The sequence below is a fragment of the Excalfactoria chinensis genome, chromosome 2 (genome assembly GCF_039878825.1).
Source record: "Excalfactoria chinensis isolate bCotChi1 chromosome 2, bCotChi1.hap2, whole genome shotgun sequence".
In the NCBI taxonomy this organism is placed as follows: domain Eukaryota; kingdom Metazoa; phylum Chordata; class Aves; order Galliformes; family Phasianidae; genus Excalfactoria; species Excalfactoria chinensis.
Window position 1 is genome coordinate 51,708,511 of NC_092826.1, and position 144,179 is coordinate 51,852,689.

Genomic DNA, 144,179 nt, shown 5'->3' on the forward strand with positions numbered 1-144,179 from the left:
AAATTGGCAATTCTGGAATGTACATTGGGGTAAAAACTCAGGAACACAAATTCAGCTGTTTCACAACTCAAATATGTAATTGATTCTTTGACCAGAGTCTGTTATGTGTCTAGATCCATTCATATTTATGTAGCATTTCACACAGCTGTAAGTGATCAGTAGCACTTCTTTTTCTCTTCATATGTACAGTCATCTAAACTAGTAGACAAGAGCTGCCCTTGCAGCATACTTTTGAAGAAAAGAATTTGAGTGGAAGAAGGTCTCATAGCTGAAAAGGAGTACACTGGCTGCAGTTTGCACTGGAGCTTCTACTCCTACAGTTGATCTATGACTGTTCAGATGTTTGTACGTTATATCAGTAAGAAAATAATGACCACTGAACATGCCATGCAGAGTTCTTCTTATATATTTATAATGTTGTATTTTCATGGAATCACTCCAGTTCAAAATATAACCCTGTTCTAATTAATCTCTTCTTGGTACCCTTCAGTTCACAGGCTTAATGTCAAAGCAACTAAGTTTGACATTTACAAACATTTGAGATACAGAATGAACAAATAAGAAGCCTTTTCTTAAAATAAATGAATGTATATACATATATATATATATTCATTATTGCAGTAACAGTTGAATAACCATTTGCTCTGGCACACTATGATAGTTGTTGGCTGTATAATAAATGATAATTCAGACATTAGAGAGTATAAAATGAATACAAGATTCAAAGAACAATAATTGAAAATAAATTACTGACATTCTGTCAGAATTTATAAAGCTAAAAGCATTTTCAAACATACAGCCTCCTCTCAATAGGAAAAGGGTGGTTCTTTAAAAACTTTTTCTAAGCCTTTTATCAAAGCAGCTATTTGTTCTCAGTTTTGGATCTAGTAGAACTAGAGCCCAAATTCTCCTAAAAGTATGTATTTGATACATTTTTTCAACAAAATAACAAAATTTATGATCACAAACAAACAAAATTATAATGAAATACTAACTACACCTAAATTCCACGAAAAAAAAAATCTGAGAAACTAAGAGACCTTAGAGATGAAAAGCTGATGATGTCTGTTGCCTAAAGGAATATGAGTGAGTGAGAGAGAAAATAATGAAAAATGGAAAATAATGTTTAGTTTGGATATGTGTTAAAATGTCAGATACTGGAATCCAATTATTGCCTACTTTCATTTTTTATTACACTACTCTTCATTTATTCCATAACTACACTGATCCTGATCTCTCTTTTTTTTTTTTTTTTTTTTTTTTTAAATTCTCACCAGCTCTAAACCATCCATTATTCATCCTGTTATTTTAAGGCACCTTGGAAATATCTTTCTATAGAAAAAAAATACTAGTATTTTGTAGGATACAAAGAGAGAATATGATCAGTAAAAATGAAATATTTGTGAATAATTTTACATGGTAAATCCAGATTTCCCCATTTCTATACATTTTCCACCCTGGATATGACTGGTAGCCTCCACACCCATATTCATTTTTCAAGAGCATTTCAGCCAGTTCCAGATGGCGCATATGTGATGTAACCACATAACTGGGTTAAACATAGATCAGACAACTTATTATGCACCAGTGTTCTCACAGGTCAAATATATGACAAACAAAGAGTAAAGATAATCATGTTCAATTTTAATACTACAAAGCAATTAGTGAACATAAACAACCTGACTACAGTACCTCAATTCTGTTGTTTGATTTGGACAAATAATGTAATTGTAAACTTAGAATGGAATTTATTTATTCCTTTTAAAGTAGGACCCGCTGGTAAGTACTTCTGAACATTAATTCAGTTTTTGAAGATTATTACTTTATCTTTCTTGGATACCATTTATTCAGGTGAAGTATGTTTTTGTGGAGAGAGTTTAGCATGGTCACTTCCATTCTTTATGTCAAAATAAAGCTCTCAAAATAGAAAACCTCATGTTAAGTATTTAAAATGTGTTTAAAACTATTAAGGATAATTAGGTAAATTAATTTTAAAGAATTAGAAAAACCTTGAAAAGTTAGATTTATGAATGAGAACATATGCCATCTCATTACTCATTCTCTCAACAGCACAGAAGTTCATGTGATCAAATATGTTGAACTGTTGTTTTGCAATTGGGCATCTCTGTTTCATAATTTCACTTCCTTCCTTCATCTCCATCAATTGGTATTGGAGAATGTAGAAAAATATTTTACAGCTAGCACTATACTTGCAAGGGAGTCGATTTTCATAAGAAAGCTTTTTCTAGTCTTGTAAGAGTTAAAATACTGAAATGGACTCATAAAATAAATGTGAGAAAATATTTCAAAGGAGCTGGAAGTGAGCACTGATAAAAAAAAAAAAAAAAGTTGAATGTGACTGACCTTAGAACTGAGCTCTGTGAAACACTGCTAGTAGGCTGTCACCCAGATTTAGCCCATTCAATACAACTCTTTAAGCACTATAGTCAAGGCAGCTCATCAGCCAGTATAGGGTGAATATACTTAGCTCACAGCAGGACAATTTGTCCAGGAGTATGTCATGAGGGATAATATGAGATCTCACTGAAATACAGAAAGATTACACCCACAACCTTCCCTACATCCACCAAGAAGATGACCTGCTATAGAAAAAGATCAAATTACTACAGCTGGACTTTCTCTTTAGCCTGTGTTGACTTTACCTGATAATATCTTTGTTCTTTAATTGCCTTTCAATATCCTTCAAAACAATGATGTCTGTAACTTTCCAAGTGAAGTTAAGCAGCACAGCTCTATAATTTAAACAAAAATGTCTCAGGGTCTTGGCTTCATGTCCAGTCTTTTGAGAGAAATTTTAAAGTCTGAAGAAATACCCATTTGCTAAAGCTGTCTATAATTAGAATGTAAAAAGAACTAAAAATAGCAGAATGAAAACAATGAAACAGAACCTGAATAGCACAGATGGATAGATAGAAACTAATATACATTTCTAAATTATTTTCAAAAGAGCTCCTCTGCTTTATAGCAATTTCAAAATAGAAGTAAGTTAAATTGATATTTGACAATATTCAATAACAAATATAATATTTCCAATCCTTTAAATAAAAAAAATACTGCAAGAATATCATAAAATGAGTTGTTTCTCATCTCAAAAGTACTACAATGAAAACACTAAGAAAAAACAGAAAAACAGATTATTTCCCTATTTAGTCCAAATTTTGTCCTTACACCCTTAAATACATTAAGAATATGTAAGTAAGCAGGAAGAATAGAGTTAATTTTAATGATAAAGGACTTATTCTTCTGAACATGCTATATGTATATGTAATCATCCCTAACAATATACAATTATTATTATATTTTCTTTTTTTCAAACTTAACTGGACATCATCTCCTCATTAAATCAGATTAATAAATGAGAGCTCATGGCATTTGTTTGAGGATGACATTTCTAGGGCATTTTTGAAAACAATAGTACTACCGGCAAAGTAGGCATATGTTAAATGTTAAGAAGGTTGAAACTGTCCCATTTTAGGAATAGCATGGGTCATAAAACTGCCTAGGGAAATAACAAAAGTAAATTTTTCTTCTATTTATGTACAATCGTCGTACATACTACCTTTCTTCCTTAACAGAAAACAGACAAGAGATACAATTTTATTTCCATATTCTCTGATAACAAAACTACACTTGACTTTAGTGGGCACAGTCTCTATCATGAATGTAAAATCTGATTTAAAATAGTATTAATTTAACTCCAATTAACAGTTATTTATGGTGAACTAATTATACTTTTTTTTTTTTTTTTTTTTTTTTTTTTTTTTTTTTTTTTTTACTGCAGCTACAGGAAACACAAATATTAAAGTCATGCTGAACTTTATTGGTCTTAATTCAGGGTTTAAATGCATTCAGAAATCTTAATGTATAATTGTTGTTTTCCTCATTTTAGTGGCAGATGTCCTTCAGAGGTCTTGCAGCTTACTACGTTCGTAGTCTTGAGCAAACAAATGTTTTCATAGTCAATTTTAAGGGAAGATCAAATACCTAGAAGTAGAGGAAACAAATTCAAGTCTCTAGCTATAGAGCAATCTACTATAGACAAATAACCTTCAGTAGAGGAAACTCTGGAGAAATTTAAAGGACAGGTTAAGTTAAGCAAATAGATTAAAAAAAACAAACTGGTCACCCATGAGTAAGACCGTGATCTCATTGTGCACCCATGAGTGCTGAGGAGGCTGGCTGATATCATTTCATGGATACTCTCAGTAAGCTCTGAACCATCATGGTGAGCAGGAGAGATGCTGGAGAAATCAAGGTTTAAGGATCTTATCTGTTTTTTGAGAGTCTTATGAAATGCCTTTATTGGTTAGTCCAGTGTTCTTATTTAGTATACTTAATACGAGATCTTTCTTATCAAATTTGTTCTCTTTTTTGCTAAATGTAACCTTGTAGTTTAGATAGGTCAGAATGGAATATCTAATATTAACTTCATGCTGATGACTCTCAGATCCTGAAAGTAATATTTAATTTCATAAAACCATGCAAATTTATACCGAGACAATATCTCAATTGCTTTAAATGCCTACTTTCTTCATGTGTCCATATCCAGCTGAGTGGAGGTTAACGTGTCATTTTCTGGATCATTATTTTTTTGCTGGCAGATTTTTTAATTCTCTTATGCATAAATGAGCATGGCAATACAAACTTCTCAACTCTATAAATTCCCATACCAGAATCTCCTACAAACAGTACCTGAAATCAGTATGTTGATTATTTTCCTTGTAGTCAGATAATAATATAGATTCTCACAGCAGCTTCATATCCATATACATTTTCCACAGATATGTGGCATTTTCTTCGACTTTACGCTATTGTTGTCTCTTGTCTTGTACTGTAGCAGGGCTATGTCTTTGCATCCACACACACCAGCCTCTGACAACAATTAAATTGGCACATTGAAGCATTCTAAGATAAAATCGTATAATTGACAAACTAATGCACCAGCCAAAGGGGCATATGCTTGGGTGGTCCCTAAGCTGAAACACTGCTGGTTTCTTACCCTCTGAAATTATTGGCAATCTCACAGCCCATATCTAGCAGCTGAGAGGATGCTGTGCCAACTGGTGGCAGGCATCAATACATTTATAAAAAACATCAGCGTAATTGTTATCTTTAATACTGAAAAGTGCTTCAGTGCCATTATGATATGATATAAACTGTGTCAATAGAAAAGAGTCAGAAGAGCCTCAGAAAAGGCATTCTGCAGTTACTATCCATTGCTCCTCTGTACTACCTTTAACTAGAATGTTTATAACAAGAAACAAATGACATTTCATCAAGTCCATACCATAATGGGAAACACCACAGTGAATTGATCTGGTTCCTTGTCCCACACAACTTCAGGTAACTAGGATGAACCAAGAGGTAGCAGAAGCTAGGATACACAGAGGGGAAACTAGAATGGTGAAAAGCTAGCAAGAACCTAATCTGCCCACTATTGTTAAAGGTAATAAAAAATGGTTTTAAAAATATATTATTTTCAAGAGGAGGATCAAAGAGAATCTCCATCCGTTTATTGGATGCAGTGGGGAAAATTATCACTGAAAATGAGGCTGAAATTCTCAGTGACTTCTTTACGTCTGCCTTTAATATTTAGGCCAGTTATCCTCAGGATACTCAGCCTCCTGAACTGGAGGACAGGGATGGAGAGCAGAATAAACCTGCCAAAATCCAGGAGGAAACAGTTAGTGACCTGATACTCCTCCTGGACTGTCACATGTTCATGGGGCCAGATGGGAGCCACCAGTGGGATACTGCCAAAAGTGATTACCAAGCTTCATTCTATCATTTTTCTGCAGACCTGGCCAACTGGTGAGGTTCTAGACATCTGGAAACTTGCCCATCTACAAGAAGGTTGAGAATGATGATTTAGGGATCTACAGAGCTGTACTGGGACAGGTCATGGAACAGATCATCTTGAGTGTGATCACCTGGCACGTGTGGGATAAACAGGTTATCAGGCCAAGGTTATCAAGACAAACTGGATTCATGAAAGTCAGGTCCTGCTTGACCAACCTGATCTTCTATGGCAAGGTGACCCATCTAGTGGATGAGGAAAAGGCTGTGGATATAATCTATCCAGACTTTAGCAAAGGTTTTGACACTGTCTCCTACAGTATTCTCCTGAAGACTCTGGAATCCGTTGCCTTGGATAGATGTAATCTTTGCTGGAAAAAAAAAAAAAAAAAAAAAAAAAAAGGCTGAAAGGCTGAATAGCTGGTCCCAGAAAGCAGTGGTGGTGACTGAAGTTAAATTTCGCTGATGATAAGTCATAAGAACTGGTCCACATAAGTCAATACTGTGACCAGTCCTGTTTAATATACTTACTGATTATCTGGAAGAGTGGAATGAGTGCGTCTTCAGTTAGTGTGCTGTCATGTGTTAACTTAAAATCTACCTGCACCCATGACAGGGGGGCAGTCCGCCCGCAGGCCGCTGTTTTTATCCCCAAAACACTGTTTTTATCCCCAAAGGTAGTCTTTAAGAACTTAGGTAATTCTGCACAGTGCAGCCAGGCTCTGATTTCCGTTGCAAAAATTATAGAATTATAGAATTATACGGAAAATATTTTCTTTTTATGTCCTGCTAAAGACCTGAAGTGATTGAAATGTCTAATGGAATGGATGTGATTTTTCAATGTTTTTAATAATCGTTATCTAAAACATATTTTCCTCTTTTTTTCTGAATTTTCCTGGACTTTTAAAAATGGAAGTAGTTCTTATTTGATTATCTTAAGGAAGACCAACCAAAGAAACAAAAACCCAAGCAGCCATAATTTAAATATTAAAATGAAACTATAATAAGAAATACAGCTGTTATTGCTCTTCTGGGAAGTCCCATATACTGATACTCCTTCCAAGTGGAGATCTGTACTTTCTCAATTTCTTTAGTAGAAATCAGTAACCAAATATACATGAGGTTACTTAATATCCTGTGCTACAATAAATCATGAGTGATATTTTCTCATCCTCAATTCTATTAATAGCTTTTATTTCATTTGGAACTATAAGGTAAAAGCACTTAAAATGCATATTAATATACCTGAGTTTTTTATATTTTTTATGGGTAAACTCATATATAAATGCTATAAGGAGTCCAAAAAATTAAATTATCCTAGAAGAATTTTGAAGATAAGTCTTCAATAAAAATAAAACCACTTTAAAATTGTAAGATCTTGATTACAAAAAAACAAACCAAACAAAACTACAAAAACAAACAAACAAACAAGCAGCAACTATTTCCTTGGTCATTTCAAGGATTTTTATTTATTTATTTATTTATTTCACATTTGAATTTTCACATTTCTATAATGTCCTCAAAATCCTCACTCCACCTCTACATTTCCTGGTGAATTTCTGTCCTTGCTAAACGCATCCTAACATCAGTCTTGAGATGTGAGTGCCCTGAAAACAGAATGTACTGAGAACACAGAATTACTGAATGTAACTTAACTTCAGAAAGGCCTTTGACACTGCTTCTCATAACATCCTTGTAGCTAAGCTTAAGCACTGCCTGTTACATCAGTGGATAGTGAGGCAGCTTGAGAACTGTCTCATTGACAGAGCTCAGATGGCACTGATCAGAGGTGTAGAATCTACTTGGATGTCTTTTAATAGTGATGTTCTCAAGGAGTCAGTACTGGGTCTTGTTTCAAATCTTTATTGGTGACTTGGATGAAGGGATAGAGTGCACCCTTAGCAAATTTGCTGACAATATAAAGCTGAGAGGAGTGGCTGACACACTGTCTGTACTCCATTTAATAAGACCTGGACAGGTTAGAGAGCCAGGCATGGAGGAATTATGAGTTTTAAATATTCTACGACATTGTATGGGAGGTTGGTAATCACAGCCTGAACCTCTGATTAATCAGCTGAGGCAAGTGTGGGGTCAGCTGCAGGAGCACAGGTGAGAGTGATGTAGCTGTGCCCCCGGAAGGGGTGGAGCTCAACTCCACCTCCTCTGAGACCTCATTTGAATCTGGCCATGTTATGATTTATGGAATTTTTTCTTATTTTATCATCTAATCATGCAAACAGTATGAGGCAAATGTGAACAACCTGAAAATTGCAACATGATGACTGAAAAAAGGTGGAGATAAAGAGAAGGAATATTCTTTCAATTAAATCATATCATAAGACTGTGGCAACAGCAAAAACAAAACTCCACAAAACCCATAGATTCTGCATCTGCTAAAAAGAACTGTAAGTTTAGATTTAGTTGCACAAATTAACTTCAAGTTTTAAAAGTCTGACATAGCATGGGAAAGCAGTAGTTATTCGGGAAAATGAGCAGGTAAAAGAGAACTATATTGAATACTCTTATTTATTTTACTAGACTGTTTGCAATAGCAGTAACTACAGTTTTACTTAAAAGCTCTGTGCCCTCTCTGAGTTGGATTCCTTATTATGACTAAAAGAAGCAGAAGCAGTGGGAAGAAATTTTCAAATCATGGATAAATATATATATATATATATATATATATATAAAAGGTGTTTATAGCTAAAAAGAGGTAATCTTTTCACATTTTATCATAATTAGTTCTTGTATAGCTATAATGATGGAAAGAGAGCAAAACATAGATCGTGAAGCAAGCCTCTTTCATTGATTTTTAGATGCTATTTAAGATATTCATAAAGATCAGAAGTGATGCAGACATTCTACGTGTTGCTGGCGTTGTTGTTCCTACATTGATTTAGCATGATTTCTGTAATAGATTTCAGAAGACTATGAGTCAGAAGGTTACATATTATGATTTACCCCTCCTTTTTAACCACGAAGTGTGTATGTCATGATGTATATGAAATACAAGTTGCTTATTTTCTGTCTTTTAAAAAATGCTGGAGAACATGAAGTAAACACGTAGCTCTCAATATAGTTTTTAACAACTATGCTGGTTTTTATGTTGATAAATAACAAGTATCTTCTTTGTTTTACAAAATATATTTTAGACCTGGAAACTGTTTAATATAACAATAAATACTTGGCATCTAACAATAAGTACTCAGCATTGGTGAGACCTCTGCTCAAGTACTGTGTTCAGTTTTGGGTACCTTGGTACAAAAAGGACATGGAGGTACTGAAGCAGGTACTGAAGGGCAACAAGGCTTGTGAAGGGCTTGGAAAATCAGCCCTATGAGGAGAGGCTGAGGGAGCTGGGACTGTTTAGTCTGGGGAAAAGTAGGCTGAGGGGAGACCTTATTGTCCTCTTCCAGTATCTGAAAGGTGCTTAGAGCGAGAGCAGGGCAAGTCTCTTCGCATTGGTGACAGGTGACAGGATGAGGGGAAATGGCCTCAAGTTGTGCCAAGGGAAGTTTAGGTTGGATGTTTAGAAACACTTATTTACAGAAATAGTTAAATACTGGAAAATGTTCCCCAGGGAGGTGGATGAATTGCCATCCCTGGATGTGTTTAAGAGCCATCTGGATGTGGTGCTCAGAGATATGATTTAGCAGAGCGTTGTTAGAGTTAGGGTACTATGGTTAGGCTGAGGTTGCACTAGACGATCTTCGATGACTTTTCCAACTTGAGTAATTCTATGATTCTATGAAATAAATAAATAAAGGAAGGAAGGAAGAAGAGTAAATAATACACAGCCATTTATTTCTCAGATAGGTATACTATTAACCATTACATGTTATTTTTAGATGAGTGAATGGGTATATCTTTAGAGTAATAGATACTACTACCCTACCCCTTCAAGTGTCAGATGTTATCTATTGCAAGCCAGAGAAACAAAACAACAACAGCAGCAAAAAGCACTCATTATTTGTGATGGTACATAGACAAAGATGAAGCACTCCAAAATAGAAAATTCTAGTAGAAGCCAGTATTTGATATGAAATGGGAACATTGACAAACCTTCCATCAAATTAATTATCTGAAATTCATAAATAAATTGCTTGAAATTACACAGCTTCTCTCCAGATAAGTGATGTCACTCCTTGGTTTTCATGTTTAGAATGTGGGGCTAATGACTCACTGCCAACATGAATTTGGAAGATAGTCTGTGAAATAAGTGCCTTTTTAAGTGACTGGAAAGTCCTTTCAATAAATGCCAAGTTAGAGCTAATTACTTTTTCTTTGAAATTCTATAGTATTTTCATGAATGCTGTCAAACTTGGAATATGACATTACTAATAGAGCATCTACAGAAAAGTGTACTCTAAATATATTGGCATTTCATATTATGCACCGTGTTAGTATATTTTTGTTAAAAACTGAACAGTAAACTAATTTATTTTAAGCCTGGTAAAGCCATACAAGTTATCTCAATGTCTCAGATAATAATAATAAAAATAATGTAAAAAATATGTAGCACATAAGATATCATTTACCTGGGTTTACTGTTTTACAGTATCTTGGTTATAGCTACAACAGATTTTCTCATCATTTAATACTCATAATTTAATAATGTCTTGTATTTTGGAATTTTGATGAAAGTAGTGACAATAATACAACACCAATGCTTTTACTTATTGCAGAACAGTGCTTACACAGAGCCAAGGAATTTTCTGCTTCTTATTCTTTCCTATCAGTGAAGGGCTTGAAGTACACGAGAAGTGGGGACATGGACAGAAGAGATAACCTAGACTGATACCCCATGTTGTATACTATCATGTTCTGCAATAAAAGCTGAAGAAAATTTTGTGGAATCTTTGGAGTAGTGGTATGTGTCTTCCCCAGAAAACATTACATGTGATGTGCTATGCTCTCTTGGCAGTGGCTATACATTTGTCTGTTGATGAAAATAAGTGAATGAATTCCTTGATTTGCTTTGCTGGTGTGCAGCATTTGTTCTACCTAGTAAGGTGCCTTTATCTCAGCCTTAGAGTTCTCATACTTTTACCTTTCCCATTCTTTCCTCTGTCCTGCATCTGTGTGGAATTTAGCTGCCTGTTGGGGATAAACCACAACATACAGACAGCAAAATCAACCAAGACTGTCTTAGGCAGAAGTACTCTTACAGAAGTTTGAAAATTCCCTTGAATTATTGATAGATTGGAGAAGAGGAGACTCAAAGGGATCTGTCTACACATATCAGTGTCAATAAATACCTGAATGGAGAGTGTAAAGAAGATGGAAAAAGGCTCTTTACACTGATGTCCACTGACAGGACAACAGACAGAAACTGAAGCTCCCTCTGAACACCAGGCAGCACTTGCATGCTGCATGAGTGGTGGAGCTGTGGCACAAGGTGTCCAGAGGCTGTGGGGTTACTTCCTTGGTGATCTCCAGAGGTTGGCTGGATGTGGGCCTGGGCGGTCTGCTCTAGGTGGCCCTATTTGAGCAATGGATTTCAACCAATAATCTCCAGAGATCCATTCTTTTACCATTCTATTGATGTTGACTAAAGGTCACAGAGGTCCTTAATGGTGGCATATGAAGAAATGGAGGGAACCGAAAAACTTTTCCCATAAAACATTTGATATGACAATGTGGATCAATGGCTAAATAGTATAAGTCCTACAAGCAGAGCTTTACATGGTTTTTATTCTGAAGACTTAATTAAATAATTTTCAAGGATATTTTTTTCCCCATTTTTCTTAGTGATATTTTAATAAGCAAACAAAAATAAGCACCAATACAAGAAATAATATTTTAGTTGAATTTTGAAATGCTTGATATTTAAATGTTTTGTTCTTAAAAGGTAAGGTTTTAAAATCTAAGTATCTAATCTCTTTTAAAAAGAAAATGAAAGAACTTTACCAACTGTGTCAGCTGCTTCACACGGATGGCTGATAATATATAGCAGACCAAAAATATTAATGTCTTTTCAAAGCAGTGCTAATAAAGATGATAGACAGTCACAAGGGAGGAAGTTAATATTTAAACCAGTGTTTGAAAACTTATGCTGAGTAGGAAGGAAACACAACAAAAGATAGATTGAGACTGGCTTGCTCTTCTCTGACCTTGTTCTGTATTCCACCATGCAAGAAAATTTTAATGTCGTGTCATTTTCCTTATGAGTTTAAATATATATATAGACACACACATATTATAAATATGGAGCTGATATAACAGCTGCAAAACCTCTCACACGGTAAACCTCTGCTAAGAGGATTCATTTCAGTGAAATTGAACGAGAAAGTCCCATCATCTGTGATATATGGTGATATGAATCCTATCACATACCGAACATCCACAATTTCTCAGTCCAGCCTGGTGCCAACTCTCTGTCCTGGGATCATAGCCAAGCAACCTAATGAACTCAATGGACCTTTCATATACAATTTTGTAAAACACATTACGGGAATAGGATGTCAAACATGTAGGAGCCACAACTAGAATTGCCTTACAAGGAATTTTGGAATATTTAGTAGTAATTTTGGTTTTATTGTTTTGTTTTTATTCTCCTTATGTAATCAGTACAAGCAACGTTTATCACACTTAAAAGCAATACATTCTGGAATAATGTTCCTTCTTGCTACCTTTTGGAGTATTAGGTTTGGTTGGCTTAGAGTTTTTGTTGTTTTGTTTTTGTTTTGTTTGTTTTGTTTTGTTTTGAATTTCTTTGCTTGCTTTTTTTCAAATCAATCATCAATTCCAACTTACTGTTAGCCAGGCAAACTAAGTGAAGGCGCTGGAATTTATTAAGAAGGCCACACAGTTATCAGACAGCTTGAGGTCACTAAGGCTAAATAATCTCTGTTTTTTTTTTCCAAGTTTGCTCTTTCACAAGGACTGGAAAGTGCATACTTAATGGGCAAAATAATATGCAAAAAGAAGCGCAAATTTCACTTTTTATTTGAAAAGTAGTAAAAAAATAAAAAAAACATGTACTAAGTACAAGGAAAGATAACCAATGTTTTTCATAGAGTGCACAAATGTCAAAACATAAATAGTGGTTTTCATTTTCATCTCCAGAAAGTGTGAAATCTGTCACTGCATGATGAGCGGTAACATGTTACTATTGCGCGCCCCCTATTGATTTAGAACTCATATTTGCTTTCCAAACAAATGGCGCTGCAGAGGGCAAGGCATTGCATGTAAGATGTCTTCATCACCAGTAAAGAGGATAAACTGAGTACTTCTTGCCACTCCTAAGCTCTGCCTCCTTTAAGAGGTTATCTCGCCTGATTGTTTCATCTATAGCTCCCATTCTCTGGCCTCTGCATCTTCTACAGAGACTGCACTTCCACTTCAGGAGAGCTGCTGTGGTAGAGAAGTCGCAGTGATGAAAGCTCATTCCATAACCTCTTTTCTTTTTTCATTTAATGTTATTAAGAATCTATTATTTCTTTTTTCTTTTCTGTTTCTTTCTTTTTTCTTTTTTTTTTTTTTTCCTAATTATTTATTTTTAATAATGCTTTTCCTTTGGTTGATTGCCCAATTTGCGCAGAATTACAAAATTCTTCATTTATAGCATTAACATTTCCCTATTGGCTTGGATCTCTTATTCTTCATTCTTCTTGTTTATAACAACAGTAGTGACAATAAATGATTAAATAAATATATTCAGCTGCAGTAAATTATCTGCCTTGCCAGGTTCTGTGGTGAGTAAAAATAGCTGAAGATTATTTCATAAAGTGAATGTTTTCAGGCTATAGTCTGCCCAACATGACTACTGCTTAAAGGCAGAATTTAACCTTTGCTCTTTTATGGCTGATTTGAAGTACTCAGCCACTCTCCCATAATTTTCTGCAATTTTCAACCTCAAGTTCCTGTAAGCCTTCTATGACCAATTAATTAGAAAACAGAGCACCACTTGGAGAAACAAGTGATTTATAATGGAAGGTCCACTTCTGCAATTTGCAGTATTATTGGATGTTCTTAAAATAGTTAACTCATAAAATACTCGTCTGTTCTCTGGAGAAGCTACTTTTTTTGAATTTGACTTCTAATAGTATAATAATCCTCATAAAAGGTTAGGGCTAGACTAATGTTACTGTACCTATCTGCAGAAAAATGCATGCAAGTGGACATAGATTTTTCAGGACGACCACTTGTAAGCAAGTTACAATTTTGAAGCTCCCCTCTGTAGATGGGTTTAGACCAAGTTAGTATACGTGCTTATATAAAAGTATATTTTTGTGCTAGAGCAGCCTACACAATTCTTTGTGCTGCATTTGGCATAACTTTAAACAGCATTTTTTGGTGAACTTGTCAACCTTTCCCAGGCCCTTGCACAGAAGTCCTTATTGCTGCACATGCATTAAAGTGAATAATATCTAACTGTTCAAATATGTGGATCAATATCCACAAGTCAACAATTTGTTCTTGGACTTAGTTTTATCATGACTATAATTTTAGTACTTGGTGGTAAAAGTGGCCCATGTGGTAGATCCATGCAGCACTTGGATAGATGGAAAGAGGATGTGAGTTTGAGTAAGCTGCAGTTCAATCACATTTATGAGTGTTTTTGAGACGGGATAAGTTATGCAGTTTTGGAATACATAGGTCTTAAGTGCTCTACTGTAGAACAGTGTCTATTTCAAGGAGAATATCACTGGAGAGCTTCAAATAGTTTAGCATAGTAATAGTAAGGAGAATAAAAAGTAAAATCACTATATCATAACCAGAGAGCTATCATGCTTTACAGACTGAATAACCCAGGCAGCTGTTGAGTGACAACTATTTGGTCAGGTGGAATTCAAACGTTAACACTTAGAACTAGATCGGTAGGCTTTTTCTGATCTTGATTATTCTTATTTCACTGATATCCCAAAATTAATAACAGGTTTTAAGCCAGTTAATTAGTTTCTAAAACTGTGACAAGAACTTTGCTGACTTTTAGGTCCTCATTATTTATCACTTTGCTTCTCTTCCCCCTCCCCCAAGATGAACATGTACAGATAGAACACAGACTTGATTTGTTTAATAACATACAGATCATTAACAGTTATGTGTGATTCAAGACAAAATTCAGTTGGTGAGAAAATAAATTGTGAATACAAAAGTTTGAAAACCTTGGGTGAGATTTTGAAATGAACTCTTTAACAAAGGAAATATATGAAGAAATGGTTTGTGGGAATCTGTAAAAATAAACAGATGTAGAATAAAGACATTTCATGTGGGAGCAGTGCATTTCAAACCAAAGCATTCCACTGATAAATGACATAAACTTATTAAAACCTGGAATTAAAAATCCCATCCTTCTGCCACTGAAAAGTTAATCACAGTGTGAAGCTAATCCCGGATATCAGGATTTTCCCACCAATAAGGTCTGTGTTGTATAAAGTACACCCTACAGTAGCACATTTATACTTTACATGATATGACTTGAATCCATATGAACCATCTTAAAGTTAAAAAAAAAAAAAAAAAAAGAAAAAGAAAAGAAAAGAAAGAAAAAAAAAAAAAAGAAAGAAAAGAAAGAAAATGAAAATGAACCACAATAATCAGCATTTAAGTTAATATACAAGCATGAAAGGATCTATATAATCATCTACTTAGTGGAAGCTGCTTGTGCAGTAATTCTCAATAATCACTGACTCTTCAGGTCCCTTGTAAAGTAATAAGAATTCACTACTTAAGTAGATGAAAAAAATGCTTTCGGCATTCAGCAGAAAAAAAAAAAAAATCAATGAGAAAAATAATAAAAAGAACCTCAACAGATATAGTTTATTAGGATTGTTTCAATAACTTAGTAAAATAAATTCAGTCCATGAGAACTATCAGTACTGCAAAAAAGCATATGACAACAATGAGCAGAGGTCATTGGTCTTAGAGGTTTACTTTGATGTTTCACAGTGAGGTAGAGAAAACTAATAGCCGACTGATAGGGTTCTCAATAAAGTTTTTAGGCTAGGTCAGTAGTGCAGAATGGCATCAGAATGAAAGGGTTGGACAGATTTATAAGTACTTTCTTAGTATGGTATAGCTAATTAATTGCCCCTACCTGACAATCCCATCTCACTAAAAAGATAAATACTTTCTAAGCAAATCTTTAGGCAGCTTATTACTATTGTTATTATTGTTATTAATGAATTTATACTTGTTTTGCATAGGCTAGGGCTAAGAATGCATTGGGAAAGCAAATAAGTTTCAGATTATGCCATTTAGACCAGGTATTTAGAATATTATTAGAATAATATTAGAAAAAGAGAGGACATCTAAGACAAAAAGAGGGAAATTTTTGTAAGCTATAATGTCAAATTGAGATGAACTGCTGCCTGGAATATGTCACTGCTCAAAGATTAGCTGTAAAAAGACCTGAAGATAGTATTGAAGAAAATTGTTCTCTATCAGAGAATGATGTTTTTCTACATTTACACTATTTCCACGTATGTACTTTTGAAAGCTTAGAATATGGGTCAGGGGTGTAGTATCATTTCAAAACAGTCGCAGTCAAAAGAAAATTGATGTTTGTGTCTCAAATTCATCTCTACCTTTGAAAGTGTTTTCTAGATCTGTAAAAGGTTTACTTGTTTATTTTTACTTTTTGTCCTCAAAGATGACTTGCGACAGTTTCTAGTTTTGATTTTAAGTTGTACTCATATCTTCTGTTTCTTTCATCTCTTCCCACAATCCTCTCTAACAAAAGGTTTTAGGAAATAAGAAATGCATTGTTAAGAATGTAAGAGCATAAAAAGCCTTTCAGAAATTGATCCAATCTAACTTTTTTTAGGGTATGCCTGGAAACTTGCATACATTTCATTGCTTATAACTGTGATTAAAAAAAAAAAAAAAAAAAAAAAAAAAAAAAGCAAGAGTTGTTGGTTTTAGGATGACATTTTTTATCTGTGAAAACAGTTTGTGTACTTTATCTGTCTACGTATACACACTATGCTATTGGCAAATAAATAAATAAATAAATAAAAATTGTTTGCACTTCTTAAATCACCAGAAAAACAAATAAACAATCAAACAGAAAGTGTATACTTTGAGCTCATCTGTGTACTAGATAAACATTTATGTTATTTATTGTGTACCTGCTTTTTCTCCAGGCTAGAATATTTCTGTATGTAACTATTTGGCAAATATTATCCCTAAATTTTCTAAGACATTACTTTCCTTTTTTAGTTAGCTAAGCAAAAGATATGACTTAAAATTATTTGAGCATGAGAAACTCCACACTCAAACAATTTTTGAAATTTTGAGATATTTGAAGATATCTTCAAATTTGCTAGTGGTATTTGGATAACACTGGTGTTTTGTTTTGCTGTTTTTTGTTTTAATTTTTATGTCATTCTACTGTTCTGTGATACTGTCAGAGCAAGACACCTACATTCATAGGGTAACATTTCCCTACTATTTCAGCATAATGTAGAAACTCAAATGTACATCAGACAGTACTTCTAGTTTGTCAGGTGCCTTTTGAGGGCTTCCCTTCTCCTTAACATATTGACTGTTCTTCCCAGTTTGCTGTTCTCCACTTTCTGAAGGTACATTCTTTACCTTTGTCCAGGGCATTGAGGAAGATGATAAGCAATATGTGGCTCAATAACAACTAGGGAACACCAGTAGTCTTGATATTCACAGAATGTAATAATTCATTAAGTGCAGTGATGCATCCAGTTTTTCACACACAGTGTAGTTCACCACATTGGTCTTTTTCTTTTTGGAAAGAGATAGATGTCTCTCTCTCCAAAGTCTGTCACTAAGACTAGTTTACTAGGAAGCTTGACAGCTGATCTTGCCTATGAAGAAGGCTTTAAGCAAGTTGGTCTAATTTATTTCCCAATACAGAACTGAATGTTCTTTCTTAAATGAACCCACAAATCAATTGTTTTACTTTTGTAATGAGTGAACTACAAAAGGCATTCTTGTTGACTTTGACATCCTTCTCCAGTTTCAATTTTTTTCTAATTACATTTGGGTACACCTGAACAGTGTTTTTACATTCTTCCTAGAACGTGTTTGTGCTTTCAACTTCTGCAGTTTTTTTGTTTGTTTGTTAGTTTGATTGATTGTTTGTTTCTGTTTTGTTTTGTTTTTTTTGTTTTTTTTTTTGTTTTGGTTTGGTTTGTTTTTTTTTGTATGCGTATGTTTGTATCAGGAGTTCTCCACTGAGACGACGTGGCCATCTGCCATATCTGCTCTGTTTGCTCCTCAGTTCAATTTATGAGGGTATCCTTGATGATGGGCTAGCTCTTCAGGACCTTTTTAGTCCTCAGAGAAATATCTGAGGACAGAACACTTACCAGTGCACTGAATAACTGAGATCTACTCTCCTACACTTCAAGTCCTTTCCTCTGTCTCTTGCTTGAGGCAAGAGTTTTTGCCCAAGGATCTTAGAGCCCTCAAATGGTGACATTAAAGTTGTTCCCATGTATCATCAGGTCTCTGAGTAACTCTATCCTATTAATAAATATCCTGTTTGGCAGAGTATCTCTGTTACTGGTTTGTCCAACTTGTACATTAATGATTTGTCACCTGGCATGCCAGAAATACAGACTGCTTTTCTACTCTACTGTGTCAGAACAGATGTTGGGGTAGTTGAGGAGCTCCCAATGAAAGCACATAAAATTTCTGTTTGTTTTTAGTTTTTTATTTATTTATTTATTATTATTATATTATTATTATTATTTTCTGTGTATACTGGTAAATATCTGGTACATCTGTGGTAAACTGATATAAATATTTGATTATATTTTCCTTAACATTTGCTCTTAGAAGTTAAAGCAAAACAACAACAAAAAAACCAACCAACCAACAAACAAAAAACCGTGTCAGACTTCAACTGAAAAATTATTAAAATTATTGAAAAGGAAATAATCAAAAAACAGTTATAAGAAAACTGATCATCTGTATCTTAACATTCTGCTAATGTCTATCTTAGAAATATCTTTCTCACTGTTATCTCTGCTAAGGGTTACAAACTGAGCTTAAGAGAATAAGAAGATTGATAGAAAACATCTCTGATGTTTCAGTCCTCTGTAACAGCAGGAAAGTTTTCACATCTACATGAGTACTTTGTTGTTCCTGCAAAGGGAGAAGAAAGATTCAAATTCTTCCTTTACTAGAGTTTAAGTTGTAGAAATCTTGAAAAAAAAAAAATCTATTTCAGACTGTATTTCAAACTGAATTTTACAGTAGCATTTCCACCTGCTTGAAAATGCTCAGATCAAAAAATGCAAAGCTGTCAGAATCCTACAGTCTGGTAGTTGAGTAAGGAAAAGAAATCTGGAAAGCTGAACTTGACCTGTGTGGTCTCTGGAGTAAACCTAAAATTGAGAATTTCACAAGGTAATTCCAAAAAAGATTTTTTTCCTAGATACTGCAAGGGAAAATTAGAAAGTTCAAACAGAATGGACTTCTCTGTGTGTGAAAATATTATTCCTATTCATTTGAACTGTTACTTGGATCTCATCCATGACAGCATTCAAATACCTGTTTCAGCTCCAAGGAATGATATGAAACTCCAATATGGTCTGCTAAAACAGGTTCATTTGCATTGTTCCCACAATGATTCATGTTGCAAGATTCTCTTCCTGGGCGGTTAAAAAAAAAAGCAAATAAGAAGGAACTAAACAAGAAGAGTTTTCTCTGATTTCTGCTATTAAAAAATAAAAATAATAATAAAAAAATTGCAGAAACATTCACTTTTTGAATCATTTTTTGAATATTTTCTTTATAACCATCAGATCCTCATTAACTTTCTCTCCAATGGCAATGGAAAATAAATAACAGAAACCAGATATACAAAGTATTGATTGTGATAATTTATTTTTTTGGTTGATCACCTGATTTTTTATTATTTTTTATTATTTTGTGTTGTTGGGTTTTGTTGTTGTTTTGTTTTGTTTGACAGTTGTCAATGGAGAATTTTGTGAACATTTAAACTCTCTCATCCATTTTTGTTTCCGTGATTAGCTGTGGAATCTTAGTTATGAATTGTTGTTTATGAAGTGTAAGAAAGGAGAGGCACCTCCATATGCTAAGGCTTTCCATACGTTTTACAGCAAAACAGGGTAAAAGTAGGACTAGATAAGTTATACAAAATGGAGAAGACAAGAAAAAGTGTACTTTAGCATGTTCAAGATCTGTTTTACTGAATGATGCCCTAATAGAAAGTCCTTAAGCTACTCATGTACTTATGTTTACTTCTGGGGGAGGTGGGGATGTGGGGGGGAAAGATTAAATAAACAAGGAAATCAGAGTTGCATAGGTTTCCCCTGGTTTGCCAGTGGTCAAATATAAAAAAATGTTTTAAATCACCTACAAAAGCAGAACAGGTGAACTCAAGTGTTCATAGCATTTTATTTTAAATTATACATAGTCATCAAAAAGAACATGTAGAGCTGAAAAGCAAAACAAAACAAAAATAATAAAAATCACCAACAAAAAATAACCTAATACATGTAGTCTGGAGACTGGGGCAGAGGACTGAATGGAATACTTCAGAATTTACAGCTTTTTTCCTGCTTCGGAGATGACCGGATGCATGAATCATTTGATCTCTTTTAGCCTTGAATTCTTCTTTCATTCTCTGCATTTCCTGTGATATGTGATTGTGAAATAGCTATCTCCACCAGGAGCTGACTTGGAAATATTTAGCATTTAGAAGAATACTATAAAGCAATATTAATCATTTAAGGCTGACAGGCCTTGTCAAAGAAAAATATTTATTGGGTTGCTAAAAATAATCCCAGTCATATAGAAAGTTAAGAAGACAAAGGAAGAACTATCAGATTGGGGAAAGCAGACAAAGCTTTGTGAATGATTTATCATAGATTAGGGTCCTTAGTGATATGATATGTGTTCACAGGAATTATACAGTGTGTAAATTTTACTATACGTAAGCTGTTCCCATAAGGAAGGATGCTGCAACCATATTGCACTTCTAAAGCATGTCCAGCCTATCCCAAAATTCTGAGATGTTGCCAGGATAGGCACACTGAATTCACAGCAAAAAGGGAACACAGAATAGAAAAGATCAATCTCAATTTAAATCCTTTACAATGTAGACTTTGAGCAACAGTGTTTTTAGTCTTCTGCTATAGTCAAAACTTTTCAATACCATGAGTCTGGCACTTCCAGACAGAGATTATGAGCAGTCATTTTGGGGCACTGGATAACTGGCAGCAATTTTTAAATGGTAAAAGTTAGGTGAGATTAAATGCAGTGGATGCAGCATTTCAAGAAGTTAACTAGGATGCTTTTATATTCAGCCATGGTTGCAATGGGATAATTTTTTTTTGTGAGGAAAAGATGTTTTGAGAACTTCAGTGAGGTATTACTGAAGTTGCAGAAATTCTCTATTATTAACATAAAATTAATTGTCATTGACTAGCATAAATCTCAAGCCATTTGAAATGATATTTGGAATTCGAATGTAATGTAACTGTGTCATTTGTAACAAAAGAAATGAATCAGACTATAAATGGAGATGTTTATGGATAGCATCTTTTATCTCTCTTTTTTTTCTGTTAACTTTAATTGGGCACCATGTTTGGCTTTAAAGAGTTTTTATTCTCTGAAAGCTCTTTAGCAATAGCTAATGTGAGAGGTACCTTTGGTTTTCTGTTTAAGTGTGCGTGTCACTGTCAGAAACAATATTGTGATTGGTCCCTCTGACAAAAGAGAAGAATGAAATGCCAAGTAATTGAAACATTAGATAATCAATGTAAATTTAAATTGGTGGTCTGCACTTCCTTTTGTCTATTTTATTTTTTAATATAGCTTTGGTTTATATATATATATATATATATATAATATATATATATTAGTTGCATCTTTTTGGCTGTTCATAGTAAGCTTAGGAGCTAAGATATCCTTTGTCTTGCTTAATTAATCTGGATAAGTGTCCATTATAAAACTGACATGTTTAATAGCTATTACTAGAGTTGAGGATCTTGAATTTTTTGCCATTTATTTGTATCTATTTTCTATTATTCATTCTTTAAGACCACCTAGTTCTTGCCTTTATCTCTTGTGTCCTCAGTATGTATGTGTTTTTTTCTATGACATTTGCAAGGTTAATATACAGAATCAGTATAAAAATAATCTTACTGCGGTTCACAGGCTACCAAAATTGTTCGTGATATCCTTTGTGAAGTTGGTATTTTTCTGTGGAATCTGTGATGGTAGAAATTAATTTACTTACAACAGTGTCAGAAGAGACACATCATATATCTGCATAGATTTACATGCTTTTATGTTTTAATCTAATAATATCTATTTTGTTTATTTATTTATTTATTTATTTGTGAAGGATATGTATGTAAATATTATTGTTTCTCTATAAACCGATGTTACTTGAATCCCTACATATGGAATGCTAATCAAATTGAACAAATTAATATTATTAAAGCACATTCTAAATCACACTTAATCTGCCCGGGCACTATTAGACATTGATATACTGTTTTGGTCTCTGTTATTGGAAAGATTTGTGAAGTTGTGCTGGTTCCCAACTGTGTTTATTAATATTTACTTTCAGTGCTATGTATATGTGTGTGTGTATATATATATATATATATGTACATATATGTATATATATATATATACACACACACATATAAACCTGCCATTTCTTGAGTCTTATGCATATTTTTGCCTATTGCTACAATCAGTCTGCCATGGGTGAAATTTTTCATACTTATCTAAGTAATCCGTCTGTATATATGTTGTATCCTATCTATAGCTTACTGTTCTTTGGACTCTGGATGAGGCACAGTGCTGATTTAGACATAAATATGAAGATTATTTTTTTATTTTTTTTTTAATTTTTTTATTTATTCTTTAGGAGTGAAATTACTGTTACAAAATAGATAAATCTTTGTAAGTAGCTACTGACATTTTTCATATAATTTCTTTTATGTTTGTTTATATTCTGGATCAAGGATCAAGGGTAAATAGATCCTTTGTCAGCATGTGAAGTCATGTAATCTCCTTCACCTTCTGCCCTTAAGAGAGCATACATTACATCTGACTTAAAATAAAATTCACACTGTCTTGTCAAAAATATTTTACAATAATGTGACAGTGTTATCCCCTACAGTTAAGAATAAGTGTTAACCACATTTCCAATGTTAATTTTAAAAGCAAAGCAAGAAATGTAATGACAGTATCTGTGAGAAAAGACTATAGAAAATTATGAGAACTAAAGACTGATCTTGTCTTCTGTGGCAAGCAGGGGAGCTTTTCAATGTTACAATAAAAAAATGCCTGAATTCTGATATACAAAATGAAAATTAAATGAAGCCATTTTATTTTGGATGAAATAATAAGCAACTCCACCCCTTTTCCAGTCCCAGTAATAAGCATGAAACTACAGTCTCCTATCAAGTGATTTTTCTTACCTTCAGACAGATGAACATTATTTATTAAAATATGCATAGATTTCATTTTCTTTAAATAATAAAACTAATAACAGAATTAAATCCCTATGAATGAGGACTGAAAATAAAATAAAAAAAAAATAAAAAAATTAAAAAAAAAAAAAAAAGGAAGATTATCTTTAGTCATGTATTTGTCCAGTTCTTAACCTGTTACAGGGAAAAACAAACAAACAAAAAAACAACAAAAAATAAAACCAACCACAGCATAATCTCTCCAGAGGCATTCACATAAAAAACAGTTTGTATAATCTCCTTGTATGATCTTCTCTGACCAGATAACACTTCTTTATATTCACTGAGGCAGGTCAAGAACAGCTGAATATATATATATGTCTTTTCTTACCACATTTTCACTCTTCAGCCCATAGCATGGCTAATTTTAGTTACTTTTGTATTTTAAAAGTTAACAGAAGATTCTCAGAAGATTCTCTTAGGAACATCAGTACATTACATGGTTTAATAAATCTCATCAAATACTCAAGATTATAACTTATCCTTTTTTAATGTTATACTATTAATTGTTGGAATCTCAAATTTTTCATTTCCTTTAAGGAAACAGAGACTTCTACAAAACTTTTCTGCAATTTTTTTTTTTTCTTTTTTTTTTCCCTGATAAATTAAGGTCATAATATCAAATGAAATATGAAGTTACAGGGTCAGTCCAATGATTCTTTTCTCACATGCAGAAATAAATCAAGAGGTTTGACTTAGAATATCAGGAAACTAACAAGATGTGGCTCAGTAACAACTAAGAATATTTTCTTACTTCAGAGACAAACAGTTTCCCTGTTGTATGAATGTGATCTTGGGACTTTTTGGGTAATAATTATTTAAGAGCTATTGTAGGTCATTGCTGTTTTTTATATAGAAATCACTGTGTTTGACAACAGTCTACACTGTTTACAAAAATTGTCTATCAGTATAGTTCATTACAGACATCAGAGGAAATCACAATGTCAGAGGAAACATGATTAGGTATTCAAAGCTACTTCTCATCTAAAGAGAGAAACCGTCTGGACTGAGAAAGGATCAGACATTTGTATCCTATTTGTTCTAAATACAACATGAAAGTATGAGGAATTCTATTAAGGCCACTGTGGCCATCTGTGGATTTTTTTTAGGGTAAAATCTGTGTAAATCTATAAACCTAATACTAATACTGTAGTTCTTACCATCACCAAACAATAAGGGCACTCTCTTTCTCTTTGCTGCTTGGAGCAAATAATTAATATGCACAATATTAAACAAAACAAAACAAGACAAAAATACAAATTGCAACTACTTGAGAGCTGAGCACAAGTATTAGAATCATCAATACAGTGGTAGGTTTAGGTTGGATATCAGCAAAAACTACTTTACATAAAGGGTTGTGAAGCACTGGAATCAGCTCCCCAGGATGGTGCTTGAGTCTCAGTCCTCGGATGTGTTTAAAAACCATTTGGATGTGGTGCTCAGGGACATGATTTAGTGAAGGGTTGTTAGAATTAGGGTAGTATGGTTATGGTTGGCCTTAATGATTTTTAAGGTCTTTTCCAACCTGAGAAATTCTATGATTCTTTGATTCTTTGAAGATCTTCAAGGTGTTTGTAGTAACTCGTTCATATTGGGGGCCTATAATGAGCATGGAGAAAAACAGTTTTTCCTTATGATGCTGCTTATGTGCATCTGGTATTATGATCCTTCAGTATTTTCCAGTAACTAGGATCACTAATAGTTTCTCTGCCCTTCCCAGACGTCACATTTCATCTCTCTCCTGACTTTCAGATTCCTCCATGTTTTATTTTTAGCTGACATTAATTTGAACTCTACACTGGCACATTTCCACTTAACCTATACCTCTTGCTTTTACTTGGTGAATAGCAATTATAGAAAACACTACAGAGATTATATGTTACATGTATTCTTTTTTTTTTTTCATTCTTTCATATGATTTGCATGGCTTTTTCTAATTCAAAAGTAATTTTTACATAACAGCTTAAATAAATGTAATAAAAGAAAAAAAAAAAAAGAAAAAGATTAAAAATCTGTAAAATAAGAAGCTAATGTAAGACAAATAAGTAAAAACCAAGTGAATCCCTTTTTCCAGACAGAATATTTTTGATTATTTGATGACTCTTAGATCCAAAACTGCCACTGAGTAGAGTATAGAAACTGTCTGAGACATCTTTGTATTCACTGTAGATTATGTGTAAAAAACACAGTGGGAAATTAATTCTGAAGTTTTATTTGAGCCTAATAGAATGATACAGGATCATTTTCAGAAAAAAAATGGATCAACATTAAAACATTTTACTATCTTATTATCCAATGTTACACATAAATTTTTATAACCATCAGCTTAGAATTTTAAAGATCTGTAGTACTGTTATAGTAAAATCAATTACTTCAGATAATTTTGTATTCCATAATAATAATAATAATAATAATAATAATAAAATATATGCTGATATATCAGTCATATTTAAGCTCTTAAATACTTATGCTTGGGTAATATTTTGTTATAAGTACAGTAATTTAACTTGGTCGATAGTATTTATGTTGAATATTGATTCTAACTTGATCAATTTTTTTATTATTATTATTATTTTTTCCCCCACTATCTTATTTGCTAAAATAAATATTGGTTTTATGTATTTCCCAATAGCTCCATTACAGAAATTAGTATGCTGGTGTTGTAACAGGCTTTTATTTTTACATTTATAGGAAAGGATATTTTTTTTTGTTTTATCATCTTACAAACAATAAATACATTATTAAGTGCTTCTGACAATTTTATTCTATTTTGTCACACAAGCATATTTATATAATGAAACATTATAAAAATGTGAATATTTAACATTGCTTAATGAATATGTTCAACTGTGAGAGCAAAATTCTGTCAACTTTGGAAAGAGTTTAAAGCTTGTAGATGACAGAATATTTACAATAACCATTTATGGCTTATATTCCTCCTTCCGTACTTTCAAGACCTGTGTTTTCTTTGCCCAGAATGGAGGTCTTGATATCCAAAGCAGCACACTTAGTTTATTTGTTTATTTATTTATTTATTCAAATGGAGAATGCCCATCCTCTCAACTAGTGATAGGCCTGGTATGATTTTTCAGAAAATCTCCACATCCAAGACTTAGGTCTTTGTTTTTTGTGCTTGAATGTGGTACAACGAGTTGATTTTGGTTACTGAGAATTTATGGAAAAAACAAATGATCAAACAATAACTAGTCTACAGTACTTCTTTGGGAAGCATACATGCTTGCAAGCTGTTTAAAGTGAGGACCCCAGCCTACAAGGTAGTCATAATTTTGATCCACGTCTGACATATTTGAGCCTAAGGAGCTGAGAGATCCTGCCAAAGAGCCAGTCCCCTCAAAAGCATATGTCTGAAGTGAGTCATATGGAGGAGCACTAGGGTCTGTATTCGCTTCTTCAAGCTTTTCTGAAATGAATTGCCTGAAAATAGCACTGTCAGGACCAACCTGCAGAGACTGTCTGTAGAGGCTGTGGATTTCTGTGTTGATTTTCTTTCGAGGTTTGCGTGTTCTCAAGACAGTGCGTGTCCTCAGTGCTGAAATATCAAAAGCTTCTGTGTCCTCCTCACCACCTCCTTCATCATCATACCTGACAATGTTCTCTCTGAATTCTTCCACTTTCTCTGAAAAGAGAGTCTTCTTCCTCTGCTGCCTTATGCCTATAATTGCCAAGAAGAACACTGACAAAACAAACAAAATAAAATGAAAGTGAGGGAAAATATAGAGACAGAGACTTTGAATGTGGCTGGAAAGCCTTTAAAAATAATAATGTTTCTTATTATCACTGCAATTGCAAAGTGAAGCTATCTTATCAGATTTATAGAGCTGTGATTTTTACAGATTTTATGGTTTTGAACTAAGTATAGTATGTGGTGGAAAAACTGCTACATAGGGACTTATAAAATGGGTGAATGAAATGGAGCAATTCTTTGAGTAGATGAGAGTTGGAAGCAGTGATGGAAACAGATTATGTTTTTTGAAACTACTTTGTTTTATCACATAATATATCAATTTTATATTCAAAATTTAAAGTTTTTAATCTCTCCTTCTTTCACATCAGAGCCCCAGGAAGAACAGATGAAGAATGAGGCAATGAGCAAGATATACTTCTCAACTGGTCAAAAATAATTCAGTTCCATAGATAATGCAGGGTGCAGCTCAATTTTTTATATGGCATTGATTTAGAAATTTGAGGACTCATCCAGAGATTTGGTTAGAAAATCAGAAGTAAAATAATAGGAAATAATTAGATCCAACTTCTCTGCCTTGTGCTAAGGTAAAGAAAACCATAAACTTGTGGACAAAATGCAGAATATGGGTGATGTTTACTCGTTCAGTGTAATTTTTCTCTAACATTAAAATAATTCCAGTATCTGTCTGGGACTTCTTTTCTTGTATTGATAGTACAGCAAATCAAAATAGTATATCAGAATAGAGTTGCCAGACATCATTTTCAATCCTGTTTTCTTATGCTTACTGGTTACATGCTTTGTATGCTGTTAATCTTAGATTAGATTAACTGTATAACAAGGGTAGATAAAAGAATGTTCTTCATATACTTATGCTTGGAAAACAAACAGCAAAAGAATAATTGGGTTTACTTACAATTATATTGTATTTCTTTCACTAATATAAAAGTCTAAAAATATTAATACTGTATTTGCTCTTATGAACAAACATACTAAGAGAACATTTGTCTCTTAAAATTTGTTTCATATGACTTCTGCTCTTATTCCTTTTTTCCAGATATTCTACTTGAGCTGTCAGATAGTTTGTTGCAGTTTTCCTGCCAGTTTTGCTTCTGATTACATTTCTTTCTATTTCTTTAGAAGTTTCTGAAAAACAAGTTATGCTAGGTTTATGCAATTTTAAATGATGATTTGATAATAGTGAAATCTGGTTTCACCTTCATTTTCTAATGTTGGGTATGTTTGTAGAGAGAGTTACACTATTCATTGAGAAAATGTTTCCCTAAGATCTTTGAATTATTTGGTGATAATTCTGGGTATGGTATTTCCTGTGTTATTTTATTATAAAGCATAACATGGATATGACATATTATTCCACAAATAACAGAAGCTTGAATTGGAGCTGGAAGTGTTTCCCTGCTGCTTTATTCTCATCAGCTTGAATGATAAAGAAGACCTACCCAGGTCAATCATCTTTTTTTCTTTCCTGGCCTCAAACTAACATATCTTAACCATAACTCAGGCATGGATTCAGGAAGGATAGCTAATCTTTGGTGATTAATTTCTACAATGTGCCTGCTGTTATGGTATGTCAGAGTCAAGTCACTCATCAAACACTTCAGGGATATTGTGCCCTATTTCCTTTTGTTGAAAAAGAGAAAATGTAGTAGAGATTGTTGCATGCCTTGCCAACAACAACAACAGCAACAACAACAACAACAGCAAATGCTGTTTATCTGAGTGGTGTGACTCCACTTTATCTTGCAACAGCCACAGCCCCAAGCAGGGCTGAAACTGCCAGACTTAACCATGCAGGTCTGGTTTTGTGAGTGTCACTTTCTGACTATGCATAATTGAGGCTTCACAAACACATCTCCAATTTGTTTAGGGTGCTTCCTTTCCATTTCCATACTTTACAACAGTAGTGAAGGATAATTTTATGTCTTTTGAGAGGAAAATGATGTCATCATCTGAATAAAAGATTATCTGAAGAAGTTGTTATTACAGAACTGCAGAATGGTGAGTTCGGAAGCTCTGGAGTCCAGCTAGCCCAACTCCTTCTCAAGCAGAGCCACCCAAAGCCATGTCCAGGCAGCTTCTGACAAATTCCAAGGAGATCCCAGAACCTCCCAACAGTCTCTCTGTACAACCTTTGTTAGTGTCAGACACTTGCATTGCACATGAGTTCTCACCAGTTCTCAGCACCAGGGAGAACCTCCTGTGCTCCAGTTTGTGCCCATTGCCTCTTGTCCTGGCACTGTGTATCACTGAAAAGAACCTGGCTCCATCTTCTTTACACCTTTCTTTCAATTATTTTAACACACTGATAAGATTTCCCCTAAGTGTCCTGTTTCCTAGGTTGAACAGACTGGACAGAGAAACATCTCACTTGTTTCTAGAGATAGGCTTGCTTTGAGAGAATTTTCTTTAATTAAATTGCATTTACCTTAGCCATGCATTTGGCGTTACTAAGGAAGAATGAGTATTTCTCCACCAAAAGGAAGTATCTTATACTAACCAATCTCCTTTTGTTACTCTGTCTCAGCTTTACCTGGGCTCAGTACAGACTTTGTCTTTCCAGACCTTTATCGCTGTTAATGCTGGAGAAATAGAATCACGGATCAACTAAAGCCAACTTTTATTGCATTGTGTTAGGATTCAAATTTTATGGAAAACTGGAAAAAATAGTATTGCTTTAGAAAGCAGAAAAGAAACAAAACATCTGCATTTTTACATTTTTTCCTCAATAAGATAGTATTTATATTTTTATCTCCAGTCTAAGAGGCACCTTTGCTACATAATCTGAACTATTGGAGAACATAACCATATATCTTACTCATACTTACCCAGGAGTATTAGTAGGCAAGCCAAAACAGCAACTAAAGCTTCTGTGCTGAGGCCTATGGAATAAAGGAAAGCTCCATATCGACAGTATAACGTGTTCACTTCAGTATCACAGTCACAGACAGTGACAGTGAGTGTATTTGTGCTTGTAAGTGGTGGAGATCCATTATCCAGAATTAAGATTGGCAAGAAGAAATAAAACTGCTCTTGTCTACTGAAGCGACTTCCTGCTGTGAAAATTCCAGCTGTGTTATCTAGAAGATAAATTACATGTGATATATATTTCACATTTAGCAACAATAAAAATGCAGTGGAATCCAACCTATTTAAAATCAATGCTAAATACAACTGAAGTTAAGAAAGTAAGTCCACGGACACGTGTCCTTTACTTGTGTGAACTATGAAAAAGATACATTTATTTTGTCATATATTATTTTCCAGGTTCACAAATAAAATTTGTTTTTAAAGCTGTGTTTTTCATGTTCAAAGCTAAATAAATAAATAAATTAACAAACAAACAAATAAATAAATAAACCCCATTGTTCTGGCCAATTAGCTGGTTCTTTCAATGATTCCATGTAAATAATCCAGCAAGTCTGCAGATGAAATATAGAAAGTTTACCAGTGAAAGGTCTCCAAAAGTGTGCCTGACAGAACACAGAGAGAACATGTGGAAACTGAAAGAAATGAAAGCAAAAGTCCACTAAAAATAATCTTTTATTTCTTTCTCTAATTCAAAACTTGATCTAGCTGAGCTCCTATTATCTAAATGAAGGAAAAGCTGCTAGAGGCTCTCACCTTGCTTTGTATTTAACTATAGGCATTCAGAAACCAGTTCTGTATAAAGACCCATAAGCAGCTTAAGTTCAGCTTCTGCTGCATATCAACGAGCTTGAATCCAAAACTTAGCTTGGAAAACAAATTAACCTTAAATAAATCTGTATATAATGGATAGAAGAAAAAAGTAAAAAATTGTGACATTAATATTTATATAATGGCAGGGTGAATTACTGCATGTGTGCATGTGTGCAGATAGAAAAACAGAACAGCAAAAGCAAAACAAAACAAAACAAAAAACTACACTTTTTTTTTTTCCTTCAATTATCTTTACAAAATATTTATACAAAGTTCTATACTAAAGTTCTTTTGTGTTTCTCAGTCAAATTTTAGGGAGATAAAATGCTCCAGATCTGTTTATCACATTTCTTGTAGAATTCTAGAATTGCTTAGGTTGGAAGGGACCTTGAAGATCTTGCTTTGGGCTGGTTTACCACCCACTGAATCAGGCTACTCAGGGCCCCTTTCAACCTGGCCTGGAAGATGGTAAATTCAGGTATGGGGCATCCAAAACTTCTCTGGGCACACTCTCCTGATGCCTGACCACCTTTCCCCTTGTTCTATCACTATCAGACTGTAAAAAGTCAATCATCTCCCTCCTATTTATAAGCTTCCCTCAAGCACTAGAAGGCTGAATTGAGGTGTCCCCAGAGCCTTCTTTCTTCTCACTGAAGTGATGAAGTAACAGAATTGTACTTACAGCAATTTCTCCCTGGCAGTCTTATTGCATAGATAAGTAGTAATGGGATGTACCAACTTTCTTGTTAAAATCATTTCTTACATTAAGAGCAAAAACTCAAAGGAAAAACTATATTTTTCATCTGAGATTCTTTCTTTCCTTGACACAAAATCATCCTTTACTGTTTAGTTACAATAACATTTTCATTTTAAGTGAATAATTTTCTAATTGCTAATGTGAGGATAGTTAAATCCATGCATCTCCAGTATAGTTTTTAATGACTCTACCTTGATTATCTTTGACAGTAAAATGTGAGTTGTTTGTGGCCTCCTGAGCCAACGAGAAGTAAAATTGGTGGCTTTCTGCTGAATCATCTTTATCCACTGCACTGATGCTCTGAATTAGCTGGAAAGAAATAAGCACAGCTGTTTAAGAATTAAAGTGATTAACACACCTAAAATTGTAAAAAAACAACAAACAAACAAACAAAAAAACCACAAAAAACAACAACAACAAAAAAAACAACCAAACACAAACAAACATATCAGATATAATATTAAACTGTTAATGCTAGAAATTAGATTTGTAAATGCATATTAACTACATGTTATGTGCTCACAAATATTAAGCTCCCATACCCAAACAATCAAATCAAGACTGGTATTCTGCAAATATTTTACTTTTTTTGTTTGTTTGTTTGTTTGTTTTGTTTTGTTTTGTTTTTGTCTTTTGGAGAGATGGGCATCAAAATATTCAGAAAATATAAGATTTCCTGGACCAAAAGACAAGGGGCAAATGAGATTTCCATAAATGAAAAGAAGCACAAAAGAATCATACACTTGAATGAATTTCTCTACACAAAATACATGTTTGTGAGCCCACAAACACATTGACATCATTCATCTGATATATTGTAGCAGCAGAAAGGGAGAAGTTTACAAATTCATGTGCTGAACTGTTGATTTTGAATATTATAACAGACTGATAATGGAATTTCTTGGCCTATTTTTGGTCAAGAATGTAAAACAGTCTTCATTTACAAACATGTCACAGTCAAATAAAATCAAAATATTTTGTTTTCAATATATTATATCTCTGTAAATAACTAAAATCTTTATATTTAACAAATTCCATATGTTTCTGCTAATAAATAAATAAATAAACTTGTTTTTTCTTTAGTTTTTTGTTTAGTTTTGTTTTCTTTACTTTCACTAGTGGAACCGATTACAGCTTTCCATCTGTGCCTTTGAAAACTCCTTCCTGATCAGGCTTTCTTTCAGTGAAAGTTAGGAATTTAATGTTTGTTTCCTTTTAAAGCAAGCTAAGTTTGAAATCCACAAAAATCACAGTGTGAAGGTTAATGTATACCCCAGAAGCTTTATATTCTTAGTATTCTTCCCTTTTTATATGTGAAATTTAATTCAAATCTGTAATTTCAAAATATTTTATTGCTAATAATGAGAGGACTGATTGCTCATTGATAAACCTGGACATAGTGTACAAAGGCTGTAGCTTGGACTGAAGGCCAATCAGAATACACTGTGCATGCATAATTTTACCATGTTTTAATATTACAAGAGATGTCAATGAGGATATCACCCCAGCATTAATCACGTACCCCTAGAATTCAGGCAAAGATTTCTCTTCTTTGTTTCTATGAACATTTCATTATGTAGGAAAATAATATTGAATGAGTAGTTTTCATTTTTACTATAACTGATGACTAATTTATTATATGTAAAGCAGTAAGCAAATTATTTTTTTTTTTTCTTATCTCAAACTCAAAATGCTCTGCATACATAATTAATAATAAAAATTACTAAGCAAGATGCAACACTGAAGTCATTTCATATGTGATCTCCAAATTATATGAAGTCAGAATTGCCAGAATTAATATGTGTTAGAGAAAATTGCATTAATTCAGTTTGTAGGTGCATCTGGTGCAGCTTGTCTTCAGCTGAGTTTTTACAATAATGAGAAAAATGACTCCTAATTCATTCACACTTACCTGACCAGTTACTGCATTTTCACAAACAAATGTTTCATAATATTTAGGGAATTCTGGTGCATGGTCATTTACATCAAGAACTTGAATATATACATTTGCTTCTGAAATTTTTTCAGGATTTCCTAATGATTAAAAAAGGCAGAAATTTGATGTTATGAATTAACTACTATATATTTTCAAGGTAACGTGGACATTAGAAAGCTTCATTACATTTGATGGAGAAGAAAGTCACCATTGAGACCTATAGACACATTATATATGAAATTGCTTTTAATTATTTTATTCAAATTTAACCTGTAAAATGATTGAGCAAGTTCTTCTGAAGTAAGAATAAAAAAAATAATAATCTTAATTGCTAAAACAGTACAGAGGGTGCTGAGATTTGCTTATGCAATTGAGAAGGTTTTTTGCAGTGCATTGATGGTAACTTCCTTCTCCTAGTGGCTGAGGAACAAATGAAGAGAGATGCTGTACTGGACCTTATTCTCACCAGCAAAGGAGAGCTTGCTAGGAATGTGAAAGTCTTGTGAAGTCAAGACAGTCTTGACTTCAGTGACCATGAAATGGTCAAGATCCTTAAGGCAGTTTGGAGAGTGCAAGCTCACAGTCCTGGAATTTGGAAGAAAAGACACTGGCCTTTTCAAAGATCTGCTTGGTAGAGTACTACAGAACAAAGCCTTGGATGGAAGAGAGGCCCAAGAAAGCAAGTTAATATTCAAAGACCACTTTCTCCAAGCTCAGGAGAGAAGGTGGAAGAGGAAGTCAAGTGAAAATGTCAGACTCAAATACCTCATTAATAAAAGAAAGACTAGGGAAAATGTGAGCTCTCTCTGGAAAGAAACAGAAGATCTGCTTATACAGGACAATGAAAAGACTGAGGTACTGAATGCCATATTTGACTCAGTCTTTACCAGCAAGATTGGCCTTCAGGAATCCCAGGTCCTAGCGGCAAGGCTGAGTGGATGGAGTTAGGGAGACATGCACTTGGTGGAGATTAAGTTGAGGAATACTTGAACAAAGTGGATGTTCAGAAGTCCATGATCTCTGATGGGGTGCATCCAAGAGTGCTGAGGGAGATGGCAGCTGTGATTGCAAGGCTACTCTTATATAAGCTAGATAAACAATCAAAAACTAGCTGAACAACCAAATACAGATGTTTGTGGTCAGTGGCACAGAGTCTAGTTGGAGTCCTGCAGGAAACTGGAGTTCCTGTCCTGGTTAACATCATTAACTGTCTCAACAATATGGTAGAGTCCATTTTTAGTATATTTTGCATGTGACATGAAACAGGGAAATTACTTACTCACCAGAGAGCCATGCAGCCACCTAGAGGGAACCTGACAGGCTGTAGAGTTGTGCTGAGAAAAGCTGCATGAAGTTCAACAAGAAGTGCAGAATCCTGCACCTGGAGAATAACAACCCCAGTCACCAGTATACACTGAGAGCTACTCAACTGGGAAGCAACTCTGTAGAAAAAGACCTGGGGACACTGGTGAACACCAATTTGAGTGAGAGTCACAAAGAGTCTGTGACTAATCCAGCTCCTCTCAGTTTTGGAAATGGTAGCAAAGCTTGTTCCTGAGAAATGATAGCCAACCTTGACTAACTCCCCCATTTTATTGTTCAATATCATATTGTACAGAATATTGTTTTGGTCAGCTTGGGTCAACTGTTGTGGTTCTGTTCCCTTCCAGCTCCTGGTGGATGGACCCTCAGACCCTCAGCCTTTTTGCTGGCAGAACAGTATAAGAAGCAGGAATATATTGATGTATTGTCAACATTATTTTCAGTCTAGATCCAAGACATAGCACTATACCAGCTACTGTGATGAAAATTGACTCTATCCCTGCTGAAATCAGGACACACCTGAAACCAACAGAAAAAAAAAAAAAGATCTGCACATACCAAATACCTCTTGGAAGACTTTCATCTATCAGCAGATTCAATCTACACTTAGATGGCACTAATCACCACTTAGCTCTTAGAAAAGTCTGCTTTCACCCCAGTGTAACACATTACTGCAGGAGGCAAGAATTTTCATGGTAACAGTATCATTCACATTTACTTAACTGTATTGTAGGATAAGGGCCATATGTAAGACATTTTCCAGTGAATACAATCATCTTTAAAAATTCCATGAGCCCTAAATATCTTTTGCCTAAATACCTGACAACATCACAAACTGTTCTGTCTAAAAGACAGAATGTTACTTTCAAGAATATTCATTATAGCACTTCATGATGTGTGTTAGCATCACTGCTTCTGACGCATTCAGAAGACCTGAAGGATTTTTATTTATTTATTTTTTTTAAAAAACACAGTTAAATGGACATTAAAGAGAAAACTTTTTATAACAACTAACACAGAGAAAAAGGACTAGATGTTCAGCAGTTTCGCATTGCTGTTTCTCCTGTGAAATCATTGAAGCAATGCTTGGTTTATTTTATAAACAAATATAAAAAGTAATATACATCCCATTTATAAATGATACAGTGTAGGACTGAATGTGTTTTGCATAGGTCAGAATTGCATTGCCAGAGATGTGGCTGGACTTGTACCTGAAGGAAAGCTTTGTGATTCTTACTGGGACAAAGGAAATACCTTTGGTGGCTTCATAAATATACAAAGTAGCATGCGAAGAGCTTGCTCACAATATTCACATATTCCACATTGAATGCCTACTGTGAAATACTTGAACAAGAATAGAACCTTGCAGAATGGTGCTGCCATTCCCATCTGTTTTCTTTCACCAGTTAACCTATGTACTTCTTTCACCTCATCACAATACTTGGGTTGTCTTTTTTGTCTTTTTTTTTTTTTTTTTTCTTTTTTTCTTTCTTTTTCTTTTTTTCTCTCTCTCTCTTTTTATTTTTATTTTTTTATTTTTATTTTTATTTTAACCTCAGTCTGTGGTAAGGTGTGGTAGAAGTCTGTTTTTCATGGAAAATGGGGAAAACACTTGAAGTTAGTAAAAATAATATTTGTGCTTCCTAACAGATCATTAGCTTTTTGCTGTTGCACTGAAAACTGATTAATAGTTTCTGCTCCATCCCTGGAGGTGCTCAAGGACAGGTTGGATGGGACCCTGGGCAGTCTGATCTAGTGAGTGGCAGCTGTGTCCACAGCAGTAGGTTGAAACTACATGATCTTTCAGGTCCCTCCCAATCTATACCATTCTATGATTCAAATCCTTCTGAAATCATAGGAGTTCAATAACAGGCAATACTGATTTTAACTTTTATGCTTTATGCAGAAAAATAGTTGTCAGAATCTGAATACAGTTATTAATCCTACATTAATCTAAAGATCTTTGTCACAGTCTCCAAGAAGGGATCACAACTGGAAAATGAAAGTCTGTGAGAAGAGAATATCAAATGCAACAGTCTGGATCAGTTTCAAGAATGAATTTGGTGGTCTAATCACTAGGAATCAAAATAATTTACCAACTTATTTTGGAGCTATGTGAGGGAAAAAGTTTGGGATTAGTATCAGCCAGTAAAAGGAAACTTGTATTAATAAATAATAATAATAATAATAATAAATAATAATAATAATAAAGCAGGCTTATTTGGTTCCTACTTTATCATATACAAACATATAAATAAAGGAAAAAATAAAAACAAACAAAAAAAAAAGAAACAAATCTAAAATGTAAGAAGTCTATCAACAAAATTATATGTGGTCAAAGTGGAGTGAAAATTAATTACATGCTCCAAGACTGAAACCTTCAAAGAGCTGCACTTTCTGCAGTCATGCAGTAGTTTTGAAACATATTGTAAATTAATATTTGCAGAACTCTACAGACAAATGATTTTTCTCTTTAGGGTAAATTTAGGTAAATGTAGCACAGACATATAGAAAAATGATGATCAAAGTAAGCTCAAACCAATTGCTATCACTAGGAACTTTTGTTGTTCATCCCTAGTTTGACTGAGATGTTGTGACAGATGTTACTCTTCCAAATAATAAATAAATTTTAAAAAAGTTATCAATTATCAACTGACTTAATTAATTACTGTCAAGTAAATCTGATCGCTTAAGGATTTTTTGCTCTCATGCATGGCTAGAGTGCTTCTATTTATTTGTGCTTTGCCCTTGTACTCAGTGGAAGCTGAGTAAAATCAAGAAAACCTGATCAAATTTTACTATTTGTCTTGATCTGGAACCATCTTTTACATAAAGTAGAATAAGACTCAACGTATTGCAAATTCCCAGTGCTTGAATTTAAGATCCAGTGAATAAGGTCTTTTTCTGGGTAACTTTAAATTTTTCTATCTCAACAACATGAGAATAGGATGATGAAGGCACAAATCTTGCAATAGAAGACAAACTCAGTAATCTCTGATCCTTGTTATCACAACAGAGGCAGAAGGTTTGGGTCCTGTACAAATGCCAGGACATCAATAGGCCTCCAGAGATGTTACTTCCATAATGAAGTTATGAGTTGTATCTCAACTGCAATTAATAGGTAGTGCAGATGAAGTCTAATGTCATTTTGATTTGGCTTCAGTGGAGATACAATGTCATCCACAAAATGTCTCATGCACAGAGTGTATTTATTTTATGACTATACTTCAGGGAACAAAATGCTATGAGTTCATAATATAAATCATTTCAGGTATGACCATACCAAGGTGACCTAACTTCAATGCTTTTGAATATACTTTTTATAGACAGTGACCTTATCATCGTTAAAGAAATAAAGAATAAGCATATGAAAATAATGAGGGCCCAGTTTCTCTACAATAATTTCCATTGCTATGAAGGATCCACTTTCTCCTGCTGCAGAAAAGACATTCATTTCTACCATTTGATTCTTTACTTTTTTATTATTTAGCTAAACAGAAAAATCCAGACCAAAGTCATCCTGCTGTGTTTCCATAGTGCTATTCAAGACATGACAAAAATATGCCAGAGATCAGTTTTATCATCACCTGCGCGCTGCCCAGAAACATGAAAAGTAAGATATATTTATGTTTTATAAGTCCCAGAGAAGCTTAAAAGGAAGATAATACTATAAATTCCCAAATACAAAATAAAGACTTCAGTGAAAATTGCTACCAGCTCTGCTGCATTGAACTTCTAGCTGTGCTATTCTGGCATAAATACAGCGGATGCTTCCTTCTGGGAAAAGTGCAACCAATGTATATATGTTTAAAGTAGATTTACCGATACGTAACTTTTTACTGAGATTCAGGAACAAACAAACATGCTAAAAACATTTAGAAAATCTGTCTAATCTACTGATTAGCCTCCAGTTTTGTATGCTTCTTATCCTTAAGGGAGAATGTGAAGAGTTGTTAAATTCTGTCCCAATGAACCCATTAAATCACTTTGTAAGTCAATAGTTGTTAATTTTCTGGGACATTGTCTCAAAGTTAGGGCAAGCAGATAACCAGAAGTGCAAACACAGGCAATTTGCATTTGACTTTCAAACAAACTGACAGGTGAAACCTATATAAAGGATGTTTCAGAGATTAAATTGGCACTGAAGAGAAGACTAGCTGATTTTGGCCTTACATTCAGAACTAATTTGAGCCACGGGTTTCTGACTGGTGTTAAATTAGACCCTGGCTAATTTCATACTAGTCTAAAATCTGGTGTGAAATTAACCGGGGTCTAATTTAACATAAGTTCTTTCACTACAGGAGCAATTCATATGCTTCATTCTAACTTGAAAGCATTACAGTTTCAATCCCATTACAGTTTCTTTATATGTGTGTGTGTGTGTGTGTGTGTGTGCAATAAGGTCGGCTTTTATGAAAGAGCAGAGGAACTTAGAGCTCAAATATATTCTGCTTCTATTTAAGTAATCATTTTAATAATGCTCCTTCACAAAGCAAGCAATAGTAATATAAAGACAAGGAAGCATATATTCTTCATTTAAAAGAAGGCATATTCAGAGGACAATTACAGTTTGCAGTATACAAAACAGCATTCCTTAGAGTTCTTACTAGTTTCTGTGGCTGTAACAGTTATGTTGTGCCAAGAAGCTTTCTCTCGGTCCAGAGGTTCAGTTGTAATGATTGTTCCATTGTATTCATTGATGCTGAACAATCTCTTTAAATGCACATCTTGGACAATAGAATACCTGAATTTGGAAGAAAGAAAAAAAAAAAAAAAAAAAAAAAAAAAAAAAAAGATATTTCCTAATACTGAAAATCTCCATCAGAAACAGAGACATATAAAGCTATTGTCAGATGAGAAAACAGAACTGTGCATATATACATATAAATATGTGCAGCAGCAACTCAGAAATAATGAAAAATGTACACTTATAAACATTTAAAATTCACTGCTGTCAAGATCAAAACTCTTCTTTTTATAAAACTAAATATATCTCAGATCTATATTAATGTGAACTGAATCTGAATTGTATTATTCATTCTTCACGCTCACAGCAGGTGAATGACTTTGCTGAAAAGAAACAGCAAAAGTGCCACTCGTGAAATGAATAACACTAACAGTTAAGTGGATGTATAATGGTAAATCTATTTTATCATTGTTGACATGCTCTGATGCTGAGGGAATGGGCATTATAAAGAAAGAAAGACGACTATCTATAACGAGGTGTCACCTAGGCAGGGTACAAAATCCTAAAGTAGAAAATGAATGCAAATCAGTCCACTGCTCCCGAGTTGTCACTTAAAATGCTCAGCAGGCTACTTCCATATGCAGACATGCACATGCACATATACATACATACCATTCAAATTGTTAAAGTCTAACCACTGGTCACAAAACAGAGATGGACTGAAAAAAGATACCAAAAGTATTGGTTCAAATGGAAAGAAAATTTGTAGATATTACTCATGACATTGAAAAAGGACTATAAAAGCAGCTACATCAGGCTGTTCAGAGCTCCATCCAGCATAACCTTGAATATCTTCAGGGACAGGGCTTCTACCACCTCACTGGGCAAGTTGTGCCAGTGCTTCATCATCCTTACTGTAAAAATATCTTCCTTATATCCAATCTAAATCTCCCCTTTTATCTCTTATTGACATTTAAGACTCTTGCTTACATTATGTGTCAACATTTTGATGAGTCTTTAACATTTTATTAATAGTTATTTTTTAGCCTGTTTGGAATATCACTAAGAGAATAAATTAAGAAATCTCAAAACAAAACCAATTATAGTATTTTTCATTTGAACCAAAGGCTTACCTTTTGGAAACTTCTTTTTTTAGCAGCTCATAATTCAATATTACCATTTTATATATAGAGAGAAGTTACATGAGTATTCCTCATTCTCTGAATCCAAAGATGGATATTGTTGGAGGTTTTCTGACATTGTTTCTCATGGATTTTTGTTTTGTTTTGTTTTGTTGTTGTTATTAATCTGACTAACCATCAATAATTGTTAGAAAATCAATGTTGGATGAATTTTAGTTATTTTTTTTTTTTACAACTGATGTATTACTTTTACTACTGCAATTTTTATTTATTTATTTATTTTCATGCCTTTGCTTTCTTTATTTACTTAAAAGCCAGGCTACTAATACAGCATAGGCAGTTTCCTATATTTCAGGTACCTGTCATTGTTTATGATATCAATAGTTTCAAAATTAGGTTCACGCCATGCGTTAAGAGTGGAGTGCTGTATTTTAAAGTAATTCAGCAAGGCAATGTATGTTTTGCTGTACTGGGGCTACTCAGACACATCGACTTCATAGTGAGTTTCATAAAAATATTTCAGATTCAAAAGTTGCACTCTGCACATTTTACTGTAGATGCTGAAATATAGAAACAAGCCATGCCGGTTTTCTTTGAAGAAAAGTACTTTTTGTCATTCTTATTAAATTTAACTTGTTTAAGAAGTAGAAGTGATATGAATATGAAAAAAATAGCAAATGCTTTTGCATTGACAATACTTCTGAATGTGTATATGTGTATTTAATTTTGCCATTGGGAACCTAGTAAGTTTATCTACATGGCATAAATTATTTTGTATGTAATACATTTGTCCCCTTATGCTAACTTTTTTAAAACGCTGAGTACAGGGATGTCAAGTAACTCAATATGTAATTTTTAATTATAAACCCAGTTTTAAAGATTAGATACCTGTTCTCTCTCTTAAGAAATATCTTAATTAATTTGTAAAATTATAAGCTTGGGGAATTTTTTTATTATTATTTTTTTATTTTTATTTATATCTTTGTGATCATAGCAGCAGATGCAGGGAATTGGTAAATTTTGATCATGTTGAGGTGAAAAGATGTCAGTGGAGCTGTTCTGTGTGTTCCACACAGCAATGAAACAATCTCTACATAACTCCAGAATTTTGGAAAATTGACTGGAATACCTCCATGAACTCACAGGTTTGGCTGTGGTACCCTGGCTCTTCTGTAATGCACATTCTCTTCCAGGCCACTATATAATCTATTGCCCCATCTCAAAATGCTCTTAAAGACACATGAAACTGTTTTACTTTTATTTTGGTTAGGGGTCAAGATTCAACCTAGAATAACCCTGGTCATCACAATGAAAGCATGATTAACTGTAAACATTAGACAAAATAAATAACACAAATAGCCTTGGGGGCTATTTTTGAGACATTTATATTTTGAGTTAAGTACCTGACTGGGCTGTCATCACTGTCCAGATCTCTCGCAGATACAATTCCTACCAACGAGCCATTTTCAACTCCTTCAGCAATCTCCATCACATAGCTCTCCAAGGTGAAAACTGGAGGTTCGTCAGCATCTACAACACTGATCTGTACAATAGTTATGTCTTCAAATGGTCCTTCTTTCAGAAAACGTTCATCAATGTACCTGTTTACAGCTTTTACTCTAACACTATGTTTTCTCTTGCTTTCATAATCCACTCTCTGTTAAGAAAGAAAATGAGATGAATTTTTATTTTATTTTTTTTTCACATAAGAATTAAAATGCAAATCCACAAATAAAGTGAAATTAAATAAAAAATAATGCTTCTCCTTCTTTTGGAAACATTTTAAAAGTAGATAATTCTAAGATTTCCTTTTTAAACTTAAAAACACTTTAGCAATTAATATGTTTAGTGCTGTAGTTTGGTTCATGTGTAGGCTAGTTTTGACCATTAAACAACACTGTAAATAGGTATTTCAATAGGTAAGAAAAACACCTGCTATAATGCATTGTTATATAATTATTTTTACTGTCATTATTTTCTGAAATCTGAACAAAATAAAAGGCAAACAACAAATGACAACAAAACTCTCCCTAGAAATGAAGAAATATATATATATATCCAGAATCATAGTGAACTTAAATTTAAAAAAAACACAACAGTTTCAACAAAAAGTGTTAAAACGTTCAGTTGTTCAGTCTCCTGAAATTTATTTCAGATGAAGTGTCAGGTGGCCTGGAGTACTTCTGCAATATAAATCACATAGCATTAAAGCCTGTGAAGTATCTTAATTCATAAATAATTATCATAGTAGTGTATTTAGTGCATTTTAAAACTATGCAATGTCAAACAAAATCCATTTTCTATGTGCTTTCTATAGATTTATTCTTCACTTAAGTTTAACAGGAATTGCTGGAAGATATTGTGTATATTTTAATGATAAAGTTTTTACAGATGATGCAAAGAAGAAACTGAATATATTCTGACAATGAGGTACACTGCATTGCACCACGAGGAATAATATTAAGATATTTGGCTGCCAATATTTTATTTAGTAATTATGTGACTAAGACAAATATATATATATATATATATATTGCTTCTGAAATATCACCTTTTTTAGTAAGATAACTCCTTCCTGAGTCTCCCTGTCTGTAATGATGCCAAAAGCATCTGAACTATCTTCTTCAATGAAATAGTTCATGGCTGCATTTTCCCCTACGTCGCTGTCTTCTGCCAGGAGTCTGCCTACAGTAGTTCCCACAGGAGCTTCCTCGGAGACATTCAAATAGTAGAGTCCTAAGGAAACAAATACTGATACAGTTCAATGATCCATCACAGTTAACAATTACTAAGGCAATGATGGCCTGAGGCTCTTAGAAAACTGGGGAAAGCCCTCAGCTTTTACTAGAACAATGTACCTAGTCCAACGATGGATGGACCTCAGGGGGAGGGTGAGACAACCTGTCTTCCTACTCTTCCTGAGTTCCGTTTTAGTTGTAAATGAAAGGCTTAGAATCATGAATCAGCTATAGCAAGGTGAAAAATCAGTGGAGGGCAGCATTTCCCAGCTATATTTTATTAGTTTCTCTTGCTAGCCCATTTAAATGTCTGCAAGAAACTACCTGGACAGTCACATCATTTGTCAAAAAAGTTACGGTATCTGCCAGGTAATAGTTGCTGAGATTAACCATAGGTAGAGCAAACTATATGGAAAACAGATCAGTAAATAATTTGTCTCCAAAGCCTAATGAAAAATACAGCAAAGCCTACATTCTTTTGATAGTAGTGGGTTTCATTTCTTTATCTTTGTTTTTTTACTATTTTTTTGTCCAGTTGTTTTTTGTTTGTTTTTTAAATCTGTAATGCTGGAATCAAAGCACAGTCTTGTTCAGAAAATATTAATAGGGCTATGATATCTTAATAGGGGTATGGTAGATCTAAATTTCCCCATGCTTTCAACTACTGTAGCCTATACTTACTCTGTTGAAACTTGGGTGGATTGTCATTGACGTCAGAGAGGTTGATGGTAACAGTGGCTGTTGCTGAAAATGCTCCTGCTTGTCCAACCATATCTTTGGCTTGGATGATAACCAAATACTGATCTTTTGTTTCTCTGTCCATTTGGGAAGCCATTCTGATGACTCCTTAAAATGAAAAATTACATTTTTAGGTCCATGACTTATGTTTGTCCCAGTATCTGTCAAAATAATATGGGTTTAAAATGCATCTTTTGACACGGTTGTGTCTGTTCTATGCTATCCTTACAGCAACATCTACAGAATGTTAAAGATTCATTCTGTATGTTTAGAATTCTCGGAAGAACACACCATATACCTCCTATATCATATCAAATCATCTTTCTTTCCCAGAAATCATGATTTTGAAGGGAACACCTGTGATTTCTCCAAGACAGAGGTAGAAGCAGTCACATAATGAATCTTGGAGCTGTTGACCCAGAAGTTTTCCTGGGTCTACTTGTTGGATGAGGTATTCACAATCCGGCTCTTTTCCTTAGCAAGGCAATTTCCTAACTAAATTGTTGATTATCTAAAGATATATAAATATTGTCAGCTTTCTTTGGGAAAGTGTTAATTTTTTTGAAGTATAGGAATTATGCAAAGATGTAAAAACAAGGTGGTATCAGTTTATATTTTTAGCTGAAATGAGAAAAGAAATACTTGCTTTCATCCACTTTATGTTAGTTTATGATTTTTCAAGGTGACAAGGTTATTCTTTCATACCTGTCTTTGGCTCCACAGAGAAATAAGGCTGACCCTGAACGAGACTGTAAAGCAGCCGGGCATTATTCCCGTAGGAAGGATCATCACCATCTGTAGCTGTTACCTGTGTAACAGAAGTACCTCAAAGAAAAAAAAGAGAATAGATTATTCTCTATGTAAAAGGCACAGCAGAATCAATCATCAGCAAAGACTTCATCTTTGAATGAAAGCTGGCTATATCCTATAGAGGAGAATGACAATGAATTTGTGGGGTCATTAGTAAGGACTACTTTTCAAAAGCAAACATTCATTGTACTGTCACTTAACGTAACCTTTACTTTTCTGTCTTTTTTCATCACCTAACTTCTGCACAAGTACTCAGATAATTATAATCATCAAATCATAGAATGGGTTGAATTCTAAGGGACCTCAAGAATCCCTAAGTTCCAACCCCAATGCCACAGACACAAGTGCCAACTGCTGGATCAAGTACTAGATCAGATTGCCCAAGGCTCCATCCAAATTGGTCTTATACACCTTCTGGGATGGGGTGCTCACAACATCTCTGAACAACCTGTCCCGGAACCGAACCTCTCTCTCAGTAAAAGGCTACTTGTGAGGAAATCAAGAAATCAAATTTCCTTCTAAAACCTTTCTAACAATCATCCTTGTGCTTGTTTCTACTTATGGCTGCAATAGAGCTGTACAATTTCACTAGAGGAGAGAAGAAGAAATGATGGAGTGCAAGGAATGAACCATCTTTTTTGTCAATTTTTTAGTTTTTTTTTTTTTTATTTTTTTTATTTTTTAACCAGTAAAACATATAAATTGAATTCTAAACTTACAATTGAATAAGATTTTCAAATATAAGAGTATGCTGAACATGCCAAATAAAATGTTTTTATTATTTTCAAAAGTATTTATCCTTTCAATTTACTCTTAATTTAGTCAGCAGCACTTCAAGTGGCTCTATAATGCATGTCATCTTCTCTCAGAGTGGAGATACGATGCTATTCACACGCTAATATGTTATTCATTACTACCAACTTTTGGAGCAATTTATCCTTCCAAATAGCTATAACACCAAACTTCTAACATGCATGTATTAGCTGTGTGTCATATATATGCATATCACCCCCTAATGTTTTGGAAAAACATTAAAATGTCAGACTGTTATTTAATTGAGACACATACACACTTCAGAAATAGCAGTATTTTTTAGCAAAACCCACAAATAAAGTAAATAGAAGTGCTCAGCTACACAGCTGTTATGAGGAAAACTATTCTAACTAATACTGGAAAGTCAACCTCTAAGGCATGTTATCATGACTATAATACGGTTGTTTTGAAAGACATGGTTTACAAGGAAGGGATCAAGCACTGTGCATAATACAAAAGGTACAGCCTGTTGTACAGCCTATAAATTCAGTTTTCTGCTAAAAAAAAAAAAAAAACCTAAGAACAAATAACTAAGTTCAGAAATCTATTTGTTTACAGCACCCTGTTTAACAAATCAAAAATAAGATGGGACAAAATAAATAATGCAAGACTGCAAGATTATAATTACTTTTTGAATCTCATCCATTTAAATTTACTTCCTATGGCTAGTATTCAAAGAAATGTTGAAACTAAAATGGCTTTTGCTGCTACTTTTTTGCTTGTCTATTAACTCTTTGATAGCATCACAGAAGGCAGAAGAATGGTATTTCCTCTGGAGGGCTCAGGGAGCAGGAACAGAAAGGTGAAGGAGAGAATGACTGTCTAGTAAAGAGGGAGCTGATTTGGAGGGAAGGAAGAAGATAGGTCTTCTGTATTAGGAGTAAGATGACTGTAAAACTGTGGTGACAAAAGGCCGTAAAAATTAGGGGCTATGATTTCTCATATTGTTTGAAGACAAATAGTTCATAATCAGAACATAAAGCTTTAAATATTAAGCCACATTTGATTTTTTTTCCTTTTTTTTTTTCTTTCACTATCATGAAGCCCATATTTCTTTACGCAGTTAACTCACATCAAACAAAGCCATTTGCTGAATGAAGCTGTTTTCACATAGACATTTTTATATGTGTGACAGAAATTACAGAAGTAATATTATCTGTCTCCCAATAGCCCTGAAAAGAAAATTGTTCAGCCATTTAGTAACTCCATGTGTGGGACAAAAATAATCAAAATAAATAATTTATTAGAAAAAAAAACAATTATTTTTTTTCTACAAAATAAAAAAGCCAACTCTTGACATCATAGGTATGAAATTATATAAATGAGAATCTAATTGTGATAAATATTGTGAAAATGTATATGAGGCCAGAGACATCAACTAAATATACTTGCAAGTTTTCAAACATGGATTTTCTGAATATTTGTGTTTAACACTGGTATAAAGTTTAGCTCCAAATACAAACTGTATGTACACACAAGTGTCTTAAGCTACATAGTAAGCATATTTACACATTCTGTGCTTTTCATCATGTTCTACCTGGTGCAAGCAACATTTTTGTGATCGCTGTACAAGATTTTTCTTTCTATTCCTGCATCCTTGATTTTATGCCTTTTGGGTAAAACATAATTTTGCCACTAATACACTGCAGCCTATTAGGCAAACTAGAGGGCACTAATATAGAATCATAGAATCACGGAATGGTTTGGAATGAAAGGGACCTTTAAGATCATCTAGTTCCAACCCCCTGCTATAGGATTTTTTTATTATTATTTATTATTATTATTTTTTTTTTCCCCTAACTAGAGCTTGTAATCTACAAAAACACCATGTACTGATAAATTACTGCATCTTACTCAACCATTCCATCAGATATACTGCATTTGTACAAGTTTAACAGCTACATGGGAGGCACTTAATGTAAAATTGTGCCAGACGCCTGAGGAAAACTGCAGATCTATACTCTCAGAAGGGAGTCCATTTGCCGACACACTGTTCATTTACAGTGACACTTGCATTCAAAATCCTAATAAAATTTAGTGCTGAAGATAAAAGAGAGGTGAGAATGAAGTAAAATGTATTCTAATTTGTTGTCATTTGAGTATACGTACTGATATTTTTACCTAATTTTAGGTAAAATTATCCATGCCTGTTTTCTGCTCTTCTATGATTCTCTGTGACAAGTAATACCCAGTCAGCTGTGAATTATTTTCTCGCTGTTTTCTTATTTCCAGATAAAATGCTCAGTAACTATGGACTGTTTTTCAAGTATTGTCTATGTTTTCTTTCAGTAAATCAGTAGGAGATTTCAGGTCAAGTACCACTAAGATGAACGGCTGCTGGAGACCTCCAAAACAGTGCAAAATCAAGACACTACAGAGCTATGTAAACTCTTTCCAATCTATGGTCTTGCTATACAGAAGAAGATTACATTTTACTAGACGAAAAACACTGACATAACAAGCCGCTGTGTTACTGATGTTGCAGATTTGGTTAGTTATTGTTTCCAACTGTTTACAGGTTAGAAATTTCCTTCTAAGGATTAATGCCTTAGGATGCATGCCAAAAGAGCTTTCATCTCAAAAGTACAGCAGCTGCCCTTGGAGAAGCAGGGAAACTATACTTCTGTACTTGGAGGTGATTTCGTGACATGCCTCAACCATTCCACATATTGGATCTGACCACTGTTAAGGTGCATTCTGCTATATGTCACTCCACCTATGTGGAGTCTCACTTTGTGAGACCCCACTTGGAGTACTGTATGCAGTTCTGGGGCCCCCAAAACAAGAAGGACATGGAGCTGTTGGAGCAGGTTGAGGAGAGACACAAAGATGATCAGAGGGCTGAAGCAACTTCCCTATGAGGAGTGGTGAAAAGAATTGTGGCTCTTCAGCCTGGAGAAGAGAAGACTTCAAGGAGACCTGGTAGCAGCCTTCCAGTACCTGAAGGAAGCCTATAGGAAAGCTGGGGAGGGACTTTTTCTATAAGCATATAGTGACAGGATGAGGTGAAATGTTTTTAAACTGAAAGATGGTAGACTAGATATTAAGAAGTTATTCTTTACTGTGAGGATGGTAAGACACTGGAACAGGTTGCCTGGAGCAGTTGTGGATGCCCCCTCCCTGGAAGCATGATTCTATGATTTTATATGACAGAAATGCACATTAATTTGTCATTGTGTTGGTTTAACCTGGGTAGGTTGCTGAATACCACACAGCTGCTCTCTCACTCCCTAATCTCAAAGAAACAAGGGTAAAAAATATAATTAAAAGAAGAACACAGATTGAAATAAGGACAGGGAGATCACTCACCATTTACCATCACAGGTAAAACAAACGCGGGGTAGAGAGATTAATGTAAATTATTGCCTAGCAGACTAGAGGAGTGAGGAACTAAGAACAAATTAAAAACATTTCCTCCATCCACTTTCTTCTGCCTCCTATCCCCAGCTGGCACAAATGGAGGCTGCAGTCAGTCCATACATAACACTCTGTTTCTGATTCTGATCACTCTACCTCCTCTCCATGTGGGTCCCACCCACAGCGTGCCACCCCTCCTGAACTGATCAAACATGGACTGCCCGCAGGCTGCAGCTCTCCCAGCACTGCTCCAACATGGCTCGTACCTCAGGACCCATGCTTTAGGCACTGCTCCACACAGATCCTCATGAGTGGCAGTGCTGGCTCTGGCCTCATCCACCACTGCCCTGTGGGCTCCTCTGTGGCTACATGGAGGATCTGCATTATGTGGGGTTTGCACAGGGATGGCCTGCTTCTCCCTGGGTCTCTCCTGGGCTGCAGGGAGCTGCTGCTGACTGCCTGGAGCTCCTCCTGCCCTCCTTCTGCACTGACCTTGGAGCCTGCAGGGCTGCTCTCTCACATCTCTCACCCCTCTCTCCCAGCTGCTATTGCATGGCAGTTTTTCCCTTTCTGAAATCTGCTCTCCCAGAGTACACCCAGCATCACTCACAGCTCAGTTCTTCTGACAGTGCATCCCTTTTGGAGCAACTGGAGCTCTGATCTGACATAGGGCAAATGAACCCCTCCTTGGCTGCAAAGCTACATAAATACAACAGGTATGTACTAGTATCTAGATGGGAAAAGTAGACAAAAGAATAATCTTGGAAATAATCATGGTACTAGTACTAGAAGCCAAACACAGAAGGAGTGTAAAAACTATTTCAAGTTCCACAGGACTTAATATAAATTAATGCCATACAGTAGTTCACTGAAAATGTGTGAGTTTCACTAAAGGTTTGGGATGCAGTAGGATGCTGTCTTATTTTTAACCCATTATGAGAAATTACATAATTTTATATTTCAGTTAAATCTTTGTTATAATCATATAGAAATATTAAAAATTGAAAGAATTTTGCAATTTTCTCAATCTTATGCTGAACCAACATAGTACTTGTACTTTAGGAATTTAAACATGTCGTAGATGATAGGAAATTGACTAAGTACTGTTCAACCTTCTATTTTTAGGTTTTCAGTTTATGGGCAAATCAAGTCAATACAAACTGAGATGTTGTAGCAGTAAACGGCTTATTGTTGATTTTAGGTGAAAAACAGAGGTATATGGGAAAAAAAACATTACTACTGTTCTTTGCCATACATGAGATCCTGCTTGCCACCCTTTTTTTAAAACCTATTTTCCTTCCATGTTATCATCCTTTCATCATTAAGAGAGGAACTCATCAGTAAGACAGGAAGGTAGCATAGAAGAAAATCAAAATCAGAATTGAATTTTTGATGTAGTTGTGTGAGTAGAGATCTGGGTGAGTCCTTCTCAGCAGGGCTGCTCTCAGCAGGGCTGCTCTCAAGGAGTTCTCCCAGTTCATATACATATCTGGGATTACCCTGAACCAAGCTGAAAACCTTGCACTCCGCTTTCTTGAACCTCATTATTTCCACATGGGCCCAACTTTCAAGTTTATCAAGGTTCCTCTGGATTGTACGCCTTTCTTCTGCTGTATCAACTGCACTTCTCAGCTTGGCGTGGTCAGCAAACTTGCTGAAGGTACAATTTTACTGTGAGCACATAAAAAACTGCAGAGAATTCTGACAAAATATCCATCTTCTTGCCTCTAATCCTGAGGCAACAAGGCCACAAGTGATCTCTGAACCACTAACAAATTAAGTTAAAAAGTTATTGTAGTAAGAGCTCAAATGAAGATTTTTTTTGAGAAAAAATAACAAAGAAACAATTCTGTCTGAAAGTAGCAGTGAAGAAACAATCACACACCCCAAAGTGATTTAACAAATAGCACATGGTGTAAAGCAGGATTACCAGGAAATAAGTTGATTAAATGGATGTCTTTTGCAGCTATTGCTGGTACTAACTGTGAACTACTGCTTTTTAGCAGGATATTAAATTCTCTTTTAATTAAACTCCAAAAGTGAGTATGCCTGACTTGCAAAAGCTATACAGGATGGCAGAAGATGGTTAAGTTTATAGCTCCTTGTGAAAGATTCACTGAATCTACCATAAAAGTTGGATAATGCTGAATGAAACATGTTTTGTTACCCACTGTTATTAAGTTAATGTGCTCATTAATTCATACAATTTTAAGTAAAACAGTATGAGAATTTCTTTTCAATTTTATTTGATTTTATTTGTAATAGAAATAACCAAGAGATAGAAGTAGGAATTTAAAAGATTAGTGGAATTTGAAAGAATCTATTTTTCCTTTCTTTAACACAATAGTTGTTGGGAAAGTTATATAGTAACAATCTTCTTCTTTATGTCAGCTGCTTTCACACAAGTTTCCAGATACAGACTCCAGATCTTTTTGACATGCAGATGTGTGGAAGAAGTGATCCGGAGTTTAAGTCATTGCTTTTGACATGAAAATTTCAATTATTTTGCTTATGAATTTGAAATACCACTAAGTTGTCCATCATCTAGTCCAAACAAAGGGAAGCTTACCAATTGAGATAGAGGCTTGGCTGTGGAAATAGGTAGGCATCATACATGATACGAGGATGGTCATCACATCAGCCCACTTCATTCCTGTTCTGAACTCATTACTTACAGGAAGGAAACTATCCCTATATTTGGGGGAAAATCATGAGTGCTTTGATGTAAGTTTGACTCTTCTCCAATTACAACACAGCATGATTTATACTACAAAGTATAATAAAGTTCTATTGTTTAATTAGTAAGCAAAAACAGAAGAGACTGAAGAAAGATACCGAGTACATTTCAGTTCATCTGAATTTATATTTATATGCTTAAAGAGTCAAGAAAGGTCAAAGGCCTTTGAAGTTTAAGTGTATGCTATTTTTCCATCACATAACTAGAAGCCGAAAGAGCTGACAGGTTGTAATAGTCATGTGTTGAACAATTGTGTAGACAATAGGGTGCTATCTTGATTAAAAAAGTAGAGAAATTTGTCTGACTAAAATCTATCCTGCAGTGCCAACTGGCTACATTATTCTCCCTATTCTGAAGTGTGATGCTTTTTTTTTTTTTTTTTTTTTTTTTTTCCTTTTCTTTTAAATAGGTATCAGTTTTAAGGCTGAGTCATTATGGAAAGTGCAGTTTTCTATATTCAACCCAAGTATGAATTCAAAATCTGTAAAACTACTATGATTCATGTAGGTACCTAAATATTTAAAGGCAATCGTGTTAATTGGAGTTATTCCAAAAAAGCAGTTTAAACATACACCTTTGTAAATTTGCAAGATTGTAAAATAGCATGGCTTTCTTGTCATTGAAAAGTGGTCTATGAAATACTGTTAGGATTTGAAATGAATATAGCTATTGAAATATTAATAACCAGGAAATAAAAGAGTTTAGTTTATAGCACATCATACCTTCAGGTGACATCTCTGGAACAGTAGCCACATAAGGTCCATCTAAGAACTGTGGTTCATGATCATTGATATCTCGAACTTTGATAATAAATTCTGAATCAGGTTCAATAGGAAGACGAGTTTTCCTGTTGATTACTTGTGCTCTTAGAATGTAGAAGGATTTCTTTTCTCTATCCAGCTTTTGCCTCACATAAATTTTGCCATGTTCATTGATGAAAAAAATGCTGTCAGCTCCCTCCCCTGTCAAAATATATTGTAGGCTGCCATCCTCCTTGTCTAAATCTGATTTCAGCTGTAAGTGAAAAGCAGGAAAAATATTAATATTATTATTTAATTCCCACATTCAGGTGGAAATCAAATTTGAAATATTAGTTTTCAGCTTTTTATGTTTTCATTCTACGGGGCCCCCCCCCCTCCGCCAATGAACCTTCTTGGAAACTAATATTTGATAGAGGACATTGTCACATTTTTAGCCAATTTTGTCTCAGTTTTCAAATATTCATATAACTGACATATAAATATATGGTAAATCTGAAAAAATGACTCCAGTCACTCTGGAGCAAAAACAATTAATGTTATGTATACGCTTAAACTCATTGCTTTATCAGCTTTTATAGTTTCTGCTTATAGGTCCTTAAAATTTATCCAAATTCTTTGTTATTACAAATGTCAAGTGTGTCTTATGATTATTACAGAATCTACACATATATACATATATTACAGAATATACACACACATATATATATATTTATATATTATACTCAGAAATACTAAGTGTAATCATGAGGGAGAGTGGTGTTCCAATTTTATTGTAATATAATGGATGAAATCCATTCTGAGATTTAGGTCTGTATTATTTATTCTGAAATAAATTGACAAGCATTTTCCATTTCCTTCCAGGATGATCTGCATCCTCTCTTATCTTGATAAGCTGAACTTTATGATGATGATTCCTTTGATGAAGCTGAGCCCTAGAGACTAGTGTGGTCCAGCTGCATTTTTTTACATCAATAAAATTGTTCTATTAATATTAACGGTATACAACAGCACTTTTGTGATGGCAGGGACTGAAACAATTAGTGTGCCAGTCACATGAAGTTGATATTTTCCGCAACATCGTTTTACATCATGTCATTATTTCCCTATTATTGTTTGTTTGTTTGTTTGTTTTTAAATTTATATTGGGTTTTGAATAAAACGTGTCAAAATATCTAAGAGGTAGGATAAGTATTGAATAATTCAATGTAATATACGTATATAGATATATTCAATTGCTTCTTCTACAAAGTACCATGTTCTAAAAGTAAATTACATGTCTAGATGTTTATTTAAATAGCATTCCTGTTTTGCTTCATTCTTTCTTTCTTACCTAACCTACAAATCAGTGTAGACTGCATGTTATAAAAGAAATAACTGTGACACACATCCCTATTAGATCTACTAGTGATAACTGCTGATCTTAAAAATGTTCCTGCTTTTCTTTGGAAGCTGTATTTTGAATTGTATATCTGTTCAATTTTATGCATTAAGTTGACAGGGACACTGCTCTGAGTTATGACGGACACAGTGCTGAGTTCCTATATTGTGTCTTTTCTGAATATTCAAGCACTAAATTTTCAGTTTATTCTCCTCAAAAACTTGAAATATCACTTTTAGAGTTATGATAATTAAATTCTTTAAAAAGCAAACATCTTAAACTCTGAAATTTTCAACATATTTAGTTGTGTTCAAAATGTGGGGTGTAAAATAAAAACACAATATTATTAAAGTTGTCTATTGCTGAAAATGTATTATATTTATGAAGGTTGAATGGGAAACTCTTCTCCAGCTATGGGAAAAGTAATAATGATTAAAAACCAAGTATGTCTATACATATTCTTTCAAAAGTAAAACACTTCTGTAGTAGTTACTTTGGAGGGGCTGAGAGAAAGTAATTAATGAATTTTGAGCACTTCACCCTTTGGGCCCAATTAAATTTTAGTGCTAGTTAATTAGCAGTTAAACTTATTTTGGTTCATTCATCTAGAAAGTGCCTTAAAGAAATGAAAACTAGATCTCAAGATTACAATTACTTCTAGCTTACAAAAATAAATAATAATAATAAATAATAAGAAGAAGAGTAAGCAAAAATGGAAAATAAGGAGTAGATAAAGTCTCATTAAGATAATTATCTTAAAGACCATTTTTAAAGGAGGGTGAAAAGTAATTGCTCGTTGTGCTAAAGCTACGTTTATCTAATGAACCATGCAGATTCCTGTAGTTTCTCAGTTGTAAAAGGATTTAGTATTAATCTGCTTCATTAAAAATTAATGAGGGATGAATCAGACGCTACTTAGTATAATAGAAGATCATGCTAAATACTGTTTGTAAACTACACTGCAATCTTTTTTACACTGCAAGCTGCTTTGATGGAGTGCCAAAAATAGCACAAGCAAATTGCTAGATGTTGATAAATGAGTCCTTATCTTTCATTTAGCAGATAGAAAGGAAATTTTCATTTTGGTACCTCCACCTACTCTGTGCAGTTTTAGTTGCAATAACCGAGTGAGCATTGTGTTCCCTTGATTGTGGAGTCAGATGATAGAAGGAACTTGACTACTGCCTCTAGCGCCAGTAGTTCTTTGTTCCCAAATCAGATCACAGTAATGTTACTGCGTTTTGCTGCCCCGTAACAGCTGCCGTAGGTCATCTTCCTATTTTTCTTGATATTTCCTGGTCAGATGGTAATCAGCATGTTAGATATAACCTTGTATCATCCTATCATAATGACTTGTCATACCTGTCCAACATATGTAGGCATTGTTGAGGTCTGTTCCTCAGTTACAAAAAGTGGCTCCCATACCCAGCCACGCTTCACTCTTTGAATTGTTGTGTAAGACTGATCTGTGTTTTGAGCACTGAAGTTCTGCGTGGTTGGAGAACAATGTTGAAGTTGAACCAGTGACAGCACAAGAGAGAGGAAAGTGGAGCAATTCATGCTGAAACCTCTTTTCAAATAATTTTCATCTGTGGAAAAGGAGAAAAAAAATAAAATAAAATAAAACGACAAAGCATCCATTCTGTCTTCCCACTTTTACTTAAATATTTTGTGCTAATGTAGTAGCTGACTCACAATCTTATAACCTCCTCCCCTCCCAAAAAGGAAAGAGCTGAAACAAAGTCTGCTTCTGATTAAAATGAAGATTCCTTAAGAGACTCTGGCGTGAACATCAAGTGTTCAGCTTCCCTTTTTGAATACCCTGCACAGGGACTTTTTAACCAAAAAGGAAAATCATCCTCCAATTAATTCATCTTCCAAATTAAGCTGGGAAATTGTATTGTAGCATAGGAATAATTTGATTGGAATAATTGTATGCTTCTGCTTAGACAGGGCTCAATTTGTCATTTTGTACTGTAGTCACAGTACTGCCTGAAGGGTGAAAAGTATCCTTAACAGTCCCAATGGCAAACAACTGAAACTGAGAAGTGCATATTGTTTAAAATCTTTCCCTCTTTCCCAGGTCATCAAAATAAAATAAAAAAAATAAATAAATAAATTAAAAAAAAAAGCCAAGGTGCAAGAGTACCATGAAGAAGTGGTAAAAAGACATCTTTCTTTTTAACACCTCCAACATTTTTGCCTTTCACCATGAACAAAGGATAAATGTATCTTAAAGCTGTATGCTCCTGTAGCTAGTTTAATTTGCAGAAAATATTCTTTTAGAAAACTAAGGCTCAGCACAAACTATGTGCTATTATTTTATCTATTATTTTATTTCAAGTGATTTTTGGCACAATAATTAAAACACAGAAATTTAAATAATGTGGAATTCTTAGTTGAGAATCACCATCTCCTAAGCGGCAAAGAGAATTTTGAAAATCCTTACCACATGTTCACAAATTACTAACAACTTTCTTCAGATCTTTATCCACCAAGAATAAAATTTCCTATACAGAATTAAAATCTGGTTTATGAATTTATCTTATGGTAGACAGATTGTGCAACACACTGAGAAAAATGAATGAATTTGTCTGCTTTTAGTTTAGGCTTTTAAAAGCCATAGACCATGGACATCCTGAACATGACTGTTCAAAATAAAATAAACACTAATATGTCTTTTAAAATGAGAATTTAATAATACTGCCATCAAAATTTATTCTTTTGCCAGCATGGAGAGATAGGTGATCCTTCCTGTCTTAGCATCTCTGAGACTGTACTTGGAATATTGTGTCCAGTTTTGGGTCCTGTAGTACATGAGATCTGGATATATGGAAAGAGTCCAACAGAAGGTCACTGAGATAATCAGGACACTGGACCTCTTCTCCTACGAGAAAGGCTTAGACAATTGGGAGAAGAGGAGGCTCAGTAGGAATATTAAAAAAATGCATAAACACCTGAGGGAAGGGTGCAAAGATGGAATGAGACTCCTCAGTGATACCTAGTGGCAGGACAAGAGGCAGTGGGCACAAATTAGAGCACAGGAGGTTCTACATAAACATTAGGAAGATATTTACTGTGCAGGTGATCAACCACTAGGATTGGTTGCCTAAACAGGTTGTGAAATCTCCTTCATTTGAGGTGCTCAAAAGCCATCTGGATGTGATCCTGAACAACTTGACCTGGGTGGCCCTTCCTGTGTAGAGGCTTGGATCAAACAACCTAAAGAGGTCCCTTTTAATCTCAGTCATTGTTTGATTGTGTGATGCATGGCAAAGGTAAAACAATCTAAGTGAAGAAACAAATAGTCAGAGACCTTTCTGAGGAATCATAAAGAAGAATATTTCAAGCAGTATTTAAATGAGGAGACAGGCATTCATACTGGCCTGTAGTAACTACTTCTGATTTTTTTGTTTGTTCTGACACTACATACCTATTTCAACAAGGTATTTCGGGCTTGTAGAGTATTATTTCAAGAAGAGTGAACAGCAAATGGAGACTTGGCAAGTTCATCTGACAAGATATTGTTTATGCACATCACAGTGAGGATACAGAATATGACTACACTGACCTACTGCTGCACAGCTTTCAACAGAGCTCTCAGCAGTTAGGCACTGATGGTTAGCCATCAGTTAGCCACTGATGGCTGCATCAGTGGTAAACAATTTAAAGAGCATAATTAGCATTTTGATCCATTTCCTTGTCTCTTCATTCCTAGTTTATTTCAATAGCCTATGATACATTTATTCAGGCATCACACCCCTTATGCATTAGTAGTAAATAAACATTTTCAAATTTGGGGATTTTTCACACAATTTGTTACATGTATAAAGTGACATTCACTTGAAAATGCTGAGCACATTATTGTGGAAAAACATAAGGCTGTGTAGTGAAACTGAGAGTATATGTCTTTCTGGTTTGCCCTTCTCTTCTCAGTCCTACATGTACAATTTGTTTCAAGGTATTTCAAAATAAATTTGCTTCCAAACATCTTTGGATGTTGAGACACTGCCTCCAGTTTCTGGTCAGCAAATTCTTTGTATATCTAATATTTGCCTTGTGAAGCAATTGCCTTCTTTCTATTCTCCAGAATCAGTTGTTGAAGTAACTCTTGCAAAATATCCAGAAACCTAATTGCTTATTTCTAGTCTTTCTTTAATAAACAAACAAACAATCAAATAAATAAATAGAAGTCAGTATTATTTCTTACTTTAAAATAAAGTGCTAACAGTTGTTAAGGTAGCTCTATGCTGAGAGTGATTCCTGTAACAGTGACAAGTATTGCCTCACTATACCCTTGCATTCTTCTGTCTTCTCCTATCTATCAGTTCTCTTTTGTTGTCCCTTAATTTGTAAGGTCACTGTAATGAAATGACCTTATAGTTTGTGTTAAAATATATAGTAGAAGGGATGATTACTAAAAGCACTGAGTTTTTATGTGATATAGTAATGAACAAATAGATAAAATCTTAATAATGTAATCCCTCATTAAAAAGAAGACAAATGTATTTTTAGAGATGAGCAAATGAGCTGCCACTAATAATTTCCCAAGAGTATGAAAGAAATAGGGACCATATTTCTGCTCCTGTTCCACTCTTCAGGAAGTATTACATCTTCCTTCTCACTTGGATTGAACTGTTTTAATAAAGACTGATACTTAGAGTAATGAGAACATCAATTACAATTGTAATAAGTAGGCTACAGCTCTTAAAGCATTATTTTCCATTTAGCCTTAATGAAAGTCAAGATATTCTTGTAGACTAGGAAAAGATTTAACTTTTTGGAACAAAGTTGTAGAGTACTTTGCTTTGTTCTAGAATTGTCCCAAGTTTAAACCCATCACCATTTGAAACTAGAGATTAATTTCAGGTGTCCTGGTAGTCTGACTTGGTTTTGAATTCTCTTCATTATAGTAAGAATAATTTATTATTAATTTTGACAAGTTCAGTACATTACAAAATAGTACCTTTTGCTGCCTAACAGTTTGTGAGTAATAATAGGTAGAGTAACATGTTCAAAAAATTGGCCTCTGGAATTTAGTGAAGCATATTGAGTGTTGATGGAAAAAAATAAAAGACTAAGGAAAGGCAAAACAGCAGTGTTATGAAGTGTTTATCTATACATGGACAGAGATGATGAGGATAGTTTCTGTTCCAGTTCGCATATCTAAAGAATAAGAATAACCTAATTTTGAAACAAATTAATAACAACAATAACAAAACAACTTGAAATAAGCAAAGTCTTACAATTAGGGACTTACAACATTCCAAAACATGTTGACAAGGTACATACTTCTTAAATAGAGATCCTTAAGACCACCTCGTATGCTTACTTGATGGGTTTTTTTGTTTTGTTTTGTTTTTTTTATATTGCAGGACTTTGACAAAGTGACTCCTGAGGTAAACAGTTCTCTTTGTCCTTTAAAATACTATGCAGAATAAAATATACCAAAAAGAAATTCCTTTGGTGCAATTAGTTGATGTCTTTGCTTGTGTTTATAAAATCAAGCAAACAATAACGGAAAAATAGAACAAATCATGTAAGCTTATCAAATTCATTAACATGAATCTTCTGAAATACATTTCTTATCTCAAGCAGAGGCCTAACATGATCATGCGACTTTTGATTTGTGTGCTATTGTTATCACTGTCATGAAATTTTTCTCCCTTATAAGCTCCTGTCCTTAATCTTCCTTTAATCTTCCCCCACCCTTAGCAAGTTTGCTGATGATACAAAGTTGGGAGGATTGGCTGACACACCTGAAGGCTGTGCTGCCATTCAGCGAGACCTGGACAGGCTGGAGAGCTGGGCAGTAAGAAACCAGATGAGGTTTAACAAAAGCAAGTGTAGAGTCTTGCAGCTAGGGAGGAATAATTGCACGCACCAATACAGGTTGGGGAATGACCTGCTGGAGAGGAGCTCTGCAGAGAGGGACCTGGGTGTCCTGGTGAATGACAGGTTGGCTATGAGCCAGCAGTGTGCCCTCATAGCCAAAAAGGCCAGTGGCATTCTGGGGTACATTATAAGGAGTGTGACCAGCAGGGTAAGCGAGGTGATCCTCCCCCTCTACTCTGCCCTGGTGAGGCCTCATCTGGAGTACTGTGTCCAGTTCTGGGCTCCCCAGTACGAAAAAGACAGGGATCTCTCAGAAAGAGTCCAGCAGAGGGCCTGGGGCATCTCCCCAATGAAGAAAGGCTAAGTAAACTGGGTTTGGCTTTGAGAACAGAAGACTGAGAGGGGACCTGATCCAGGTCTATAAATATCTGAGGTATGGGGGGCAAAGTGGCGAGGCCAGACTCTTTTCAGCAGTGTGTGGAGACAGGACAAGGGAAAACAGGCAGGAACTGCAGCGTAGGAAGTTGCGCATGAATGTGTGCGAGAACTTCTTTACGGTTAGGGTGATGGAGCAGTAGAACAGGCTGCCCAGGGGGGTTGTGGAGTCTCCTTCTCTGGAGATATTCAAGACCCACCTGGATGCCTACCTGTGCAACCTGGTGTGGGGAACCTGCTTTGGCAGGGGGGTTGGACTCGATGATCTCTGGAGGTCCCTTCTAACCCCTATGATTCTGTGATTCTTAAGGTAAAGAAAATGTATTTGTAACTAATAGCGGTGTAGCACTGAGTGTTAGAAAAAGATTGACTGAGCAGAAACCTTCCTATTTTCAACTATACATTTGTTCATTTGTACTACTATTTGTCTCACTTTATTTGATATAACTGATTACTAGGAATACTAATGAGTTACAATGCTGCTGCTCTATCTCCCTTCAAGAAAAGGTTGCATATGAATTCATTTTTATCTCCAGTTCAGGCTCCACCCAGTGTGATATACACTTGGGTATATTTATAACACACAGTGGAATAATTACAAGTATGTATGGATGTATATATGTTATATTTATATGCATATTCAGTGTGTATGCTTGTGGGTTTTTGTTTGTTTGTTTGATCCTGATGCTTAAAATTTATTGTTTGTTTTTGTAATATGGATAGAGCAGTGGTAAAATATTCCTATATTTGCAAAATAGTGGACTTAGTCCTATTCTTGCTACTTTTTACAGTTGCAGAATTTCACATGACTTTGGGCTGCTACATCTAACAAATATGCCAAATGTAATCATACTCTGGTTACTAGAGCTAATGTCTAAAATGTAATATCTTCAGTCAATTAATTAGAAATATATCAACAATAGCCTTGCTAGTCTAATGCATGCCTAGCTATTTTAAAAGCTATTACTTGTCCTTGAGAAGTATCTTCTTTAACATGTCTTGATATGACAATTGACCAAATCATACTGACTTGTATTGCGTATTAACACATTAACAGCTTCATGTGTCTCAACTAGTCATCCAGTACTTCACTTACACGGAAGACAATTACTTAGATGTTATGAAAGTGACATGAATTTCACTTTATTCTAATTCGGTCATTATTTTCTTCATTTTGTAAATATGCTATTATACCATTAGGGAAAGACTTCAAACTGCTACAAAGAATTGCCACGGTAATTATCTGTCAGTTATACATGAATAAAATAGCTTAAGAAAAATTATTTTTTTTAGTTATTAGTGCTTTCACCTCTCTGTATTTTGATCAGTGTAGCTGACTGACTAGAAATCCAGCTATTGTTATTGTTTTTTTATGGTGTACTGATTATTTTAGGCAGTGTATTAACACATATCAGCTGATTCCAGCATTTTACTAGTGCATGTACCGCTTTATGGAAAACTCCCAAATGCCATTTCAGTTTGCAAAGACCTGAGTTTTCAAATCTTGGTAAGCTGTTGGCAGAAATTTATAGATACTAAAGAGATGAAACATCTTTTAACATATCAAACTGCAATATTTGTTTCTCAAATGCTATCTCTAATGTTAACATCATGTAGGAATATAGAGAAAGGCAGGACAATTGTTTTTAATGAGAGGAAAGGTCAAAGTTGAGTGATGAGATTTCCTACAGTGACTGAAGACAAATGGGAGAGCCTTGTTCAGCCCTCAAGCCAAGGGAGGTAAGTCGAAGGATGGAAAGACATAATCTGTTTTTACAGTCTTAGGCTGTAATGTACTTTTGATTCATATTCTGCCTCTGAAGCCATACTAATCATCAAAAGACATAAGTGATTGAATGTGGAGAAATACAATCAGACTTCTTTTTGAATTTAAACCAGTGTGACTACTCATTCTCACATAATATATTCTGAATTTTGTCACATATAGCTACCTATAAAAAACTTATTTGCTAGTGGCTGTGAACACACAAGATGAGACAAGATGAGACAGCCATCTTTTCCGTTTTCGATCCTGGTCCATCAGTATTTTCAGAACTGAGCAATTGGTTATCAATCTGCAGTTTCCCAAATACACATGCACCTGGAGCCAGTTCAATATTTCTAGGTCTAGTTGAACAAGCCTGTTTGTATTCCCTGCGTGCTAAGAGTCAAAGAATTTTGGAAACATGAAATGATTATTTCACTTGCTTCTGTCAGTTGTACTACATGGAGATGAACATGCACCTTCAAATACTTCAGTTATGTCCATTAGGAGATAGAGAACTAATTTTTCCAGTTGAAGTTCATTGGAGTTACTTTACAGCTGGTAGTGACATCTAACCCCAAAATCTGTGAGGGCAAAGAGAGCATCACCCACACCATTCCCTTCAACAGGGCATAGCTCTGTAGGGAGGGACAAAATTCAGACTGTGGGACTCAGCCCCACAATCTGAAATTGTGGGGCTTTTGTTCTGCGGAAGTGACATTTTGGAGTGCCAGTTAAGATACAGATACAGTTGGATTCTAGAAGATTTTTCGTATTTTTTCAGATGGAATACAGGGAATATTAAAATTAAATCTGGGACATCAGAAAGGAATAAAGCAAACTTAAAGGAGCCTTTTGGAGTTTACTCAAATACTTAAGTGGTATCATGGATAATGTCACACTGACACACACAGAGAAACTCCCACAGGTTCTCCATAGGTGATTAATCCTTTAAAATTTCTCCTAAGTTTGTGTGGCATTTTCTCCTCTTGTGAAAGCATAGCTTCTAACTAAATAGAAGTTGGTGAACATTTCATAAACACAGGTATAAATCTTCCTACTTTTTTTCTCTCTATTTATTACAAGAAAATGAAGTAGGAATATCTATGTCTTGTTTTCTGAATTTTGATGAATTATATTTTGTTCTATTTTACAAACTATTCTGCTATGCATTTACATCCTACTTCAGCTGCAGTATTTCTGAGATAAAGAAAAATTGAAATTTTTTGTCTGAGATATGTCTACTTTCTGCAGTTTTTCAGGAACTTCAAGCATATATATGACAAACAAACAAACAAATAAATAAACCAGCAAATATGCTGAGATGCCAAAATATTGTTGGGCCAATAGTTGGGATGCACTGCTCTATATACAAATAAACAAATGCTTAGTTTTAATTATAGCTTTATTTAACTATTGCTACAATTTATTTTTAACATAGTTTGCAGTACTTAAAATTGACTTAAATAAATTATTTATGCATAAATATTTTGCTGACTAAAAAGACCATCATATGCACAGAGGAAAAATGGAAATATTTGGCTTCTACTATTTGCTTTTTATTATAGAGAGGTAGCAAATCCAATTACAAGATGTTTGATTCACTGGGCAAATCCTACTGGAACATTTTCTTCTCTGCATGATACCACTTGGTACTGAAGAACCACTTGTCAACGTAATGATGTGAAGGATCACATCCTGTTATTCACACTTGAATGTTTGCCAGAAGATTTTCATGAAAACAATTAATGAAATGTTCCAAAATTCTCTTTAGGTTTCTGGTTCCTTTTTTTGCTTTCATTCATAATTATTTGTTATAGGTATTAATAACTAAATGAATTCCCCTATCCCATGTTTTTGAGGAGATTTAAGCCCCTCAAACACAAAACAGATAAGGACAAAAAAAAAAAAAACAAAAAAAAAAACAACATAAAATAAAAAGGTTAGGCGTTTCAGTTAAGCTGATGCTTTTTGGTGTATTTTGAGCTTTTGCTAAACTTGTGGTTATGGCTTTGTAGTCAATTTTCCACATAAAATGAGCAAATCAGAAACACCCTTAAATGAAATCATCCAGGCCACATCAGTGGGTAAGTAGAACTAAATCAGATTCAAATGCTTGTATTTGAGGAAGAATTCCAGGATACTTTGGTAAATAAAGCAGATAATTCTGAAAATATTCCCCCATGAACAGTTAAATAACTTTACCTTCAAATAGCTTTTTTTTTTTTTTTTTTTTCAGTAACTAATGTTGTGCTCTGTTTATTATTTAAATACTGACAAGTTAAATAAAGTAGTGAAGGTTCCCATGTAACAGAATGTTTTGTATGTTTGTTTGTTTTTGTTTTTGTCTTTTTTTTTTTTTTCAGTATAAACCAGCAAATTTGCTCTGATATATAGTATAAAGATAGAATTTAAATTCATGAACAAACAGCATTTCTTGCATATCCATATGAAAAAGAGACAAACCCACGCTGTTGAACACACGGAAATCCTGCCTTGTGCAACATGAGAGTGGGTGTTATTTGGAAAAATGCTGCAAGAACACTGAAAGAATGCACCTTTCCTCAGAAGAAGTTAAGTAATACAAAGAGTATGAAGAACTGAATCTGTCCTCCTTTAAACAGAAGAAATAATTGGAGGAATATTTATACTTTTCAGATTCAGGATAAATTTATATGGAAATTAATTAATTGACAAACTTTCTAAAATGGTTATTCTTTCTTAGGTTTTGTTCCCTTTCTATAGTTTTCAGATGATGAATCTTCCATTGCCAGCAAATTTGAAAACTGTGCGGAGATTTTCCCATGTAGTTCTTTAATGAAATAGTACTTCATGAGATTCACACCAACACACGTTAAAACAAATAAATAAATAATGAAATAAAATCCTAAAAAGAGAATGCCTTTTTTTGTCCACTGATATTTCACACTCCAAAATTAATGATGTTAAACTATATTTAAAGGTTACTCTACAGATGCTTCTAAAAAAGGAATGTCTGCTTTTCCATAAAGTCTAATTTTCTCCAGTCTTCTTGCTAGCTACTTAGTACAGGTAATGTACCTCATCCTGTAAACTGAGGTGGGAGGTGGGGAAATTACTATTTGTACTTCTGCAATCATTCAACATAGTTAATGCCTTACTTGGAATTGAATTAAAATATCTTCAGACATTCTCATTATATATATATATATATATATGTGTGTGTGTGTGTGTATGTATATATATATATATATTATTTATTTATTTATTTTCTAATTCTAAAAATCATTAATCAGAAAGTCAGGAACACAGCTGGTATTTTTGTTGAAACTTGCAATTTAAATGTCATTGTTTTGGTTATACTGTGTTGTTGCATTCTTTTTCTATTGGAGAATTTAAAAATTACCAAAGACTTCAAGAACACCGTGGTGAACATTCTGCTGATATTATTTAAGCTAATTAGTGTCATTAGTTGACATGATTACTTATCTTCTGGACTAAAACTCTTTGCAGAAAAGAGCTGAACAAGCAACTGAGGATGGCAAAATATTCTGCTGTTTCACCATGGTTTCTGTTCTGCATCTTTAACTCATCATTTATTCATTTTTTTCTTCTAAACAGTTTTTACCTTACTATGACATTATTTTTCCTCCTCTTAGCCTATTTTGAACTTTTCTTTTATAGGAAGGCGCTGAGGCTCCCTACTCAATCATTTCCTGCTCTTTTAAAATATATTCCTCAGTTTGCACCTAAAGTTTACGAATTACGTAGTTACCCATCAGTTCTGCCCCCAAAAGTGAAACTTATCTGCAATGTTTACTGCATCTTTAGACAAGATTTTAACTCTATTGAATCTTTGTGTGTTATTATCCCCCCTTCATCTGTGTGAGGAGCCCCTGTTGCTTCTAATGCAGATTATTTTGATATTTGACTTCACAGAAGCCTACTGCAAAAAATTATCTGTCTTGCTTTACATTGTTAAGTCAGAATCACTGTGGGTCATTCAGAAGGTAATTTTGTTTATTTCAAGAATGCTTTAGCTTTTATACTCCAAACTCAGAATGTGTCCTATTTATGTGATATATTACTATAATGTGAAAATACAGAAATCAAAATATGTAGGAACTGAAAAAAAACAGTGCAATAGTCCCATGTCTAGCAGAAAGCAGAAGTAAATATTAGGTACTTTCAGTTATTTCAAAAGAATATAAAACCTCTGGAAGACAGCATTGGTAATTTGACATTTGTACAGTTCATTGCAGGGTAAAAATAGATTCTCCAGAGTAAAGGGGAAAATAAAAAAGAAAAAGAAAAAAAAAAGAGGATTAAGAAAATTACAGTCAGAATTGTGATCAGGCCTGGCTGATGAAGTGACATAACACATATTATCAAAAGAAGTTTTGCTGTCAAGAAAGGAGCAGAGTTTATGGAAGACAGAATCCACCTGAGAAAATGTAAAAGATACATGAAAATCTGTGTAGCAAAGCAGAAGACAGAAGGCTTGGGAATTAACCTACGGAAGAAACATGAGGCCTTTGCAAATAGCAAACTTAGCAACAGATGATGCATGTTTGAACAGGTAACAGTACCTAGATTTCTGTGTTTCTTTTAAATAATTCCACAGATTGTGTAAAGGTGAAATACTATGTTCATGAATAAATTTTCTAATTAAAGAATGAAAACAACAAGGTAAAGCTAAAAAAAATAAAATAAAAAAAAATAAAAACTCTCTTGAGTGAAACTTGAAAATATGAATAAAAAAGACCTTCTCCAACTGATTTTTCATTTCTTCTATAATTTCTTTCTTTCTGATATGCATTAATTTTCTTAATTAGATGCAACTATGTGATAACCAAAGCTTGACATTGGAAATTTACCTTTAAAAACTAGAAAACTCTGTTTTTTTAACAGGCAAAATAGGAACAGGTCTATTTCTGCTGTGACTATTTCAGTCAATTTTATACTTATTTAGGTTGTAACTTTCATATGCCACTGCAATTTTGACTAGAACCTCATAGAGGCAAGCAAGGATCTTATTTCTCATCCTTCAATGTATATGTTAGTACTTGTGAGAAAAGTCAGGGTGTTTCTGCTAGAAAGTAAATTTTAAGAAAATCCAAGAGTAGAAGAGTAAATATGAGCAGCACTACTGTTGCCGTGTGCTTCCATGGTTCAACCACCCCCCTGTCCTGAAATCTAGTGTCGTCCCCATGCCAGGACCAAAGGCCACTCCTGATCAGTGTGATGGATGGCAAAATTGTGTTTATTAAGGGCAATTAGCACCTTATATACTTTAATTACTTCGTCAACGCCCCCTTGAGAGTACGTTTGAAATACGCACCCAATATACATCACAGGGCAGGGGACGGAACAGGGGAGGCCTTTCCACGTCACAACCCGAATTCTTGCTAATGCCTACAACACACTACAAATCAAATAACTTTTGTTTGGAATAGGCAAAAACTTTAATATGGAAAAAAAAAAAAAAAAAAAAAAAAAAAAAAGTAATTTTCAAACATTGTTTTTATATGCATTAATTGACAGAAAATGAAATTCGTAAAATCAAGTAAAAATTGTTCTGAAACTTTCTAATGCCCCTTTAAGTTTAAAGACTCTGATTTTTGTTTGTTTGTCTGTTTGATTGCATTTGACTATATAGATATTCCTTTCTGTGCATTTCTGTCTATTTAGCACATAATAATGTGTGGACTTTCTGTGATGACCTGCATGAGGTTAAGGTGCTGCAACCAAATTGTAGAAAGCAATTATCTACACAAAAGTGTTCCTTGTACTGATTAGAATGATATCTATTTCATGGATATAGCTATATATATTTCTGTCTGTGTGTGAAAATGATACCTATGACTTCTCTCGAAGTTTATCCCGTCACATGGATCCCCTCGTGAAAATTGGTACCAAGAAAGTGCTTCCAATCCACTGAACTGTGAGGCTACATTTCAGGGTACCTTTTTGTCCTGGCAACCAGCATGTCTACTTTGTAGTCATTTCCTGCTAGCCTTCCTCAGGGTCTTATGCAGCTGAATGGATAACTAACTTCTATCCGTATAAACATATGCATGAGCCCTGAAAGATGCTCTAATTCACTATAACATATTGCTTAAAACTGCCCCCAAATTAAGTTCTTACTGAAATTTGTTTGCATGGATACCTCTCTCCTTCAAACTTCATTTGCACCATTACCATTCTTTTAGGATTCCTTTAGAGCTGCTGACTATTTAATTCATTACAAGCCAGCTGAAACTGGGAAGTCCATAGCATTGCCATAGTAACTGAATGGACAAAGGCTTAATTCATTAGTTTATATAAGTGAGAACTCATATCCTGAAGACAGTAATGGTTATAAATTGTGTATGTCTATAAAGTCCACTGCTAATGGATTATATATATTTAATTAATAAATGGCAATTCCTTAATAGTGAAAAATGGGCTATGACTGCCCCAGACTCACTCAAAACTAGTTTTGTGTTGGACAGTAAGCCAATCAAGAAGCCAAGGGAAACAAAAAGAACAAGAAACTGTAGTAAAAGTAGTGCTATCCATGTGTGCTTTTTGTGTTAAGAGAAACTATGAATCATACTATTAACTTATAAATGTTTATTTTGAAGAAGACTCTCAGTCTCAGCTGCAAAACTCCATAAAAGCTGTGTAGACTTAGAGTAACATTTCACTTTGAATTTTGTAAACTGTTGAGAACAGCTAACCTGAAGTTAACTGTCATTATTCCCATCCTACTAAAATACTTTGCAGGAACACTGCTGACATAAGAAAGAAATGTAGGAGCAAAACTGAAGGAAAAATCTCTTGAAGATAGTTTTATGAATCACATCACTATGTCATAGGCAGTATGAGTTATTTAGGGGCACTGAAGTCTGTTGTATTAAAAAATAAAAAAAAAAATTAAAAAAGGAAAAAGAAAAGAAAAGAAAAGAAAAGAAAAGGAAAGGAAAGGAAAGGAAAGGAAAGGAAAGGAAAGGAAAGGAAAGGAAAGGAAAGGAAAGGAAAGGAAAGGAAAGGAAAGGAAAGGAAAGAAAAGAAAAGAAAAGAAAAGAAAAGAAAAGAAAAGAAAAGAAAAGAAAAGAAAAGAAAAGAAAAGAAAAGAAAAGAAAAGAAAAGAAAAGAAAAGAAAAGAAAAGAAAAGAAAAGAAAGAAAAGAAAAAAGAGTGGTTACATAGTTACCAGCGATACTCAGTGGGATCAAGATTGATTTCAAGAATGAAAATCTGTTGTGTTAAACTGAATGGAGAACATTTTCCAACTCTGAGAAAAACTGTAGTTTGCTTGCATTTTCTGCTTTATGCAATATCTATCATCCAGGCAGATTAAAACCAGGCTGCTTGCACAGCAACTTCATAAGCAGCACGGGTAAATATTATGAAGACCTGAAACATTCTATGGAAACTTCAAGTAAATGGATAGAACAGACATTTCAGTCACTGATGCTGTCTATAACTTCAACATTTTATAAAAGGTTTACACAATTTAATCTGCTAGATCAATGGATTTTGTAGCTCCTTTCCATGAGACTCCTGAGTTAATCGGTTATTCATTTTACAATTGTGAAAAGAACAGCCAAGATGCTTATTGATATTACAGCCTTATTTTATCCTCTACTGCTTTGTTTCATTCTGTTCTCACATTTAAATTCCAGTGGTGGCTTTCAGCAGAATGTTGATCCTGTACATTTTCCATTTTAATTCAAAGAGCAGACTGACACATATATGTCTCCCTGGGCAGAATTCAATTGCTTGTCATGTTTGTAGATTTTATCTTGAGCCTGACATTTTGCTTCATATCAGCTATCTCCTATCATTCCAGGTGGTTTGGGTCCATTAGTCAATCCTTGCCAAGGACTTGTGGAATATTTGTTAAAGGTAATTTATTCAAATGTCCACCTCTTGAGAATAGGTAAAATTTCCAGGCTGGAATGCACTGGATCATCTGTTCAAAAATAGTTCTCTAAGCAACATGACCTGAGAACATCATCATCATCAACAACAACAAAACATGGAATGTGGAGCAGTCCTGTGTCCAAAGTCTGGGATCTCCTTGCAAGGATGGAGACTTGATCGTACCATTGGAAGTAATAAAAATCTCGTTTTCCTTAGCTAGCCATGAGACAGCAGTTAAAAATATATTTTTCAGTTAACTTTGCAATATCTTTGTGTGTTTGACTGTAGTCACTGAAGTTCCAATTGAAAATAAGAAAATAGTATAAAATGACTTAATAAAGAATTTGATAGCAGAAGGATATAATCACAGACAAGCAATGAATATATCGTCACAGGCAAGCTGGGATCAGTCAACAGGTAGAGTCTCTCTCCCCTGTAGTAAGGACATCTATTGGGTAAAATTCACACATTCAGTTATGCTGAGTGCTTCCCTGTAAAACTTAGAAATCTCTATAGATTTATTCCATAATTTCATGTCTCTGTAGTTGGATGTATTATTCATGTTCCTAGTTAACCTCACATGCTTTGCAGACAGTGTATTTAACTCTGTCAATCCAAAAGCACCTGTAATCTGTCGCTTTAATAAACTGCACTATTCACTAATCTAGCCATGAGGGTTCTCATTGGGCACAGACAAATTCCTTATGAGTTGTCATTAGAGCCAATTTGAATATAATTAGACAAATTGGGCTGTGAGCTATTTGTGCACTTGTAGTCATGATAGTTCATATACTGAATACAACTAGGCTTATAGCTGAATGGGGCATCACTCAGAATCTAAGCTCAACCATTCCATGTCCCTAAGAAGCCTGAAGACAACGGGAACTCAAGGAATTTTGCTTTCTGCCAAACTTCTCTGCTCTTTTCACACAACACTTCTAACAGTGTATCAGTTGGATGAAAGGGAACAGGATGTGGAAAGCTATTCAGAGAAATAAAAAGATTTTTAACAAAAGGGAAAGAAAACAGGAAACAGATAAACAGATATACCACCACCATAAATTTATTTTGCTATCTCATAAAATAATAGAAGTCATTTCTGTTTTTTGATTTGGGATTGGTGGGGTTTTTTCTTGTTGTTGTGGTGGTGGTGTTGGGTTTTTTTGTATTGTTTTTTTTCTGTGTGTGTCATTTTAGGTAAATTAAGTTCTGCTTTTTCCAGGAAGCTCTCCTTAACTATAACATTACATAGGCAACTGTGCTAATAGTAATTTTCCTCTCATTTCCTTTCTCTGTCCTTCTCAGTACAGTATAATATTTTTTTACTTTTTAGAGATCTCCTGGAAAATGTTTTTATTAAATGAAATCCTGCAATAAAAGATTTCTGAAAGAAAACCAGTTTCTATGTGTCTTTTATTTTCAAACAGTTTTTTTTTTTTTCAACATTGAATTAAACTCTCAGCAACAGTTGATTTTAATAACAACAGTTGATTTTAATAAAAAGTATCTGGCCTGAGGAAGCTTACACTTGCTCCACAATTTGGTGTTTCAATGTTAGGAATGTATTAATCAGCTTGTACAAAGTAATATACTAACATAATGAATGGAAACAATTTTTTCTATTCAGTGTATTTACTGAAGGAAAAATACTTTCATAAAAAAAAAAAAAAAAGAAACAATTGTAAGAAATGTGCACACACATTCTCCAAAGGAAAAGGGACAAGATGCCAACTGGAACAAGGAGCAGATGCATTTTAGATCTTTTGAACCTGGCTTTCAAGGTATCCTCTGTACACAGTATCAGCTAAGCTTTCCAAATTCACACAAATATTTTTAAAAAATAGAGCAATAATATATATATTTTTAAAAAATTAACATTATCTTGGGAAAAATATTTTACCTTGAGAAAATGGGGAAAATCTGAACTGTTTCAAAGTTGAGTTATTCCAAGTTGATCAAATTCTCTGAAATGACACAAAAATATAACTTTCTCTATTAAGGGAAATAATTAAGGACAACTTTTGTCTTATAGATAAACTAATATATAATGTAATCAGAATATGAGAGAATATTTAACTGCAGATCATACCACTTTTTTTTTTTTTTTTTTTTGATTTCCTCATATGTAGATATCAAACTGGATGCTAAGATATTTACAGCAAAGATCAAGTAGAGATCAAGAAGGTTTTGTTCAAAGGCAATCTTAAAGGAAAATATGATATATTACCAATATTTTAGCAATTTAATCTATTTGGATTTACTGTGTCACTCTTGTGGAAGCACCAATCAGTTCAATATACCAGACACATAATTCATCTGCAATAAAAGTCCTTCACCTTGAATAACACTTCCTTCACCAACTATCGCTACAATATGGTTTTATATTAAAAATATATATATATATATATTTACTAAATGGTAAATGAATTGTAAACAGGCTCCTTTTAATCCCACAGAGGACTATCCTGCCCATCCACAATCCTCTTAAATCTATCATTTAAAATATTTTTGATAACAGCACAAATTCTTACTACCTTTTCTTGCTCATATCAATCACTGCAGTCAGCTTGTCTTGTTTTTTGCACCTATGAACTAATAGTTTCCTTGCTGTGAATTGAACACATGTAAAATAAATAAATAGATGGATTAACAGATAAATAGATAATATAAAAACACATCTTAGTTTGTACATTCACCAGAACAACTGAGGAGAATGTTTGAAGTGAGAAAATGCATGTTAAGGTAAGAAAGAGATTGAGATGCTTATGGCATGTTTAAGGCTTCAGCTCCTTAGGAAGTTTGTTGCTTTTTACAGCCAAGCTTAATCTATTCATATCACAGGGTTTTTTCCTGTGTAGTGTTCAAGTTTGTTGAGCACTCTAATACATTATAAGAACTACTTCAAACTTCACTACACTGAAATCCAAATGTTTGCACTTCGTAACATTCAGAGAACGTCTTCCAAAACAGTGTTTGTTTCCTGACAACAAAGCAAAGAAATGAAAAGAACTGAAAGAAAATATGTCTTTGATTTTGGTAAAATTTTCTAGCTGATATTAAATATTGTGAATATTGGCTCAATATATGAACAAGCACAAACTAAACAAAGTATCTGAAATTTCTGACTAAAATTCTTCCTGGCTTTTTCACACTTTACAGAAAGAGATCTTTGGATTGAGTTTAATTTAGTAAATTAACTTCTATACGTTATTATCAGCAAATGGCAAATTAATTTCAAAACTGGTATTCCAGTAAAAAGGTACCCTTATTACGTTTGTAATATGCAGGAAGGCTACAAGAGAAAATCTTTAATTTTATTATTACTAATATCATTATTATTAATTTTAATCATTGATCTAGATTTAGAAGAGTTAGTGGACCATTACAACTACAGAAAAACAAAGAAGAAGCAAGATATAATTACTTCATTTTTAATAGTATTTCAGAAGTTTAATATGTCAAATAAGTTTTCATGCTAGGAAGTATGTTTCTTTAGTATGTCATTAATATTACTGATGGAATATCCTTGCATGTCCAGGATGTTGTCTTATACCTTAGTGACTGAGAGCCATTTGCCCAAGGAGATTGTGAAGCCTCCTTGGAGTTCTTGAAAAGTAAACTGAATGTGGGCCTGAGTGCCATCAAATTCTGTTACCTACTCATATTTGCAGTTTATAAACACTAATGTAGTTTGCTTCAATACATGATAAAAGATTAATAGTGATATATTCATAGATCTTTGTGCAAAATTACAGATGTACATAAACAGCTAGCTGTCTACTAGTGAAGACCTCTGAGTAAACTGCTGTTGAGTTATACTCTCTCAAGGGCTCTAAGACATTGTGTCTGCAGTGCTGTGTCCCTTAATGATGTTTTTATTTCATCTGATTAGGTAGAAAATAGAGATGGTGGAGATTTTTTTTTTGTGTGTATAAAAACTACATAGTCTAACTTTTTGGTTTCACAAAACTCAAAGAAACTTGTTTGTTTTTTGTTTGTTTGTTTGTAGGAGTAGGAGGATATAAAACTTTCAGTTTGAGATTTTGGACTGATTTGTAACTAATCATGAAGTAATTTTGAACCATTTTTTTAATCCATAGGTTAACTTCATGAAGCAATACAGGGCAGGGCAGAACAACTTGCGAATAATAAACCTTCTGCAATTTGCCAGTAATGTAGAAGCAGCCTGCATGCTTGATCTTGGTGGCGTGACTGGCAGCAGGGATGGTCTGGCTTAGCATCCCCCACTTATCTCCTTTGCCCAGCTGCAGGAGGCAGGAAGCCATCAGAGGCTGCTGAGACTGTCACCTGTGGTTCTCCCTTGCATCAAGAAATCAATGTGTCTGATGGGCAAATACTTTATATTGTCTTTTACTAAAATGAACTTGCCACCACTTGACAGCATTTCAACCTTTTACACCTATTAAGGAAGGAAACAATAATTCTGTTCTCTTCTCTCTAGGTTTCTCTATATACTACCTCTGACCGTGTCCTAAATGAATCAAGAAATCAATTTGCAGCCCCTCTGCCTCAGTTAAATCAAGCTTATTCACAGTTTCTGCTGAGTAAAAATAAATTCAGCTCTTCTCCACAGGTATCTGCTGTCACTTTGACAAGGTATATCAGAGCCTTGACCAAAGTTATGATGTCCAAAATGTACCATTTCCCTTATATATTTTTTTAGCCTTACTTCTAACTCTTTTATTATTGCATTGCTTTTATTAATAATATATACATGAAATAATTCTGCTCCCAGAATCGGTGCCTATGAAACACAACTACTAAATGAGGTGGAAAAATTAACACTATTACCAAAAGAAGAAAACATAATGTGTAATAAAGTACCAGAATGCTTCCCACATGCAAGAAAGCGGTGCTTGTAGACACTATATTTGAGGGCAAGTTCTTGACTTGATTTTCATTTTTCTGCTGAGACAATTGTTTCAGTTGCAGGAAATTATTTATTATTTAATACTTTAAGGACTTAGTGTAACAAGAATTGATTATTGGTTTTGTGATGTTTTGTTAATACTGAGTTACCGAGAGCAGTTATTCATTTGGGTTGTTTGTATGTTGGTGGTAGAAGTATGCCTGATAGTGGCTTTTCAGTATTTAAAGGAGAGCTACAGGAAAGAAGGGGACAGACTCACTAGAAGGGTCTGTTGTGATAAAACCAGAGAAAATGGTTTCAATATTAAACATGATAGATTCAGAATATAAGCTTTCTGGATGTAAGGGAAAAGCCTTTTAGAGTGAGGATAGTGAGGCACTGGAACAGGTGAAAAAGATATGGTAGATGTTCTGTCCCTGGAGATATTCAAGGTCAGGGCAAACCAGACCCTGGGTGACCTATCTAGCTGTAGACATCCCTGGTCATTGCAGAGGAATTGTATTAGATGATGTTTAGGTGTTCCTTCCAACTTTAAGGATTCTATGATTCTGTGATTCTATAAGAACTAACAATCTCTGATTATGAGAAAAAAAGGTCTCAGAATCTGATCTTGGGTGGGCATGCGTGTAGGGAGAAACTACTTGCATACAAGTAGGAATATACAAGGTGGAAAAAAAAGACCCCAGAGACCCCCATGATTATGGGAATACAAGAAGGACTGTACAGAGCAGCAGCTGTGGAGCAAGATAAACAGCATGAGAACCAAGGACACCTCTAGAAAAAAAAAAAAAAAGAACAGCTCATGGCTCTGATTGGATAAGTGCCAGCATGAACGGTTAAAGACTGTTTGTGGAATGTTCTGTTGACATGTAGGGACAAATGGGAAGGCTAGGAAAAGAAAACTTGTGAAAGTATATATATATGTGAGAACTTGTAATAAACTATTTGGATTGTTCACATTTGAGTCCGTGCATCAGATGCAGCATATGATGGCTTCATCTTGGACTCTGCACAACATAGTGGGAGAAACTGTGCATATCTGCCTGATCCCCCTTTTCAATGGTGTGGTCTCTTGCAGCATGGGACAGAGGAGTCACATTGCTTGTAAAATTGCATATATTAATTGAATGATTAAAATGTTTGCACATCCAAGCCCATTCAATTTCCACACTGAAGATCAACTTGCTCTTAAGCCATGGCAATTTTTAAGACTGGCTTCTGTTTTCCTGTAATCATTAAGGGGGTAGAAATCTCTTCACGAGACTAAAAAATTGCTGAGTTAAAGAGCTGAGTGGAATAATATTACCTGTAAGGCACCAGAAAATGGTCTAATTATACAACATTTGCACAATCCTGAAAATGCTCATATGAAAAGCTGAGCAATCGACATAGTTTATATCCATATGACATTTCCAAATTCTATTTATGTATTTCATGGGTCAGTCTTTTACAAAAATAGCTTTGTGCACTAGCTATCTAATGATCTGGCATTTGAAACCAATTCAATTTATATGTTAAATTTGATGTGAGAGGAAAACCAATACACTTACCACTTTTTTGTGATGTAAGTTTGGATGTCATCTTAATTTGTCTGGAAACATCCTTCTATATTCCAGGGGTACAACAGGGGATATAAAGTAACATAAATCATTCTGGCTCATCTACCATTGGGATTTACTGCTAAAGGTAAATTTTGACTCAACCAGTATATATTGCAGAGATTCATAAAAAGAAGTACTAGCAATCTCCTAATCTTCTCCAACAGTTTTCTGCATCTCATGAAAGAGTGAGAGATCAGTCACTGGAAGACGAAAAGGGCAGTAACTTAAACTAGCACTATTTTCCAATTTACCGGAAAAGAGCTGCAAATCCTTGGACTAGAGCCTGTGCAGTAGCAGGGCAGCTAACAGCCTCAACAACTTCAGCTTAAAGGAAGTGCTAAAACCATCATATTTATATGTATATTAAAACAAACAAACAAACAACAACAACAACAACAACAACAAACCAACACCAAACAACAACAACAAAACAGAAAAAAAACCACTCACGCACCAGTTAAAAATTCAGTGACTTTAAATAGGTTTTATCTCTGTTGTCCAAGAGAAAAAATGCACAGAGACTGTACCTATTCCTATTACTTGCAACACTGAAGGATAAAGATTCCAATTTTTACTAGTCTAGAAAACATCCTTGGGCTCAAGATTCCTAACACTGTCACAACAGCTGTTGAAAACAATCTTGTCTTTCAACACTATACAGGAAAATCTCTCTTTTTGTAGAGTTATATATTTAAAAATTTATTAATTTTCCTGGTCTTCTTAAAGTAACTCTGACACCACTGAGATCATTGTACTAACAGTTTAAATGGGAAGGAATTAAGGGTCCTCTCTTAACTTTAAATAAACAGGTACATGATTCCTGTACCAAAAAACAAACAAACACAACCCACCAAGAAGAATTTCAATTGATCAAAAAACAACAACAACAACAAAAGTTGGCCAAACTCCATTAAATATAATTGCAATTCATTCACTTCTCAACTTTCCAAAACTAGACAAAGAATTTTTAGAATATTCTAGAATATATAAACCTTAAGCACTACTTAATTACAGTTCCTCTGCTCAGTTTATGAACATTTTTGGCTGTTTTCTTGAAATTTTGCGAGTGGGTTTTCTTTTTCTTTTCATTTTTGTTTTGTTTTGTTTTGTTTGTTTGCTTGTTTTTGTTTTTTAACTAATATGCTTAATTACCTTGTGTAATTAACTCTTAAGAAGTCAGTCTTGTTCACTGAACCAAACCAGTATGAGAATGAGAGCAGTGTGTTTTTAATACTTATTCATAGAAGTATTTAATATATTTTAAAAGTTACAAAAAACTTTACACATAAAATTGTTAACCAAAGCTAAACTTCAAGAGCTTAAAATTGTTATTTTCATTACCTATATCATCTATCACTGTCTTAAAGATATGTAAAACACTTAAAAAGTGTTTTTTCTCCAGAGAGATTTTATCCTGATTTTACTGAATCAGAATAATTAAGTTAGTGATTAGTCATAATGAATTCAGTTTTGTTTGTTTGTTTGTTTGTTTGCTAATTACTTTCTACAATTTACTATAATAGGATGTGGTTTGGTCTTCACTGTGTCAGAATTCCTTGTAAAAGTCAACCAGGAAAGCATCAAGTGACAATTCACTCTTCTAATGTTTTGTTAGTAATTTTGCCACTCAGTAATTGGAAAGTGACAATAGTAGGAATGCAAAATAAGTTTATCCTTCACAAATTTAATATTGTAGCAGAATGAGATATAATTGGCAATTTTAATTCAATTATTACTATGCTTTTATTTGTAGCATTCATTTTCAGACACAGTCTTTTATTATGGTGTTAGTTTTTTTTTGTTTGTTTGTTTGTTTGTTTGTTTTGTTTGTTTGTTTGGTTTTTTTTTGTTTTTTTTTTTTTTGTTTTTTTCCAATTGAATATCCATTGTCCTGTTGCTTATTTGAATGTCTCTAATTTCATTGCCTCAAAAAGAGTTTGACAAAACAGCTGTGTCAACTCTCCATCTAAAAAGTTTTAACTAAGTGTATGTCCCTTCTAGTAAGGCTGGGAGTAATGTCCTTTTGAAACCACTTAACAGTTGCTGCTTGTTAGCACCAGCAATTGCAATTCTTTTTATACTGCAGGCAAACATACTGTGGAGAAGAGGTTAGTGTATCTGTGTGTCCAAGCATAATTATGTTCCCATCTCTGTCCCATGTGGTTTTATTGACACTTCTCCATCCTCATTAACTTCCTCTGTAATGGATATCCACCTTGTCTGCTTAGCAGAGCTCAGAATGAAAGCTTCCACAGTACTTATGGTCCTTCTGGAGAGGATAACTGACCACACAGCACATGCTTGTTCATCTTCAGAAGCATGCATTTTTCTGGGGCGTGTATGTTGGAAGGATGCATAAGGAAGACATTCTGTTATTTCTTCTGCTTAGCATTGTGTAGGCTCAGAAGGACTCACAAATATAGTTGAAATAGAGAGACAATTAAGAGACAATGATGGAATAATTTTTACTTTCTGTGACTTGTAATATAAATACAACAAAAATGATGTTTTTTTACTTACAGCAGAACTAATACTCAAGCTCAGAATTATGTATTTTATTGCTAGATCTACTGGTAAAACTACTAGTTTGTAATTAAACAGATTGTAAGTAGACAAATCTTTCAGACAAGTGCTGAACAAGAATTTTCCATGTGTAATTAAAATCAATATGATGCAAAGACTGTAGAATGAAACAAAACAAAACAAACAAACAAAAAACCCCCACAATGTTAAAGAGTTATAAAGGATGGGGGAGAGGAGTGGGGAGGCAATGGTGAAAAGCTACAGGTAGCCTAAAAGATGAACAGCATGAAAAATCTGTCTTGTAGCATGTTACATACTGCCTTATTAATTCAGTATCAAAATGTGTTGGTATTGCCTGATGGTTTAGGTTACTAATTATAAATCATTCTGAAACAAGGAGGCAATGTCTTGTTTTTAAATATTCAGTGTTCTACATGTTCTGAATGTAAAATATGCATTAAAACACCATAAATTATATGAAATAAGGCATAAATCATCACATTTGTGCTCTAAAAATGTTTGGATTTCCATGGCAGGTCTGTAATTTTATTCTTTGATTTTAAGCTTCTCGTCACAGTATACTTTGTGGGCAACCCGCTTTTTCTTTTTCCCTCCTCTTTACTTAAAAATGAATCCAGCAGTGAGTTTTCATTGTCTTCTAGCTCTTACATCAATGTGTTATTCACACTGTAGGAAAGCATAAATTCTAAACTCCAGTCACAGTCCTGTCTTTATTCATTTTATGTAACTGCTTGGTTCAACACTTCTAGCTGGAAAATACTGAACACTGAAATATATCTTTAGAACTCTCAAAACTGAATCCACAGACCAATTTTTGCACTAGTACAAATGTATCCTCCTACAAATCAGTAGTAGTTCATCTGAAATGTTTTTTAATCTGCAACTGTCCCTAAATTACAATTTATTAAAAAGTAATGACTTAATCCAAATGCTATTTAATTCTATCAGTTTCATAGCAAAATAATCTGTAAAAGTGAATGAACTGACAGATATTTAGCATTTTAATAACCAATGAACGACTATTAAATATTTCTGGGCTATATTTTAATGCATGCATCTCAGATAGAGACTAGTCAAAGATTTAAGCATGAAAAATAAAAACTATAAATCCTAACAACATACTTAAGGAAGAAACATACAATATAAATATTTTGGTAGAATATGTATTGCACTACTTGATGAAAATGTTGTTCATTGACAAATATCCATTTTTTCATTGAAGATCCAGGAAAAGTAGAAGATATTATTATTATTATTATTATTATTATTATTATTATTATTATTATTATTATTATTATTATTATTATTATTTTGTGATCTGAAACATTTTGCAGTTTCTAGATGTAGAATTATAAAGAGTAACAAAAAAATTATTGCAAAGCTAGGGCTAAGCTGTAATTTAAGAAAATCAATTCTTATTGCTTCAGTAAAATGGAGAATAGTAAGAGAAGAAGTATTTCTAAAAGTATTTCTGAGTATTCCTGTAAGATAATAAGCATTTTCACTACAAGCACTGTAAGTACATTTTAATGGCAATTACTGGCATGAGCGCAGATGAAGTCTTCACTGACAATCTGTCAGTGCTGGGGCTCTTGCAGAAACAGCTTGATAACCAGCATGAACACTTTAATGTGCAAGTTGTGCAGGCATAGTAATGTTTTCACCTGGTAAATCCAACTTAGTTAAATTTCAGCAGCTATAAGAGCTAAACAACAAACTCAGAGGAAACAGAAAAAGTTGTTTTCTCCTTCTAGAAGTTTTTGGTGGCTCCTGTTTTTGTCTTTGTCTGTCGTAGATTTTGGATTGGAGACACCTAGATAATTATTTTCAATTTGATTTTTGAAGATAACAAAGAAAAAAATATAAATATCTTACCTATGTAACCAGAGGGCCTTCAGGGTTTGCAGAAGTGAGTATAAAAAGTCAAATTAAACAACTGATGAGGAGAAGTAAGAAGTTCTTTGTAACTTTACAGATCCTTGAAAAGCTTTAGGAGTTACAGCTTCCTGCCAGTATAAGTCACTCCTGCTTTTATTTTTGAAAACTCACAGTACGACACTGCATACTGCATGCTATTTTGGGTGCCCTGAGTAAAACTATGAACACAGGCACTTTTGTGCAAAACATCATAAGGCCTCTCTGATGTTCATTCAGAGTTCAGAATTAAAATGCAGAAGGCTCTAGCAAGCAAAATACAAGCTGATTTTCTTTTTCCTAGTGGAAAAATAAAGTACTCCCTGGCAAGTAACCAAGGTGGTGGGAAGGTAATTCATTTTGTGTGAGAGTATTTTGCAAGTGAAAAGGATATGCCCTCTGTTTAGAGATTAGTCAGGGAAACAAGCGATCAATTTAGAGTAGTCACAAAAGTTAGTGAAAGAAGAGTTTCTGAAATCCACTTTTTTCTCTTTTTTCTTTTTATTCTTTTTTCTTTTTTTTCTTTTTACCGTTTTACACTTGAGCCTTTTTTTTTTTTTTCCCCCAAATAATTTAGTTTCAAGAATCATAAAATCTAAACAATGAGAAAGAAACTAAAACAATAATGCCCAACATACAGTTGAATGTGTTTTCTTTTGTATTTTGACAGCTTTTATTTCAATTGTCTATAATGGATGTTTTTCTATTACCTGGAGCTGTTTTTTTTTTTTTTTTTATCATTATTATTTTTTAACCACTCGAAAAAGATAAGGAAATGGTATAAACATTACTAAAAATAAATTAAAAATATTGTTCAATAGGAATATATTTCTTTCATTGAAATGAAATTTTATGTTAATTAAATTTAGGAAATTTTGAAATACAGTTCACATAATGTATTCTCCGTACTTTCCCAAAAAGACATTAAGGATACTTTGGGACTACACAAGAGATCTGGATTACAGTAACACTTCTGTAATGATTGTGGTAGATAAATTTATGGTAAGATAACATTAGTGCAACACAAGTGTTACTCTAGGCCAAGAGGCTTTCTGAGAAATCTAAAAAGTTGAAATAACAAGCATGGTCTTTTTCCAGACTTAATGCATCCTGCTAATGATAAAACTATCTAAGTAAATAAAAGCAAGCAAGCACAAACAACATTATAAGACAGTTTAGGAGTTTTCCTATATGCTCTTTGTGACTTCAGGAATGACTTCTCCTTTCTCCTTCCTTACTCAGACTAAGAAGTTTTAGCATCTGTTCCTTTGTGGAAACTGAGAAACTTTTATATGATTATTTATCACATTTTTTACATATTTATTTCTAAAAAGGAGGGAAAGTAAGTTCAGCTCTGCATATCTTGCTCAGACATTCAGAAATCACGACTAGAACACAAAAGACAGCATTTAAGAAAATGGGATTCTTCAGAATATGTAATACATTAGTCTCACTGACTTACTAGCACTGCAGACTAGGTGACATATCATTCTCTAGAGCAGGATTAAGTAGAAATAGGTGAAAGAAAAGGATAAAAGCAGTGCTGACAGTTGTTAAACAAGGTGTGTTCATTTGCTGAGCATGCTGTCTTTTCACATGATGTAATAATGTAAGATGTGCCATCTGAAGGGAATAGAACAGAGCAGTAGGAAAGAAAGCAAAATGAAAGTAAGCGTTTGCTGAAGAGATTATGAGGCAAATTAGACAGCATAGAGAAGGAGACTTTTAGCAGGGTACAGTTAGTGTGCAGCAGTGAGGACAAAAGAAATTAGCTATGTAGTCTGCACCTTAAAAGAGGCATACAAGAAATCAAAATCCAAAAATTGTGAAAAAAAAAATATTTCTCAGTGAAAAATACATACATACACAAAGTAACATTCTCATATGATATACAGTCTCCTCTTTGTCTAGGCACCTGTTTGCAATAGGCCTTTTTATATTAACACTGAAGGGATATAATTTTGACTGATCCATACTGATGAAAACATCTACCCTGTTAGTTGTTGTGTTTGTTTGTTTGTTTGTTTTCCTGGCCTTGTAGAACATGTTGTTTCCTGCAGAGAAGAATCAGCAATATGGCAACTTTCAGCAACCAGCATCATTTTGGCTGTTGACACAGCTTCCATCTAAGGTATATTAAAAGCTTAACATCATCTCACTCATCTGAGAACATCTGTTGCTCGTTGCCAGTGGAATTAGCAATGCAGTCAGAACAAATGGACAGCCCAGTTGGTAGGAAAGGTGTGATGAGCTTTGTGATCACCTCAGTAAAATCTTGCTGGAGGCTTGGAAAAAGTTGAGTGAACATTAATTTATCCAAATAAATGAATAAGTTAACATAATGCTCCTGGAAATAAACTTTTCCCACAGATCTGCAGAGAGGATGGCAGCCACTTTAGCTAAACATCATACAGACTGCAAGTCAGAATTCAGTCATAAATTATTATAAGATATGGTGAAGAATAACAAAATGTATATTTTTTTCCCATGTGTTTAACTGTGTAGCCCTCATACATTTTTATTTTTATTTTTCACATATGTGGACAGCCTGCTACAAGAGTTAAAAATAACTGTTCTATATCTGCAGTTTATAGGTAGATATGTTGGTATGAGATTTTATACTCATTCACATGTAGAAAAAATAAACAGCAAGGGAGAGGAATATTACAAATGTTAACCACAGGATCACGAAGGAATAATACGGAGATAAAATCTATAGCTATGGTTGATCAACCTATTGTTCTGATCCATTATAATTTCTTGGGAAAGGAAATGATATAGACATTAATTTGAGAATTAGTCAGTTCAACCTAATTTGGAAAACACATTTGTATATACATTTCAATGGCCAAAAAATAACCCTACTGGGTTTGTTCTACAAAACTAAATTAAATATTCCAATTTCAGAAATGTCAAAGTGTTGTTGTTTTCATGTTTGTGTTTTATTTTTTTAATTAATCCCCATGACATTTTCACTTAAAAATGTATGACATTAAATAAAACAACAAAAAATAAAATAAAGAATTTTCTGTCTGAAGAATCTCAAAATGTCAGTGCTTTATCCTGCATTTTACTAGCTAAGGATAAATCATATGCTTGAAATTGATGGCTTGAAAGACAATTGTGTAAAGATAAAAGCCTTTGAGGTGAACCACTTGGTGAGGAAAAGATCCAACTGTCATCCCTGCTGCCAAGGCAGAGCTGCATGGGAAGAAGAAAGCAAAAGGGCAAAATATTTTCTTTTTGTCTATGGGAACTATGAAACTTGCACAAGACAAAGTGTCCTTACTCTAAACTCTGTGGATCACCCTTGAACTCTAAATTTCTTTGGCTTTCTAGGTATGGGAGAGGGGAAAATAATAAGAGAATTATTTATTTATTTATTTATTTATTTATTTTGGAGATCTCTTTTTTCTAGAATGAAAGCTAGAATTTTCAACTATAGCCTGAGAAAAGGTCCTTCTCCCAACAAAAAAGAAACTAAAATAACCATGCTTTCTTTGATATGCCTTATTTCAGTGGGAGGGGAGTGGAAATTCCTCCCTCTTTCTTTTCATTGCTTTAATTCAGGGAGGGGGCAGTTGGGAATTTTTTTATTTTATTATTTATATATTTTTTTAACTTTGCCACTTATGTTTTGCATTCAGATTCAACGATAGACATAAGAGAATTTAATATAAACTTCACAGTTCCATTCCTGGGACAACTTAACCTGAACTGTCTGAAGATTAACCCCAGCTTGTTTTTGTTGTTGATGATGATGGTGATAATTGCTTTCACCGTATTCAAACCTATCACAGAGTAAAAGAATTTCTGGTTTTGGTGGTTTTTTTTGTTTTGTTTTTTGTGTGTGTGTGTGTGTTTTATTTTTCTTTTTGTTAGTTTATTTTGTTGTTGCTGTTGTTTTTGAACACATGAGTTAATAAATAAAAGCAGAATTTAGAACATTCCACCTGCCCATCCTCCCAGAAATAAAGCAAGAGGGCCAAATGAATTACTTCAGATGAAATAAGCACTCTGTCTTCTGTAAAGTATCTGAAGTCAGGCTTACAGTGTTATTTATTTTGCTGCAGTTCTCACAATATTATCCACACTGACAGTCTCCTTTTTGTGTCTGTGGATAAATGTAAATATAAACAGCATGTTCTGTCGAAAAGCCAGCTTGAAGCTACAATGAAGTCGATGGAACTCCTAAGGCAACCAGCAGATCATTTTCTGTGGGCTAAACTTCAGAATCCTAAATTGTGTTCATAAACAATAACAAATTTTACATTTTTTGTTTGTATTGCTCTGTTTTAGGAAAAAAACAAAAAACAAAAACAAAAACAAACAAAAAAACACAAAAGAAAGAATGAAAAAATAAAAATAAAAAAAGGCCGCTGTAACTGTTAACGTGGCACTATCTCTCACAGATTCATAACTGGCATAAGACAAGTTCACCCTTCCTCTAAAAGGCAAAGACAGGTCAGTTGATACTGAATAACTTCTGGTTGTAAAATGGTCCTGTTTGATCTGTGAACAGAATGGGCAGAAGTGAAGCTTCACTGGTGTGGTCTACACCAATCAGAGCACCTGAAGAGTCTGACATTAATATCACATGAATAACAGCATAGAAATGTGTTATCTTCTAAGAGGCAGAATATAAAGGAATAGAGAATAAATAGGAAGGCTGCATAAAAATGGTGAAAGAGATTTTGTGTGATTTCTGAGTATCTTTGAAATGTTCTGCTAGTTCCAGGCAAATAGAAAAGAAGGACAGGAAAAAGAGAGAGAGAGAGGAGAAAACACCCAGACCTCTTCTCCAGATTACAGAGAAATTAGTCAAAATTAAATATGTTGTAGATGCAGTAACTAGACTGGGGAGAGAGGGTAGGGAGAGACTTTGTATTCTAAGTTAAGAACAGTTTATTTGCCTTCCCAATAATAAGCCAGATGGAGAAACTGTGACTTGCACAGCTTGGTCACCAGCCAGGCAGAGGACCAGCTTTTCTGGCAGTCAGGAGAAGGAGAAAGCAATGGTCGAGTAGCTTGACAGAGTCCTAGTCAAATGAAGACATGGGAAGCCCAGGAGCAAGGTCAGCCATGCCATGGGTGCTGGCCAGCTCACTTGCAGCCAGATGGAGAACAGCTCATACAGCAGTTGGGCCACTGCCTTCAGGAGCCATCCCACCTCCCATGCAAGCAGCAGGGTTGTGAGGTTTCACACAGGGAAAAAGGCTGATAGGAAAAGGAATTATCATTGCCATTCAGTGACTCTGGTCTATGGAAAGGGCCAAGGGATTCAGGAAACTAAATCCAGTAAAGATGCAAAACAGACACTTGAATTCTATTCGGTACAAAATGCAGAAGCTTTTCTCTTTTTGACCTTGGTTAAATATCTTGCATTCCAAAATGGAAAAGAAATATGATGCTATTTATTCCATTTGCCCAGTGTTTTTAGGATCACTGGTAATATATATCATAGGCCCAGACTCAAATCTTAATGTTCCTTAGACAAAATATTATTGCTGTTAGACTTATCAAAACGTTTAATCTTTATTTCACAACAGGAATAAATAAATAAATAAAAATCCAATATTTACTTAAGATTAAGATTCTGACATAGTGTTCCATGTTATAATTTAGTGGTGTTACTCTTGTTTTAATACTGGTATAACAGACATAAATAATGCTGATATTACACCCCTATAATAGTAATTTGATGCTAGCCAAATTTTTTGTCTGTGTCCTGTTTTTATCTATAGGAACATGATCAGAATCAAACAATAATATAGGCAGAATCAAACAAGACTATAAAGCCCTGTGAGTTCAAATGAAGAACACTGGAGCCCTGTTAAGATGGGCACCAAAGAAAAGGGAAGCATACTAGAAAGTCTGACCACATTAATTTTAATAGTATATATTTGAAATACAACATCTAATAATTGTAAATGTAATTATATCATTAGACGGACAAGACTTTAACTAGAGTAACAAATTTTGATTTTTAATAGATGCATTTTATTTCCTTTGTTTACAATAATATTTGGGAGTGGCAGATTTAGGGGGAATCCAAGAAACCTACTCTTGAACTTGGATACATCAAATTGGTAGCACACGTATTCATGTACCACAGACCTTTCAGCTGAAAAATATTAAATGCTTATGAGTAGTTATTTATATTGTCTTGTTTGGTTTTCTGAACAAAGTAAAAAAATGACTCCATATAAACAATATGGATATTAAATGAAGTTTGGTTAAGGTATCTGAGAGTAAGATGTAAGAAGACATAAGATATTGGATTTTGCATCTATTGCTAGATTGAAGTATTTAATCTGCATGTAAGAAAAAAAATAAACTTTGTGAATGTGGTAAAGAATAAGTTGACAATGATAAAAAAACTAAGTTCTTCAAAGTACGGAATTCAAATAATTACTACAATAAGTTAAAAGAAAAATTATTTTCTCCTGGTTCATAAAACCTACATGGTGGAGATATTAACAACATTAAAATATTATTTAATACTGAAATAAATTCAGCTTGTAGACTGGTAATGATATTTCAAGTAGAAGTTAGATCAGTATGTCCCTAAAAGCCCAAGGATTACATAGTAGAAACATTTAAACATTAAACATTTCTTAATTAATGTCTTCTGTTAAACATCTACAGTATGTAAAGTATATGCCAATCAGACTATTTAAAATAAAAAAAAAAATCTTCAATAAAATCAGAAATAAAATTTTCAGTATAATATCCTAAGATACATTAAACAAGATTGTAGTTCTTTCTTATCTTATTTTTCTAGTGTTGTTACATAACATGAAATTTGCATACCATGGTTTAGTACATTTGTACTTTAAAATTTTACAATTACTCTTAGTATAAGCAATATATAAGGGAATGTAGAATTATTAAAAAAAAAAAAAATTGTGTTAAAGTGAATATACTCTGATGAATAATATTCATTCTCTAGAGGTCAATGAAGTGACATTTTATATTCAGACACATTTGACTTTATACTCTTTTTTACTTCTGAGGTCAACATATTGACACAAACCAACTCACTCTTTAATGCTGCTTCTTAACCACTTGATAATATTTCATAAATCCTTCAATCTATTAGAAAAATATATGCAACCCTGACATAATTATGTTGAAATTAGGGGCACAGCTCAAGAAATAAATTCATTCATATGTGCTAACCACTAGGTTAATGATATTATTAGTTTTTCACATTATGTGCAGTAATGTCTAGGAGACTCTAGCAGCAATTCATTGTGTTAGGGAACATACAGAGAAAAGACTAATTTTTTTCTCATAAAAATGATTTAATCTTAAAAAAAAAAAAAAAAAAAAAAAAAAAAGAAAAGAAATGTTGCTTGTTTGCTCTTTTAAATGCTTATATCTGATATTCAATAAAAAAATATTTTTATCTGATCTGTTCATTTTAAGCATTATTAGGAAAACATCAGAAAATAGATTCTTCTATCAACAGTAATAAAAAGCTTGCAAATGTCTTTACTTTCAGAACAGAACACTTCAAGTACAATGGATTCATCTGTGAATTACCCAGTATCTGTGAAAAGATGGAGATTTTAGAAGAGCCTATATGAAAACAAAAAAAAATGAAAACTAGATGCTTAGAGTTTTCTGGATTTTTTCAATTGAAAAAAAAAAATGTTTATTCACTTTGTGTTCAATTATTAGTTAATTCAAATTACTTTCCTTGTCATAGTAAAAATAGAAATTAGCTAGGGCAGGTTATATTTGCAGAAAACATGGAGAAAAAAAATAAAAATAAGACCTACGTAGTCTTAATAAGCAGTAGGAAGCAGTTAATTAGAAGAACTATTCACTCCATCAAATTTATCCAGAAAGAGAGAAGGAGTAAATTGTTGTAACCTTAGAGTCTAGCATACAAAAAAGCAACAAAATAAGCTACTGAGTAAAATAGTATTTTATTAAATATAACTGGATATTAAACTGAGGGATGAAAGTGGGAAATTATTTTTAAATATGGCACCAAATTAAGAAACAGCTGGTATTTGTAAAGAACAGATGTTAAGGATCATCATAGTAACCACTGGCAATATTGTATCTTCTAATAAGTAATATATTAACGCAAAATAGTGCAGGAGGAAAATGAAACCTATGGTGAAAATATCCTCATTTTTTGGGGTAAAAAAGTATCTTGATTAATGTTAATTGAGATCTTAAAAATACATTAATACCTTAAATCATGTGACAAAGTCATGGTCTTCCCATTAAAAAAGAAAGTAGAAATTAGCATGCTTTGTGTAGAAAAGGAGTCTATGTGGCTAAATCAGTAAGAAAGTTCATTATACTTTGAATAAAGACTAAAGTGTACACAGTGGGAGTCAAGTCTTATTGTAGATTGCTAAGTGGGAAAGAGCTCACTTTTGCAATAGAGCAGATGACAAATGTCATTACTGTGATCAATACCAGCATGCAGGTTATATGCACATTGGAACACTACAAAGGTATTATTCCCAAAAGAGAGATGTTGCAGCCTGCTGCTAGCCAACCAAGGAAAAGAACTACATTTCCTATACCCTACCACAAACATATTATTTTAGAATCAGTGGGCCATTCAATAGATGTGTCAAAGAAACAACATGAAAAATTAAACTAGTTGATGATCTACCTCATGGTGCAGATAACAAATGAATGAAGCAATAAGAACCTACATGTCAGGAAAAAAAGTGCACAAACAAAACATGCAGAAAAATTTCAGAGTAAAAAAAAAAATAGTGTTCTTTCTCACTTCTGTTACACTGGAATAGATCCAAGGATTTTGTTGTTGCTTCTTTCTCTGGAATTAAAAGCCATCAGAAGCTAGAACAAAGCTAGAACACTTTGACCTTTTAAAAATAACTTCTGAGAATGGTCTAACTCAATTTTCCTTCCTTCTCCTTCTCTCTCTCTCTCTTTTTTTTTTTTTTTTTTTTTTTTTTTTTTTTTGGTTTGTGTTTTCATATTACTGCTTATTATATTTTATTTGTTAAAGGATTAACAAAAAAAAAAAAAAAGACAGAACGGGAAAGACATAATGCAATTCATACAAAAGTGCTGTAAGTGGCTCATTTAGATATAGTTTTGACATATGGGCCAAATTAAGACTTTAAATAGTGCAATACATCTTTTAATGCTAAAGAAAAAGTATAAATGGGACTCAATTAATGAGCGGAAAATGTAAAAGACATACTGGAAAAGCTATAAATTGCTTACTAAAATAAACCAGCAAAATTAATAGGTAATGACTCTTGTAGCTTGCTGTCATGTTCTCTTAGCCACAACATCCATCAGAAAAAATACATGCTTACACCCAGTTATTTTACTTACTGAAGTCGCATGGGTGAACACTGATGAGGATAATTGTAAGGCTTTTCAAATTGCCAACAAAGAAGTAAATCGGAACATTGGATAAAAAGAATCTTGATTCTTCCATCCCAATGTATTCATGCCTGACTGCATTCTTCTGAAACAAGGCATCTATTGACAAGGACTTGAACCCTCAAGGTGAGGGGATTGCTTCTGCAGATGGATGAGCAATGTCAAAGAAGTCAGCCCAACCATGGAAGAAGGGAAAATATAGAGAAGAGGGAAGAAGAAATTCTCTGTTGCAATTCACTGACACTGATTTTCTTTACAGGGCACAAGGCAGTAGAAAGTGTTATTTTCTTTCCCATAACTGTTGATTCAACTACATATTACCATCTTGTAAGATAAATAATTCACTTCAGGCTTTATCAATATTATTTCTTAGATCTGTTGCTTTTGACCTACTAGTATAAAGATATTTTCCTTGGTACAACATTATTAATTTGTTCTAAGGCAATCTAACCAAACTGTTAACCAAGATCCTATCAATTTTAATATTAACTTAGATTTAATACATCTTTGTAGATATGCTTTTTTTTGTTTGTTTTGTTTTGTTTTAATCTGGTTTCTGCCATAACTACATTTCTGTTTGTTTCTTCTACTTTCTCTCTTGATCACTAGCATACACATCATACTTTCTGATTTTTATTTTATATGTCATTTAAAACAGCATTGTTTTCAATGGTTGCTAAGATGCCCCCCATAAAATGCCCTACAGAGTACCTTCTTTATGTCCTCAAATGTTTTCAGTTTCTTTTCCCTGTGAGTTCTTTTTTCTATTTGTATGTTTTACAAACTTTTGAAAATGGTCATACACTGATATTTTAAAGGAGAGAAGAAGACAAAAATTAAATCAACTGAAATGAAATACGAATAAAACCTATATTCAAACTGCAGACTATGATTGAAAGGGTCCTTAGTCTAATATTCAGTAACTGATGGAGGAGGTCTCTATGGAGAGGAACTGTGGACTCTGGCATTCAGTAAGCTTCAGATCACAATAGTCACTGGTATCCTTCAAAACATTTCAGATTTCATGAACACACCTTTTCACAAAGATTCTCTAAATAAGTAATGGGGAAGGTTGAGCAATCTGACCAGTTAGGTTTATTTTTTTTATTATAACTGCATAGGACTGAAATGTTCTCTGTAGTTTATCACAACACGTTTACTTATCTTGCTTCGGTTACATCCCATTATATAAAGCAAAACTGCCTTTCTTTGTTTGTTCTGGGAGCTGTATGCAACCCAGTCATAAAAAGGGATGGATAGTGTGACAGTTTATACACAAGCTGGCAGCACAGAAAATATGATAGTGAGCAGTCTCTGAATTGAGAGCGAAATGTTTGAAATTTTAAATGAAATGAATATATCATGATAAAGGCAACGCTTCAGGAATATGATAGGTAAATAGGTAAAGAGCATTACATCTTAATATTGTTAAATCACGAATGCAATAAGAGCATATAATAGCTAGGGCAATCTTTCCACAGAGTCGATAAAAAGCTTATCATATAGAGTATTTTGAAACACCTACACAGCTATTGTGGTGTTTTATAAATACATTAAATGTGGCAAGGCAGTATATTGCAGTATATAACTTAAAAACCCTGTACTCAGGGATATGATTTAGTGGAGGGTTTTTAGAGTTAGGGTACTGGTTAGGCTGCGGTTGGACTTGATGATCTTCAAGGTCTTTTCCAACCTGGGTAATTCTATGATTCTATGATTATATGAATATTCTAAAGTCTGCTAAGAATGTAGGTAAAAACAAAAGGTATACATGAAAGTGAATAAAGTGTTCACAGTGATTATCATGGTAGAAAAAACAATATCAGAAGAATATACATATCTTTTGTCCAACAGTGAGAATAGGCAAGTACTATTTCTTTGTTATAAAATAATAGTCACTATGATAGGAATGATTGACATAGTTAACAATTTTATGTAGTAAAAATAGGCTTGAGAGTCATAGAGGTCTAGATACAAAGTGGAAGTTCTAGCATTTTAGAACAGATTATTGAGACATCTGCCAGTGATGAAGTTCAGTTGATACTGTCTTTGCGCAAAGGAAAATACAAAGAACATGGCATGGTCCATCCCAGCCCTCTTTTACTATGATTCTGGGGTATAGTCATCCTAATATCAATTATTTTAATATCAGAATGTTGCCAAAACAATTTGTTTCAAAAATTAGTTTTCAAAACTACAGTAATTATCTTCAGTCAGTTCTTCTACTTACTATCTTATTATCCATCACACTGACAGAGACTGATTTACACTGACAAGCTGAAAATCTTTTCAGTTTTCAGTGGTTTTTATATCAAATAATTGAAACACAGATCAACATTTTTGTTTTGTTTTGCTTTTACTTTATATTTCTATTCTCTGAAATCCTTTAAATCTGTTCTCTTCTTCTCCCTTTGGAAGCTCTCATCAATATCAGATAGCCTGGCATCAAAACTAGCAAGTATGATGATTTTGGACTATAGCAGCTGGACCTCATTTAAAAATCAGAGCTGATTACAACATCTTTAAAAATGAAATACTTTCTGTCTTTTCTAGAACACAAAAAGTGGTCAAGCAAGGGCTGACTTCCACTGTTATTTTTAGATCCAATCGCTGTTTTTGAAATTCATTGAAACAGAACAAATACAATAGCTTTTTTTCTTTCAGAGAATTTATTTGATTTCTGGATGAGTATTAATTTATAAACATCCCTATGGCTTCAGTCCCTGGTCAGATAAAAAATTACACTTTTAGGAACCTGTCAGTTAATACGCCATTTACTTCTACACAGAATTAACAAACAATGTCAAGCCAATCAAACAAAAGAACAAGCTGCAAAATTTGCTCCACATATTCACATAAATGCATACATTTATATATATATATATATATATATTTGAGAGTTAAGTACTGATGCCAAAATATGAGGCTAACTCTTAATATGCAGGTTTGTCAATATTAAATAGAAGACACTGCACAACTTCCAAATGCTTGTTTTTCTTGAAGATAAATTGATTGTTCCATTTACAGAATATACTAAAGTGCTTTACATCAGCAAAAGTTACTATCATAGACATTTGAGTGAATTTTTGCTTCACGTTGGGTTATTGTTTGTGTCATCCCAATAGACTTATAGATATCTACAACATATTTTCATCAAGATTTAATGGTTCATTCCTAATTATTTATAATCTTTTTTTCTTTGTATTTTTTTCCAGTAGTAGTAGTTGTGACGACTTAAAATCATATTAAAAAAAATAATGCACCTCAGCGACACATACTAGAATGTTTCTGAACTCTTAGCAGAGCAATACTTAGGAAAGAATGCCATACAGAGGTTGGAGTATTCTCTATTTTTCATGTGGTTGTATAATAAGAAGTAACATGACAGGGAAGGAGGAAGAACCTTGAAGTGGTAGCTACCTGCCTAGAAATGAAAAATTGAGGAAAAGGAGTTGAGTGACCTTGCTCTGTCATACGTGTCATACTCCCAGATCAATGATCAATTCTAGCAGGACACAGGCAATTGCCTTAGTGACCTCAACTTGCAGTTGCTGGTGGGTGTCAGTTAGTGTTGTAAAGAATAAAAAGAAGCAGTGGACTGGTGATAAATAGAAGAGACTGGACGGGGGAGGAAAAAAAAAGAAAAAAAAAAAAAAAAAAAAAAGGAAAAAAAAAAAAGAAAACTGTTTGAAAGAAATCTCCAAGCAGTATGAATCCTTGGAGAAGGACTGCTGGCATAGCATGTGCTATATTTCCCTATTTTATTTTGTTTCTGTGTGTGTGTGCATGCATATGTGTAGTTTCACAAAGCGTCAGGCTCATGATGAAAAGTGTATTTCACATTAATGTCTGGCCTCCTATGCTTTATGAACTGTAATAATAGGAATGAGTCTGGTGAAATACTGGATTAAGAACTTAAATGTCTCTAACACAGAAGTCAAACAAAGCTTAGCAGTGAATGAACAGCAGTGCTGCGCAAAGAAAAGGAATGTTGCTTTGTTAATTGAGAAGATATCATATCAGATACAAGCTGAAATAGCCAAACTATTTCATTCTGGATTTGAGTTAATTGTGTTTCTTTTGTACTCCAAAAATCAGACAGAGAAGCAAATTACTAGCTTTATCCTGAGTTCCTTCATCGTCTAATCCATTTGTTGTGGTTTTGATCCAAATCAGAAACCCTAACATATCTTTAATTTGCATTCTATTTAAAAATCAAAATGGCAACCAAAGAACATCTAAAGGTATGCACATTTAATTGCTTCTTCTGTGTAAATTAAAAGTACCACAGAATGAGTGATCTAGTTTAACAAATTATACTGTGTTGATAATATTTTTACAAATATATGACGATGTAACTTTAGCTATAAAGACACATAGAAAGATGAGACATAAACCCCACATTACTTCTTTAACATAGAAATTTTTCTTTCCCATGTTTACTCGTGCAAAATCTCATGGGGCAAATTAGTAGAACTTAAAAGTCAATGATAAGCCATATTTTAATGTCCAAGAGTTAAAATCCTAAAATCCTCTTTAATTGCAGTTCTCTTTAACTTGAATCACAAATGCCTCTCCTGTTTTTCTGGCTTTTGAACAAGATGTATGAAAAATTTTATTTCAACATAAAGAAAATCTTCCCACTTTAATATCTTATACTGGAATAAATAAATAAATAAATAAATGATTATATAATTGTGCTGGCTTGCCCTGAATGTATCTGAGCCATCCAGGGGAAAAGATCATAATCTATATTCTCACTGCATTGCCAACAGTACTCGCATCCTCACCAAGCAGGCAAAGGATTTCTAATTTTTCATCTTATTATTATTATGATTTTTAAAAACCTTTACTCTGCTTGTGAGTATTACAATCACATCCTCCTCTATATTCAGTGCTGTGGAAAACCATATTTCGTCTTGTATAAATAAGAGTGATTGAAATAGATTAGCTGCCAAAACCTTGGAAATATATAGACACACATAGACATTGTACATTCCATATACATACTCATATGAACACCTATTTACACCCATAAACTAATGCTCCCAAGCCCTATTACTTCTTCCAGTAAACAGGATTTTCAGATTTCCATACAAACATCAGTTAGTTAAAAACATAGTTTGAAGGCTAAGACCAATTAATCATGTGGAAGCTGACTGCCTTTGTCATGAATAGACTTATCAGTGCAAGCATGCATATGGCTACATTCACTTTGATCTACACTGCTCAGCTTTTATAAAAATGTAAACCTGTTTTCCCAAGACAAATTGAGTTGCAAATACAATAAACCAAACACTCATTGTATGATACAAACACATGGTGTCAGGATCTTGCTGAAGTAAAAGCCCCATATGCTATATAGCTTTTGCCTTCCCTGAAATATAGACTCCAAAAAACTGAAGGGAAAAATAAAAACTTTTTTCTGTCTGAAGAGAAGCAGCAACAAAAGGTGCAGGGGTGGGGGAAAGAGCAACCTGCTGGTGTGAAGGTTCATTCCCCCCACCCCCACAGAAAAAGAAAAGCTCAGCAAATAGTGGTAGGTGTCACCCTGACAGGGAAAGTGGCAAGTGGCCATCTCAGTTCTGTTTGTAACTTCTTTCAGAAAAGTCAAGCTGTTTTTCCCACTCCATTCAGCATGTTTGTGAGTGCTTGATTTGTTCAGAAGACAAAAAAGAGCAAGAGCGCCGGAATTCAATAGAAGGTCAGAATGGCAATCTCTTTTGCCTGGTCAGGCTTCCTTCTGTACCATGACATCTGGTGCTAATACCAAAACAAATTAGAGCAATTCAAACCTCCAGCAGGGGAAAGAGGACTCTCTGTTTTTCATTTAGCAGAGATACAAATTTGAGGACAGATTACTAAGGTTCCCAACAATTCAGCACAGCACAGCAATAGATTGGTGACACTTGTTTTACAGATTCTGACTACAACAAACATAATCAGTGATTAAGTTAAAGATGTCCATCCTTCAGTATACCTCACACAAAAAGAAGAGAAGAAATAATCGTACTGATGAGTCTGTGCTTCATTTTCAGCCTGTTAGAGCATAAAGCACTAATTGAATGGAGGAGGCTCCCTGCAGAATGCATGGAGTGGCTCCTCTTCCCCCATCTGGCATTTTAATATCTTTGGCTAATGGAATTGCCTTTTTATTTATTTATTTATTTTCTGTATTCCAGGAAGTAATAATGCATGTTTTCCTTACAGATAAGGGCATAGCCTCCTTGGTCTTTCTGCCACGTTAAGTAGTTCTGAAGTAGTTCACGCAAGTGATTCTGAATATTTGGCCTTTTTTAGCTATATTATTCATATTCTTCCCCATTTCTTCTTATACTTTAATTTTCCTTCTACCACCCACAAATGGGCAAGCTGCACAGTTAATACATCTTCTAGGTACATTAGCTGCAGGCAAAATAGGGTTTTAAACATGTAATCTATACTTGTTAGTGGTACTCTCTTGAACACTAAAACAATTTGTTGTGTCAGATTGGACTGAATCTCACTTTCAGGGGAATTCTGCAGCTTTTATCGTTAAAATATTTTCTTTGTAAGAATTCAAATTTCATTTTGATCATATAAGCTTGCTCTACCTTGCTGTGATCTTTCATTCAAGCAGAAAAAATGGATCTTGATAAGGTTGAGTAAAATTTTATGTGCAACACCAGGATCTCTTCTCCTTTAATAAGAAACATCAGTGTCTTAGTTTCTCATAAATTATGCAATATTAACTGTTAGCACAGCACTTGTAAAAATCTTCCCTTCAGGCACAAATCTCACTTTCAGTCTGAGACCCTATGCTTGAGCCATATCTCTGGTGCTTAACTTCTGGGCTGATGGCCTTCAGATGGTGTCTTTCACTTGTGGTACTATTATGTGGACAACAAATCTATTACAGATTCTTTCTCAAGCTGTAGACTGTTTGACTGACTGTGCCACTATTGTATGTTTATAGAGCACTCCGTCACAGATTTATGATATAAAAGTAAGCTCTTTAAAATAGTTCTTTAACAATACAATGAGTACCCTTGAAACAGGGTTAATGGCTTGAAATGGAAAAACTGCACTCTGTGCACATCGAGGATTGAAGGATTTAAATTCTGAGTTCCAGTGGCACTGTAAAATTAATCCATCACAAATCAAAAACCAACTGTCCTGACTCTACCACTAATAGCAACTTATGTATTTTCTGGGTTCTGTTTGTTTGTTTGTGTTTCTTTTGGTCATATTTTTCTTTCTTCCTTTCCTTTATAGCCTTGGAGCAATCCTTAATTTTTCAGAATTGTGATCTCATGAAAATAACATCTATTACTGATTTAGTTCATAGGATCATGGTGCAAACTTTCCACCCTCTGTGTATTAGATGTTATCTACTAGTGTTTTCTCATTACATCATCTGCTTGCAGACATGATGTTGTTTTGCCTGCACAACCCTTGATACTGGAGGACATTAGTCATCAAAAAGATCAACAGCATTTTGAAAATCTTCTTGGATACTGGAAAACAGTTCCGCATCATCTAGATTGCTAGAAAAAAAGTATTTCAGCACTAGTTATCCAGAAGAATTCTTTAAAATGGAAGCAACACTATGGAGAGATTATTACTTGTAGAAACTGCATTTGAAACACTGTAATTATTTTGCTGTTGTTGTTCTGCTTTGTTAGCTGCTTTTTATGGAAATTGATAGAATTTCTGAAAAGATGAATGCAAGACTGTCCTGATGGAATTTTATTGTAAATCCACACTTTATAGCATAATTTTAGGTGCCAATCTATAATACTACCAGAGCTGATATATTAGACCTAATTAACAGAAATTGCATCAGTTTTTATATAAGCAAACGAGCAGTAACAACTGCAAAATCCACACTCAGTGTCAGTAAAGCTAAACCAACACTTTTGCCTTTCAATATAGTCTAATCATGTAATATCTTGACAGAATAAGTCTTACTGAGCACACAGAGATAAAACATGAGTTTACACAGATATGACCTTTTTATCCATTCATCCAATACAAAAGATCACACCACAAAGAGTATTTTAGAAGCCAATAAATATATATTTCAACATATGGGATAAGTATGGTGATGCATCTGAATTATCAACAATTATACATTTCTTTCAGAATTTGGCAAGCACCAGAAGATTAACAAATTTTGAAAGGGTACTATGGTTTCAGCTTGGTAAAACTCTATGTTAAAGAGGGTACATTTCATTTAGTCCAAGATTTACCATAACCAGAGTTAATTTTAAATGAAGTCTAAAAGCAAATGCTATGGATTCTAATGATCATCTCAGTCTAAGGAAAATCATCCTAACATAGTTCATATAGTATATTCATTCATTTACGTATCTTACTTCTCTGGAAGTAAGCATGTAATCTCAGTTTAGGATCAGTGTTAGCAGAAATGTAAGTGGAGCTTTAAGAGAGCTGCATTTCACAGAACATATTTTTACCTGGAGGCATTTACTTGATTCCTGGAAATAATTAATGTCAGTGGGTCCTGAGGAGAGAAGCAAAACTGTCTAGGGTCTTCTTCATGTTAAATCATTTATGACTTTTGACAGTAGCAATTTCCTTGGAGAAACAATGTTTTAGGATACTTGTTTTTTGTATTTATTTCACATTATGAATGACATCGATTTTACTTCTGCTACAAAGAAACCTACCTCTTCCTGAATATGCTGACAGAATGTGAATCACATTCAAGGTTGATAACGCACTTTGCTGTTAAAACTACGTGTCAACCAAGATAGAACTTTATTGAGTTCTTTCATCCATCCTTTCTCCTATCTATTCCCCTTTTAAAATGTTTCATAATTAATGTAAAACTGGACTAGTTAGGGCAGAGAAGGAACTTGTGACATGATCGATATCATCACACTCCTTCTACAGAGATGAATCAAATTAACTATGAAAAGCACTTTTCACTTTCTCTTTTTATAGCCTTTCACCTTCAGATCTGAAGACAACGAGCAGAAACTGTAATGTGGACCTAAAACAAAATAGTATGACTGTCAATATTCAAGGCTGTCAACCTGAGTAGTTTATTGCAATCAGTAAAACAGAAATACAGTTCAACAGCTATTACATAAGCTCAGATGCTGATATTCAAAAGCAGTAACTGAAATAAATGGTGCAATTTTTAAAAATAAAATGATTTTTAATTAACTTTTACATTAATCTCCTACTAACTGTTTTGCAGAGTTTACTGGAACTTTGTATCATAAGACATTTTTTGATGGACATTTTTAGATTGCTTTCATTGTTTATAGCGAATATGTTGCTAAGAATGTCTTCCAAGTTTTTGTTGCCATTACTTACTCAGAGTGCAATGATTCTCTAAGGAAAAATCAAAGTTATATGCCTCCTCATATGGAAATGCTTTTCTTATTCACTAGGATGGATAGCCAGGGTTACTGCTGAGGTAAAGGTAAAGGCTTGCAGAAAGGCAAGGTAGAAAACCTCAGCACAGCTGTAGGTTGCAGCTGACAGATGCAGGTCACTGTTCCAAGGGCAGAAATAATTTTCCTCTCACCCTTAGGACTAGAATAGTTGAATTTCTTAATCTCTAGTGAAGGGAAACACATTTGCCTGAACAGGTTTTTCTAACCATTTGCTGTAGACAATGACAATAATGGTTACTAATCTGACTTCCATAGAGAAGAAAAAAAAAAAAAAAAATTATATCTGTAATTCTTTGTTCTGCATGTGCAAAGTAGCAGCCATACACTGTCCTCACAACAGTAGTCTGGCACAAAAACAGCTTAGTTTTGCAGTAGGCTTACAGCCAAACATTTTGTGCAGGCTAACAATAGAAAATGATTTCATAGGCACAGGGTCTGCCCTGAGCTCACCCAGAGGTTTGAAGTCATTCACACGAGCTTTCTGTTCCACTCGCTCCTTTCTCTCTTGTGCCCTTCATTAACATCCAGAACACAAATCTTGTTGACAAAATTTGATGCTTATACAAAGCTCTGGAAAATACTTCAAAACAGACAAAATGATTTTCTGTTCTGAGGCAAACTACATAATAATGATTTAACTTTCAGATTTTAGGTGAATAGAATGGAGGTGTTGGGGGTCATAAAGACCACCAGTAATGTTTTAGTTTTCACCTGACAACACACAAAGGTGGAAGCAGTTGTCAAACAGTTTGCATTCCTCAAACCTGACCTGTGAGATGTTGATGAAGGAGATTTCCTTGCTTACTAATGTGAACTAATATGAAAACTACAATTTCACAGCTGTTAAAGCACTTATGCACTGTGTATTGAAATGTGATACCTGAAAGAAGCTGATTCTTCCATGCAGACCTTTCTTTTTTGCCTCTCCTAACACTCTGAGAGTTATGCACTACCCACCTCACACCAAGGTTTCAAGGGAAACTTTTCATCGATTTCTTTGGGATATAGACAGTCATTTGCTATGCCTGTTGTATTTATGCCTTTCAAGTAAAAGGAGAACTTTTCCCCAGTAATAGATAGATTGATAGTTTGCAATTAAATATTATTTGAGATTAATTATTGAATAAAAGAGACACCTAATAAACATTTTTTTCTTCAAAGTTCTACATTCTTTTTATGGCCTCAAGTTGCACAAGGGTAAGTTTAGCTTGGATATCAGGAAAACCTTTACAGAAAGAGTTGTTAAACATTGGAATAGGCTCCCGAGGGAGGTGCTTGGGTCACCTGAATGTGTTTAAAAATCGTTTGGATGTGGTGCTCAGGGACATGATTTAGTGGAGAATTGTTGGCATTAGGGTAGTATGGTTAGGTTGCATTTGGATTTGATAATCTTTAAGGTTTTTTCCAGCCTAAGTAATTTAATGATTCTATGATTCTATGATTAAGAGATTGGTTTATTTGTTCATTTATGTTTTTTTTTGTTTGTTTGTTTTGTTTTTGTTTTTTTTTTTTTGTTTTGTTTTGTTTGTTTGTTTTTTGTTTTTTTCAATTTTACCTTTTTCGATGAACAGGAACTATGATATGTGCCATTTTAAGTAGGAAGTTGAACCTCCTTATATACTTCTAGTTGATACAGCTATTATAATTTTATTATAATATTTCAAAGATATCACTTGCTTCCAAATTTAATGTATTTGGCTAAATTTATAAAAGAAAGAGTTAGCAACAAATACATCACAGGATATCACAGTATGTAGCTTCTAAATGTTTTCCTATCTGTTTCAGCAATAGATTGAAGGAAAGATTGAGACCATGACCCATGTCTACCCATCTTAACTGTATTCCTAACACAGACTTACAATTTTGTCTTGATACGTGGGTTATTTTTTATCTCCTCAGATTTTCAAAATTGTCCTGTAAGTCTTATTTTGGAAATTCTGTCTCCCCTTTCTTGTTTCTTCATATTTCTCCTAAGAAGGAAAAGGCAACTCCCATAGCACACTAGTGTGTCCTTTCTAAGTTTTCCTTTCACTATACTACTTGTTTTTCTTTCTTCTCCATTTCTAATCTTATTATTTAGCTCAACCTCTTTTACAAATTACTTAGCATGTTTTTTTGCATATTCATATTTCCTTTTGCACATTTAATTCAAAAGCATTTCTAATGTAGTCCACAGATGTTATGCATAGCAACAGTTCATGCTAAGTCTTCGAAATTACTGTGTAACAAAAAGGTAGGTGTTTGGTTTTTTTTGTTTCTTTGTTTGTTTGTTTTGTTTTGTTTTCTCCACAATTTACTTGATACAAGGGCTGTTTTCCACTGAACATCTAAATTACTTTTAAGAAATAATGTCCTAGTTTCCTCACTTGTATGGAACACAGTCAGATGGAATAGGCGACTAACAGAGTAGAAGGTACAAGCTGTGATAACTAGATTTAGGGACTTAGAAACACCTCTGAAAGATATGTAATCTGGTGTATCTCAGAGGGCAAAAGACAAAATTCCAAGGTAAGAGAAAAAGAAAACAAAAAAGAAGGGAGCTGTCTGGATGGTCCGTTTTACACCTGTATCACAGATATACTAAATAAATGAAGAAAGCACATGTGTTTTAATTCTATTAACAAGGAGAGCAAAAACTTGATTTGAACACACTTTGTCTAAAACTTATGTTCAAAGTAGATTAAGTTCTTGGCTATGGATATGATTCTTGGCACAAGAATGAAAAAAATATAGATCTAATTGATCGCAATTTCTTGAACACTGCAGGACTGTTGCATAAGTTTTTATAGTTTCAGTCTCATAAACAGTGAGCTTTCCAGTACTGCATATAGACATGTTCTCTCCCTGCATGAGGTACATAACACATGAACTTCTGCCAGTGACTCTGATGGCTCTGATATCCAAGCCCCCTATGTCTTGGAAATAAGGTTTATTACCTTCCCCAGGCATCTTAAGTGACTCTGACTGAGGATTAAATTTTTTCATCTTCACATTTTATGATATCAAGGGTATGTGGCAGATACGCATATTATACATATGGGCACTTTGGTCAGATCTTGCTGTCAGACTACGTGAGAAGTAGCAGACAAAAGCAGTATATAACAAAATATACTGCATTGCCTTAGTGATCCTTTTGCTCTGAAATGCTCCAGGCTACTTTTGGCAGCATACTCTGACATATCCTCTATATTTCAAGGGTTCTTTAAAGAAGCATTTCTTATACTTGTACTCTCTCTCTTGTCATGGCTGATCATATAGTTAAACCAGAGTAGCATTCCTTCTCCTCTGTACCTTAAGACCATAGCAGCCAGAACACAGAAATCAATCACTGTCTTTTATAAAGAAAGATTGTGAATTCTGCCTCTTAATCTTATTTCTACATTAATATGTGTTTTTCCCATTCTGAGTCATAGATTTTTCTTTCTGAAGTTCTAGTCTTACTAAGTATGTATTTTCTCTAAGACAGACACTGTAATTATCCCTTTGGGAGCAAACCGACACTCAAGGACATCACTACTGTCTGCTGGGAACCCATGCATGCTGGTTTTTTTGTTCCTGGGCCAAAGAAAGATTTGTTTCAGCTTCTCTCTGCCAATAGGGGCTTCCAGATTTGCAGAAACATTCAATGATTTATCATAAAATCCACTAGCTGGAAGAGAAACTTAATGCCAGAAATCAGATTCTCATTTTTTAAACTGACAATAATTAAACACAGAAATCTTATAATCGATGTTCTGTTGAACTCTGTCTCTGCAACTCTTTAAATTAAGACTAAGAATCTTTCCAAAATATATGTTATAGCTCCACCAGATGCAACAATATTAAGTGACAGTGTGAAGTTCTAAGATACATATAAGAACTGTTGGAAAAAAAAACATCACCTTTGCAGTTCAAAAGGTTAGATTAAGTGACTACAAATTCTAATCCAGTGGCTGGAAATTGATGACAGAATACAAAACCTTGCTATCTCCTTTTAACCTGGTCAGTCTTATCTTTGATGAGAGCTATAAAAGAGACTGCAGAAGAAGCTGTACACACCACAGAAAGAAACATTTATTTGGAGATAATCCAAGCTACTACTGAGACTGAAGTATTTTTGCAGCAAGACTAATAACTGTAATGCTGAGATATCATTACTGAAAATATAGTGTATGTAAGAAGGAATGTTTTAAATTCATCCAGACTTCTTTCCACTATTGATTTCTAGCTTGTTACAATTTTTAGTTGCTTAAATTTATCGTAGTCCTTCCGGACTTCTATAAGGGACTTCTATAAGTAACTATTTTTAAGCATGTGGGTTGGGGTTTCTTCCTTCAGGAAGGCATCACAGTTTTCTCTGTATATGTGTCTTTTCTGTGTGTGTTTGGGCTTATTATCACTTAAGAGCAAGTAAGCAAAATACTACCGAATACTGCAAAGGATTGTCCTTTATAAAAATCAACTTTTATACAAAAGAATAAACGTTTACATTGGATAAAGGAATCACATTTGTACTCAGCACCTTCATCACTGTTTTTGCTGGTCATTTTGGCAAAGCTAAGAGAACTCTGCCTTTCATTCACTCAAGGGATAGAGGATCCCTGGTGCCCCTGTGGCGCAAGTGGTAGAAGTGCTGCTATGCTACACAGAAAGGCTCAAATCCCGGGAGTTGGACTTGATGATCTCTAAGGTCCCTTCCAACTCGCACGATACTGTGATACTGTGATCTCAGAAGGAGGACTCCCAGCAACCATTCAACTGCAGAAAATCTCTTGGAAACCCATATTTCCCTTGACCTGAGGAAAACAATTTTTAATGTGAATGTTGCCCTTTAGGAGAGTTAAAGCAAACAAAACTGCACAAGTGCACATAAGCCATGTGTTAAGAATTATTAATTTTTAGGAACATGGTAACACTGGCAAATCAGAATCACACAGAATCACAATGCTGGAAGAAGCATGGTGGCATGCAGATGGTTTGAAATCCAGTTCTTAATTCTGAGATTGTTGCCTTTTGCACAGCTTCTCATTCTTCAGAACAAACCCAAATTCTGCAGTTCAAATAATAACACAAAGTATATCAGGACAGTATTGTACACTCAAGTATCTTAAAAATCCAAGATATAGAATCATAAAATCACAAGGTTGGAAAGGACCTACAAAATCATCTAGTCCAACCGCCCTCCCTTTACCATACCTACAGTAAAACCACTAAACCATATCTCCTAGCTCCCTATCCAGACGCTTCTTGAACACTGCCAGGGATGGCGACTCCACCACTTCCCTGGGCAGGCTATTCCAGTGCCTGACCACTCCCTGAGAAAAAGTTCCTTATTAAGTCCAGTCTAAACCTCCTCTGGGACAACTTGTGGCCATTTCCTCAGGACCTGTTGGTTGCCTGGGAGAAGAAGCTAAGCCCCTCCTCATCACAACCTCCCTTCAGGAAGTTGTAGAGTACAGTGAGGTCTCCCCTGAGCCTCCTCTTCTCCAGGCTAAACAATCACAGCTCCCTGAACCACTCCTCATAAGACTTGTGCTCCAGACCCCTCATATATAGCCCTACGTTGAGCTACTATTTTTATCACATTTAAACAAGTAGAAAAAAAAAAAAAAAAAAAAAAGAGAGAGAGAGCGGTCGATGCAGTTGGAGTGCAGTCAGTGGAGAATGCAAATCTACTTCTCATATTACTAATTTATTTTGTATTCATGATTTAGAATTTTCTGATAAATCTTTCTGTCACATCATCCATCATAGGCTGTCACTAGAGAGACAGAAGATAGAAAAATTAAAAACCTGCTTGTTACTGTAAGCTAAACAGCACGAACAACATCCATCAAAGACAAAAAGATGGTAAAGTGCTAGCCAGAATCAAGAGACTGGTGTTGCTTTTCTTTTAAGCATATATTTAAATGCACTAAATTCTTTCATTTGCTCAGTATTTTTTGTTATTTATTTTGTTACAGACTTCAAATGCTGATAAATTAGTTGTAAAGGTCTTTAATTTTGCTCTTCCTTTTATAAATACATTTAGATCTACTGCTGAAGTGCTATTTTTTATTTTTTGAATTAGCAGAGATGCACCCTATTTTGCCAGTTAATAAATATGTCACAAGACATGGCATCTGTAATTAGGAGAGGACAGATACTACATGGAGGACCTGCTGCCTCATTGATTCAGTAGGTTTTAAACCACACCAGAGACCATTTCTTGTATATCCTCAAATAACGAATATCTGAACTCTTATAAACAAATAAATACAGCAATTTACTTATTAAGAAATAGGTTGCATAACAGTCTGTTTCCATATTAGAGCTAATGCATTCATACCCCAAAATTACACAAAATCAAAATATACATCAGAATCACTTTTCTTTGTAGATAAAATTCTAATATGTAACATTTATGATAGCCATCCTGGGCCTTAGAAGTGCAAGAAGTGGTAAGAATGTAAAGGCTGGACCCTGAAATATAACCATGGTGGGAAATATCTAACAAAGGCAACCCAGGTGTGAAAAATAATAATAATAATAATAATAATAAAATAAATAAAATAAAATAAAATAATTAAAGGTCCTTGCAGAGAGGCAACTCATGTAGTTCTACCCAGAAATTATACCAATAAATCCAAAAGGAATGGATAGGACCACTTTTAGCTACAGGGAAAGGAAAAAAGAAGAATTTTTGAGGAACTTCACAACAAAAGCATAGACAAGAGAGAGTTAGGAGGTTTGTGGAAAGAAAGTTAAAATCAAATAGTCTGTTAGAAGCTTAGCATGGGCAGATATTAATGAAAAGCAGGGGGACTGCCTGAAAACAAAAACTGAGAAACATGCAAGGCAATATTCATTGTAGTCCAGAGCAGTGCAATGCATCTACAACGAGGAGAAAATAAATAAATAAATCGGTGTGAAATAATATATTTCGAATTAGTTTTCACCTAGCAGGAAAAACATTTGTGTAACAGCACAAGCAGCACAATAAACTTGTCTTCCTTCTATCCCATTATGAGGGGGTAGAAAATGATATAAGGAAATGTTTTATTATAGGTTCAACCTGATTTTTAGTAAAGGGTTGGTTTGCACTGCATTATTTCAGTTTTGTGTCAGCAAAGCTCCACTAAAATCCTGTATTATCGTAGTGTACAGATAGTCAGCCAGCTGTATTACATTTTGCTTGCAGCAAGAGTTCACCTCTCAGCAAAAGTATATTGGTTGCTGGCATAGCATTTTCAGACTCCTACCTCTGCAATTCTTTTCTCTGCAAGGTCAAAAATGATCCCTGTGGCTTCTTCATATACTAAAAAACATGGGTCCCATGGGAAATCTCAAGATCCCTGTTTCTCCACTGGGCCATCAGGTTTATAATGAATATTCATTTATTAACCCTATTTAACTTTGGTCATCTGATTTAGAAGTTGGCAGGCTACTATGTTCCTTACTGAGTGTTAAGTCACCTTTTGACAAATTTATTAACATACTTAGAGGGTTGGCTCTATTTTAGGTGCTTAAGCTGAATGTATAAAGTTAGACCTTGTGTTAGATCAGTATATGGTACAACCACATTTCATTTCTCTGTATCATAGCTGCAGCAGACCAACTCCTTATGGTGTAGCTATACAAGAAACTGAGATATTAATAGCTTGTTACCTCCAAAGGGAGACAGCAATATCCTCTTTCCTAACCTCAGCTCCTTCCATACTCCTGACTACATGGCTCCATCCAACCCTGAGACACTGCAAGCACTTTTTGAGTTGCAGATCAATTTGATTAGCTAAATTTGGAGAAAAGAGAAAACAAAAGACAAGAAAAACAAGTAAATTTCTGTTACTACAACAAGTCTTATCCACCCTTTACTTCCACAGGCTCTGATGAGAATTTCCCTTCAGCAGACATGAGAGCAAATGTGAGAGGAAGGGTAAGATAACAAAAAGAGGAGATCCTGTATGAAATTAGGAAGAGAAGATGGAGAGGAGAGAGAAAAGAGTATGAGTTCTCTTGCAGCAGCAGAGAACAGTTAGGTCTTACCTGTTGTCTTTGATCTGCATTTTTTTTTTTTTGTTTTGTTTTGTTTTGTTACATAACTACACAGGTCACATGTTAGATTTTCTATTTAGAGATACTTTTATTCAATTTTTAAAACTCTAATTTGTCAATAGAGAGATGTCTGCATTGTGTTTATGTTTACTCACTAGCTCTAAACAACAGCACTTAAGGATAAATATTCCTCTGCTTCCCAAAATTAATAGCATTTGCTAGTTTTATTGAAAACTGAGTTTTAGTTCAGTTGTGTTACTGGGATTACACAGATCCCTAACCCAGTGAGACTGACACAGGCAGCCTCTAGTAAACATATTCGTATCATATCCATATACCAGTAAAATAGAAAAGAAAGTTTCATTTTGCTGCCTAAAAACTTCCCTTTTCTGTGTGAGGTTTGCTTTGTTCACTTCCCTCATGACTTAGTTTAACTGCAAGAAAAAAGAAAATTTGGAGGGCCTTTTTTTTTTTTTTTTTTTTTTTTTTTTTTTTTTTTTTTTTTTTTTTTTCCCTCCCTACTTGAAACTCAGGCTTTATAATTGATCTCATCTTTATGTGTATTCACAGCTGGACACATCTCACTAGAATCAATGAGAGCCTTCAGCTGGAGTTAGCTGTCCCATGTGGTGTTCTGGATTCAAAATCAAGAACTCAGTTGCTGTGTGCTGCTATTGCAGTTTTTCTTTGACTTTGTAAAGAAGTTGGTTTAAATGGATAAAGCTTTGGTTAACATCAGAGTGAAGAGTCAAGACAGGTAAAGGACTAATTTTGAGATTGCCCTTAGCCGTGGGAGCTGCTGTGGGTTTCATCAGGGCACTACAGTAGCCAATTGCATCTAGATAACTTCATCAAAATGCCTTAATCTGTCTTTAATTCCTTGTTGCTTTGATGAAGTTCTCAAACAATGCTTGTTCTATCAATGGCTTTCCTAATGCATCCAATGACATCAGCTGTTATAATCACTGCAGTCATTTAATATGTTTTATGGAAGGAATATTAAATGTGGAAAAATTAACTTCTGTTGATCTGTAAATAAAAATCTTTCCATATGTTTGAACATAGTGGAATTTTCATTGAAATAAAATCAACTTTAAATAAAATGCTATTATACTTAAGTATGTGCCTTATTTTTGCAAAGACCTTCCAGAAGACTAGGTACTGAATTTCTAATATTGAATACGGACAGTAGCTTCTCTATTACTTATTTTGTTGCATAAGTTGAAGGCTAAAATCTGTGGCAAGGGGATGTTTGGCAGTTTACTGTTCACTGTTTGTAACCAAACTGCATATGGTTATGCAGCTAGAAAAGTATGTTTATAAGAATATAGTTGAGAAAACACAATCCTGCTCTGGATGTTGCTATGAATATTTGATGAAAACATAAATTGTGTCTGTGAGACTACAGACCATTCTTCAGTTTTCAAGAGGTGAATCAAAATCTAGCTTTCCAGCTTATAAAAGAAACTGATATGTGTTGGTGACAGATTTTGAATCTGAAGAACAATTTCCACCACTAACAGCATAGGAGTAAATAGGAAATTGGAGCATGGCTCATATAAAAGATAACAAAACTGTAGAACAAGATACAAGGAAATGAGAATAAAGGAAAGAGTATAAATGAGTTCAAGAGATTTCTGGGACAATTGTTTCTCAACAAGGAAGAGACTGATGGATATGATGAAAAGGTAGGTTGAAATGTAGGAATAAGATAAACCTGGGGGCTGGGGAGGAGTGGAAAGTACACATGCTGAGCTGCTTGGGCACTTTATATTTCAAAAGTGTCTCATGTTCACTAACCTCTGATAGAATTCTTTATCACTTTGATTTGATCTTACTGCAGGGTGCACTGTGGCAGACTTTTGCCAGAGCTGCCCATTGCTTCAATGAGAGCTGTTAGCTAGAAAGTGTGATGCTGTCTTTAATTATTTCCCTTGAAATATGGTGCCCTATTGTGTGTATTGCATATTATTTTGAAATAAGATTCTTGAGCCTCCAAGAAAACCACATGTGGCCAAGTTTAGCTGAGGCAGTTCTGGGTTTTAAAGTGCTGTTTCAGGGGACATTTTCTCTTTTCCTTTTTACAGAACCATTCATATGGCTCGATTTCCATTTTGGTAATCAAAATGTCTATGATGTATCAACTATTAAGTACTTGTTTTTCAAGTCATATCATCACCCTGAAAAAACAGTGTTTCAAAGCCCATTTTCACCATTTGTATGTTGGGATAGCTATTATGTGAAGAGAAATTTGCCAGGTTGTAATTAGTGCAATGGGTTTACAAGCTGGCTTAAAAATAATGAAAAAAATAAGAAAAAGTGGTACAAAACACTTATTGCTGCCACCAAGAACAGGTAACTGTAAGCACAGTTCTTTCTCTTCTCACTTCCTTTCCTGTTTGAAAGGCAGCAAACCTTTTTTTTTTTTTTTTTACAGTAGACTTCCTGGATGTTTTCTACACTAGTAGGAGCTCATGGAAGTTCAGAATTTCTGAATCAGACTACGAAGATAATAATCTTGATATATAATGCCTTGCTTTCACTTTGTTCCTAAGCTCTCTTTCCTGTTGTTTTCAACTGGAAAGCAGCAGACCCAACATACCACTTATGTGTAATTAAATAGACTGTATTATCTGATTTCAATTGGCATGTGTTCTCTGAAGAGAACACATACACTGTTAAACTTAGAGACTGCTTGTTCTTTTCAGTTGAAGAAGTAACTGAGGCCACAGTTAAATCAAGAGAGAAATTTTGCAAAGAAAAAAAGGGAAAACTGATTGCATCTCTACTCTTTCACTTGATTTCTCCTGCTTTATCTATGACAATGACTATCCTCAGTCTTTACGTTATATGCATAAGTAAATATCTGAACCTGAGGAAGCCAAAAAAGATTGTCTTTTTTGTTTATTTATTTTGTCTTGTTTTGGTTTATTTTGTTTTTGATCAGGTTGCTTTTTTGTTTGTTTGTTCACTCCAACACAGTCATTCTAAAGTTTGTATGCCATCCCAGCCTTCTGAACATATTTGATCTGGCTACTATATTAACTTTGTTTCCTTAAAGGAGCTTGTATGTGGTTTGTGAGCTCTATCTGGAAACATAGCTAGGGTGATGATCCTCTCAGGTTGAACCTGCATTCATCCAGATCTCTGGCTGTGATCCAGAAAAGCATTTAAGGTTAGTTTATCTTTAAGCAGTATCCCAGTGAAATAAGTGGCATGACCTATATACTTAAACACACAGTTGAGTGCTTTGCTGGATTGCAGCCAGTGACCACAGTGCTCAGCACCTTGCAGGACTGAACTCCCTATCATCTTCAACACTGGCCTAATGCAAGATATGCAGAGATGTGTGAATGGGTGTTCTTTATAGCTGGGAGGTTAAATAGAGTATTATTCTCAGGATTACTTCATATTCCATTCAGTAAAAGACATTCTCTTGCTTCTTATAACTCTTGCCAATTGTGCTAAAAGTGAGGATATTACAATTCCAAAAGAATCTCACTGAGCCTGTCATTCTTCTTTCTTTTTTTTTTTTGATCATACCGAACTCCATAACTCAAGAGAATCAGGTCAAGCTGGTGTTCTGAATTAAGGTAATTTGTTAACACACGTTTTTTAAATCCCTGCCATATTCTGCTGACAAAGGCTGATTTAATATTCAACAGATTCAACACATCTCTAATGCCAGTATACATTCTAAATGAATGGGTATTTTACACCTTGGACTACCTTGAGCCATTTGGATCTGATTGAATGTTAAGAGCTTCAGGCAGACAAAGTTAAATATTTCTGTACCTGAGCAAGCTTTTTTTAAAGCTGTTTTGAATAGTGAGTCCTACTACTCCACTTGAAATATCAATCTACTTGAACATTTTCCAGCAGAAAATACAGAAATAGTCATTGAGGTCTGATTAGGTGTGTTACTGATTTGGGGACATATTTAGTACATTGAATATTCGTAGTTGTAAAAGTATGAATTCATTTCAGCAAAGAGAAAGAGGTTGCAAGTTTTCACAAAATGTTATTTTATTCTTTTATAAAATTCAAATGTATGTCAAAACTGCTCACTGTGTTGTCTCTGCCAGATAGAAACAACCGTAATGTCTGCAAATGAAGTGAAATTATTGATGCATATATTTATATACATATATATGTGTATATATAATTTGGCTTTATCACAATGTATTTAAAGGTAATCTCAAATCAGTCTACTGAGAGTAACTTTGGCTATAAATGTGAATTTGTTGGAGAGATATTTTTCTCCTGCTTTTTTCTTTATTTCCCTTAAGCATCCTTGTGAAATTTAAGTCCGTATCTTTTATCTAAATATCAACCAATCTGACTTTTTGTCTGCACTGACTAATGATACATTCCAACTATTATTTACTTGATTATAAATTCTGGTTTGATGGGATACAATCACTTTTCTGTTCTCAGCTACCCACTGAATGGTGACATTACTCAGAATTCCATTTAGATGATGCAAATGACCTAATCGACTTGTCCTCTACAGTGGCAATAACTGAACTCAAATGTCAAAGTAATCTTCGTAAACAAAATCTCTCTCATGTAACTGAGATTATGCTAGAGGAAATGTAGGAATATTTACCATAGAAACTTTCCTTTATATTATATAGGTGTAAACTTTCATGCTCATGTTATGTATTGACATTTAAGTATTTCATATTCTAAGCAAAGAAGAAAGAAAAAATACAGAGCAAGTAAATAAAAAGTTAAAGCCAAAGTACATTTATTTGTTTATGTCTTCTACAGTAAACTATACCTTTATTGAAAGGAAAGTTTGAACAAACTTTATATGCAGCTAATATTTTTTCTTTTTTTTTTTTTTTTCAACAGCTGATCATAGCTGGTTTGTTTTCTCTCAGTATTTTACCTCCAATAAAAAGCCTGAGTCAAACAAGCAGTAAATAAGCATTAGCAGTGTATTAGTAGAAATAACCAAAATAATTTGTATTTTTTCATACGTTACAATATGAGTCACATGCCTATATCCAAATTTACTTTAAACTGTACAGCTTGATATCACTTTATAATTAACAGCATTCAGATTGCTAGGAAACAGCTGCCTGCTTCTATTAGAAGGCCTGTACACCTATGGCTGGGCTTGTTGTTGTTCTAGTAAGTATTAATTACATGTCTTCATTCATGCCTTGCTTACTATATAGGCTTTCATGAAACTGCCACATAAAAGATGGACACTGTCTTCTGGTTTACGAGGTTCCTTTCCAAAAAACAATGCTTAAAACTCCAACCTAGTCCTCACACGCACAGTGATTTGGTGACACCGTGCAGAACATAGCAATAAGAACTGGTGATGATTGGGCTACAAGACTGTCAAACTTGTTCTTTCTCTTCAGTATAATTCTTGACTAACTGTGAGTGAAATTTTACTGTTTTGGAATAATTGTGATACAATACTAATATGGTATTGCTGCAAGAGTAAAGTGTAGTATATGCAGCTAGCAGTGTTATCCATACTTTATCACAACTGCTCCCACTGTCCAAGTTGTCTGTACTTTTGATTTCAGGAAGATTCATATGTAATTTCCTTTCTTTCATAAGATTATCTTGCTGACATGTCCTGTGTATTCTTTTAAGTTGAAGATGAAGGCTGACATCTGATGATCTGCAAACTGAATTGTATTTGAGAATTCTTTAGGGAAATCAAGAGTATTTGGTACATTACATTTGTGGTATAGTTGTGGGTGAGGGACAAAGATAATAAGCCTATACATATCAGTGTCCATAATAAATGTTTTAAATTCTTGTTGATAAAATTCACAACTGCACAGTCTGTAGCTTAGATACACCAAGCTGGTGTTGCAGAGCTTTCTTTGTCCTATCACTATCCACTCTTGTAAACAGCTGTTCCCCCTCCTGGTCATATGCACCCTTCAAATATTAAAAGGTCACAATGAGATCTCCCCAGAGCCTTCTCTTCTCCAGGCTAAACAAGCCCAGTTCCCTCAAGCATTCTTCATAGGAGAGGTGCTCCATCCTTCTGATCATCTTAGCAGCCCTTCTCTGGACCCATTCCAAGGGCTCTGTGTCTTTCTTGTACTGGAGGCCACAGGTCTGGAGGCAGTACTCCAGATAGGGCCATGCAAGAGCTGAGTAGAGGGGGGACAATCACATCCCTCTCCCTTTTGGCTCCTAATGCAGCCCAGAACACAGTTGGTCTTTTAGGCTGCAAGCACACACTACTGGCTTATGTCCAGCTTTTTGTCTACCAGGACTTCCAAGTCCTTCTCCACAAGGCTGTTCTCGAGGGGTTCTTTGCTCAGTCTTTTTAAACACTTGGTATTGCCCTGGCTCAAGTGAAACACCGCGTACTTGGCCTTGTTGAATCTCATTAGGTTCATATGGGAGACTTCTCCAACCTGTCCAGGTCCCTCTAGATGGTTTCCCTTCTCACCAATACGTCCACTGCACCAGTCATCTTGGTGTCGTCAGCAAAGTTGCTGAGGGAGCACTCAATTCTTCAGCCAACTCAGTGAACCAGGCACATACAGAAGTCTAATTTTTACAGGAAGCAAAGTCTGAGATCTTCTTCAATAATAAGGATTACAAAAAATAAAGAAGAGTAAATAGCGAGTATGGAATTCCCAAATGAAAATCAAAAAAGAACCATGTCAGCATTGGTTGCATTTGAATCACAGCAGTAACATGAAATTTGCATTTTTCATGCAGCTATACAAATCAAATATTAAATATTTAATAAAACAATTAATATTTATTAAATTAAATGTTATCCTCCAGCAGTATATGAAGATATTTACTGTAGTCTAGAATTATTCCATAAAATTAGGAGTTGTATATTATTTTAAGTGCTGCATTTATATCTTTGATCTGACCATAGCTTACAGTTACAGCTATCAGCCCAGATTGTTAACTTATATTTATTCTCAGCAGCCCAAATTATATTTATATTTAGAATTAAAAATTCACCCATAAAAATTCTGAGGCATGCAAAGCGTGACAAAATCAACTAAAGACAATTCACTTAAATTGTATTTTATCAATTACAGATGAAAATCAGCCTGAATATTACTTTTTACAGTACTATTACTGTTTACTGCCTCTGCAGTCTTCTGATATGTATTTATCTTCTGCTCATTTTTTTTCTTTCAGATTTATGTGAAATGATAGTAATTTTAAACTTCCTGTGTGCTTGCCGCAACACCCTTTGCAATCAGATGTTAAATGGCCTGCAAGAGGTAAGCCATGTCATCATTTCGCTGCAACTTGATGCTTCTTTTGGCCTTGTATTAAAGACCACCATGTTTTACACACACAAAACTGTACTGATACCCAATCCTACACACTTCAGACTTCTTTCTCCAGTTTTTCGCATTCTGTAATAAGAAATAAAATTTACAAAAGAAGCCTTGAATACAGAATGAAGAAATCAGTTAATTTATGTCTACTCGCACAAAATCGTAGCTGTATTTTCTACAGCTTTAATGAATGTTTCCTGAATGTTTGGACTCTGCCTGCCACAGCTTAACAGAAGAGGACACTGAAAATATAAGGAATGTATTTTCATTACTGAAGTAAGTACATACATGTATCTTCAAGACTATTCCCTAGTTTTGATAAGTAGGATGTGACTAATTAAATGATGATGAGGCCATTTATCAACCCAGTGTAGCAGGGAACAACAGACATGACATCACCTTTAAAACCTAGAATCTCAGAAGGGTTCCAAGCAGCATTATAGTAAATCTGGGTATGCTGAAATGGCAAACAAAAGCATTTATGGTAATAGAATTTTGTGGGTTTGTTGTTGTTTCTTAAATGCTGAAAGGTTAAATATAGATTAATTTGACTACTGCATTAAAAAAATCTTTCACGTGATGTGGATATTTACATACAGAATATACACATTTTCCGAAGTTCTATTCAGCCTAGGCATACTGTGAAACTGTGGAACCTTTGCCTGCATCTGCAGGAGAGATTTCTAACACTTTTAGAAAACAAAACTTTGCACTGAAAAAGCAAAGATTACTCTTTGTTAAAGGAATAGTTCACACTGTAAACTGTTTTATTCATTATAATCTTCTCTATACCTGTGCTAGGTATTAAAAGGCTTGGCATAGCATCTCATTTTCTAGTTTAGTGTGATCTTGGTTTTTCAGTTTCCTAAACAAACTTCACAAATTTGTGACACACACACGCAAAAGAGTCAGTATTTGTTTCACTAGTAGCCTGAAGGAATGGATGCTCGAACACATTAAAGCTTGCAAGAATGAAACAAGTTAGGAGAGGTACTGCTGTAACTTTCTGTACTGCTTAGTGTATCAGTTAAATACTACTAGCATTATGTAATGCATGCACACATGCTTTTATACAGATTTACTTCCACTGCTTTGAGAAATAAAATGAACAAACAAACAAACAAAACAGCATTCCTTAAATGTCACTTCATATAAGAAAATGAAAGTTCTGTTCTTTGAGCAAAGAATGTGTATTCAAGACAATAAAAGAGATTGTTTAAGCAATTTTGAATGTTGCTACTCCTGCTTGTTTCCTTGGGAAAGCTACTTATTTCTATTATATCTAAACCATTAAGGTTTTCTGTTTTTGTTTGTTTGTTTGTTTTTGTCATATTTGTCACATTATCTCCACGGACTCTATGTGAATTAACAATGAATTGGTAAGTTTTTGATTAAGGCACAGACTGGGAAAGATAAATATGAAAACTTATACAAAGAAAAGCACTTCCAGTACAGAAATGTTATTTTATGGTGAACTTAAATAACAGAAGATATTGGTGATAGATATAGCAAATGGTATCATTTAAGATTGATTTTTATTGTATGAAAGATCAATGATCATGTTTCTCAGTGATATTTTAATATGGGAAGATATCACATGACGTCTCTTGGCTGTTTAAACAGTTTATTCATTTCTCTTTTGCAGCACATAAGAAGGTTTAAAACTGTGGAATAATGGATGAAAGATGATATTACATTGTTAATGTGTTGGTGGAATTGCAGCAGAGGTCTAAAAACATTTTCTGAGTAAATTTTCGTATCATTCAATCTCTGGGAGAGTTATCATTAACACTCTAATGCAAACTGCCATCAAGAATATATCTGTATTCCTTGTTATCTAGTTCTGATGTAGATAGATATACAGCTACACTTTTGTATGTGTGGTAAAATTATATAGAGAAAATCCCAAACCTCACTTTTCCAGAAGAAAAAAAAAATAAATAAATAAATAAATAAAAAAAAAAATCACTGTTAAATTTAATGAAAGACTATCTGATCTTAAGACAATTTTTTCTTTGTGTTTAATAATCTGGTTTGATTAGCCATTAATGTACTAAATTTCATTTACAATAAATCATTCAAATAATTTAGTGTAAAATTTTAAATACAAGTGCGTATAAAAATTCATTTAATATTTAAAATTATTGCATACATCTGACATAATTCACAGTCTTCGTTATGACTGTACTGGTATATAAATTATGTGTTTGTATATATTTTTGAACATTTTGGAAAGATGCATTTATTACTAAGAAGAAGCAAAACAAATCAAAACAAGAAACTCAATCAATCCATAAACAGATTTCCATAACAGGCTCCATTTTTCAAGTACATTGAAAACAAAGGAAATAGATTTCTTATCCATTCAAATTCTTGGCATGAATTCCTCTTTATTTGTGGATGGTTGACCTGACTGTCCAGAAAAGCAATGATTTATTTATTTTTGATGTTTCACAACAGTTTATTTCTAGGAAAATAGATGAATAGTTCAGAAGTCTTTACAGAGATCAGGCTGAAGTGTGTTGATAGCTATATTTTGCCTCTGTAGGAGGAGTGGAATTATACCATATTCACCGTGTATGCTGAGACCGAATGTATTGTTCATAAATACCATTGTAGGATTAGTTGTACCATTTTTGTGTACAATAATATACAAAAGTTTCTAGACAGATAAAATTTACAGTGGTACAAGTGAGCCATCCTGTACTTTAAAACATCAATAAAGGGAATATGAGTCTTTACATCTCTGAAGAGGAGCAAAAAATAAATATTTGTGGGTAGTATACACTCCATAAGTAAGAAAATTGAGTAATTTGAAGACTAAGACCAGCTAGGCAGGTAGTGTGAAAATAAAGACCGCTTTTATTAAGGAAAATGAAACTCTGCTTCCATCAGAGGGATCATACTATATTCAGGCTATGGAAAACCAGTTGCTAGACTATGAATTATACACTATTAGTTGCTCATTCTGTGAGACTTTCAATTTTATAGCACAGGAAAATATGCAAACTGTTCTGCCTACCCTGCAGCAGTTTGTATAGGAATACTTCATGCTTCGTGAGGCAGTAAAGATTTCACTGTTGTTGTTGCTGAATTCCCATTGTCATAATCCTTTTTTAGGCCATCATAAAAGTTACTGTGATGAAATGGACTATGCACCACCATTGTGAGAGGAAAACGTTTAATGCAGTCCAGACACATAAAAATCTTCAAACCTTTAAGCTCTGTGTGATGCAAGGATAAAAATGTGATTCCACAGTAACAACAGGAAAGAATAGACAAAGATACTGATTACTCCTCCCTGTTGCCTTCATGATCCTTTCCTGGGGAAAAGAACTAAGAGGATTTTTTACTTCCATCCTTATATTTCATAACACAAGCCTTCCCTCAGTAAGCCAGGATAGGAAGGGTAATTGGACCATGTTTTCTACCATGTAATGACCCCAAAGCAGAATGCTGAAGCTTTCTCTTGGTTAGTCACCCTTATTATGCAGTACAAGAAGTGAATGGATAAATATCCAGTACTCTTCTGTCTCAGCAAACATTAGAAGAGTGAAGTATGTCAAGCATGATAAAATTGCTATGATATTTTGCAGAAAGGCCTAAAATTTTTGGGAGAAATTGAACAAAAATATCATGCTGATATTTCCAGGCACTCAAGACTGAAAGGAAAAATATAGAAGTTATTGAGTACAGTGCTCTGACATTATATCATAACTTGAATTGATCAAATATGTCAGTGATAAATTGGATAACAAGCCATAGAATAATTATAAACTCTTTAATTTATTCTAAAATTATAAATCAGTTTAATACATAGACTATGTTCTGATTATTAGTATTGTTCTTCTGGTAACCAGAGAAATTACTTTCTGGACAGTTTATACTTAAACATTGCTGTTCTATACTCAATGTATTGGTAATCAACAGAGAAGGTATAAATTGACTTGTAATATTCTCTGCTTATTTTTTATAAAGCAAAGATGAGAAATAAAGTATATGACAAAGACTAGAGACAATCTTGATTAATTTATTCACTTTCCTATTCTTAGCATTAAACTATTAAAAATAAATAAATAACTAAAATCCCTGGTCTATAAAAAACTGAATTCTAGAAAAAATAAAAATTAAGCACCCACACCCACAAAGACTTACAGCCTCTAACATTTTTAATTATTATTTGATTTAAAAATGCAGGTCTTTCTTGTTTTTCAACAATGAAATAATTTCCAGAAAAGAACGTCATTGTATTCAAACAGATAAATCTGTAAAAAGTAGATGTGTAAATAGTTTTGTACCAACTGTGAAAATGTTTTAAAAAGACATTTTTTGTATGTTTGGAATCTGTGTATCCTCAACGTTGAAGGCTGCCTCTTCTGATAAAAAATGATCAACCAAATCTGCACTGAAATGCCTGTTAAATGTCCTTACTGTCCCGTGTCAGTCTCAGTTTGTCACACTTCAATACTCAGAATTCTTATGTTTACAACCTAAGAACAGGATCGAGAAAGGTCTATGATTTCCTTCAAAAGCTCCTCCAGTTTTCCTGGTATGTGGTTGGAGCCTAGTCCAAGATATTACAACCCTTATTGACACCTTCTTTCACACTCCTGTGTCTCAGAGCCAATTATTATTACTTTTAATTTAATGTTTGCCATATGGTAGTCAGTTTAGATTATAATACATGTGTTTCATCATAACTATGATCTGACATAATTCTGGGCCAAACCCCCCCCCCAAGCCTTGCAGTTCTTACATGAACTACTGAACTTCTCATAGTCAGGATTAGAGGATGATTTCAAAATCAGATATTAAAGAATAGAGGGAGCCAAGTTTCATAATTGAAAGGTAATGGCAGAAGCATTCATCTGTGAAGTGTATGTGTGTTTTCAATTAGTTGAAAATGTTCTTTATACAGCTCAATATATGAGACACATTAGTTTACAAAACCCACACAACCTTTCAAACAACAGACACTTTTTAGGACAACCTGGAGTATTTGAAACTGAGGAAAACATGTGAAGTAATAGAAGAGAGAAGAGGAAAACTATGCTAGCTATTATGATGAAAAAAAAAAAAATGGTTCAATGAAATACAGTTACTTTCTAACTATCAAACTTATCCTATGAATATGCACAGAACTTTCTCAAAGGTGCAGGACAATTTTACATGTACTGTGTTTGTGATCAACTTTATCTATACTGTCCCATCCTACACACAAGAAAGTTGGGGTTCTGCTGCTTTCAAGACCAACCTCCTCTTGACTCCCTAAAAGGAATCAGAAACAAGTGCTGAAGTTTAGAGGGTAGACATGCCATTGAAAAATAAATCTCATACCTGTTCTCTTTGTAAAATCAGCTGTGCCCCACTGTCAGGGAAATTCCTCTTAAGTTCCTTATCTCTATGTGTGGTTGTGTCTCAGCGTTCACTCCTTTTGTACATCATTTACCACTACCAATGCTGGGAGCTACACTAGCACATGTAGAATATGTATTGTGTTTTGAATGAAAGCTCGCCCTGTTACTTTTAACAATGCCAATTGTTCTAAAGACCAGCACTCTGTTCTTGTCTTTGGTAGTTAGAAACATTGCTGGCTGCAGTGAGAAAGGGTTTTGAATAAACAGACAGCAAACTTACTTCTATATATAATCATTACATAAATTTGTATTTTAAACATTGGAAAGTTTTAACATTCCTTACTTTGAGTGTCAAAATTAGAAGCCTACTTTATAAAATGACAGAAATTGTCTAAGTATACACCATTTTCATCCTAAACTCCAGTAGAAAGAGTCAGGCACTTCTGATTCAAGATATCACTACACTACATGGACAAGTTTGAACCCAGGCTTGAGGGCTCACACTCAAGAGGTTCTCACAGTGTGGATACACTGCAGACAACAATTCCATCACACTGTCCTTCTGTAGAAGCAATTTTTTTCCTTTAAAATTGCATCCTGATATGATAACACTTCTACATCTGCATACAAATCTGCACCACTCAGACTTAAGAAGTGTTGGGCATGAGGAAACATTCTGATGCATAGAGAGCTCTGACTCATCTCTCACCATACTGTCCAAGCAAGCTGTCAGTGGCTGCTTCGACAGCAAAAAAAACATCTGAAATCTATAAGAAGGAGACTTGTCTAAGGAACTCAGTGTTCCCTTTCTGGGAGTCACATGCTAAGTCACAAAACTATGATAGCAAAGTAATTCCTCAGTTTATGTTCTGTCTTTGATATTAGTTTCTGGAGCCATCCATAGATAGGAAGTTAAAACACATCTTTTGGAAGACAAGGTCACAGAGCTGCAAGAAGCAGTTCGTGAAATTAAATGCTCACAATCACCCTGTCATCATCTTCATAGGAGTTGGGAATGTGTTTCTATCTAGACCAATCTAACCCTACATGGGTATGGTGACTATCCATACAATTAGGATATATAATTTATATCAATTTATTGAAATAGCTATACACTTTCCTCCATCTGTAGTATTTCTAATCTTTATTGCCATTCACCAATCTCATTTAATCCTAGTAGTACTCCCTAATATACCAATTTTTGCATAGATCAGATTGTTGGATCAGATGAACATTTACTGCACAAGATCAGATGGATTGCTGCTTTTTTGTTTGTTTGTTTGTTCATGTGTTTTGTTTTGTTTTGCTTCAGTCAACCAAGCAAGCAACCAGCCAACCAGAAGCTTTTTTTAATCCTCTGTATTGTCTACAAGAGAATCTCAGGAAATCACATGAAAATATTCTGATCATTGAATCTGAAGTCTGTGGGGAGACTGGGTGTCAACATGAATATTTTCCTGCTTTCTTTATGATCTTTAAAGCTAACCAATGGCTTTGGCTGTTTGTGGCTTTAAATTTGCAATGCCAGATGAAGCAGTTTGTTTGGATTTCTTCTTTTTGTCTTTTTGTTCAAACCCAAAATTGTTCTGTGAAATGTTTAGAAACAGAAGACTGAGCACAGCTTTAGCAAAACTAAGATATGATTTCCCTCACTTATTTCTTTAATAGAGAGATCAATCTACTTGTCATGGTTTCATTACTATACATATATTGCTTTTTTGTTCTGTTTTGTTTTATTTTGTTTTCAGGATTATTTATTCTTATTTTACATTGAGGGAAACTAATAAACAAGCAAGCAAACCAAACCAAAAGAAGTATTAAACAGCAGAAGAGGAATTACAACCTGCTTCTTCTGAAGTGAAACAGTAAATGCAAGTTGTCACAGTAGGCAGTATGCTGTATTTAAAGGTACAGTGAACACTGAAATACTCAAATACTCATTTCCTTGTACTATTTATAAGCATCTTTTTTTTTTTTTTTTTCTTTCTTCTTCGTTTTTGTTTGTTTGTTTTCCAAACCCATTTACTCTACTACATTGTATATAAGGTACTGGAAAAGTTTTCAGTTTTACGCAGCATAACATGTGTGAGACTTGCATCTACAGTCAGTTTAAATACAGTAAAAAACAAGAGAGCCTTACAAGGACAGAGTAGAGGAGCACCATCACCTCCCTTGCCCCACAGCCACCCCTTTTTTGATTCATCCTTCTTCTTGGTTGCTCTCAAGGAATTCTTCTCCCAGGCTGCAAAATCTGTGATTGCCAAAGTTCTATTGCTAGTTGGGTGTTGGGACAGCAGGTTGCAAGTAGTTACATGATGAAAAAGAAATAAAATTAATGTGTATATATATGTATATATATATATAGAGAGAGAGAGATTATTGCACTTTTTTTCTTTCTAGTCTGTTTTCTTTTTCTGTCTTATTAAGTATTTTTATTTCATCCCACAAGTTCTATGTTGTTTCCAGTTCTCTCTGTCATTCTACTTGATGGAGTTTAAACAAACAGTTGTGTGGTGTTAAGCTGCCTACTGGGTTAAACCACAACAGCAGCTTGTGCCTAAACTTTCTGTCTTTTCATTTTCATCTTTTATTTTTCTTTTATTTGATTTATCATTCAGATATCCCAGATTACTCAGGTTCTGCATTCACCCTATGCTAATGCAAAATGATTGGCTCTTGGGAACTTTCACCTTATGGTTCATAGAATTATAGAATGGTATGGATTGAAAAGAATGAATGCCTCTGCCACGGGCAGGGATACTCCCCACTATACCAGGTTGTACAAAACTCCATCCAGTTTGGTTGGTAAAACCTTCAGGGATGAAACAACTGCAGCTTACCTGGGAAACTTTTCCAGTGCCTTAGAGTGAAGAATATATTCTTAACATTTAACTGTTATCTAGCTTTTTTTATTTTAAAAGCACTAACCTGTCCTATCATAATAGGCCCTTGAAAAAAAGTATCACTCTCTCTTAGCCCCTTCCAGATAATGAAAGGCTGAAATTACATTTTAGGGATATCTCAAGATTGAGCAATTCCAGCTATCTTAGCCTCTTTTCATAGGAGTACTCCTTAAAATGTTCTGTTTTAAGCAACATATTCAATTTTAAGTTCAATTTGAAGGCTTTTGGTGTTGTGTTTTTTGTTGTCACTTGTTTGTTGTTGGTTTGGTTTGGTTTGGTTTGTTTGTTTGTTTGCTTACTTGCTTCCTGTTTCCTTGTTTTCTGATTGAATTCTCATTAATGTTTTTAGAAACATTTCATCTTGATGTTTTTGTTTTTTTTTCTTTTCTAATCCCTCTTAAATAAGTTTAGAAATGACCACCTACTATTTAATAAGTAGCAAATAAATTAAAACAATTAAGCCTCTACAGTATCCACCCATTTGAAACATGCATATTAGAAGACTGTTTCCTGATAGTTTGACAGTGATTAATTCAACTATTGTGGATATGTTTACACTTATTCTTAAAATTTAAATGTTTGGGACTTAAGGCTCAAATTCATAAGTGCCTAGGCTATCTTGCAAAAGTGCTGTTGTATTTGAATTAATTTTATTTTCTAAATACTTAATTACAACTTACTGTATTACTTCCCCTACCCTTCATTCTACATTAGAAGCCACTAAGTATTACTGTCTACTAAGCTTACTGTGTTATACTATTAATATTTTCCCAAATTTCCAGGAAGGTATTGAGTTTCTTATTTAGGGGCATGTGAGGTTCTCTATAACCTTCCACTTGTTAGGATGTAAAACAGATTCTGAAGTTCCTCCCTTCCCCCGAGATTCCTACACTTCAGGTCTTTGTTAAATGACAAACACCTCATTTTTCTAGCATTGCTCACATATCTATTCAGCACCTAAGAGTCAGAAGTAAAGTAGGGAAGGAAGCAAACTTGCTTTCAGTTTTAGATTATTTTTTTTATTTGTTTTGTTGCATGACAGCAAATGAGGCTGATATAACTTTTCTGTACAAGTAATGATGTGCACGTAAACAGACCAGATCATGGGTCTGGAAATCAAAGGCCTGAAAGAAAGATTTGTCTATTGCATTTTGTGAATCATTTGTCTAATTGTACCTTTACTTCTGCACTAATATTTTTTTAAGTATTTGTCCTTGCTAATTCTCATGTAGAAAGAACAGGAAGATTACTTCTTCAGTTGTAGTTGATTTCTCATTGTGCTAAGAAGAAGTAGAATATAAAAGTGTTTTCTGTGCTGCAAAGGTTTTCTGGCCTCACATGGCCTTCCCTGCTAAGCAAAATCGGTCATGTTTAGTTTTTAGTTTATGTTATTATTATTATTATTGAATCTATTATTATTTTCTTGTGTTCATATTTTTTCCTCTGCAATTCTGAAGCAATGGCAGATAGTTATTCTGGGATAGATAAAATACTAGTAGATCTGTGTCTTAAAGAAATCTATCATCTCAATAAGCTACAGTCTCTTAGAAGTGAATTATACCATCTGCATAAATGCTGTTAATAACTTTAAACATATGGCCTAAAGGAAGGGAATGTCATAGTCTCATGGATTGCAAAATGTCTAAGCAACATTTTTCCTTCACATTCAGTTTGATGGGTCTTGGTGAATTTGTTTGTTGGTTTGTTTGTTTGCTGTTTGCTTTTTTTCTCATGAAATTCTCATTAATGTTTTTGAAAACATTTCATCTCACACAGAAAAGCTTCATAACATGATTTTTTTATTATTTTTTTTTTCTTCCGCATTTCAGAGGCAATTATCACCATTTTCTATTTGACAATGTTAGGGATGTCTGTATACTAGATGCATCATGCATGCATTTTATATTCCTCTTCACCCCTATCATTTATGCTGTCTTCAAGGTAACAAGCAATCTCTTCTCTTTGCTCTGTTTATTGGCAAGTTAGGCTGCTAGTGACAATCTCAGAAACAATAATTAGTCATCTCAGATATTCTGTACAAAGAGAACTTAGCTTGATGGGGCATAAGTTCTTTATAGCTTTTGAGTGTCAATACAAAAACTGTTGTAAATGTGTTTTCTTCTGATTTCCCTGAAAAAGAAAAAAATAACGATGAAAATGTACTTATTTCTCTTGTGCTATGTTCTCTCAAGTGTGCTAAGATTTCAAGCACAGCAGACTTAACTAGCTTTGCAAATCCACTATTTTATGAAATTTGCAGAACAAGTGCAATGATTTATAAAAAAACTTTGAAAATCCTAAGTTAGTGATGGATTTTATTTTGCATTAGCCAAGGAGGATATTTCCTAACAAATACAAGTGTTTTGTTCATACAGGTATGTATCAAAGGTAATTCCTTCAGCTGCTAATTACATACCTCCTTGCCTTCCGCCTTCCCAGTATTAGGAGGCATATGTCTGTTATATGAATTATATGGAAGCAGTATTTTCAACATCCTAGCATTTTCAGTTATATTCCCACTAGTTCAAGCTGAGGTCAACAAGCCTGTTTGCAGTTATATCCTCCTGTTAAGAAGATACTCATATTTCTGGTAAACTCTCTGACAAAAAGCAGTGCTGTCTTGCATAGTTACAAATGGATCATCCTGGAATTTTTTGGAATAAACATACTCTTGTTAATGGTAATGTATGAATATAATGAAATACTTTGTAATAGTCCCTCAATTTCCAAGCGTTGAGGAGTTAGCATCTCACATAAATTTAATTATGTTTATTAAAAATTACAGTTCACTACTGTAGTTACATTAAAATGCATTCTCTGGGGGCCTTTTATTGTTTAAAATGTAGCTATAAACACCCACTGAATTTTCACTCAGCCCTAGCGGAATTTAAAAGGTGCAATAGGAGTGTCAGCATCTCAGCAGTAATATTATTTGTGTATGCTCTATAACAGAAATATGAACCCTGCAGGAATGGGTTGTGATGCTCAAAGCTGGTCAAAGTTCTTTGTAGATTTGTAGAGGGAAAAAATACCAACAAATGTAGAGCAAAGTGAACCTCATATGAACCCTATACTTCTCACTGTCAAGTATTTCAAGAGTTTTCTGAAGTTTGAGGTTTTCTGCTAAGTAAAATGAAAATCACTTACTTATAATTTTCTCCTCACATAAAACAGAAAGGCTAGGAAGTGTCATGCAAAAGTTCCAGCAGATGAACTACAGAAAATGCAAACTTATGATTACAAATACAGACTGAGCTCTTTCTTGTAAATCTGATACTTACTCCTGACACATTTTGCATAGAGGTAATGGAAGGGAGTGGAAATATCAAAACATTTTTTTGTTGATCAGAATATTTTGTATATAGATTTTCCTGAAATATTCATTTACATACTCCTGCTAGGAAACTATTTGCATCTAACAAACATTTGTTTGAGCAACTCAGCTGCCTAAACACACAGAATGATCACAGCCAGCAGTATCCCATAAGTCAGATAATTTTTTTCTGTATTTTCAATGCACCCATTAAGCAACTTGTAGTTCCTCTTTGTTGAACAGGAGCCAGAATATAAATACAAACTGAGATTTCAATCCTTCCTAATATATGAAATTTTAAAGGATAAAAATATGTGTAAGATACTTCATTTCATAAGAACGCTTCAGTGAATGAAAATAACTACAAACAAGGAAATAGGGAGGTGTGTGCCTTGAATCCCAGAATTCTTCAAAGAGCAAATACAATGATTTTTTTTTATTTTTTTTTTCAGTTCTCCAACCATTTCTTTGTCTTTTTCTTGTTGTTTTTATTGTTGTTCCTGTGGTTTTCAAATTGCAGCAGCAAGACATATACGTAAATAATCTTAATTTTTAAAATAATTATAGAGATGATAATCAGCATCAATTCTGTTTATTATTATTGAGCCTAAAGTAAAACAAACTTGTTATTTGCTGATGCTATAACTTTGGTGCAATATGTTCAGCTCTGAAGGAAAAGAATTCAGATATTAAACCATTTGATAGTACTGGAGGTGGAGGGAGAATTAAAAAGAGGAAGAAAGAAAAAAAAAAAAAAAAAAAAAAAAAAAAAAAAAAAAAAAGTAGGCTTTCAGACTCCCTTCTTCAGATAGTAGGAAGAAAGAGCACACTGTCCTTGTAACTGTCCAGCATTTGCATCAAATCTGCGTGCAGTAGACAGACCAACTTTTATGCTTTTTTTTTTTTTTTTTTTCCTTTTTTTTTACTAGGAAGTCATTGTTATGCCTCCAACATGTGAGCCTATTTGTCTCTTAGTCTTATAGCTTATTCCAGAACAAAATTACAGTCTCATAAAACAGTGTACTGGTATTCTAACTATGTAATTAGACTTCAGTGTGAAATATTGTAATCTGTTATTAAGAAGTGATTGTTTTGCTTAATTGTTGATTATAAAAAATATTAAATATTCATTGATAAAACCATTATAAGCAAAACATTGTAAAGATATGTGCAAATAATATACATTTTATAATTATTAAACATAAATATGGGCTTCTATAATCTAATAAATCTTGCTAAGTGTTTGGCCTTTTTTCTCTGACTATATCATAGGCTGTTACAGCTTCATTAAGAAAATTTGTTGTAAGTACTTGAGGTAATCTCATTTTCAGGGCCTTCCTTGGAAAATATTCAATTTTTTTTTAAACCAGACTATCATTTTATATGCTGTGAAGACTTTAAGGCCAGATAACTCTCAGAATGTGAGGAATGTAGCTCAACTGTTTGAAAAAAATTCTCTATATGCAAGTATTTGCTTGTATTTAAATGAGAATACTCCAACAGTTTACTAAATTAAGATTTTAACCTTCCTAATATTTCTTAGACTTAATTAGGAAGTAATTATATATATTTTTTATTTTTTAATCCAGAAAATACAGAGATTAAGAGAAGACCAGAACAAAATTTATCCTGGATATTTAATTTATACTTATTTTTCCACAAAGAATGAGTCTCCTTCCTCTTCTTTCTTTATTGCTCTTCTCCTATTTGTTAAATGCCTTACTTTAAAATTTACTAAAATATATTCCCTTCCCACACCCAAATTTAAAGTTTTAACTGTTAATCAGGAAGTTTGCATGCTAATAATTTACTGCCTTTTCAATAAACAATAAAAATGATTAAATTTACATTGTAAATCTTTAATTTATTAACTAATTTATTAATTTTATTAATCATTTAATTTGTTAGATTAAATAACACATTATATCAGTAATCTTACAGAATTTTAGAATAAAATTAATGTGTACATTAAGTATGCAGATAAGAAAGCAGTTTTATTAGCAGATATAATAGGAGTTGAACCAATGAGATCCAGAATTACAGATATAAACTTATATTTCCATCACAATATTCAACAAACTATTACTGGGGCCTATGGGAATTTACTTCCTATGTCTGATGGCTCTGATGAATACTTACAATTTGCTCTTACCAGTGGATGACTTTAAAAAGCTCAAAAATAAATGGAAAATATATCTCTAGCAACTATAATTCTTAGGGCATATATATAGTAAATTAGGTGTGGTCACTTAAGTTTATGAGTTTAAACTTGATGTTGAATTTGACCTTAATTTTGTAACTAAATTCTTCAGAGCATAAGAGTGTTGTGGGGTGACCTCACTGCAGCCTTTCAGTACCTGAAGGGTACCTATAATCAGGAGGGGAGTAAACTCTTTGAAAGGGCCGATAATAGTAGGACAAGGGGAAATGGTTTTAAGTTGAAAGAAGGTAGATTTAGGTTGGATGTTAGGGGGAAGTTCTTTACTAGGAGAGTGGTGAGGTTGTCATTGTAGTGTTTTGTTTATTTGTTTGTTTATTCGTTTCACAGAAACATAGAATGGCCTGAATTGAAAAGGACCTCAAAGATCATGTGCTTTCAAGCCCCCTGCTATGTGCAGGTTCACCAACCACCAGACCAGGCTGCCCAGAGCCACATCCAGCCTGGCCTTGAATGCCACCAGGGATGGGGCATCCACGACTTCCTCAAGCAACCTGTTCCAGTGCGACATCACAGTCTGTATGAAAAACTTCTTCCTAAAATCTAACCTAAACCTCCCCTGTCTTAGTTTAAAAATATTCCTCCCTTTCCTGTCATTATCAACCCTTGCAAACAGGGTTTTGATTGTTTTTGTTTGCTTATTATTCCCAACATGAACCTGAAACTTCTATTTAGTGAAAGATGGAAGAATCTTAGTCTTATATGCTTGTAGAACAATCTTATGATGTCACACTGTAAAGTTCCTCCCCTTGGTAAAGAAAAGTTTGCCTCCAACCCCATCCACAGTTCTCTGAAGAACTACTATTGGTTTTGTGGTGTTTTGTTTTGTTTTGTTTTGTTTTGTTTTGTTTTGTTTTGTTTTTAAATGGCAAGAGTTTTACTTTCTAAAGAGACAGTACTGTGCACCTAAGCTCCTAAGAGTTATCATGGTGGTGAAATATGTTTGTGACATACTGTGAATAACTGAGTCAAATTTCTGAAGTAAGCATCAATAGATTTCCTTTTATTTGTCAGGCTCATGCAACAGGCTACCACCATTTTTTCATGCCAAGCACAAATGACCTTCTGGGGAAGACTATCTGTCTCACTCTCACTGATTTTGACTGAACCAGCAATTGTTTCTACCACATTATGAATCTGACTTATCCAGTATGCAGTCAACATGAGCCACCTGTCCCCTCACCTCTCACATTTCAGTAATATTTGAACTCACTGATAAAGTGAAGACTAATTTGAGAGAGTTGGAGCTCTTAATCTCTTAATGCTCTTTTCCTAATTCTGCATCATCTAGGAGCTGTGGCTGTGTGTTTCCTGTTAGTTATTGTCCCTTGAACATCAACTCCAGAATCTTTATTTTCTTTCTCTGTGATTCAGGAATAGTGCAGAATCTTCCTTGACTTTTTCTTTTCTTCTCCTTGTTTTACTTCCATTCTGTTTGTTAAATTAGTGTTCTGTAGTGTCCTACTGTGGAATTAAAATGAAATCAGTCTATGAAAAACACAGATACAAGTACACTGTGTGAACAATAAAGACCTTAGTGCCATTTTCAAATCAATAAACATGACCATGATAATTACATTTAGAAAATAGTTTTTGAAGCAAAAGTGTTGCCATTTTATTACTTGTGAGTCTGAAGAAATAAAAAGGAGTGGCAGCTCAGCTGTCAGAGTTCAGGTCGAGCTGGCAAGAGGCAAACAGTTTAAAAAGATTTTTGTCTGTACTTTGAAAATGTTTGATATGAAATTTGCTAGGAAAAGCAGTAAAAAATAGGATCCCTTTAAGCCATTTTTGAGTCTTAAAAAACATCAGTGGGATATATATCCCATAGGTAATGCCATTTGTAAATGACTTCTGTAAGAACTATTCATAAATAAAATGAGTAGAGTTCGGAATAAAAATGATAAAGCTGACATTTTTTCTAACTGAACTTGCCAGTTGGAGGGAAGGATCCCCTAGTGGGCTATCTCTAAGAATGAGAATAACGGAGGTAATCGCTAATGAGGATAAATGTATTCGGAGCTTTTTGAAGGTTTTAAGTGCCAATAGATAATCTGCAGTCTTCCTTAACTGCAGGGAAAAAGGGATTCAGATCGATGGGGAAAAAAAGGCTTGAAAATGTGGCACTTTGTCCTTGCTTTAAGTTCTTAGATGACCCTGCTGGAAAAAAGAAAATTTTCACAAAGGATAAAAAAAAAAAAAAAAAAAAAAAATACACCCTCAAGAGGGCAGGTATTTATCCTTTATAATAATCAGAAAGTATGGGCAAGAAATTTTCAACAATAAAATTAAATATAGAGCTATTGAAAAATCAAATAAGGTTTTAGAGTTTATGGTAGTGACCCCATTTCTTTTACAATAACATTTGAAAACTATTCTGCTCTTAAATCTGATAAGTGATTTTTTGTACATTACAAAATTTCAGTATGCACAAGCTGAAGCCCAAAGAGTTGACAGTACTGGGAGGAGTGCCATTTTTATAAAGTGAGCTAATCACAGGTGCAAGGATTTAAATTCTTGTAAAATAAAGCTTATTAGAGATATGACTTCCTTCCCCTCACCCCCCACTCCCACTCCCTCTTTTTTTTTTTTACTTTTTTTTTTTTGTAGGGGAAGTCTGAACTTTGAAAAATTAATCAAGCATGCAGTAAAAAGAGTTAAGTAGTGTCATATCCACTTGGATTTCAGCTTTGAGAATTTTTTCTCATCAAAAAAGCAGAAGAAAACACAGAAGGTTTATATGAAAGCAGTATGCAGGTTAGGAGACCCTAGTGGACATTAAATAATGACATTGTCAATAATCTGGTTTATTTCCAGAAGCATTTCACTGTCTCATTGACTTCTATTCTGAGCGTTTCTTTCCCCAAGAAATAGGTTTAAATTGTAAAAAGTATGTATGTGTATATTTGTATGCAGACACTTATGCATACCAATGCATTTAAAATGTTGCACAATTTCATAATCATTTAGAACTTAACAGTAGCACACTTAAGTATTAGGTCTTATTCCTAAGCTTCCATTATACTTGTAATTTCATTATACATTTATGAGTCCTTGAGACTTGGTCTACCTTGGAAAATGCAGTTGATATATATATATATATTTTTTTTCAATGCAGTCAGAGACAGGTCAGCTTACCTCTTACCAAAATAAAACTATAAATAAATAATAAATAAAACATAATGGCTCTTATGAATTTAGGTCTCCACTTTTCTGCAGAAGTCCAGAAATGGTGTTTATCTTGGACCACTTCTCCTAACAGGTGATCTAAAATAACAATCATCTGTCCCTTGGGCGATTCCAACCAGTGTGAGAAGTCTCACCACAATACTGACTTCAGGGTACATGAGAGTACATCTGTACCTGAGGGTACAGAATTGAGACCTTCTGAAATCTAATAAAAGAACACTGTTCTCCAGCTACCAATGTCTTCTCACACTCACAGCATTGGAAACTGCTACCAGAGGTCGTGGATTTTAGAAACCAGAAAATCTGTGCTAATTTTTCTTTTTTCTTTTTAAACAAAACAAAAACAAACAAACACACAAAAACTATTTATATTTCTATCAAGTTAAACACTGTAGCAGCTTTCCTTCAGCTGTCATATGTTTCCATATTTTCAGTCTTGTATGGTCTGCTGAACAAGGAAATGCACTGCAACAAATCTCGTCTGCAAACATGACTTTTCTCAGAGCTCCTTAGGAGACATTTTGGTTTCTGGCACAATATTATCTGTCTTTCCCTGCTCCTCCTTCTTCATGTAAATGTTATGAAAAACATAAATTAAAGAAAATGAAAGCTCTTCTTATCCCTTACTGTGTTGTTAGCAGTGACAAAAAGTTATTTTTTTTAGTGTTCAATACTGTTACTTTTAAAATCACACACAGAAGATTTTCTGAAATGTCACAGCTTCCCTAACTCTCATAGAATGTCTGGAGTTTTATACTGTGTTATAATGGTAACTAACTTATTCTCTGAAGATTTGGTCATTAGAATATGATTGTTTTCATTTAGATTTGTAGAAGCACTATGTAAATAGCACTAACACAAATAGCAGCAAGGTATAATTTGTGTGTAGTTTATTGAAATGTCTGATGTCAAAACAAGTATTAATGGCATGTCTGCTCAGAAGGAAAACCATGAAGCCAAGCTCTGTCAGTTTCTTCAACTGTCAGTAATTCTTGTCTTATCTGCCATGCAGCATATGTATTCCATTGAGAGCTTACTGCATTGGTAAAAGCAATCAAGCATCTACCCTTAGTGATTTAACAGTAATGGTCCTTACACAGCAAGGGATTTTCTGGTAGTGAAAGTTTCTGGCAAAAAAAAATTGTCAATAGTGCCTATTGCTGAATAGTGTAACCAAGCATGTGAGACTGGAAGACAGAAGAAAGCTGTCACATGACTTCATTCTTGATATCTCATTTATCTCCAAGTCAACACATGGAGAATGACTTTCATTGACGAGTACAGGCAATCTAAAGGACAGAAAAGATAAGTACTGACAGGAAATGGAAAGGTTTTAAAGTTCTTTAGGATGTCCTACGCTTTTTCTTTTACACTGCCAGAGCTTCAGATCAAACCAGAACATTAGGTCTTAAATGTAACTTGTAGGCCAAATTTATCTGGAAATTATTTAATTGGAAGAAAAAATAAACAGAACAGAAACCTAAAAAGAATACTCTGACATTCTTCTCCTTGACTTTCTTCTGAATATCAAAGGAAAGAATACATCTCTAAGTGAACTGCAAATGGTAGGAAATGTTGAATTCAGCATACTCTTTCGTTTCCATCACATGTTAAGATCATTCACCTGTTTTATCTCTGCATCTTTGTAAGAAATCAATTCAAAGATTTTTCAAAACTTAATGTACACCATATGTGCAGTGATTTAAAGTCACCTACAAAAGAGCAAAGTTTAATATATAAAATGCCTAAGTAGGTATTTGTTAGATTTTACACAAAGCTCCTCCCTCATCTCAAATGGGTCAAACCATCCAAGAAAATTGGCCAGAGCTCACCTCTGTTTTGTTTTTTGTCTATTGTGCAATAGATGAATTAAAATTATAAACATTTAAATTAATATTTTCCTATTGATATTTTCCTATTCCTAAATTGTAATTTTATCTGAAAAAAGCTGCAAATATTTAAAAAAATTAAATATTTTTTAAAATATTTTTTTTTCTTCCGTAGCATTCTCCTTGTTTTTAGAACACCAGAAAAGGGTAAAAAAAAAACCAACCTATTAATGTATAGAAGAATATAAACATTTATATCTAGCTTGAATCTAAAGCAGAAAATGTGTCTACATTGTATTCTCCACTTTTTTTTTTTTTTTTTTTTTTTTTTTTTAATTCAGTTTGCAATCCCAATAGTTATTGGTATTATTTTTGTTCATTTTGGGTGTGTACTACTATTTGAAAGAGTGTATAGAAAGCTGTCTTGCTCCAATTTGCAGGAGGGAGGCAAAGTTCTTTGATATGTGTATACCTGGCGTGAGATTAAGAAGCAACGGTTCAAATGTTGGTCCAACCAGTTTATTAAAGTACTAGCTGTTTTAGGGAGATGGGGAAGGGAAGGTGGGCGATAGGAAAAGTAGGAAATATAAGCAAGGAGTCTGTAGAGAGCAAGAGAGATATAGTCACCACCGTGGGTCCAGCGAGGTACACTGCAGGTCTGTTGATTTCAGGAACTCGTCTGATCACCATGGGGGATCAGAGAAAGTCAGGAAGCTCTGCAGTAAGCTGGCCTTCCGAAGAGGTTTCCCCTCAGGGAATTCTCCGTCAAAGGTGTCTTTGGGAGTTCGTCTCCAAAGTCCGCAGTTTAGTGAGGGCCTTTTATCCCCCATTTCGGTGGGGTTGTTTTTTCTTCTTCTTTGAAGTTTGAGGATTACAAAAATGCTCAGCATTTTTGGGAATGTATCTTGAACAAAAACTGAATGTCTAAACAAGCATCTTCTGATGGCAAACACTCTTTGTTAAATGGTTTAAAACCAGCTTTTGTGACATTCCTGGCCCACAGATAAGCCAGCAGCGGTCGGTGGTGCCTCTGTTTGCCAAACACAAGCATTATCGTCTTCTGCAGTGGTCAGCTCCTTCAAGCAGCACCCCTGAAAAAGACTGTTTGTCCTGTCTCTGCTTATCTTTGCAATCATAAGCAGAGATGGCACAATAACAACCACCATTCACCCTCCTTGATAGTTAGCAGTTGCCAGTCAGAGTCTTATCATCAGAAAAGCCTCACGAAACAAGCTTTGAGACAACAAAAGAAAACCAGTCCTGTCTTTCACAAAAGCATGCTCAAGACAAGTAGAGGGCACTGATTAAATGTCATCAATACTATTGAGTTCAAAAGCAAGGTTCTTTATGAGTTTCATCCGTTATCTAGTCTAATAGTGATCCAGAAATATTTTCAGATTGCACATTCTGATGTGGTTTCATGATCATTTCCCTTATTTCTCAGGACAAGTTAGTAATTAAGAAGTCTCAGTCTCTGATGACGGAATATCGACATTTAAGTGTTTGCATAAAAAAAATTCTTGCAGGAATTTTTTAAAAAAGAAAATTATATAACACGTAAAGTATTTTAATTAAGTCTTTTAAATTGCAGAAGGAAATGCATCTCTTTCCAATTCATTAAAAGAATTTTAATGATGCCTAGAGTATGCTATTATTCAACACTGCGCGAATACTGAGTATGCTAAATTAATCTGTTTATTTCTACAATGAAATTGCCATCCCTTTAACCATGAAATAAGAATGGCTAGGAGAACTCAGCCTTAAAACTTTTCATAGTTTTCTTTATGTTGACACTTCTTTATATTTCTAATTCCTTTAAATTTGCATTGATTCCTGTCCTATTTACAGTGACTTTAAAGTTCAGGACTTTTAGAGCTGCATTTGAATTTAATGGAACTAAAATAACATGTAAACAACTGCAAAGAACAGTCTTTCTTTCAGTTTTTTTTTTTTTTTGTGTGTGTGTGTGGTTTTGTTTTTTTTTTTAATATTTCAGTATTTTGTGTGTTGTTTAATCATGCTGGACCATCTAAGGGCTATTATGCTTCTTAAAAATCTATGAATATGGTAACTGAAGTGTTACAAGTAACAGCTCTATTATTTCAATATGTGCTACATTTCTCATTTTAAGAATTTTATTACAAAGGTCACCATTGAATGAAGAACTCAGAAACAAGGTATTTAACAGAATTGTGCATAACTGCAGCAGCTCATTCAAATCTAAGACTATGGAGAATCTGAGAGAGGAAGCAAGGATAATTTGAAGGACAGGCAAAGGAGTTGCTTTCATATAATCTTACTGTTGCAGTTGTTATTCCAGTATCTAAAATCACATTCTAATACGTGATACATTATATTAATATGCTGTCTAATATACGCTGATAAATGATGTCTATTCTCTAAATAAATGTGAAGATTAAATAAAATTAGATATTGACCATAACTGGATGCTGATACAGAAAAACATTTTAAATTGGTAAATAGTTTGACAGAACTTCAGATTTAGAAAAAGGTTGACAATTCCATTTTCTATTTATAAGCTTCAGGAGATCAGGGCCATTTCTGTTTATTTCTAAGTAATCCAGAGATGGAATGGTGAAGTAAAACGTTTGCCTGTGTCTAACTATATAGATCCCCATGGAGTTTTAATACTATTTGAATACTATGACTACAATGTATATAAAAGATGGAAATAATAATGGAAATAATATGTTGAAATACTAAAAATATATGTGTATGTATATATATATATATATATATATATATATATATAATGAGAATAAACAATAAATGAGGAATGAGGGTGCTTTGGTGACTTCTAAGAAAAATAGCATACAAAAGCACACGTTCTCCACTGAAAATAAATTTTAATATCTAAAAACAATTTGAGAGAGAAAGAAAGAGAGGATTTAAAGGACAATAATGTCTTACTGAAAAGAGATCTGAACAATAAGGGAAGAAATTAGACACTATTTATGTTAACTAATTAAAGCTGTAGTAACATTAGAAAAGGTTAAATCACACGCTTGATATGTTTTCTCTGTATTCACACAGAGAATGTTTGAAAGAAAGCCACATATTTCAATGTCTTTTATTGGTATTTTCTAATTTCATGCTTAGAAACTATTTCATTTAAAACACGGCAAAAACAAGAAGAAAGGAAAATCTGGAAAACTCATGGTAAGCCTAACCTCTATGTCTGGGAAAATCATACAACAGTATCTTTGAGAATCAATATTAATGCCCATGGATGATAAGGAGATTATTTGAAACTTCAATAAGGACAAATCATGCCTGATTAATCTGTTTTTTTCTAAGATAAAGTGACTGCATCAGTCAACCAGGGAAGACCAACTGATGTCATCTACCTGGACTTCTGTAAAGCCTTTTACAAAGTCCTATGTATAAACTGGAAATAAATCAGTTTAAAGGGTGGACTATTCAGTGGATAAGGAACTGTCTAGAAGAAAACAGCCAAAGTTGCTATCAGTGACTTCTGATTTAGTTTAGATGGTGGGAGATAACTATTTACTCAAAGAGTAATGAGGCACTGGAACAAGTTGCTCAAAGATACTGGAATCCCTGGAAGTGTTCAAGGCCATATTAGACGTGAATCTTGGCAACTTGTGTCAAGTTGAGTTGAAACTAGATGATCTCTAAGGGAACTTTCAACCTAACTAATTTTCTTATTCTATGATATGATTCTATTTTGACTAGAATTGCTCAGGTTGGAAAAGATCTTCAAGATCATCAAGTCCAACCATGACCTAACCATACTACCCTAACTCTAACACCCCTCCACTAAATCATGTCCCTGAGCGCCACATCCAAATGGTTTTTTAACATTCAGGAATGGTGACTCAACCATCTCCCTGGGGAGCCTATTCCAGCACTTAACAACCCTTTCTGTGAGGAATTTTTTCCTGCTATCCATCTTAAACCTTCCCTGGCACAACTTGATGCTACTGACGTAATTTGGGGCCATTAAGAGATGATGAAGTAGAACAAGCAAGATACAGAGAAGAGCAAGACAGATCATTAGAAGTAAGGTGTAAATTTCACAATAAAAGTTTTCTTTTGCCTAGAAAAAGAAGTAACCTAGGAGGGCTTTGCCTGTCTGGAGAAGGTGGATAGGAATGTGTTGTGGTTTAACCCAGCAGGTGGCTAAGTACCACACAGTTATGTGCTGACTCCCTCCTTCCAATTGGGACGGAGAGAGAATGAAAACAACAGCAACAACAACAACAGCAACAAATTCATGGATAATACTAATTATTAAGATAGAAAAGAGGAAAAGGATAATAGTTATGAAATATATGCCTATATGAATGTACATAACAAGCAATTGCTTGCCATATTCCAACCAGTGCCCAGCTAGCCCCTGTGTAGCACAAAAGAGATGAACTCCCAGCCTGTTCAAAACTTTCCTTCTGCATAACATAATGTAGTACAGAATATTCCTTTGGCCAGTTTAATTCTGCTGTCCTGATTCTGTCCCCTCCCAGCTCCTTGGGTGCTCCCTCATTGGTAGGTCAGTAGGAAAAACTGATTGTCCTTGGCTCTTACAGCACTGCTCAGCAACAACTAGAAACATGTGTGTTATCAACAATGTATTACTCAAACAACCAAAACATAGTATCATATCAGATGCTATGAAGAAAAATAGTTCTGTCTCCGCTGAAACTAAGACAGAATGAATACTTTTTGTTTCTCCTAATAAAGAAACTAAGTCATAAGAAATAATTCTATCATTGGTTTTAAAACAAACAAAAAAATTCTCAAATATTACTTATAATTGGCCAGATTAAACACATTACTGATGAAGTTCCTAAATGAACAACTGAGGAAATCTTGGAAAGGGATCTCTAGAGTTTCTTGCAGTTTTGTATGTTTTTTTCTCTTAAAGTCTTATGAGCCATTGTGGGATATAATGTGTTAAACTAGATGTGTCTCTGTGCCTGTAACTACAGTCTTAAACTTGAAAATGGATTTTCTGGACTGATAAATATTAGCTCAAGGGTAATTATAACTCTCCTTCAAACACTTCTTTTTAGCAGTTTTACTATCTCAATCTGAATGTTAACACTATTTACCTATTAACAAATTATTAAAATGTTCTGTATTTCAGACAATTCTGCTTAGTTAAAAAAACAAACAAACAAACAAACAAACAAACAAAATCTAGTTAAAAAGACAAAGTGAATGCCTAGCATTGCTACTACACTCTTCTGTCCTTTCCTTTCCTAGACCTTGGCAATACTAAAGTCAGAGGAAAGGAACTATTTGAGACTGGCTGATAACTGCTACATTTAACTTCTGCCAGAGCAAAGCAGATTCTTCTACAGGCCTTATTTTCATACAATGAGAAATTCAGACCGACAAGGGCTACTTGGTACAAGAATATATACTCTTTATTCTGCATTATTCCCATTAGTATTATAAGAACTACAAAGTGTTACATGTTTTTAGGTGGTATTGAACTGATGCAAACACACATATATCACTAGAGCTATCTCATTTCTTATTGAGGAAGAATTAGACTACAGATTTTGTACAGAGGATTTGCAAAACTTGTTGCAAGTTACAGTAAATGATATAAACTTAGATAATGACGACAGATACACAGAAAAAGAATAAAATTAATGTTCTTTTGTTCTTGGCACAATCCACCTCTAAGCATGACAAAAGTCAGTGTAAAAGTAATAATTAGCTGTGGACATATTGAAAAATTTTCATCACTTTCTCACATCTTTTCAAGTGGAGGAATCACTTTTCTCTGCCCTGCCTTACAGCATTTATTCCTTCTGTCAGGTTTATATTCTAGAAACTACCAGATACATGTTGATTCATGATTATTTTTTTGACCTGTAGTCACTGTCCTGATCATCACTTTTTGAGAATCTTAGTTTAAGAGAATGTTGATGACATTCAGCACCAAAAGGACAAGGTTAAATTGGAATTAATAGAATCACAGAATCATAGAATGGCTTGAGCTGGAAGGATCTTCAAAGACTGCCTAGTACCAACCTTCTTGCCTTGGGTGAAGTTGCTGACCAACAGATACTTGATATTAAATCAAGTTACCCAGGGCCTCATCTAACACAACTTTGAACACCTTCAAGGATGGAGCATCCACAACTTCCCTTGAGTAGCCTGTTCCAGCATCTCACCACCCTCTGAGTGAAAAATTTCCTTCTAAGATCTAAACTAAAAGACCTGGAAGATCATCCAGTCTAACCATCACCAATACTTCCCAACTAAATCATATCCCTCAACACAACATCCAAATGTTTCTTGAACACCCCCATGGTCGGTGATTCCACCACCTCCCTGGGCAGTGCATTCCAGTGCCTGACTACCCTTTCTGAGAAGTAATATTTCCTAATGTCCAGCCTGAATCTCCCGTGGCACAGCTTGAAACCATTCCCTCTAGTTCTATCATTGATTACATGAGACAAGAGGCCGACCCCCAGATCACCACAACCTCCCTTCAGGAAGTTATAGAGAGCTATAAGGTCTCCCCCTGAGCCTCCTCGTCTCCAGGCTGAACAATCCCAGCTCCCTCAGCCACTCCTCATAAGGCCTGTGTTCCAGACCCCTCAACTGCTTCATAGCCCTCCTCTGAACATGTTCCAGGGCCTCAATGTCTTTCTTGCAGTGAGGGGCCCAAAACTGAACACAGTACTCAAAGTGTGGCCTCACCAGTGCTGAGTACAGGGGGACAACTACATCCCCGTTCCTGCTAGTAACACTGTTTTTGATGCAAGCCAGGATGCCACTGGCCTTCTTGGTCACCTGGGCACACTGTTGGCTCATGTTCAGCCGAGCATCAATCAGTACCCCCAGGTCCATTTCCTCCACACAGTCCTCCAGCCACTCCGCCCCAAGCCTATAGTGCTGCCTGTGGTTGTTGTGGCCAAAGTGCAGGACCCGGCATTTGTTCTTGCTGAACCTCATTCCACTGGCTTCAGCCCAGCTCTCCAGCCTGTCCAGATCCCTCTGTAGGACCTCGCTACCCTCAGGCAGATTGACACTCCCCACCAATTTGGTGTCATCTCCCTCTCTTTTAGTTTAAAACTGTTTCCCCTTGTCCTATCACTATCAGTCTGTGCAAAAAAAATGTTTCCCTCCTGATTATAAGTTCATTTTAAGTACTGGAAGATCACAATGAAGTCTCCCTGGAGCATTCTTGTAACCAGGCAGAATAAATCCAGCTCTCTCAACCTGACTTCATAAAAGGAGTGCTCCAACCCTCAAAAAGCTTGACATCCTTCTAGAGCTGGAGGACTCAGGCCTGGATTCAGGACTCCAATTCTTTATCCATCAAATAGTCTGACACTCAAATCCATCTCTATCCTTTTTAGACGTAACAGTGTGATGTGGGATCATGTCAAAGGCCTTGCAGACTTTCAGACATACTACATCAGTTGGATACACTTCCTTTGTCCATCAGTGCTGTCACTCCATCACAGAAGGCCATCAAATGTGTCAGGCATGGTCTACCCTTCATGAAATGAACTTCCTCTCCAGACCCATGATATTTTTTCTCCGTTACTTGAAGAAGGATGGAGGTTAATGCATTTGGAATCTGAAAGCAAGCTGAAAACTATAGTAATTATACTTTATATACGGCTGTGCTGTGGAATAATTTTGTGGAGTTTGTTTTTTTTTTTTTTTTTTTTTTTTTTCATTCCTACTTAACTCTTACCAAGGTATTACATTACTTTTACAGTGAAAGGAGATATAGAGTCAAAGGTGGTTCGGCACACCATAGGAGAACGTATGTTGCAAACATATTTTCAGTATAGTACAATTTTGTTCATAGTAACACTATTCCTTTAATTAAGCAGAACTGAGAAAAAAAAAAAAAAAAAAAAAAAAAAAAAAAGAGGGAAATTCTCTTTTAAAAACCCTGACTACAAAGCTGAACCAGCTTTCTGTACATTTCAGTACCTAGATTACTGCAACATATTGTTGTTTGTATGCAAAAAAAATGGTAAACTGGAAAGCTTTAGGTGTATTTAAAAATGTACAAAGTACTAAGGTGAAAGTCAAGTATTAAATTAACATGTTAGGATAACAAAAAGTGATGTAGTTAACAGAAGACGGAGAAGCATGGATAAGTCATTTAGTTCTTTCTCTTCTTTAGCAGGTTAGCAAATGGATGGCTGTTCATAAATATTGTCAATACTCAGTCCCAGCACAGAGAATGACAGTTTTCAATAAAACATTCATTGTGATGCTTTGAGGTCTTCAGAGGTACATAAAATAGTTCCCAAACTGCACATTACATGCAGTTTTCCATTATACACTGAACAAAATGTCCTTGACATTCAAGAGTTTGCCATACATATTTTAACATGCATCACTCCAGGGTGTATTTGAAAATACCCTCCACTTGCCTTTAATAATAATGACTTGTCAAGTGGAATCCAGATCTTGGTTAATCTAACATAATATGGACTTGATTACTTTTATTAACTGTCAAATGGAGCCCAATAGCCGTCAGAAACATTCTTCCCTTCTGTCATGCATTTGTTCCCAGCATGTTTCATTTCTGACCACAACCATAAAAGGTTAATAAACTGCAGTATTAAAAGTCATTAATATTCAATATGCATGGAAAGTGAATAGTTTTGCACATTTTTTATTTTAAAGATGTTGGGGCATTAGTGTGACTACTCAGCAGCATTACAGAAGCATAGTGTGCTGCATGTAACAACTAATTTGAAAGCTAAAATTTCTGTGAAGTATCAATGCCTTATTAGACTGTACTCATCTCTATTAAAATTCACGATTGCTTCTGTATTCTGATTTCTGGTTTATTTTTTTCCCATTCTGTCTCCTCCCCCCCACTTTTCTTTTCTTGCTATTACAAGCTATGATTAATCTAATATTATCTCATAACATTTTACATTTAAGACATAGAATGACCATGGATAATAAACAGAAAGAGACAATTTTTAAATATCAATTTAGGTTGTTGTTTTGCAAGGCTGTTTATCAATGATCATTTTCCTCCACAATTAGGCTTCTCAAACAAGGAAACCAAGTCAAACCTCATTATAACTACAAACAAATAGCCTGTGCACCAGTTAAGACTGTTAAAGATTCACAAGGCTAGACATACAAAGATATTTGTGGTGGAACAATCCTATTCTTATATAATTGTCTGAAAATGGCACAAAAATACACTTACAAAAATTGTTCTGGAGGCATGTTAGTGACACAAGGAACAGGTTTTGATAAACAGTCCTTCAATAAGATCCAAACTAGAATAGAAGGTGTAACTAGACATTACAGATCTAATGACGCTGTTTAGACATAAAAAGAAGAAATTATTTTTGTTTTTTGTTTGTATGCTTTGTTTGGTTGTCTTTAAATGAATGCAGTGTATCTAAATTCAGATAATCTCTGAGCTATAAAGGAATTTTTTTCTTATTTCCATATTCGTAGAAGACAGAATCAAACCATTAACAACATTCTTATTGAGATTTCTGAAAAGTACACTTAAACATTTAAAAGTTCTTTGTATCTGTGGCATAGTTTAAACACAATGTTTACTTTAAACTGGGCCTGCTGACCAAAATCACCCTATGAAGGAGAGCTCCAGAGGTGAATGACAATTGTAGTGCAAGTAATCATGAAAAGGCATACAATTGTTCTCTTTAATGACATTCCTACTTCTAGTTGTTCCTGTGTCCTGTGAAGATAAAGCATTTCTTAAACCCTACAAACATTCAACCCAATGTGCAGTTTTCAAAGGATATGAAACCTCAGTAATTCTAGTAAATACTGTTACACTTCTATACTGTTTTCCACACTTTCACACATTACTAAAATTTATACCTATCTTTCTTAAGTATCTCAAAGATGGTTAACTTTAAATAAAACTATTAGTAATATATATTCACAGGTGTGAATTACACATAAACAATAAAATTAATCTATTTTGCATGCCTATTCAGTGAGATAATTGTACATAAAACTTATTACCTACTTGGATTACTGCTTAACAGAGAGCATTTTTGGCAGATATAGCAACTCCACTCTGCCAATGACTTACTTTCATATACCATATGGAAAAGAAGATCCTGAAATTATGTTTGGAAGAGTCACAGTAATGATTTTGTTACCGGATAGGGTGGCTGTATTGTTTGATATCTCATTGTATTTTTAATTGGTTTTCAGCAGCATAAAGAAATCTAATCATGCAATGTGCTCGAAATGCACTGTATTTCCATGCATTTGGTCTCATATTATCACAAAAACTGATTTTTTATGATACTATATACAGAACTTGTTGCCAATTCATTTTATAAGAACCCATCTCAGTACTAACATGCCCTCTCTGTAATGAAGAATAAGCCAGAAATTCTTTCTTTGGGTAGTAACCTGAAAAAAAAATGAGAAAACGAAAGGAAGAGTGGTAATGAAAGGAACTGTAATTACTACAGAACTTGTGAACATGTAAGTGGAGATGAAAAAAAAAAAATTAAAAAAAAATTATTTAACACATACTTTTGTTCATCTTGTTGGTATTTTGTCTGT

At 34.2% G+C, this 144,179-nt stretch overlaps 1 protein-coding gene across 5 annotated transcripts; it reads right to left on the reverse strand.

Annotated features, from left to right (window-relative positions):
* Positions 1–25,167: 25,167 nt before the first annotated feature.
* Positions 25,168–120,283, reverse strand: LOC140248443 (cadherin-19-like). 5 transcript variants are annotated; one of them, XM_072329179.1, is made up of 13 exons: positions 120,160–120,283; positions 71,662–71,725; positions 55,200–55,426; positions 52,421–52,712; positions 44,687–44,806; positions 43,925–44,089; positions 43,057–43,241; positions 41,909–42,162; positions 39,284–39,420; positions 33,330–33,451; positions 31,609–31,726; positions 29,808–30,059; positions 25,168–26,952 (listed from the first exon to the last, which is right to left on the reverse strand). In XM_072329179.1, the coding sequence occupies exons 3-13, from the start codon at positions 55,395–55,397 to the stop codon at positions 26,462–26,464; spliced, it is 2,334 nt and encodes a 777-aa protein (XP_072185280.1). In that variant the 5' UTR covers positions 55,398–55,426; positions 71,662–71,725; positions 120,160–120,283; the 3' UTR covers positions 25,168–26,461. The 5 variants fall into 5 exon arrangements, with proteins under 5 accessions (XP_072185280.1, XP_072185282.1, XP_072185284.1 ...); XM_072329181.1 differs by lacking the exon at positions 120,160–120,283 and adding an exon at positions 80,673–80,842; XM_072329183.1 differs by lacking the exon at positions 120,160–120,283 and adding an exon at positions 74,204–74,214 and having other exon boundaries at positions 71,662–71,723.
* Between the last annotated feature and the right edge of the window lie 23,896 nt (positions 120,284–144,179).

Excerpts from the sequence above, each read along its gene's own strand:
- LOC140248443 (XM_072329179.1), bottom strand. The coding sequence starts at position 55,397 with ATGAATTGCTCCACTTTCCTCTCTCTTGTGCTGTCACTGGTTCAACTT. Across the intron at positions 42,163-43,056 it reads GAGTTATCTTACTAAAAAAG|AGAGTGGATTATGAAAGCAA; the intron begins GTGATATTTCAG and ends CTTTCTTAACAG. Across the intron at positions 39,421-41,908 it reads AGTGATGACAGCCCAGTCAG|GTATTCTATTGTCCAAGATG; the intron begins GTACTTAACTCA and ends TTCCAAATTCAG.